The sequence below is a fragment of the Xenopus laevis genome, chromosome 3L (genome assembly GCF_017654675.1).
Source record: "Xenopus laevis strain J_2021 chromosome 3L, Xenopus_laevis_v10.1, whole genome shotgun sequence".
Taxonomy (NCBI): domain Eukaryota; kingdom Metazoa; phylum Chordata; class Amphibia; order Anura; family Pipidae; genus Xenopus; species Xenopus laevis.
Genome location: NC_054375.1, coordinates 3,966,569 through 4,088,464, shown reverse-complemented (window position 1 = coordinate 4,088,464; position 121,896 = coordinate 3,966,569). Strand labels below are relative to the sequence as shown.

The 121,896-nt window shown below is 43.3% G+C and overlaps 4 protein-coding genes across 10 annotated transcripts in view; 3 read left to right on the top strand and 1 right to left on the bottom strand.

Moving 5' to 3' along the window:
• The first annotated feature begins 210 nt into the window (after positions 1 to 210).
• On the top strand, positions 211 to 69,516 carry fgd4.L (FYVE, RhoGEF and PH domain containing 4 L homeolog). 3 transcript variants are annotated; one of them, XM_041585846.1, is made up of 17 exons: positions 211 to 499; positions 45,361 to 45,504; positions 51,251 to 51,419; positions 55,271 to 55,799; positions 58,411 to 58,497; positions 59,604 to 59,749; positions 60,015 to 60,171; positions 60,864 to 61,002; positions 61,086 to 61,144; positions 62,040 to 62,186; positions 62,509 to 62,681; positions 62,776 to 62,806; positions 65,154 to 65,249; positions 66,429 to 66,554; positions 66,717 to 66,860; positions 67,098 to 67,238; positions 67,316 to 69,516. In XM_041585846.1, exons 1-17 carry the CDS (start codon positions 328 to 330, stop codon positions 67,559 to 67,561), a joined length of 2,706 nt encoding a protein of 901 aa, XP_041441780.1. In that variant the 5' UTR covers positions 211 to 327; the 3' UTR covers positions 67,562 to 69,516. The 3 variants fall into 3 exon arrangements, with proteins under 3 accessions (XP_041441780.1, XP_041441782.1, XP_041441781.1); XM_041585848.1 differs by lacking the exon at positions 211 to 499 and adding an exon at positions 21,251 to 21,427; XM_041585847.1 differs by lacking the exon at positions 211 to 499 and adding an exon at positions 35,800 to 36,007.
• A 9,752-nt stretch (positions 69,517 to 79,268) lies between these two features.
• dnm1l.L (dynamin 1-like L homeolog) lies at positions 79,269 to 113,582 on the top strand. 4 transcript variants are annotated; one of them, XM_041584948.1, is made up of 20 exons: positions 79,269 to 79,472; positions 88,568 to 88,715; positions 90,008 to 90,046; positions 92,192 to 92,238; positions 92,957 to 93,028; positions 94,780 to 94,866; positions 96,110 to 96,272; positions 96,673 to 96,793; positions 96,963 to 97,094; positions 98,964 to 99,170; positions 100,793 to 100,913; positions 101,002 to 101,157; positions 102,390 to 102,479; positions 102,966 to 103,058; positions 104,076 to 104,135; positions 106,372 to 106,440; positions 108,978 to 109,148; positions 110,149 to 110,258; positions 111,220 to 111,379; positions 112,613 to 113,553. In XM_041584948.1, exons 1-20 carry the CDS (start codon positions 79,371 to 79,373, stop codon positions 112,667 to 112,669), a joined length of 2,205 nt encoding a protein of 734 aa, XP_041440882.1. In that variant the 5' UTR covers positions 79,269 to 79,370; the 3' UTR covers positions 112,670 to 113,553.
• A 1,216-nt stretch (positions 113,583 to 114,798) lies between these two features.
• LOC121401362 (tyrosine--tRNA ligase, mitochondrial-like) lies at positions 114,799 to 120,300 on the bottom strand. 2 transcript variants are annotated; one of them, XM_041585843.1, is made up of 5 exons: positions 119,561 to 120,300; positions 117,114 to 117,281; positions 116,874 to 117,029; positions 116,216 to 116,386; positions 114,799 to 115,100 (listed from the first exon to the last, which is right to left on the bottom strand). In XM_041585843.1, the coding sequence occupies exons 1-5, from the start codon at positions 120,298 to 120,300 to the stop codon at positions 114,941 to 114,943; spliced, it is 1,395 nt and encodes a 464-aa protein (XP_041441777.1). In that variant the 3' UTR covers positions 114,799 to 114,940. The 2 variants fall into 2 exon arrangements, with proteins under 2 accessions (XP_041441777.1, XP_041441778.1); XM_041585844.1 differs by lacking the exon at positions 117,114 to 117,281.
• Positions 120,301 to 120,326: 26 nt separating this feature from the next.
• cdpf1.L (cysteine rich, DPF motif domain containing 1 L homeolog) overlaps positions 120,327 to 121,896 on the top strand; it is a 20,077-nt gene continuing 18,507 nt past the window's right edge. Inside the window, exon 1 of the mRNA XM_018250519.2 lies at positions 120,327 to 120,467. The gene's annotated coding sequence lies outside the window, so the exon portion shown is untranslated. The remainder of the gene's footprint in view (positions 120,468 to 121,896) is intronic.

Sequence of the window (121,896 nt, the reverse complement as noted above, 5' to 3'; positions counted from 1 at the left end):
ACTAATATCTAATTTTAACCTTTACTTCCCCTTTAATATATATAGAGAGAGAGAGAGAGAAAGCAGCAGGTACTTTGTTTGTATCCCTATTACTGTCTAATTCAGATCAGTGGTTTTGCAAAAATGGGGGGCGTTTCCCAAACATTCCTGTGGGCGTGGCTTGCACACACCCATCCCTCCCAGGCCTGTCAATCATTCCTGCTAAGGTGCTGAGCCGCTTACCTGCCTGCAGAGACACCTTGGGATTTTCTATGCAGGACTCGCAGCTGCTTTGGTAAAACATGGTGCCTGGATTTTGCCTGTGGAGTTTCTGGGAATAGAGACCTCATGGATTATATGATTTCTGGGGGTGAAGGGGAGTGCGGCCCCCCTAAGAGGGAAGGAGTGAACGGAGAGGGATTCAGGAGGATGGCAATCCGGAGAAAATCCAACCCGGGACCTGTAACTGCCTCCCTGCTGCTCTCTGTGCACCCACAGGGGGAGAATGGGCAGCAAACAGGTAACCTGACAGTTTGGGGGGTATAAGTGGGACTATGGACTTAACCAAAGGAACTTGGTTCTCCGGTCTTATTCCTGAGAAACAGGGGAGGATTTGGGGGTTCCTCAGCTACAGACTGGGAATTCTGTATATTCACATATCACTTACCTGTGAGTAGGGAGGTTCATTATTTCATGTCTCAGAGAGCTCAGTTATATCCAGGCTAAATGTTACCAGCAGTGACACGTCCCACATTCCCTAAACTCTGTAGGTAAACAGCTCCCTAGGGCTCAATCTCCTTGCTGGAAAACTGAGATCCACCCAGGTGTAATAATCAGCCTCTGAAATGCCAACACCTTTAACTGTTATTCCACCTTATCATTAATGTGTGCGTTTGTGTCTTATTGGTACTTGTGTTACCTGAAAGCTAAAGGGGGATAATGTTTCATTATATAAAAAACTTCAGATAGAATATGTGCAGCCACTGGGACAGAATGTTCTGTTATACAGATAGCTAGAATCTCAGCTGCCATAAAGCAGGACAGGACTGTTGCTTACAATGGGGATCAGATAGGATCTGTGCAGCCACTGGGACAGAATGTTCTGTTATACAGATAGCTAGAATCTCAGCTGCCATAAAGCAGGACAGGACTGCTGCTTACAATGGGGATCAGATAGGATCTGTGCAGCCACTGGGACAGAATGTTCTGTTATACAGATAGCTAGAATCTCAGCTGCCATAAAGCAGGACAGGACTGCTGCTTACAATGGGGATCAGATAGGATCTGTGCAGCCACTGGGACAGAATGTTCTGTTATACAGATAGCTAGAATCTCAGCTGCCATAAAGCAGGGCAGGACTGCTGCTTACAATGGGATCAGATAGGATCTGTGCAGCCACTGGGACAGAATGTTCTGTTATACAGATAGCTAGAATCTGAGCTGCCATAAAGCAGGACAGGACTGCTGCTTACAATTGGGATCAGATAGGATCTGTGCAGCCACTGGGACAGAATGCTCTGTTATACAGATAGCTAGAATCTCAGCTGCCATAAAGCAGGACAGGACTGCTGCTTACAATGGGGATCAGATAGGATCTGTGCAGCCACTGGGACAGAATGTTCTGTTATACAGATAGCTAGAATCTCAGCTGCCATAAAGCAGGACAGGACTGCTGCTTACAATGGGGATCAGATAGGATCTGTGCAGCCACTGGGACAGAATGTTCTGTTATACAGATAGCTAGAATCTCAGCTGCCATAAAGCAGGACAGGACTGCTGCTTACAATGGGGATCAGATAGGATCTGTGCAGCCACTGGGACAGAATGTTCTGTTATACAGATAGCTAGAATCTCAGCTGCCATAAAGCAGGACAGGACTGCTGCTTACAATGGGGATCAGATAGGATCTGTGCAGCCACTGGGACAGAATGTTCTGTTATACAGATAGCTAGAATCTCAGCTGCCATAAAGCAGGGCAGGACTGCTGCTTACAATGGGATCAGATAGGATCTGTGCAGCCACTGGGACAGAATGTTCTGTTATACAGATAGCTAGAATCTGAGCTGCCATAAAGCAGGACAGGACTGCTGCTTACAATGGGGATCAGTCATAGGAGCTGCTCCGAGCTGGCTTACAGTCTCTAGGCCCTAGGAAAGGAAAGGAGAGGGGATGAGCTCTATCTACATACCCTAGAGTCTAGGGTATGTAGATAGAGCTGGCACAGGTACTAAGTTCATCTTTCCCCTATGGCTGTGCCAATGCCTCATTCTGCTCCAAGGCCCAGCAATATATTATTTACTCAATAAATACAGGTTCTGTCTTGCAAAATATCAGTTTTATTTTCCGTTTAATGGATGACTTGATTATTATCTTGAATTCTTGATGCTGTTCATTTGCCAGTGATGAGTTCCAGCTTGTGTGTGTGTTACCTGCTGTGCTGCTCCTGCCTGACCTTCCTTCCTCTCTCCTACTATTGAATCCCCTTTCCCCAACCCATTTGTCTCTCTACTCCCTAACCCCCTTTCCCTTCTCTCCTTCTGTCTCTCATCCCCTCTCCTTTCCTTTTCTCCCCAACTGTTTGGCCTTACTCTCCCCCATCCTCCCTCTTCTCTCCCCCATCTATAATATTACCTTCTCTGCATCTCTGTGTTATTATGCATGTAATGTCTTGCATTCCAACAGTTAATTAACTATAAGAGGTACAGGTTTCCCATAACCAGGAATTCCCCTGGGGCTAAGTCTGTGTTAGTGACTCTATAACTGGTTGGGCTTGGAGACAAACATGATTGGCACAATCAGCTGATGCAGATTTAACTGAATAGATTCTTCAAATCTTTTTCCACATTCACTATTTAGTATTTTGCCTCATTTATTATCAGTGCTGCTATATTCCATCCACTGTGTGTGTTTTTTGTACAAATACACACAAAAAACTTAGGGACTGTTCCTGCTGAATTGTGCTTAGTACAGGGAATACCTATGCTGCCATAGTTTTATGGGATCTCTCTGTACAGACTATGAGCAAACTTAGGGACTGTTCCTGCTGAATTGTGCATAGTACAGGGGAATACCTATGCTGCCATAGTTTTATGGGATCTCTCTGTACAGACTATGAGCAAACTTAGGGGACTGTTCCTGCTGAATTGTGCTTAGTACAGGGAATACCTATGTACCATAGTTTTATGGGATCTCTCTGTACAGACTATGAGCAAACTTAGGGGACTGTTCCTGTTGAATTGTGCTTAGTACAGGGAATACCTATGCTGCCATAGTTTTATGGGATCTCTCTGTACAGACTATGAGCAAATTTAGGGGACTGTTCCTGCTGAATTGTGCTTAGTACAGGGAATACCTATACTGCCATAGTTTTATGGGATCTCTCTGTACAGACTATGAGCTTATTTAGGGGACTGTTCCTGCTGAATTGTGCTTAGTACAGGGAATACCTATGCTGCCATAGTTTTATGGGATCTCTCTGTACAGACTATGAGCAAACTTAGGGACTGTTCCTGCTGAATTGTGCTTAGTACAGGTGATACCTATACTGCCATAGTTTTATGGGATCTCTCTGTACAGACTATGAGCAAACTTAGGGACTGTTCCTGCTGAATTGTGCTTAGTACAGGGAATACCTATGCTGCCATAGTTTTATGGGATCTCTCTGTACAGACTATGAGCAAATTTAGGGGCTGTTCCTGCTGAATTGTGCTTAGTACAGGGAATACCTATGCTGCCATAGTTTTATGGGATCTCTCTGTACAGACTATGAGCAAATTTAGGGGCTGTTCCTGCTGAATTGTGCTTAGTACAGGGAATACCTATGCTGCCATAGTTTTATGGGATCTCTCTGTACAGACTATGAGCAAATTTAGGGGACTGTTCCTGCTGAATTGTGCTTAGTACAGGGAATAGTTTTATGGGATCTCTGAGCTTACAATGCCTTAGTTTACATGGTCGTAACTCTATAGATGAATTATTTCCGTGCAGCTCTTTGTGGAACATGAGTTTATCTTGGGATATTTGTTACTTTAAAGCCATGTGCTATTGTTGGTTTTGTTGGCAGTTGCTATTGGCTACTTTGAGACTTCGGGGACCTGTAACCGTTTCTATTGTCACTTAATGCAGCTTCATGCCCTGCCCTTCCCTCCTCTATTCATTCGCCTGCTACAAAGAATCCGAGTCTGTCAGACTTTGTGTTTTCTTATTAATTCCAGCAGAGAAAATGCCAATAGCACCTAATGCCTCTGTGTCTCATGCCAGTCACTTTAATGGCATCGCCTGTCTCTGCACACAGAGGATTTTACCCAACAACCTGCAGTAATGGGTGGATTACATATAAGCCCCTAAAATCTGGGAACACCCAAGAAACGATATAATTGGGGTCCCCCTGAGAATATTGGGTACGTAGGAGAGTGATATCCTGTGGGACAGTCAATATTCTTCCTGTCTCTTCCCTTCCTACAATGACACAATTGTCTGTGAACTCAAGGCCAAGTCTCATTATCTGCTCCCAGTGGCCCGTGTTTGCTCTGCGGTTGTCCATTAACCAAGGAACCTTTATTCAATAGGAATTCCCTTGTTTTATAGAGAAACATAACCTGCATTTCAGTAGGGATTATCCTTAATTGTGTGCCCAAGAACATCCCTTCTCTGTATATTTGTATTTATACAATACATATGGGAGGAGGAGGTGCCATATTGATTCCCTTAGACAGTACAGTATGAGGGTATAGCTTATTGTGTGCCCAGAACATTCCTTCTCTGTATATTTGTATTTATACATATGGGAGGAGGAGGTGCCATATTGATTCCCTTAGACAGTACAGTATGAGGGTATAGCTTATTGTGTGCCCAGAACATTCCTTCTCTGTATATTTGTATTTATACATATGGGAGGAGGAGGTGCCATATTGATTCCCTTAGACAGTACAGTATGAGGGTATAGCTTATTGTGTGCCCAGAACATTCCTTCTCTGTATATTTGTATTTATACATATGGGAGGAGGAGGTGCCATATTGATTCCCTTAGACAGTACAGTATGAGGGTATAGCTTATTGTGTGCCCAGAACATTCCTTCTCTGTATATTTGTATTTATACATATGGGAGGAGGAGGTGCCATATTGATTCCCTTAGACAGTACAGTATGAGGGAATAGCTTATTGTGTGCCCAGAACATTCCTTCTCTGTATATTTGTATGTATACATATGGGAGGAGGAGGTGCCATATTGATTCCCTTAGACAGTACAGTATGAGGGTATAGCTTACTGTGTGCCCAGAACATAACTATTAGGTTACACCCTGAGAGCTGCTATACATGATGAAAGCAGGATAAAAGTCATATGTAGACATCCGGTTACTCATTGACTCTTTATATTACAGCACTAAGCTAAACTTCCTTTTTAACCATTAACCCCGATCACATAACAGTGTTACAAAATCATTATTGACTGTACCTGTTGCACTAGATACAGTATTAAGTTAACATTCACTCTCCCTGGAAACCAAAACGCTGATTGGCTTTAAAGAGATCATGCTGGTACATAATTCCATTCCATTTACGGGGCATACTAGGTGGGGAAATTTAATCTAAAGGAAAATACATATATTGAGAAACCTCCCAATGGAACCAATACCTAATGTGTACAGTTTTATAAACTGTATAGATCAAAAACTTCCAGTAGCAACCACTAGGAAGCACTTCTCAAGAAATCAATGTACATTAGATTGCATGGCCAAATATGCCCTTAACAGCAAGTTAACTTCAGAAAATATCATTTTGGAAAATTCTGTCAAATGTTAAATGAGTAAATATGTCTTTCTGGTTCATTCTACCAAAGCTTGCCATTTGTAGCATATTATCCCATATATCTCATTTGTTACAGATATAATACATCCTAAATATGAATGCCAGGGGTCTTCTGAGTTGTTTGATACCCAATATCTTTAGGCTTACCCAAGTATTTTGTATGCAGGGACCCCAAAATTAAAAGTAAGGCACGCCAATTTTCAGGGCTGACATTTTCCTCCTTCAAAATAAGCCCATGAGTTTGATGTGTAATAAAAGCCTGTAAGAGTAATTTTACCCCAGAGAACCATGTATTTTTGAAAAATACACAATGGGTTAATATGTTTTTCTTCTTCAAAGTACCAAAAAGTAGCATAACTTTGCTAAAATAATCCATTTTTTAAAAAAAATTACATTAAAATTTCTATATACAGTCTACTATCTGTCAGGAGTCAATGGGTGCTAGGCTAAAACATCATCAATATAAATGCCAGGGATCTTCTGTTTAATAATTTTAGGTATATATCAGGTATCAAACTGTTCAGAAGAAGACTGACCCTGGTATTCATATGTTGTATGTTTTACCCTTGTAGATATGTAGGTGAGCAGATGCTATAAAGTGAAATTTCATGATAACTACAACTTTAATCAAAAGTTTTGTAGTTTGGAGTAGAAGTGCTTATTTTCCCATTTTGAATTTGTCAGAATGTAAAGGTTCTAAAAATATATAGTTTTCTAGGGAAATCTTACTCTTTAGGATTTATTTCTTAAATAAAGTGCAGCTTTTAAAATCCATATGCATTTAAGGGTTTCTGCATGCCATATACTTGGGTAATTCTAGGCATATTGGGTATCCACCTGCTTGGAAGACCCTTGTCATTAAAATTTAGTATATTTAATTTTTGTATTTAATTATACATGTCAGATAAGATGTTTTAAAGTGCAACCAGAGGTGATTGCTCATTGTCTAGTGACTGGGGAATGATGCAGGAGTAAAGAGCAGGGAGCCCAAGAGATTATAAAGTATACGTCCATAATATTATCTACATCCCATAATATTACGCATTGTATTCAGGTATAATTACTTACTTTTTATTGTAAAGACAGGCTAAGCAGCATTCCATAAATGTTACCTTCTGTGGTATTTAGTTAATTACGAAATGGATAGCAGATGACGATGTTGACGTCTGGTATGATTTAGTGCTGAAACATCTGCCCTGCCCCCTGGAAATGAGATTAAACTATGTTCTGGGCCATGTCAGGCTGATCTGATTGTGAGCCCCACTACTTCAAGGTTGCCACCATGTCAATGACAAGAGAGCAGCCCATTGTTGTATAATCATCCTTCCCCAAATATATGGAACAGGGTATAATTGGCCCTCACCATTGACTATATAAGTCCTTTTAAAAAGAGATAAAGCTTTGGCCACTAGAGGGAGCCCTAATACCATCAAGCAGTTTTATGCAGAGATAAAAATCAGTTCTTGGTCTATTTAATAAAATTAATTGCCTGATATCTTGTTTGGGTGCATCTCATAAATCCCTCAGTCGCTGAAATCCAGACACACCCCTCTAGTTCTAGTTCTAACTTGTCCCAGGAGCTAGTTCTCTGCATATGGTTTTACAACTGGATTCTGGGAGGGAGATGCCATAGAGTTTCAGGATCTCTTGGAGGATCATATATGGCCCTTGAGGCCTCCGGTTGCATTCATTATGTGCATATATGATATGGGGGCGACAGGGGAAAGATGGGGGGCTGTGCCTATATATTATACACTTACATTATGTGCATATATGATATAGGGGTGACAGAGGAAAGATGGGGGTATATCTGTGCCTATATATTATACACTTACATTATGTGCATATATGATATGGGGGTGACAGAGGAAAGATGGGGGGCTGTGCCTATATATTATACACTTACATTATGTGCATATATGATATGGGGGTGACAGAGGAAAGATGGGGGGCTGTGCCTATATATTATACACTTACATTATGTACATATATGATATGGGGGTGACAGAGGAAAGATGGGGGGGCTGTGCCTATATATTATACACTTACATTATGTGCATATATGATATAGGGGTGACAGAGGAAAGATGGGGGTATATCTGTGCCTATATATTATACACTTACATTATGTGCATATATGATATGGGGGTGACAGAGGAAAGATGGGGGTATATCTGTGCCTATATATTATACACTTACATTATGTGCATATATGAAATGGGGGGTGACAGAGGAAAGATGGGGGGCTGTGCCTATATATTATACACTTACATTATGTGCATATATGATATGGGGGTGACAGGGGAAAGATGGGGGGCTGTGCCTATATATTATACACTTACATTATGTGCATATATGATATGGGGGTGACAGGGGAAAGATGGGGGGCTGTGCCTATATATTATACACTTACATTATGTGCATATATGATATGGGGGTGACAGGGGAAAGATGGGGGGCTGTGCCTATATATTATACACTTACATTATGTGTATATATGATATGGGGGTGACAGGGGAAAGATGGGGGGCTGTGCCTATATATTATACACTTACATTATGTGCATATATGATATGGGGGTGACAGAGGAAAGATGGGGGTATATCTGTGCCTATATATTATACACTTACATTATGTGCATATATGATATGGGGGTGACAGAGGAAAGATGGGGGGCTGTGCCTATATATTATACACTTACATTATGTGCATATATGATATGGGGGTGACAGAGGAAAGATGGGGGGCTGTGCCTATATATTATACACTTACATTATGTGCATATATGATATGGGGGTGACAGGGGAAAGATGGGGGGCTGTGCCTATATATTATACACTTACATTATGTGCATATATGATATGGGGGTGACAGGGGAAAGATGGGGGGCTGTGCCTATATATTATACACTTACATTATGTGCATATATGATATGGGGGTGACAGAGGAAAGATGGGGGTATATCTGTGCCTATATATTATACACTTACATTATGTGCATATATGATATGGGGGTGACAGAGGAAAGATGGGGGGCTGTGCCTATATATTATACACTTACATTATGTGCATATATGATATGGGGGTGACAAGGGAATGTTGTGTAATACATACCAGGGAGTTTTTATATAGAATTTGCTTTATCTCTTTATTGTTGTCGAGCAGGTTGATCCTGTAATGGTCCCAGAATGGTTCTCAGGTGTCTGTTTGTGGGAAGGTCCAACTCCATAGATTTAATAAACTCACCTTCCTGCTTTTGGCACATGTGCTGTTTCTTCGATCTTCGTCACGTTTTATCCTCTGATACGTGATGGTGTTTAATGAGAATATTCTAATCAGCGGACACAGCACCACTTTTGAATTTCTTGCTGGATTTCTGCTGATTCTGACCCTTTATTGTTTTTGAGCCGTGTCTCTGTGGATGTTTGTTTTGGAAATTCAGTCGCATTATCCTTCGCTCCAATGTCATCGCTTCATTCAGGAATCGCCATTTCATCGGCTCCGTGGTGCCAGGGGAGACAGCGCCGCACGTGCCGTGGCAAAGGTACATGTTATGGTTGGTCTATATCTTACTGACAGATAGAAATGAGAACTTCTTGTAACCTGCAGTTCTTAAATATGGTTCACTAGCATGGAATGTTCTGTTATACAGATAGCTAGAATCTCAGCTGCCATAAAGCAGGACAGGACTGCTGCTTACAATGGGGATCAGATAGGATCTGTGCAGCCACTGGGACAGAATGCTCTGTTATACAGATAGCTAGAATCTCAGCTGCCATAAAGCAGGACAGGACTGCTGCTTACAATGGGGATCAGATAGGATCTGTGCAGCCACTGGGACAGAATGTTCTGTTATACAGATAGCTAGAATCTCAGCTGCCATAAAGCAGGACAGGACTGCTGCTTACAATGGGGATCAGATAGGATCTGTGCAGCCACTGGGACAGAATGTTCTGTTATACAGATAGCTAGAATCTCAGCTGCCATAAAGCAGGACAGGACTGCTGCTTACAATGGGGATCAGATAGGATGAGTTATGACGCAACAGAATTAAAGGTCACATAACACTTAAAATAGAGTTTTACCAAACCAACACTGAGGAGGACTGTGGGGGGTTCACACTTATGTGTTTAATATAAATGGGACGGGAGGTGGAAGATTAGGCAGAGAATTCTCTTCTGTTCCCAGAGATTTTCTGTTAATTGGAATATCATCATCGTCTGACTGCAAGGAGAGCACCTGTCCAGCAGGAACAGCCTTGTTTTTGCTTAGAATAACATTATATATCTATAAAACCCCAGAGATTTGAACCAGTTTTGCTACAATTCAAACCCCCCAAAAAAAAACAACTCTTCCTGATTCCAGTAAAGAAATGTGACATTTCCTGGTACAACGTTCAAGTCGCGCTGCTATTTAGGGAACCCAGAGCAGGTTCCGCGTATTGTGTATTTTCTGCAGCAGCATTGGCTTTGTATGAAAAAAAAAATCCCTCCCTCCAGCTGATCTTGCAGCAGGAAAAATACAAATATCTGGTTGCTAGGGTCTGATTTACCGTAGCAACTGGGAAGTGGTTGGCATGAGAGACTAGAAGATGAAGGGGAAATGTCAATGGAGGATTAAAGTGGTGGGTGGGTGGTTAAAGTGGTGAGTCTGGAACCCCAATAGAACCCCCACACTACAAGCAGGACACTCCGCTGTGATACTGTTTATTCAGGAGACGACCCCGTGTAGCGGCATTAATTGTCTGACATTGCAGAGCTAAGGGGGAGACTGCAGTGTTGGGGTTCAGCTTAGGCAGCGCCTCCTGTAGAAAACACTTGACTTTTCCTTCTTTCACTTATTCACTTTAAATCTTTCCCTTTGCTTTTTCCTTTTAAAGGCAAAACAAAGATCCATTCCAGTGGGTTATTATCTGGGGGTCTTTATTCTACAGGAGATCCTGCCCCTATTTCTCATGCAAAGTTCCCTTCCTGAGCAGCCGGGCCCCCCGCTGCCCCTCTCAATAGCTTTTTTATACTTTCCTTTTCCTTTATTTAAACCACTTGCTCAGAGGCTCAGCTTTCTGCTCTGGTTCTAATTGGGCCGAACCCTTAAAGGAGAATGCGCCGAGGTTCCCAATAAAAGATTTGGGTTTGTTGTCCCCGGGTTATTGCTCTGTAACTATTCAGTCTATAGAGAACTCCCTGGATCCATATTTGTGATATGGAAATTGTAGGAATCCAGGTGAGGATATTTTTCCAATTTTAAAAGGACAGGTGTAGAAATAAAATGCTTATGCCTCATTGCCCTCATTGACTACTGTATTGGTTTGTGTGAGTCCATTGCTGTGCTCCCTTATGTACAGCGCTGTCGAATATGTTGGTGCTGATAAATGTAACAATTATCACTTTAGGGGCGCACACACCTGCTCAGTCTCCCTCCTGCTATTAGTGTGAGGCTCAACATTAGGGCCGGGAGTAGGAGTAGGCAGAAGAGGCAGCTGCCTAGGGCACAATGATAGGGGGGGCGCAATGGGCAGATACCTCTAAAATTGTTTTCTGACAAACCTGAATCTGTGTTCGCATCCCTCAATCTTACTCCCCTTGCTTTGCTTTATCACTCAGCCCTCCATACCCTACCTCCTTTTAACCTCCCCTTTGTCGATCTCCACCCCCCTCCCTCCCTTACTTTCCCTCCCTCCCCTCCCTCCCTTACTTTCCCTCCCTCCCTTACTTTCCCTCCCTCCCCTCCCTCCGTTGCTCATCCCTCCCTCCCCCTCTCTCTCCCCTCCCTCGTCTAGTCCCCTCCGTCCTTTACCCTCGCTCCTCTCTAACGCTCACACGTCCCTTGCCTTCCCTTCCCACCTCACCCCAGTCATTCACCCCTCCCTCGTCTCCCTCCCCCCCGACGCTCACCCCTCCCTCCCTTTCCTCCCCTCCGTCGGCTCTCCGTTCCCTCCCCTCCATCAATCTCCCCCCATAGTCATGGTCGGGCACATGCGTGGGGAAGGGATGGCCGGCCCGCTGGGTTGCCTAGGGTGTCTGGCCAGCCTGGCTCGGCCCTGCTCAGCATGAGTTTGCGTCCCTCAGTCTTACTCCCCTTGCTTCCCTCTATCACTCAGCCCTCCATTGTTCTACCCTACCTCCTTTAACCTCCCCTTTGTCGATCTCCACCCCCCTCCCTTACTTTCCCTCCCTCCCCTCTCCTCCGTCACCTTCCCCTCCTCCTCTCCGTCGCTCACCCTTCCCTCTCTTGTCTCCCCTCCGGCGCTCACCCCTCCCTTCCCCTCTCCCTCCCCCTCTCTCTCCCCTCCCTCGCCTCCTCCCCTCCATCCCTTTATCCTCCCTCCTCTCTGTCGCTTACCCCTCCCTCGCTTCTCCTCCGTCGATCTCCTCCCCTCTCCTCCCTCCCTTACTTTCCATCCCTCCCCTCTCCTCCGTCACCTTCCCCTCCCTCCTCTCCGTTGCTCACCCTTCCCTCCCTTGTCTCCCCTCAGGTGCTTCCCCTCTCCCTCCCCCTCTCTTTCTCCCCTCCCTCGCCTCCTCCCCTCCATCCCTTTACGCTCCCTCCTCTCTGTCGCTCACCCCTCCCTTGCCTCCCCTCCGTCGCTCACCCCTCCCTCCCCCTCTCTCTCCCCTCCCTCGTCTCCTCCCCTCCGTCCCTTTACCCTCCCTCCTCCCTATCGCTCACCCCTCCCTTGCCTCCCCTCCGTCCCTCACCCCTCCCCCCCTCTCTCCCCTCCCTCGTCTCCTACCCTCCTAACCCTCCGTCACTTTCCCCTCCCTCCTCTCCGTCACTCCACCCCTCCCTCACCTCCCCTCAGTCATTCACCCCTCCTCACCTCCCCTCAGTCATTCACCCCTCCCTCGTCTCCCCTCCCCCCTGACGCTCACCCCTCCTTCCCTTTCCTCCCCTCCGTCGATCTCCGCTCCCCTCCCCTCCCTCCCCTCCCTCCCCTCCCTCCCCTCCATCAATCTCCCCCATAGTCGTGGTCGGGCACATGCGTGGGGAAGGGATGGCCGGCCCGCTGGGTTGCCTAGGGTTTGTGGCCAGCCTGGCTCGGCCCTGCTCAGCATGAGTTTGTGCTTTGCAGGGGCCCCTGGGTCTGACCTGTGTCTCATGGACCAACTGCATTTATTGTGGCATCTCAATTCCCCTGTGAGGTCTCTGTTCCCAAGTGTCACAGAAACCTCTTCCCTCGGACAAAGTGACTGACCAGGAAGTGAGAAGCTTCTGAGACTGATATAATGAATCTCATGCAAAGCTTCAGTTTTTCACTTTTGTTCCTTTGTGTGAAACACGATAATAACTAGGAACAGAATTCATCTAAATATATATTTATATATAATCCTCTCTGTCTGTACAACGTCGGCATCTAGTGGTTTAGCTCTGAAATGTGTCAGGTCTGGTTATTATTAACGGCCCCCCAGATTCACAATTATTTCCTTAATTGAACCCATCACAGAGCATGGCTTATGGTAAATATTGTTTTATGTTCTGGAAAAACTTGGGGGACTGTTCCTGCTGAATTGTGCTTAGTACAGGGAATACCTATGCTGCCATAGTTTTATGGGATCTCTCTGTACAGACTATGAGCAAACTTAGGGACTGTTCCTGCTGAATTGTGCTTAGTACAGGGAATACCTATGCTGCCATAGTTTTATGGGATCTCTCTGTACAGACTATGAGCAAACTTAGGGACTGTTCCTGCTGAATTGTGCTTAGTACAGGGAATACCTATGCTGCCATAGTTTTATGGGATCTCTCTGTACAGACTATGAGCAAACTTAGGGACTGTTCCTGCTGAATTGTGCTTAGTACAGGGAATACCTATGCTGCCATAGTTTTATGGGATCTCTCTGTACAGACTATGAGCAAATTTAGGGGACTGTTCCTGCTGAATTGTGCTTAGTACAGAGGAATACCTATGCTGCCATAGTTTTATGGGATCTCTCTGTACAGACTATGAGCAAACTTAGGGGCTGTTCCTGCTGTGCTTTGTACAGGGGAATCCCCATAGATTTATCATATATTAAGGAATATAAATCAGTGTTACTTTGTACTTGGTAACTTTTGCCCTCAGGCGAATCCTAGAAATACCTGTATATAAGATAAGGCAGATAAAAAGGAGCCTTAGGGCTGGATTAATATAGTGAATGTGTGAGTTATATTTCAGGAACGTTCACTGTACTTTTCGCTGCCCCTTTTACGTGGCATTTTGGCTCCGACTCAGGCGATTCAACAGAAAAACCCTTGGGCTCAGCAATTCAACGTTCTTTTTATATAAGCGGGTTCTAGAGACATGTGCTCCGGCTCAGCCCCCCTCACACAGGGGATTTGTGGACAAAAGGTCCTTTTCAAGAGATGAAGTGCTTTTATCTACAAGGGAAAGAGGAAATGCATTGAGCTCTGTGACACCCCTCTAACACCCTGGAGATGGCGCGTTCCTTTCTGTCATTTATTTATGAGCATGAAATGCAGGGGGAGCCAGACCTTGTGATTTATAAAGGCTCCTTTCTCTTATTTAGTTTCCTGGGGGGTCTGCAATGGAAACCTGATCCTGTCATAGGTGTATATTATACTGTAAATACAGATCCGCTCCCTCCCCCCGTCACCCCCATATCATATATGCACATAATGTAAGTGTATAATATATAGGCACAGATATACCCCCATCTTTCCCCTGTCACCCCCATATCATATATGCACATAATGTAAGTGTATAATATATAGGCACAGCCCCATCTTTCCCCTGTCACCCCCATATCATATATGCACATAATGTAAGTGTATAATATATAGGCACAGCCCCCCATCTTTCCCCTGTCACCCCCATATCATATATGCACATAATGTAAGTGTATAATATATAGGCACAGCCCCCCATCTTTCCTCTGTCACCCCCATATCATATATGCACATAATGTAAGTGTATAATATATAGGCACAGCCCCCCATCTTTCCTCTGTCACCCCCATATCATATATGCACATAATGTAAGTGTATAATATATAGGCACAGCCCCCCATCTTTCCCCTGTCACCCCCATATCATATATGCACATAATGTAAGTGTATAATATATAGGCACAGCCCCCCATCTTTCCTCTGTCACCCCCATATCATATATGCACATAATGTAAGTGTATAATATATAGGCACAGCCCCCCATCTTTCCCCTGTCACCCCCATATCATATATGCACATAATGTAAGTGTATAATATATAGGCACAGCCCCCCATCTTTCCCCTGTCACCCCCATATCATATATGCACATAATGTAAGTGTATAATATATAGACACAGCCCCCCATCTTTCCTCTGTCACCCCCATATCATATATGCACATAATGTAAGTGTATAATATATAGGCACAGCCCCCCATCTTTCCTCTGTCACCCCCATATCATATATGCACATAATGTAAGTGTATAATATATAGGCACAGCCCCCCATCTTTCCTCTGTCACCCCCATATCATATATGCACATAATGTAAGTGTATAATATATAGGCACAGCCCCCCATCTTTCCTCTGTCACCCCCATATCATATATGCACATAATATAAGTGTATAATATATAGGCACAGCCCCCCATCTTTCCTCTGTCACCCCCATATCATATATGCACATAATGTAAGTGTATAATATATAGGCACAGCCCCCCATCTTTCCTCTGTCACCCCCATATCATATATGCACATAATGTAAGTGTATAATATATAGGCACAGCCCCCCATCTTTCCTCTGTCACCCCCATATCATATATGCACATAATGTAAGTGTATAATATATAGGCACAGCCCCCCATCTTTCCCCTGTCACCCCCATATCATATATGCACATAATGTAAGTGTATAATATATAGGCACAGCCCCCCATCTTTCCCCTGTCACCCCCATATCATATATGCACATAATGTAAGTGTATAATATATAGGCACAGCCCCCCATCTTTCCCCTGTCACCCCCATATCATATATGCACATAATGTAAGTGTATAATATATAGGCACAGATATACCCCCATCTTTCCCCTGTCACCCCCATATCATATATGCACATAATGTAAGTGTATAATATATAGGCACAGCCCCCCATCTTTCCCCTGTCACCCCCATATCATATATGCACATAATGTAAGTGTATAATATATAGGCACAGCCCCCCATCTTTCCTCTATCACCCCCATATCATATATGCACATAATGTAAGTGTATAATATATAGGCACAGCCCCCCATCTTTCCTCTGTCACCCCCATATCATATATGCACATAATGTAAGTGTATAATATATAGGCACAGCCCCCCATCTTTCCCCTGTCACCCCCATATCATATATGCACATAATGTAAGTGTATAATATATAGGCACAGCCCCCCATCTTTCCCCTGTCACCCCCATATCATATATGCACATAATGTAAGTGTATAATATATAGGCACAGCCCCCCATCTTTCCTCTGTCACCCCCATATCATATATGCACATAATGTAAGTGTATAATATATAGGCACAGCCCCCCATCTTTCCTCTGTCACCCCCATATCATATATGCACATAATGTAAGTGTATAATATATAGGCACAGCCCCCCATCTTTCCTCTGTCACCCCCATATCATATATGCACATAATGTAAGTGTATAATATATAGGCACAGATATACCACCATTCTAACCACACTTGTTATCATCTGAATTGGCCTATTGAGTACAGCAAAGTGAACAGGTGAGACACCTATTGGTTGAAGATTACATAGCAGCAAGTGTGTATGTCTTATACATTTTGTGGCTTGGTTGAGGGACGCACCTGTATTCAGCCATTGCCGGGAACACTTAAATACTTTTGTCAGTGAACAATTGGCTGCTGATTTAGGGCTGGGGGCCTTGAACTCTAATGGGGATGTAGACAATCCACGAAAAACATTGACCCAGGGAGCTGCTTCCGCCTTGTTTTGAAACTCTCTTGCATATATTTCCTGTGGTTGCAAATGGTTCTTTTCAAAATGCACCATTTCCTACATCGCCGAGCTTGTGCCTGATGGGTAACTGACAGTTGCTGCCCAGCTGAGCGTGTAACTGCCGCCCTGGCATCTCAGCTGCTGCCCCATATACAGGAGACAGTGTGAAGGGATGAGTGGTACAGTTCACCCGCACCTATGGGGCTCTGTGAGTATCCTGCACTTTTATTCTTGGGTGATGTTAAACCAAAACTCCCAGTTAGGGTGCTGGGAGTTGCAACTAAACAACATTGCTGTTCTGATAAGTAACAGTGAAACATGTCCAGCTGCTTCCACCCCCAGCTTTTCTCTGTTTCTGCATTTCTGTGGTCAGACCCTAATGGGTGAAGAGTGCTTGAAATAAATGTCACTTTTGTCTGTATCAGCAGTCACTTGGTTTCACATTATGAGACTTACGCTGACGTCTGTATATATATATATATATATATATATATCTATATATAAGTACAGCATCAGTATTGTGTGCCCAGAACATTCCTTCTCTGTATATTTGTATTTATACATATGGGAGGAGGAGGTGCCATATTGATTCCATTAGACAGTACAGTATGAGGGTATAGCTTATTGTGTGCCCAGAACATTCCTTCTCTGTATATTTGTATTTATACATATGGGAGGAGGTGCCATATTGATTCCCTTAGACAGTACAGTATGAGGGTATAGCTTATTGTGTGCCCAGAACATTCCTTCTCTGTATATTTGTATTTATACATATGGGAGGAGGGAGGTGCCATATTGATTCCCTTAGACAGTACAGTATGAGGGTATAGCTTATTGTGTGCCCAGAACATTCCTTCTGTGTATATTTGTATTTATACATATGGGAGGAGGGAGGTGCCATATTGATTCCCTTAGACAGTACAGTATGAGGGTATAGCTTATTGTGTGCCCAGAACATTCCTTCTCTGTATATTTGTATTTATACATATGGGAGGAGGAGGTGCCATATTGATTCCCTTAGACAGTACAGTATGAGGGTACAGCTTATTGTGTGCCCAGAACATTCCTTCTCTGTATATTTGTATTTATACATATGGGAGGAGGTGCCATATTGATTCCCTTAGACAGTACAGTATGAGGGTATAGCTTATTGTGTGCCCAAAACATTCCTTCTCCAGTGTCGGACTGGGCCGGCGGGATACCGGGAAAAACCCCGGTGGGCCCCGGGCTCTTGTGGGCCCCGCCGGCCCAGATCCGCTACTTAGTGGGGCGGCGCGACCCCACTTTGTTTGGGGTCGCGGTGGAATAGAATGGCTGCGCATGCGCACAAACGAGGCGCCGCGTTTGTGCGCATGCGCACTAGCCCCCTGCAGCACTCCGGAGCGGCAGTGGCGGCTGGAGGGGGCCCTGGGGCAGTAGCCCCGGTGGGCCCCATGCCTCCCAGTCCGACCATGTCCTTCTCTGTATATTTGTATTTATACATATGGGAGGAGGAGGTGTCATATTGATTCCCTTAGACAGTACAGTATGAGGGTATAGCTTATTGTGTGCCCAGAACATTCCTTCTCTGTATATTTGTATTTATACATATGGGAGGAGGAGGTGCCATATTGATTCCCTTAGACAGTACAGTATGAGTGTATAGCTTATTGTGTGCCCAGAACATTCCTTCTCTGTATATTTGTATTTATACATATGGGAGGAGGAGGTGCCATATTGATTCCCTTAGACAGTACAGTATGAGGGTATAGCTTATTGTGTGCCCAGAACATTCCTTCTCTGTATATTTGTATTTATACATATGGGAGGAGGAGGTGCCATATTGATTCCCTTAGACAGTACAGTATGAGGGTATAGCTTATTGTGTGCCCAGAACATTCCTTCTCTGTATATTTGTATTTATACATATGGGAGGAGGAGGTGCCATATTGATTCCCTTAGACAGTACAGTATGAGGGTATAGCTTATTGTGTGCCCAGAACATTCCTTCTCTGTATATTTGTATTTATACATATGGGTAGGAGTGCCATATTGATTCCCTTAGACAGTACAGTATGAGGGTATAGCTTATTGTGTGCCCAGAACATTCCTTCTCTGTATATTTGTATTTATACATATGGGAGGAGGAGGTGCCATATTGATTCCCTTAGACAGTACAGTATGAGGGTATAGCTTATTGTGTGCCCAGAACATTCCTTCTCTGTATATTTGTATTTATACATATGGGAGGAGGGAGGTGCCATATTGATTCCCTTAGACAGTACAGTATGAGGGTATAGCTTATTGTGTGCCCAGAACATTCCTTCTCTGTATATTTGTATTTATACATATGGGAGGAGGAGGTGCCATATTGATTCCCTTAGACCAGTGATCCCCAACCAGTAGCTCGCGAGCAACATGTTGCTCTCCAACCCCTTGGATGTTGCTCTCAGGGTCCTCAAATCACGTGCTTATTTTTGAATTCCAAGCTTGAAAGCAAGTTTTAATTGCATAAAAACTAAGTATACTGCCAAGTTGAGCCTCTTGTAGGCTGCCAGTCCACAAAGGGGCTACCAAATAGCCAATTATAGACTTTATTTGACACCCCAAGGGACTTTTTTCATGCTTGCGTTGCTCCCCAACTCTTTTTACATTTGAATGTGGCTCACAAGTAAAAAAGGTTGGGGACCCCTGCCTTAGACAGTACAGTAGGAGGGTATAGCTCATTGTGTGTTAAGAATCAATGTAACCCCTTTTGCATTCTATTCAGATTGCAAGCTCTTCGGTCCGGTCGCAATGTTGTCTTAATGAATTCTAGGCTGGCTGCATTACTGGATGTAATACTTGGAAATTTAAATTCTTCCTTAGAAAATGAAAAACTGGGAAATAATAATATTATCTTGTGAAGTTATACAATGATTGCGCAGTTATAACAGGCAAACGCTATAAACCGAAATGACTTCCCTCTTCTCTACTGATGGACAGTTTTGTATCTGTATTCCTTTACTCTGATTGTATTTATTTCAATAACATTAACAGCTGCTAAGAGATAGGCATTTGCCATCGTCATCCAACTACAATGTTCCAGGGGTACCCAGTGCACAAATAATCACTCACCCCAAATCTCCCCCTAACTGACCTTCAGACTGGGCCCCCTTAGCTCATAACAAGGTTACAGATATATAGAAACATTGGGGTGTCACCCTGCTATAGTTCCAGGGGTACCCAGGGTACAAATAAGCACTCACCCCAAATCTCCCCCTAACTGACCTTCAGGCTGGGCCCCCTTAGCTCATAACAAGGTTACAGATATATAGAAACATTGGGGTGACACCCTGCTATAGTTCCAGGGGTACCCAGGGTACAAACAAGCACTCACCCCAAATCTCCCTCTAACTGACCTTCAGACTGGGCCCCCTTAGCTCATAACAAGGTTACAGATATATAGAAACATTGGGGTAACAGTCACCCTGCTATAGTTCCAGGGGTACCCAGGGTACAAATAAAGACTCACCCCAAATCTCTCCCTAACTGACCTTCAGACTGGGCCCCCTTAGCTCATAACAAGGTTACAGATATATAGAAACATTGGGGTGTCACCCTGCTATAGTTCCAGGGGTACCCAGGGTACAAATAAGCACTCACCCCAAATCTCCCCCTAACTGGCCTTCAGACTGGGCCCCCTTAGCTCATAACAAGGTTACAGATATATAGAAACATTGGGGTAACAGTCACCCTGCTATAGTTCCAGGGGTACCCAGGGCACAAATAAGCCCTCACCCCAAATCTCCCCCTAACTGACCTTCAGACTGGGCCCCCTTAGCTCATAACAAGGTTACAGATATATAGAAACATTGGGGTAACAGTCACCCTGCTATAGTTCCAGGGGTACCCAGGGTACAAATAAACACTCACCCCAAATCTCCCCTAACTGACCTTCAGACTGGGCCCCCTTAGCTCATAACAAGGTTACAGATATATAGAAACATTGGGGTGTCACCCTGCTATAGTTCCAGGGGTACCCAGGGTACAAATAAACACTCACCCCAAATATCCCCCTAACTGACCTTCAGACTGGGCCCCATTAGCTCATAACAAGGTTACAGATATATAGAAACATTGGGGTGTCACCCTGCTATAGTTCCAGGGGTACCCAGGACACATATCTGTACTATGATGAGTAATATAAATACACAATTAGACAGACGGTGACACATAAGCAGATAAATCCATTCATTGTTGCTGATCAATATAAACCTCCCTATTGATTGGCAGCTCTCCGGCTGTGCCGTCCCTATGTACTCATTACTAATTCTCCTCTCTGAGGTCCCTCCCTTTATGTTGCAAACAAGCTCCTCATTTAAATGACAATAAAGTAGCACCTGCCGGCCGGTCCTTCAGACTGGGGAGGGGGGGGGGGTCCCTTCATTAAGAAATTCGGCAGGGGGGCAGCACAATGGCAGCAATTGTTGTCCAATGAGCAGGAAGCACATTCACCAATCACAGCCGGTTACTAAGGGCCCCGACCATATGTTCCCTCCCCAGTGGAATGTGATTATCAGTGAGCAATGTGGAGAGCAGGGGAGGGTTGTCCTAAAAAGCCTGCAATGAAGTCTGTCCATGGAATGGGGGAATTGGCCAGTGTGTGGGGGATCATTAAGGATTCAGTGCAGATCCTGGACATCTGCTGAGCGACAAACACTCCATACGGGAGCCTCTTTCAGGTCAGTATGTTGCTGGAGCTGACACTCTAATGCCCTTTATTGTGCCAGGATTTTTATATGCTAATAATTGCCCTGTTTTATTGTCCACCCTTTGCTGCCCGGAGCTTATATGTGAATTGTATGATCCCCAATTGCTGCTGTAGGAAAATGAGTGTCTGCAGTGTGGTCTATGCGGCATTGGGGGTGAGGTGCCCCCCTCGTTCAGTATTCTGCTGCAATCTGCAATTAATGGGCACACGTTTCCATCTGCTGGGCATCAGGCAGACTGGTTGGAAAATTGTGGGTATATTGTAGATACATTCTCTGCTGTTGTTGAACTGCACATCACAGGCATTTAAAAGGGGGATAGAAAATTGTGTGTAAATAGATTCTTTATTTACTACGGACCCCTGGATTTATGGGGTACCCCCCTCCTCTACTTCCAGCCCATGAGGCAAGGAAATCCTTCCCATTCCCAGTCTCCAGGGCTGGAATTTGTTTTGTTCCCTGCCGGCAGTGTAGGAGGATGAGATGCTTGAGCCATGAATGCACATTTGGCTTCTCTTCCTGCAGAGAAATCGGAAAATCAACTTTTCTGGGATGCAGATAGAAGTATAAGTTGCAGTTGGTCTAAAAAAAATGGTTGCTAGGGTCTGTGTCCCTGGCAACTGCACAGCAGGTTGGTTGGAAAACTCAATTTGTATGGTTACACTGTGTTGGTGAACTCTCCTATCCAAATAAATGGTTGGTTGCTAAGCTCAGCAGGCCTAGCGACCAGAGGGTGCTACAAAAAAGACAGTAGGACAATTAAAAAGGGCAACTGCAACTCATTTTACAGTCTCATTGATGATGATAATAATAAAGGTCAAGTCACAGGGTGGTGGTGTTATTAATGGGGACGCTCCCATCATGTTGTGTTGTGCACGGAGCTGCCCTGTTGGTTGGCAGAGATACAAGGAGTTATTAAAGGGGAGTTGCTGTCTGATCGCTTATTCTCTGCCTGGGGGAATATGAATCACAGACTGTTGTTGCTTTTGTATCTGCTCTCTGTGACATGTTGCACCGTGGGAGTGAGTATGAGTGTGAGTGTGAGTATGAGTGTGAGTATGAGTATGAGTGCGTGTATGAGTGAGTATGAGTGTGTGTACGTGTCTGTGTGCAACTTTGTAGTTATTTTTTGCTTTCACACTTGAAACGCTGTTGCCGCATTTAGGTTCTTGCTGCTGTTGCACAATATCATGTGATTCGACTTTTTAAGGATGTGAAACTGCAGTCGTTGGATATACTGTAAGTTAAGAGCACCTACAGGCTGCTGGGGTTTAGAGAGTCTCCCTGCCCTAGTGCACCCAGTGTTGTACCAAAGAGCTGACCATCTCTAACCTCATCCATGTATAAAGCTTGGAATGGGATGGAAGCACCTATGGAGTCACTTGTGTTGTGTTCTCGGACTTTGATGATTAACAGAGGAGAACAAGCAAAGCCCCATGTGCCAAGGAAACCTTAGTGTGCCAAGGATAGAACTATGCGCTGTGGGCACCTTAGTGTGCCAGGGACAGCCCCTTGTGCAAAGGATAGCGGTATTCTATGAATAGTCAAGGCTAGCACCATGTCCTGTGGGCTCCTTAGTGTGCAAAAAGCTAGCCCAATGTGCCAATGACACTGAAATGTGCCAAGGATAGCCCCATGTCCCGCGGAAACCTTAGTGTGCCAAGGATAGCCCCATGCACTGTGGGCACGTTTGTGTGCCAGGGACAGCCCCTTGTGTCAAGGATAGCTCTGTGCCAAGAATATTCGAGGATAGCTTCATGTCCTGAGGGCACCTTCGTGTGCAAATAGCTAGCCCCGTCTGCCCAGGACACTTTAATTTGCCAAGGATAGCCCCATGTCCCAAAGAAACCTTAGTGTGCCAAGTATAGCCCCATGTCCTGAGGAAACCTTAGTGTGCCAAGGATAGCCCCATGCGCTGTGGGTACATTAGTGTGCCGGGGACAGCCCCTTGTGCCAAGGATAACCATGTGCCGAGAATAGTCAAGGCTAGCTCCATGTCTGGAGGGCACCTTAGTGTGCAAAAAGCTAGCCCCGTGTGCCCAGGATGCTTTAATGTGCCAAGGATAGCCCCATGTCCCAAAGAAATGTTAGTGTGCCAAGGATAGACCCATGCGCTGTGGGCCCTCTAGAGATTCCCTTGTGCCAAGGATAGCCATGTGCTGAGAATAGTCAAGGCTAGCTCTATGTCTGGAGGGCACCTCAGTGTGCATAAAGCTAGCCCTGTATGCACCCCTATGTGCCAAGGATAGCCCCATGCGATGTGGGCATCTTTGCATGCAGGGGACAGCCCCTTGTGACAAGGATAGCTGTGTGCCAAGAATAGTCGAGGATAGCTTTGTGTCCTGAGGGCACCTTAGTGTGCAAATATCTAGCCCCGTGTGCCCAGAACACTTTAATATGCCAAGGATAGCCCCATGTCCCAAGGAAACCTTAGTGTGCCAAGGACACCCAGTGTTCAGAGGATTAGTCTAATGCTCCTCAGTGGATGAAAGACCAAATTCTGTCCCTTGTAGGAGCATCGGTTTCCGGATTCTCTTTTGCCTCATCTGCTAAAGTGCATCAGAGTGCTAGCTCCATGGCCCAGTTCTTTGTCGGCTTCTTTCATAAACTGCTCCCTTGTGTAAAAGAATGGCTTTTTGTCAACCGTCTGCACCCGGAGACTGAGGCGCCGAGACTGGCAGCAGCATTGCCTTACGCCGAGTGAGATCCCCTAGGAATGTTTTTTGTGCTTGTGGTTAGAAAGAAGATCTGTGAGTGATTATGGGCCACAGACAACTCTGGATTTTTATATTCAAACCACCTTAACCATTAACTCCTTGTGGCCCTGAGTCAGAGCAGTTCATTAAATAATTCCATATATATATATATAGCCACAGCTGACATTCCCTGTATAGTGAAGGCTGAAGTCCAAACAAAAGGAAAGTGCGTGTGTGGGGGGCAAACATAGCCAGGGGGTAACCCTATTGTTGTCAGTCCCACAGCAGATATTGTCGGGGGGAGGTCAGGCAGAAAAGAATTGACTGTCTCAGAGTCTTCTGATCACTTGTCTTGCCTGGGGGGACGGGGGACACTACATCTAATTCTGAGCTTTGCCAGGTCCGACTCTGTAGTGCAGCATAATGGGCCCATTCCATCAAGTCCATTAATAAAATGAGTCGTAATAATAAAGGTTTCTTTTATTCAGCTGGTGGTTGAAAGAACATGTGGGCCACGGGGTTAAAAAAAAAGGAATTTAGTGCTGCTAATAACATTTATTTGATCTAATAATCTGACCACTGGGGGGCAGTGTGCCATAGGGTCTTAGGGTGACCGCTCCACTCATAGGAAGCAATAGACAAGCTGAATGGGTTCTAGTTAACATGTAAGGAACATATTAATTTTGTTAGCAAATAAGATATACTTCCCCTTTAATGTTGTCACCCTTAAGGCAAAACAAACTTCGGCAACTTATCTCCAACTTGGGGTGAGCCGCTGGCCCCTCTCCACCAGACGGTACTCCCAGAACAGCCTTTAGTTATTGGGGAGCAAGTCTGTTCTGGGGTGTCTATCGGGTTCAGTTGGAGAGAGTGATGGAGCCCTATGAGGGGTTTATCTCTTCTTCAAATCGGTTGTTCACCTTTAAATTAACGGTTAGTATGATTTTAATATTCATTTGCAATTGGTTTTCATTTTTTATTATTTGTGGTTTTGAGTTATTTAGCTTTTTATTTAGCAGCTCTCCAGTTTGCGGTTCCGGCCATTTGGTTGCTAGGGTCCAAAATACCCTAGCAACCATGCATTAATTGGAATATGAATAGGAGAGGTCTGAATAGAAAGACTAGTTATAAAAAGTCAAAGTAAACTTTATTGTCATCGCAGCAGTATACGAATATACAGTGAGACGAGATGACGTGGCTCCAGCTAGTAAAGATCACAAAAAGGCACTTAAAAATTCACAATAAATATGTAAACATGAAATGTGCAATATACAGGCAGAAATTGGATATATACATGTGTAAACCTTTAGAATTGTGTAGCAATAACAATACATGTGTAGCCTTACAGAGAATGTGTTTTTACATGGGGTCAGTGACCCCAGGGTCAGACTGGGCCGGAAAAAACGCAGAGGGCCCTGCCAGCCCAGATCCACACTCAGATCTGCTTCTTAATGCGCGACCTCCTTTTGTCGGTTGTCACGGTAAAATATTTTGCGCGGATTCGCCTGGAGCAGTAGCCCCGGTGGGCCCCGAGCCCCCCAATCCAACCCTGAGTGACCCCCCCCCCTTTGAAAACTAGGAAGAGTCAGATGAAGTAGTTTAAAAAAAACTATAAAAGAGAAAAAATGAAGACCAATTGAAAAGTTGCTTAGAATCAGCCATTCTTAGTGTCAGACTGGGTCGGCGGATACCGGGAAAAAACCCGGTGGGCCAGCCCAGATCTGTCCTTGGGGCCCCGGGCCCCCCAGTCTGACACTGGTCATTCTGTAATAGAGACTAAAAACCAGACACCACAATTCCCAGAGACGTGTAGTTCTGCAGCGAGAGGGAGGGTTTGATTGGGTGACAGATGGGTGCAGGAACCAATGGCTGATGGGTCGGGTGTTGTATGACTGAGAAGCTGATGGAGAACTCGCTGCAATAAAAACCAGGACTTCTGCTTCAAAGTTCTCTAGAAATACTGGATAAAAATAAGACATAGTTTGTTTATTATTAGGTCTGCGGCTCCGACACAAAACCATTGTCACCACATCTGACCCCAATAGACGGTCCCTAAGCCCCCCGGTGTGATGGGAGATGCAGAAGGAATGGGAAACAGGGTCAGGATATTAAATTAATATAACAGCCCCTTTGTTGTCACCCACTGGGATATTCCTAATGGTTTGGGACAAGTCTATAACCTACTTACACTGCACCACAATCCTCCAAATCTGCCCCAATTGGGTCATTTCATTCACAACGGGGTCGTTGTGAATGAGGGGTGGGCGTGTTCCTGCCAGAAGCACAGGAGGAGGGGGTCAGCCAATCACAGCCCTGCAGTCTCACAAACAAAGACAGGTGTCAGTTCCCTATCAGGTCCTGCTAGCTGCTGATTGGTTCCTGTCCTACAGTGCAGTGAGCTGAGTGCACAGCCTGGGAATTCAAGGAGCAGCAAGTGGAGGAGAAGGGAGGGATTATTAGGGGTTTTGCAGAAATATTCAAAAAATCAGCGTGAAAAACTACTTTTTAAGGCACAATTCTTTTATATCAAAATGAGTATAACGCACTGCTACATTCTTATTTATTACACTAAATGTCTCCTTTAATTATTTGCCGATTTCTTCTGACTCTTTCCAGCTTTCAAATGGGGGTCACTGACCCCCATCTAAAAAAAGAAAAACAAACAAATGCTCTGCAAGGCTACAAATATATTGTTATTACTGGTCTTTCTATGCAGGCCTCTCTTATTCAAATCAATGCGTGGTTGCTAGGGTAATTTGGACCCAAGCAACCAGATTGGAGAGCTGCTGAATAAAAAGTGAAATAACTTAACATAAGTTAACTGTTAGTATGACGTAGAGAGGGATATTCCGAAACAATTTGCAATTGGCTTTCTTTTTTTATTATTTGTGGTTTTTAAGTTATTTCACTTTTTATTCAGCAGCTCTCCAGTTTGAATTGTCACCAATCAGCTAGCAGGACCTGATAGGGAACTGAAACCTGTCTTTGCTTGTGTGATTGGCTGTCCCTCTCCTACTGTGCTTCTGGCAGGGACACACCCACTCCTGAGGGACCAGAGAACATCTATAGGGAGCTCCAATAAAGGGGCTATTTTTAAAGGTGAAATTAATTCTTAGCACCATGTCAAAGCAACACCATATATTACTTATAATTGCCTACACAATTAGGGTTTTTTCATTTGGCCTATATGTCTCCTTTAAAAATCCATGAAAAATAAATAATGACGACCAATTGAAAAGTTGCTTAGCATTAGCCATTCTATGATATACTAAAAGTTAACTTAAAGGTGAACCACCCCTTTAAATTCATTGGGGCTGCCATATTGATTATCTGCGTTATTAACAGACCGCAATACCATAAGCACCATCAATAGATCGTCTCCATTTCTCAGAGTGCATAATAGAAGGGACACGCAATATGGCAATGCCCACCATCTAAACCATAGTTTTAGTACTAATAAAAGCAGTACAAAATGAGAGCCACCTTTAAAGGGACAATATAAACTTTTTATTGCAGGGTTTATATGTCCTTTATTTTCTCTAACTACTCTATAAAACACATTGCCATAGTCCATTCTGCACGGGGAGCCGTTGGGTCAGCCTGTCTGACTGTCGATTTTATTGCCGGGAGCCGCCATGTTTGTTCTGATGATGTTGGTTAGCGAAGCAGCGCCCTCTGCTGGCCAAATATTCAGGATAGAAATGGTAAAGAGAACTTGGCTCAGCCTGATCCAACGCTACAACCGTATCATGTTATTTTAGTAGTGCGGTTGCCTAGGCAAGCTGTCTGTGCTGGAGATGGAAGATACAGTGGTTATAATTTAAGACAATAGGAAGGCTCAGTGTCGAATTCTTTTTGTGGCTGATACGATGGGGGAGGGAGAGGATGTGAGAAATGCTGATTCAAAGTAAATGATGAACAGAAAAGCAAATAGAAGCAGAGGGGAATCAGGAACAAGGCTTCTTACTTTAAGGTTAGTGCTGAGACGGTACTGGGGGCCCCTTGGATATACATGACTTTTGGGGAGGATGGTGAATGACAGCTGGAAGACCACAGGCTGGACATCCCTGATTTTCCTGGATCTGTCTTGCCTTTCTCCATTGTCACCTCCCATAGCCCTCCTGTTGTGTTACCTTCCTTAAAGGGGAACTAAACTCTAAAAATGAATATGGCTTAAAATGTCATATTTTATAGAGTGAACCTATTGCACGAGGCTAAAGATTCAGCTTGTCAATAGCAGCAATGATCCAGGACTTCAAACTTGTCACAGGGGGTCACCATCTTGGAAAGTGTCTGTGACACTCACATGCTCAGTGGGCTCTGATTGGCTGTTGAGAAGCTAAGCTTAGGGCTCGTCACTAATTATCCAGCAGCAGAAAATGAGCTTCCCTGGCTGTAATATAAACTGATGCTACAGGTTTGCTGATTATTCAATTCTGATGCTAATTGCACTGGTTTCTGTGCTGCCATGTAGTAATTATGTGTATTAATTACTAATCAGCCTTATATTGTGACATTTCTATTCTATGTGTACTGTATATTGTGAGTGGCTCCCTAAGCTCAGTAAGTGACAGCAGCACAGAGCATGTGCAGTGAATCAGCAGAAAAGAAGATGGGGAGCTACTGGGGCATCTTTGGAGACACAGATCTTTACTGCTAAAGGGCTGTGGTTGCCTTGGGCTGATACAGAAGCACAAAACATCATGTACAACATTTATAGCTACTTCTTTAGTTAGGCTTTAGTTCTCCTTTAAATCTTAATATTACGTTTTCAGAGGATGCTGCACTAACATTCCCAGCATACTTTAACCCATAATGTTATACTTGTAGGATGCTGGGAGTGGCTTAGTAGACAAGAGGGTGTGGCCTCATGCAGTTATGGAGCCGACCATTCACAATGCTGACATTTCAAACTGCATTACCCAGTTATCCCGAGTTTCTTACTGGGACAAAGTTCGCTTTTGCCTGCGTGTTATTAACCATAACAATAATCATAATTCCCCTGACAATCTATATAACATCAGCTTTTTATTATTATTATTCCTATAGACGTTATACTAGAACTGTCCCTGATACAAGTAGAGGAAGAGACTGAACGACCCGAGCGCCGGCTAATCACTTTATAGCGAGTTAAACATTAAACAGCCCTTATTTAAAGGTCATACTTAAATCACTCAATTATTAATGCACTGATTGTACCAGGAGGAAATGTTCAATGTCAATCCCAAATTCAGTCTGTTTAGTTACAATTGTTCCAGAATAATGTGTCTCTCCGAGGTTAATTTCCCCTTAAATAAAGTATGAGGGTATAGTTTATTGTGTGCCCAGAACATTCCTTCTCTGTATATTTGTATTTATACATATGGGAGGAGGAGGTGCCATATTGATTCCCTTAGACAGTACAGTATGAAGGTATAGTTTATTATGTGCCCAGAACATTCCTTCTCTGTATATTTGTATTTATACATATGGGAGGAGGAGGTGCCATATTGATTCCCTTAGACAGTACAGTATGAGGGTATAGCTTATTGTGTGCCCAGAACATTCCTTCTCTGTATATTTGTATTTATACATATGGGAGGAGGAGGTGCCATATTGATTCCCTTAGACAGTACAGTATGAGGGTATAGTTTATTATGTGCCCAGAACATTCCTTCTCTGTATATTTGTATTTATACATATGGGAGGAGGAGGTGCCATATTGATTCCCTTAGACAGTACAGTATGAGGGTATAGCTTATTGTGTGCCCAGAACATTCCTTCTCTGTATATTTGTATTTATACATATGGGAGGAGGTGCCATATTGATTCCCTTAGACAGTACAGTATGAGGGTATAGCTTATTGTGTGCCCAGAACATTCCTTCTCTATATATTTGTATTTATACATATGGGAGGAGGAGGTGCCATATTGATTCCCTTAGACAGTACAGTATGAGGGTATAGCTTATTGTGTGCCCAGAACATGCCTTCTCTGTATATTTGTATTTACTGTATGTATAAATATATAAGGATAGTCAGTCGGTTTCTGAGCTATAAGATTGTGGTCACTGTACATCTGCTGGAAGCACCAGCCTGTGGGGAAGAGACGTCTGTTCTGGATTTGGGGGGTTTATCTGACAGATCCCACTAAAGGCCCAGTTGCTGTTCAGTGACAGGTGCTGAAATAATTTAGGTTATTACAGACAACACCATATCCCCTCCTCCTCCTCATCACTAGTAGTTTCTGTGCCCCCAGCAGAATCAGTTAAGGGCTCTTTAACTATAGGGGGTTTATATATTTATCAAAACTGCCCACTATTGGCTCCAGGGCCAATGTATCACCTTAGGGTGCTGCCCTGTGGGTGCAGAGGATCCCACTTTCGCACTATGTGTGATTTTGAATCTCAGCCAATCGTTTTGGCTTAAAAGCTGGAAACACAGAGTTTCTAATTCACTGTGAAATAATGACTTTGTCTCACAGAAATGTGTTTTTCCCAGTGTCTCCTCTTGAATCACACTGATTTAATGAATGCGTTCATCCGAATGTGTGCCCAAAAACCATGAGTAACGTTTAAAGGGGAACTCCACCCAAAAACGATATTTTTACGACTGAAAGAAAATGAGATTGTAAGTGGGTTCCCTAAGTCTGTTCATTCTGCAGTTTTTTAGAGAGACACAATGACAGTTCCACAGAACTATAAACCCAGTGAGAATGAGGAATGAATGGATATTGGGAAGTTGTATCAGGAGTCAGAAGCAGCAGTGCAGAGAAGAGAAAGGGACAGACACAATGACAGTTACACAGAACTATAAACCCAGTGAGAATGAGGAATGAATGGATATTGGGAAGTTGTATCAGGAGTCAGAGGCAGCAGTGCAGAGAAGAGAAAGGGACAGACACAATGACAGTTACACAGAACTATAAACCCAGTGAGAATGAGGAATGAATGGATATTGGGAAGTTGTATCAGGAGTCAGAAGCAGCAGTGCAGAGAAGAGAAAGGGACAGACACAATGACAGTTACACAGAACTATAAACCCAGTGAGAATGAGGAATGAATGGATATTGGGGAGTTGTATCAGGAGTCAGAAGCAGCAGTGCAGAGAAGAGAAAGGGACAGACACAATGACAGTTACACAGAACTATAAACCCAGTGAGAATGAGGAATGAATGGATATTGGGAAGTTGTATCAGGAGTCAGAAGCAGCAGTGCAGAGAAAGGGACAGACACAATGACAGTTACACAGAACAATAAACCCAGTGAGAATGAGGAATGAATGGATATTGGGAAGTTGTATCAGGAGTCAGAAGCAGCAGTGCAGAGAAAGGGACAGACACAATGACAGTTACACAGAACTATAAACCCAGTGAGAATGAGGAATGAATGGATATTGGGAAGTTGTATCAGGAGTCAGAGGCAGCAGTGCAGAGAAAGGGACAGACACAATGACATTTACACAGAACTATAAACCCAGTGAGAATGAGGAATGAATGGATATTGGGAAGTTGTATCAGGAGTCAGAAGCAGCAGTGCAGAGAAGAGAAAGGGACAGACACAATGACAGTTACACAGAACTATAAACCCAGTGAGAATGAGGAATGAATGGATATTGGGGAGTTGTATCAGGAGTCAGAAGCAGCAGTGCAGAGAAGAGAAAGGGACAGACACAATGACAGTTACACAGAACTATAAACCCAGTGAGAATGAGGAATGAATGGATATTGGGAAGTTGTATCAGGAGTCAGAAGCAGCAGTGCAGAGAAAGGGACAGACACAATGACAGTTACACAGAACTATAAACCCAGTGAGAATGAGGAATGAATGGATATTGGGGAGTTGGGACAGTATAGGGATTGGGCCTTTGTTTCCATAGTAACTGCCATTATTTCGGCATAAAGCAGCAGTTCTGTAGCACAGAGGGATGTCAGTCTGGCAGAAACACTGGGCTCAGTTTGTATTTGTGTCGTACATTGTGGCTAATGCCCAGAGGAACGAGTCTATCAGGCTGGGCAGCAGGATAATAGGCTAGTGCTTTTCTTAAAGGGACACTACACTTATTTGTGCATGGCTGGGGTGGACCTGGGAATGGCCTACATTGTCCTGCTTTTTACAATTTAAATGAAGGGAGGTAATTTGCAGCTTCTTGGAACAAACATGTTTTAATAGAAATGTAAAGTGACAGCGTAACTGGTTCTGTGAAATTACAGGTCCTGGATCCACTGGATCCCTCTATAGATCACTGGCCGCATTCTCTGTGTGAAGTTTCATTATTATTATAGGACAACATCCCGGTCTCTAGTGTCAGACTTTCTTTACACAGAGCAATCCCGCTCAGTTGGGCGCTGTTCCAGACTTCAAAGAGAGGCTTATATTCATCTAGTGTCAGACTGAACTATAACTCCCAGGCTGCAGCCATGGTATAGCAAGAAAGTATTAAAGGGCCACTACACTTTTTTTTGCATTCAAATGACCTATTTATTCTCCTTTACTGTTACATGCACCCAACAATTTCATCTCCCGAGGGTCACGTGAGTTGCAAAAAGGCCGTTCATATTTCTGCTGACGGAAAATGGGTCATAGGGGTAAATGACTTGTAGGTGAGACGTGTGCCCCGAAGGCTGAGCCGGTCCCTCACTTGCAGAAGTCGACACAAAAAGAGTAAATGTAAATATGTCATAGTGGAGTTCTTCATATAACTTACCTGCACTCGTTCAGTTATACTTATTGAGAGAGGGGTAAGTAGGTGGGGCTTCTACCAGCTGATATTGATGGGGTTAAGTGCAATAAAGAAGGTAAGTGCCCCTTTCTCCTATACGTTACAGTGAGACAGTCCTTGAATCCTGGGTTTATTGGGAAGTTGGGCTGTGGCAATGGGCCGGTACCTGAGTAATTGGAGCGAGGGATCTGCCAGGAACAGGTTCTTGTGGAAAACTCCGAATATCTGGGACAGAGAGGAGGTCACTGGTTTATGGTGGAGCTGCAGGTTAGTTGCCTTCAAGCTAAGGAGGAGGATTTTGGAAGCAAGTAGGTAGGTAGGTAGGCAGGACGGAGATATTAGAAGAGAGAAGCACAATCCCAGAAGCGGCGGCAGCAGGGGTAAGTTCAGGGGTGAATTCAGGGGTAAATTCAGAGGTGAATTCAGGGGTAACTTCAGGAATAAGATCTGGGGTAAGTTCAGGGGTGAATTCAGAGGTGAATTCAGGGGTAAATTCAGGGATAAATTCAGGGGTAAGTTCAGGGATAAGTTCAGGGGTGAATTTAGGGATAAATTCAGGGGTAAGTTCAGGGGTGAATGCAGGGGTAAATAGGGGAGAATTCAGGGATAAGTTCAGGGGTGAATTCAGGGGTAAGTTCAGGGATAAATTCAGAGGTAAGTTCAGGGGAAGTTGAGGGGTGAATTCAGGGGTAAGTTGAGGGGTGAATACAGACTGTAGGGGCAGGGAGGCCAGTGTGAAACAAGACAGAGAGCAAAGGACAAGACGAGGATAATGTCTCACTGATATTCACATAGAGAACTTCTCCAACAACAAAATATCAATGCGAAGAACAAATTGAAGGGGGAAGTTGAGATTAATGCCCAGACATTGGGATCCATTGATTGGCTGATGTATTGTGACATCACTGTGGGGAAAAGGAAATGAGATTGGGGGGGACTATATGTATGGGGGTTTAGTATTGGATCCTATAGTAACTCTTGTCGGAGGCCGATGAGAGGTCAGACAGGTTGCAAAAAGATTTGTAAATGTGATTGTTATGGAAAGCAGTGTCTGTCAGCGCTTGTTTATATTCCCTGCACTGCTGGTTGTGACTCCCAAAACAATAACAATGGCATAAATAAAGATTTAAGTCGTTTTGCCTGAGCCCTGTGGCTACGACTGCTGAGTCTGGTTCTGCCGCCGCACAGATTTGTGGCACTTGGTGTATTTTTGTGAATGTAAAGGGGTCACTCGCCCTTGTGCTGCTTTTATACGATTTCTTGTATAGGGTTTCTGCCAGTGATCACATTGCATTGCTGGGGGGGGGGTATAGAGGGTAATACAGGGAGCTGGGGGGGTATAGAGGGTAATACAGGGAGCTGGGGGGTATAGAGGGTAATACAGGGAGCTGGGGGGTATAGAGGGTAATACAGGGAGCTGGGGGGTATATAGGGTAATACAGGGAGCTGGGGGGGGTATAGAGGGTAATACAGGGAGCTGGGGGGGTATAGAGGGTAATACAGGGAGCTGGGGGGTATAGAGGGTAATACAGGGAGCTGGGGGTGGGGATAGAGGGTAATACAGGGAGCTGGGGGGGTATAGAAGGTAATACAGGGAGCTGGGGGGTATAGAGGGTAATACAGGGAGCTGGGGGGGTATAGAGGGTAATACAGGGAGCTGGGGGAGGGTATAGAGGTTAATACAGGGAGCTGGGGGGGTATAGAGGGTAATACAGAGAACTGGGGGGTATAGAGGGTAATAAAGGGAGCTGGGGGGGTATAGAGGGTAATACAGGGAGCTGGCGGGGTATAGAGGGTAATACAGGGAGATGGGGGGGTATAGAGGGTAATACAGGGAGACGGGGGGTATAGAGGGTAATACAGGGAGCTGGGGGGTATAGAGGGTAATACAGGGAGCTGGGGGGTATAGAGGGTAATACAGGGAGCTGGGGGGGGTATAGAGGGTAATACAGGGAGCTGGGGGGTATAGAGGGTAATACAGGGAGCTGGGGGGTATAGAGGGTAATACAGGGAGCTGGGGGGGTATAGAGGGTAATACAGGGAGCTGGGGGGGATATAGAGGGTAATACAGGGAGATGGGGGGTATAGAGGGTAATACAGGGAGATGGGTGGGTAATAGAGGGTAATACAGGGAGCTGGGGGGTATAGATGGTAATACAGGGAGCTGGGGGTATAGAGGGTAATACAGGGAGCTGGGGGGGTATAGAGGGTAATACAGGGAGCTGGGGGGTATAGAGGGTAATACAGGGAGCTGGGGGGATATAGAGGGTAATACAGTCGGGGGCAAGAAACAGGCAGGTGCAATTTGTGAGTTACAAAGGGGGTTGGGTTCATGGTGGAATGAGGGGGCAGTTCATGTAGATAATGGGCAGGGTTTTGACATAATGACCAGGTCAGATCAGAGGATTTTTATTCATAGGCTCATTGTATTTGTTGGCTGATCCCAATGCCCAGGTGACCAGTGGGCTAATAATTTGGGTCCCCTGGTAGGAAGATCCTGTTAAGTTTGTAGTATGGGGCCCTATGATAATGAATAAAGTCATGTGACCAACCCCCACCCTAGCACCCCAGCTGGCACCTTCTTGTCTTATTACTGTATTGCTACTGCCCCTACCCAACACCTTTTTGACTTACTACACAAACTACCCACCCCACAGCAACAAAGGCTGGTTAACCTGCCCCCCCCCCCCCACACACAAGAAGCAAGCTGCAGGCTATGCTGGATTCCATGGAGCCATGTAAAATGCATGCGACTATGAATTGCTCATTTGCTTCTCTTTGTAAAGCGATAAGTTGACCTGTCACAGCCCTTTACTCAAACAAAACGAGAAGCTGATTCTCAGACACACTTGTTGCACAGAGGGAGTGCCCTGTAGCTGGGGAGGAAGTTTGTTGAGCTGAAGTGAAGAAGAGGAGGAGGAGGAGGAGGAGGAGAAGTGAATTGTTTTGCTCAGTGGAACAGAACAGAGAGCAGAATGTGAGCTCCGAGCAAGTCACCCGGTAGCAACGTCTGAAGCAAAGTCTATGACTAAATATCTGGATTTGCTTTGGAATTCCCGGCCCCTGGATTTATTCATCTCGGGGGAGGTTTTTATGTCTTAGAATTTAAGTGCAACTTGTTTCCCAGATGTTCAGTAACAGGGTGACACCTGTCTCAGGTAAGTGTCCCTCTCTGCTGGGGGTATCAGTTACTGATTGACAGGGACACTGGGGGGATATGTGAGCCCAACACGTGAATTTACTGGCCACATTATCGGAATATTATAGTGGATACTTTGTTTGTTACTGAGATTCAGGCCAAACTGTCCTTGTTTTCTGGCATCTGGGGAAACAATGCGTTACTGTACTTGTCACGTGAAAGATTGAGCCGGGGGATCCCTTTATGCATTGGGGCCCCCCAGCATCACTAGGGCCCCGTCAATAAATGTACAAAGGGAATATTTATATTTTCTGTTTGTCATAACCATCCTTTCCCCCAATGTTCACCTTTAACTTAATGTTAAATATGCTATACATTTTTTTTTTATAGTTTTTCCAGATTTCAAATAGCGGGTCACTGACCCCATCAAAAAAAACAAACAAAAACAAATGATTGTCTCAGAATATCACTCTCTACGACATCGTAAAGGTTAATTTAAAGGTGAACCACCCTATTAACATGTTAAGTCGAGTCATTTCAGTTTTTGTCCACTAGGGGAGCATTTGTATAGGAATGTATGGATGCTGTTTCCTATCAGGCCCTCAGCATGGCAGCTCCCACAGGCACAGGACAATAAAGCGCTGAGCAACTTATTGCTTTGGCTAAATATTAATAGAAACATAAAGGAAACGGTTAGTTGTCCTTTAACCAGATTATTGCAGCCGGTGTAATTCATAGGAAACCAGTTTAAACCAATGTGTGACCTTGGAGTCCCGGCCTGGGCTGCCTGTGAATACAATGAGAGCTTACAGCCTTAAAGGAGCGGTTCACCTTCAAGTTAACTTTTGGCTGAGCAAGCGGCTTTTCAATTGGCCTTCATTTTTTCTCTGGTATAGTTTTTGAATTATTTGCCTTCTTCTTCTGACTGTTTCCAGCTTTAAGATGGAGGTCACTGACCACCTGGGTTGGACTCACTTTCTAGCGGTAGTGAAATGAGCAGAACCAATAGCTGATCAGCACTTTAGCACCTTTGTTAGTAAATTAGCAGCCAGGTGTTTTAAGTGAGGAGCAGAAAATCCAGACTTCGCATGTGTCGCTTCCTGAAACCTGTTCCCTTTAATGATCAAATTTAATTGCTGCGTCGGGGATTAAACGCGGCTTCAGAGAAATCTGTTCCATTTCTGTTTGTGATGTGGAGCTTTGTGCCTCTGGCAACAGACATTACTGGGCAGGGATTCAGCATGTGGGACGCTCTGTGTACAGCGCCGAGTACATCCAGCACAATATCAGTATTAATAACATCTTTTTTAACTATGGCTGGGAGATGTAATATAGAAAGAACTGGGGGACAAAATGGAGACAGTAGGGCAAGTCGGAGACAGTAGGACAAGATGGAGACAAAGAACAAGATGGAGACAGTTGTACAAGACGGAGACAGAAGGGCAAGATGGAGACAGTAGGACAAGATGGAGACAGTAGGGCAAGATGGAGACAGTAGGACAAGAGGGAGACAGTAGGGCAAGAGGGAGACAGTAGGGCAAGAGGGAGACAGTAGGGCAAGAGGGAGACAGTAGGGCAAGATGGAGACAGTAGGGCAAGTCGGAGACAGTAGGACAAGATGGAGACAAAGAACAAGATGGAGACAGTTGTACAAGACGGAGACAGAAGGGCAAGATGGAGACAGTAGGACAAGATGGAGACAGTAGGGCAAGATGGAGACAGTAGGACAAGAGGGAGACAGTAGGACAAGAGGGAGACAGTAGGGCAAGAGGGAGACAGTAGGGCAAGAGGGAGACAGTAGGGCAAGATGGAGACAGTAGGGCAAGTCGGAGACAGTAGGACAAGATGGAGACAAAGAACAAGATGGAGACAGTTGTACAAGATGGAGACAGTAGGGCAAGATGGAGACAGTAGGACAAGATGGAGACAGTAGGACAAGACGGAGACAGAAGGGCAAGATTGAGACAATAGTGCAAGATGGAGATAGTAGTCTATGATGGAGACAGTAGGGCAAGATGGAGACAGTAGGACAATATGGAGACAGTAGGGCAAGATGGAGACAGTAGGGCAGGATTGAGACAGTAGGACAAGATGGAGACAGTAGGACAAGATGGAGACAGTAGGACAAGATGGAAACAGTAGGACAAGATGGAGACAGTAGGGCAAGATGGAGACAGTAGGACAAGATGAAGAAAGTAGGATAAGATGGAGACAGTAGGGCAAGATGGAGACAGTAGGGCAAGATGGAGACAGTAGGGCAAGATGGAGACAGTAGGGCAAGATGGAGACAGTAGGGCAAGATGGAGACAGTAGGGCAAGATGGAGACAGTAGGGCAAGATGGAGACAGTAGGGCAAGATGGAGACAGTAGGGCAAGATGGAGACAGTAGGGCAAGATGGAGACAGTAGGGCAAGATGGAGACAGTAGGATAAGATGGAGACAGTAGGATAAGATGGAGACAGTAGGGCAAGTCAGAGGCAGTAGGGCAAAGCAGTAATACGGCATGATGGTAACAAGATGAGATGGAGACAGTAGAATAATATGGTGAATGTGGAAGAAGATGATGACTAGGCCTAACACCTATCTGTGCATGAAATTAATTTTGTGGATCGCTGCACATTAACTAAAAATCACTGTTTGAGAAACCTTTTACTGGTGTTACCTATAGAAAATAAGTTGGGGCCTGTACAAATGAATGGGAAACTATTGGCTATGGGTATTAGTTGTGACAAAGCCTGACATGCTGTTGTCTCTAAGAAAACTCGTTTTTGAAGCTTGGAAAATTGGAAGTTGTTTCTTGAAACTTTCTTATCTGTTTTAATATCCTAATCACGTACAAAAAGCTTTACCTGGCTCTGGTTCTGAAGATCTCCATAATCAGGCCCGGATTTGTGGAAAGGCCACCCAAAATTAAAATGAAAAAACACCAATCCCCATTGCTCTGGTCTAGATGATGAAAATTTGCAAGAATAAAGGGAATAGGGGATAGGGGCAGCGGACAGCATTGGGCCTAGGGACTCCCACCATGTAAATCCGGCCTTGTCCATAATGCTCATGGCAAATTAAGGACAGTGTATGAGATTTACCATATACCCCCACCAACCCTAATCTCACCGTGAGACTTAAGAGACAGTTGCTTGGTATGATATGTACTAAATAGAGGTTGTGTGCCCCTTCACCCCTCAAGGGCTTCTACTATCCTTATCATATACAGTAGGGGGTCCATTTTCCCTTATAATACATGAGTGATACTCAGAGTTCCCTGTATAACTCAGCCTGCAGCCTTGTGCCTTTATATGGTCACAGAACAACCCCTCAGTGACTTCTAATATCCTTATCATTTACAGTAGGGGGTACATTATCCCTTATAATACATGAGTGATACTCAGAGTTCCCTGTATAACTCAGCCTGCAGCCTTGTGCCTTTATATGGTCACAGAACAACCCCTCAGTGACTTCTAATATCCTTATCATTTACAGTAGGGGGTACATTATCCCTTATAATACATGAGTGATACTCAGAGTTCCCTGTATAACTCAGCCTGCAGCCTTGTGCCTTTATATGGTCACAGAACAACCCCTCAGTGACTTCTAATATCCTTATCATTTACAGTAGGGGGTACATTATCCCTTATAATACAAGTGATAGTTATTCCCTGCCCAGACTAATTAGTGGATGAGAGCCAATATGTCTGATAAACATCCCCTTGATCCTTAAGGGCTAGTCCACACGGGGAGATAGCGACGCGTTTGCGGTCGCGGCGACAAAGCGCCGCGACAGTCACCGCGACCGGCGCAGGCAACAGTTTTGTATGGGCGCCTATGTAAAAACGCCTGTGCTAACCACACGAGGCGATGCGCTTTTCAACAGTCGCCTGAAAAAGCCTGGCGAGGCATTTTCAGGCGACTGTTGAAAAGCGCATCGCCTCGTGTGGTTAGCACAGGCGTTTTTACATAGGCGCCCATACAAAACTGTCGCCTGCGCCGGTCGCGGCGACTGTCGCGGCGCTTTGTCGCCGCGACCGCAAACGCGTCGCTATCTCCCCGTGTGGACTAGCCCTAAGACATGAAGCTGTTGTGGATAAATATCTGTCCAATGTGATTGAGACTGATTGCACGCAATCTAATGAGACAGATAAAGGAATGTGACTTCCTGGTTGTGGAGAGAAAGGGCCGAGTGTCCCAATGTGAGTGACAGAAATGCACAAATGTGGCTTCAAAGGAGACGTATTTTTAGCTCCTCAAAATATTGTTCCAGTCCAGCTGTGCAAGAAAGTCGGGGGCCCAACAGAACTCCAGAGAAATAATAAACTGGGGAGCCCATGAATGAGGGATTTGTTGTCCCCCCATAGGAACCAGATGGGGAAATGGCAGAGCAATCCGCCGGCTCGAGGGGCTTTTGTTCTGGTCCACGACGGCCCGGTTTGTGCTGCAGAATCAAATCTGGAGACCCGGAAACCTTTCATATGTTCACTGTTGTTTGCACAGGTGGTTTGGGCTCACGATATTTTTATTTAATCCTATTTTCGTTCGAGGGTTGTATCTGCATTTTTCTCTATATTTATCATCGCATTCGGCTTCTTCTTAGAGAACTGAAAGCAACGACTGTCCCTTTCTGGCTCAACCAAACCATGTCACAGAAGTCTGCTCCAGGTCTGCTACATTGTTTCAGGAGCCAGAACCAGCCGTGCAGAGAATATACTCAGCCAGCCAGAGACTGCTTTTGGTGGGGCCCATAAGCTCGAGGTCTTGGATAGCTGCTGGGCTCCGTGGCCTTTCCGTATGCAAAGGATTGTTGATAAAAATAATGGCAGAACTACCTCTAGTTCCAGTTGTTGTTAGACTGCAACTCCCAGCACCCCTGACAGTCTAAACAGCTTAAAACTCTTCTCCCTTAAGTGTCCGGCGGAGAACAGAGTGAGCCGAGGATGGAGATACTTCCTATATTTGGTGCATAAATTTTTATTTCAGAATAAACCACATGGGTGAAATAGACGATATTTGGGGAAGTATCTGGGTGCAGGGTCCCGACCGCTGCAGATTTATCAGTAACAGATCCCAGCTCAGCTGAATTCAGAGGAGATGAGATCTGGGGTATAATACCTGGGAATTCTGAAACGAGCCCCAGATAGTGTACTGGTGTGTTAGTGGGGTCTTTGTTAATGCCCCTATGGATCTAGGAGTATTTGACTTGACCTCTTAGATGGTTATTATAATACTGAGGGTTGATAATGTCTTTGCAGCATTGCCATATTCCATAGATTTCTGCTGAGCTTCTTATTTCTCCTACATGCGCCACCTAGTGGTAAAACACCAAACCTATTGCTAATATTCACCAACTGCGGTTTGGGTTAAAAAAGAAAATATGTATAAATCAATACAAGTCACTATAACAGCTGTGATATATTCCAGTCTAGAACTTTAGTTCTATATCAGTAGTGCGACTCAGTATAAAAAGTATTTTCCTGTGAGCTCTTCTAATTGCATAAAGATTCGGGGTAAATATCGGGCCTATAAATAGTGGCAGTGAAATTGAAGGGGAAAAGCGATGAGCGGCGTGGAATACGCACACCAGCAAGGAATGCGAGCGCAGACAATGCACCATTGTGTCCAAGGCAGAAATTAAAAACTATTTTCAAGTCGTTTAGCAGCCCTGCGCTTTCTCGCTGACGAGTTTCCTCTCGCTTGGTTGGTGGATTTGTTCCAACTTCCCTGGGCCCAACAAGTGCAGAAGGAAAAGGAAAAAATAATATACAGGTTTAGAAAACAAAAAGAAAACAAAAATTCATCCACACGACTATGCGGCTAAAGGCTTTCGGTTTATTAAAGGGGAAGTAAACGTTCACGTGCATGCCCAGTAGAGAGCGACGCTGCAGCAACTAATTTATCAATCCATTCTGGGTTCCCCTAATGAAGGAGGGTGTTTCCCTGGTAAAGAAAAGCCCAGATGAGTGAGGAAGAGCTAATATTAATGCAGGGACCCCTTTGTTCTAAGATTAAGGTAGGAGTAGAGCTTGTATATATACCCCTAAGAGAACCCCAATTATTCTTTGTACCCTGGAGATTTGGGGTGAGTGCTTATTTGTGCCTTGGGTACCCCTGGATCTATCGCAGGGTGACACCCCAATGTTTCTATATATCTGTAACCTTGTTATGAGCTAAGGGGGCCCAGTCTGAAGCTCAGTTAGGGGGAGATTTGGGGTGAGTGCTTATTTGTACCCTGGGTACCCCTGGAACTATAGCAGGGTGACACCCCAATGTTTCTATATATCTGTAACCTTGTTATGAGCTAAGGGGGCCCAGTCTGAAGGTCAGTTAGGGGGAGATTTGGGGTGAGTGCTTATTTGTACCCTGGGTACCCCTGGAACTATAGCAGGGTGACACCCCAATGTTTCTATATATCTGTAACCTTGTTATGAGCTAAGGGGGCCCAGTCTGAAGGTCAGTTAGGGGGAGATTTGGGGTGAGTGCTTATTTGTACCCTGGGTACCCCTGGAACTATAGCAGGATGACACCCCAATGTTTCTATATATCTGTAACCTTGTTATGAGCTAAGGGGGCCCAGCCTGAAGGTCAGTTAGGGGGAGATGTGGGGTGAGTGCTTATTTGTGCCCTGGGTACCCCTGGAACTATAGCAGGGTGACACCCCAATGTTTCTATATATCTGTAAACTTGTTATGAGCTAAGGGGGCCCAGTCTGAAGGTCAGTTAGGGGGAGATTTGGGGTGAGTGTTTATTTGTGCCCTGGGTACCCTGGAACTATAGCAGGGTGACACCCCAATGTTTCTATATATCTGTAACCTTGTTATGAGCTAAGGGGGCCCAGTCTGAAGGACAGTTAGGGGGAGATTTGGGGTGAGTGATTATTTGTACCCTGGGTACCCCTGGAACTATAGCAGGGTGACTGTCACCCCAATGTTTCTATATATCTGTAACCTTGTTATGAGCTAAGGGGGCCCAGTCTGAAGGTCAGTTAGGGGGAGATTTGGGGTGAGTGTTTATTTGTACCCTGGGTACCCCTGGAACTATAGCAGGGTGACACCCCAATGTTTCTATATATCTGTAACCTTGTTATGAGCTAAGGGGGCCCAGTCTGAAGGTCAGTTAGGGGGAGACATAGGAGGAACACTTATTTGCTCCCTAGATTTTTTGGAATTATACCATCATCATCCATTATATTTTCATTTATATAGCTCCAACATATACTGCAGTGCTGTTAAGAGAGTATACGTATATAATTCACATTAGTCCCTGGCCCAGTGAGCTTACAATCTAAGGTCTCTATCACATTCCCATCAGTCCCTGTCCCAGTGAGTTTACAATCTAAGGTCCCTATCACATTCCCATCAGTCCCTGTCCCAGTGAGCTTACAATCTAAGGTCTCTATCACATTCCCAGCAGTCCCTGCCTCATTAGAGCTTACAATCTAAGGTCTCTATCACATTCCCATCAGTCCTTGCCTCAGTGAGTTTACAATCTAAGGTCCCTATCACATTCCCATCAGTCCCTGTCCCAGTGAGCTTACAATCTAAGGTCCCTATCACATTCCCATCAATCCCTTTCCCAGTGAGTTTACAATCTAAGGTCCCTATCACATTCCCATCAATCCCTTTCCCAGTGAGCTTACAATCGAAGGTTTTTATCACATTCCTATCAATCCCTGTCCCAGTGAGCTTACAATCTAAGGTTTCTATCCCATTCACACACACTAGGGCCAGTTTTATCAGCAGCCCAATTATCTGCGTGTATGTTTTTGAGTGAAGGAGAAAGCTCACACAGACAGTGGTTTCATAAACTATATCTATAATCTATAAAATGTTAAACCTGGGAAATCTTGAACCAAACAAAATCTTGAGTATCTCTCGGTTATGAAGCTCAATCACCTCCGCAAGGTCTTCACAAGGTTAAGACTCCCATGAGCCCCTAATATCTGTAATAATCACCCGCAGATACGACTCCAGACACCAAAGAACATTTGTTTCTGTAAACGTGCGAATGGAAAAAAAGAATCATCTTTTAATATCTCACTGTTTATTACTTCCTCTTGTGTTCCGGTAGCACATAGAGATGTTGCGTTGTGTGTACTTTATAGGTTAGATTTCCTAATTCAGTAGAGTTTAAATATCCTCATACAGAAAGTGAAGCTTGAGGTTCTATCTCTGTATATTTGTATTTATACATATGGGAGGAGGAGGTGCCATATTGATTCCCTTAGACAGTACAGTATGAGGGTATAGCTTATTGTGTGCCCAGAACATTCCTTCTCTGTATATTTGTATTTATACATATGGGAGGAGGGAGGTGCCATATTGATTCCCTTAGACAGTACAGTATGAGGGTATAGCTTATTGTGTGTCCAGAACATTCCTTCTCTGTATATTTGTATTTATACATATGGGAGGAGGGAGGTGCCATATTGATTCCCTTAGACAGTACAGTATGAGGGTATAGCTTATTGTGTGCCCAGAACATTCCTTCTCTGTATATTTGTATTTATACATATGGGAGGAGGAGGTGCCATATTGATTCCCTTAGACAGTACAGTATGAGGGTATAGCTTATTGTGTGCCCAGAACATTCCTTCTCTGTATATTTGTATTTATACATATGGGAGGAGGGAGGTGCCATATTGATTCCCTTAGACAGTACAGTATGAGGGTATAGCTTATTGTGTGCCCAGAACATTCCTTCTCTGTATATTTGTATTTATACATATGGGAGGAGGGAGGTGCCATATTGATTCCCTTAGACAGTACAGTATGAGGGTATAGCTTATTGTGTACCCAGAACATTCCTTCTCTGTATATTTGTATTTATACATATGGGAGGAGGAGGTGCCATATTGATTCCCTTAGACAGTACAGTATGAGGGTATAGCTTATTGTGTGCCCAGAACATTCCTTCTCTGTATATTTGTATTTATACATATGGGAGGAGGAGGTTCCAGATAGTTACAGAATTGCTTTCCCTTTCTCAGGTAATAGCTTGGGGCCCCTAAGGGATATACACAATATAACACACCGTTTATGCTTTTATTTACACGTTTGTCCCAGGGAGGATGCTGGGAGCTTAGAGCAAATATCCTTTCTCTGCTGACACCATGTTACCAGTTGCACGGCCGGTGAATCATTTACTCTCTAATCTCGCCGCGCTGCTGATAAGAAACATGCAGCAGGTAAAGGTGATCAGAGTCACATGGTACGGTCACAAAGTCTTAAAGGGACAGTACATCTAAAAAAAAATAATAATAAAAAAAAAAAATATATATATATATATATATATATATATTACATATGTGCACACAGGGAGGCATATATCTAAATTCTCTATGCATTTGTTACTATGATGCTAATGTGTCTGTTCCCTCCGCAGGCAGCAGTGTTCACTGTCCCCGAGTTCTTCCCATCTGGAATCCCGTCTCGGGCAGCACTGACCAGCTAGTGGATCAGAATGAGAAGGAGCAAAAGGTGAGAGGGAAGGAGCTCAGGAAATCCCCGTCGCTACAGAAGCCCGCAGGTAATGACAAACCCAATTCTGCTTTGCGTTTTAGTTACCCTTTAATCTATATTCAGGGACGGGGTCTGTATTGGGAGACTCCGCTGATTCATAGATTGTCTGGAATAGAGAATTACATTTATATGCCCCATAATTACCCCAATTCTTTATTAGCGTTTCACATTCCAGTTCTATGTCTTTTGTAAAAATGCTGAGGTTTTGTTTCCTCTGCCTCAGCGAAGCTTTCTTATAACAACTACGTAGTCTACATGAAAGATCTCTGTGATAAAGGCCTAATAATTAGGGATGCACCGAATCCAGGATTCGGCCTTTTACAGCAGGATTTGGATTCGGCCGAATCCTTCTGCCTGCCTGGGAAATCCCCTTCCCACCCCTAATTTGCATATGCAAATTAGGATTTGGATTGGGTTCGGTATTCAGCCGAATCTTTCACAAAGGATTCGGGGATACGGCCGAATCCAAAATAGTGGATTTGGTGCATCCCTACTAATAATAGGGGGTCGATGGAGGTTGTCCTTGACTGGGTCTGGACCAGGACAGGACACCCCCTTAGTAGTCCAGCCGGCCAGTCCCGCCGGGAATTTTACTGCCTCAGAATCCAATGTCTGGCTCAATATTCCATTTACTTTCTAATGACACATTTTATTACTGTTCCTAATTAGCTGTGTATTTCATACTGATAATACCCCCGAGGGGTGCTACAGAGGGCACCCGACCAATCAGTGCCATGCTCTGCTGCTCCATAGGATTTACTCTGATAAAGCCGCATCTGTTTCTTTGTGCGAGTCAGTTACATTTTTATTAAGTTTTTTTTATGGAGCTCTGTAGGAGGCGGTTAACCTTCCTGGATAATTTAGGGCTTTGGGAGAACCCACTGGAATCCTGTTGGAATCGAACCTGGGACCCCAGAGCTGTACAGCGGGAACAGCTCCCACTGCTGATCAGCCAATGGCTGGTTGTGGTGACATAAATGAATTCTGTTCCCTATAAATAATTTGTTAGCGAGACAACATTTAAAGGAGGATAAATGAAAAAAACCCTAATTTTGTCGGCATTTATGCGTAATACATGCTGCTGAAAATTAATATTATCTTTAAAAATCGCCCCTATAGATGTTCTCTGGTCCCTGTGTTTCAAATGAGGGGTGGGCGTGTCCCTGCCAGAAGCACAGTGGGAGGGGGACAGCCAATCACAGCCCTGCAGTCACACAAGCACAGACAGGCTTCAGTTCCCTAGCAGGTCCTGCTAGCTGCTGATTGGTTCCTGTCCTACAGTGCAGTGAGCTGAGAGTCTGGGAATTCAGGAAACAGGAAGTGGAAGGGAAAAGAGGGATTATTAGGGTTTTTGCAGAAATATTCAATAAATCAGCTCGAAACACTACTTTTTAAAATTCTTCTATATCTAAATGAGTATACTGCACTGGTACCTTCCTATTTTAATTTACACAAAATGTCTCCTTTAAGGACCTTTTCTCTGTGCACTTCCTGTTCTCAGGAAAGGGAAGCCGCCGCTGCCTGCGGATTTTCATGCTGCCATGAAACAAAGAAAGACCATTCACTACCCTAAATTAGCTGAGTGATAGAGCGGACAGAGAGGTCACACTAATTCCACATTCTAAATATAATTGCTTCTGAACGCAGTGTCTGCCTGGCTGTTCATACTTGCTGCACTGCTGCTTCCGACTCCTGAAACAAGGTAGCAGAATCCAGACCCAGATTAGAATTGACGTTCAGCTACTCTGAGGTCAGACAGGGTTAAATATTTTCTTTCATTAGGCAGAAGATCACTCTGGGTTTGAATTTCACTTTAAAGGAGAAGGAAAGGCATTGAGCTTTATCAGAAAGGTCTATATAAATACAACAGTAACCCCTCAAAGTAATGCTGCTCTGAGTCCTCTGTCAAAAGAAACAGCACATTTCTTTCCTTCTATTGTGTACTCATGGGCTTCTGTATCAGACTTCCTGTTTTCATCTTAAACCTCCAGGGCTAGGGCTTGAGCATGCTCAGTTTGCTCCTCCCTCCCTCCTGTAATCTGAGCCCAGAGCTATGAGTGAGCAGGGAGAGACTCAGGCAGGAAGTGATGTCACAGCAAGCTAATATGGCAGCTGCTATCCTTAACAAACAGAGAGCTTCTAGACTAGATTACTCAGGTATGGTAAAGCATTCTGCAGAATAAATATAGTCTTATAGCTTGCACTATTGTGCCTAATCTATTGGCAATTAACTGCTTCAGTAGCTTTACTTCTCCTTTAAATATATAGGTTATAAACGAGCAGCCAGGAAGTTGCTGGGAGTTGTTGAACTACAACCTAGGAAACTTCATTATGCAGAATAGCAACAAATGAACAGGTAAAGGTTACTGAGATATGAGGTCATAAAAGGGGCAGGGCTTGCAGGGGAGTGGGTGGAGTTCGGGTAGATCAAGGGCATGTGACTTTTTTCAACCTGAGCTTCTTTGGTTGCTATTGCCTTTGTGCAATAAATTACAGGTGAACCAAAGGGTCGGCTTTCTGCCTCCTAAATTTGCAATTAACTGGAATAATTTAATAACGCCTTGCGCCCGGGTCTCATCAGCCCGGCTAACGACCCATCTGTTCTCATTAATGCAGCCGAGGACACAATAGCTCTCTCTTCCCAGCCCAGATAATAAATACAGATAATAAATAGGATCTGAGACAAGAGCACCGCCCTGAGGATAGAAACTGTCATGCGACCCCTTCGCTGGCACTCGGCCAGTCTCGCTAATTCGATTAAAGGCCTATCAGTCATTTTAAGTTATTTACAGCGATTGTGATGGTATCTGACCTCGGATGCACTGTTAAAGGGATATTGCAGTTATTTCCTCCTTTAATCGAGTTCGTGTCAGGCTTAATAGCACTGCCGGGTTATATACTGAATAACTGGGGGTACAGGGGAAGTCTGTCGGGACAAGGACCACATCAACGAGTAGGTTGCCGGCCTCGATCTGGGGAAACAGGAATGGGAAAACCGAACCTGCCTGGGAAGTGAAACAGAATGTACAAAATATTCCTGTTTACTTCCCCTTTAATAGCATTGCACAGCAGGTAAGGGCGATCATACACGGGCAGATTAAAGCTGCCGATATCGGTCCTTTAGCATACCTCCCAACTGTTTTTCGCGGGGCAGTCCCGCTTTTGACAGCTCAACCCGGATTGTTCCTGAAATGTCCCGACTTTCTCTTCTCTGATCTCCTGCACTGAAAAGCCAGAAAAAGATACAACGTTTTCTTAATTGGCTTTTCGAGCCAACCCGGAAATAAATACTTAGATACTTTTGTAACATTATAAGATAGGCAGGTCTCTTGGGAGAACTTGGGAGACTCGTAGCTTAAAGGGCAATTAACCTTCATTAGCAAAACTGTAAAAACACATACAAACAACAGGAATGTTTTCAGGCACATATTTTGTCTGGTAATTATGGGGCCACACAAATGGGAGTGGTCAAAAAATTTGCCATGCTCCGTGCGGCAAATTTTTCTGTCTCTCTCTTTGTTTTCCAAAATGTTGGGAGGTATGCGACCGAATTGAGCAGATATTGATCAGGCAGGTTGGATTTTTCCTGCTATTGGGCACTCCATCGGCCCTAGGGCCAAGCGATCGGATTAACCCAATATCACCCTGCCAGTGGGCATATCGGGGAAGGTAGCCAAACGAGCGGATCTTCTACCTTTAACTAGTGGTGGGAGCCTCTGTCCCAGCTGCAGGCCTGTATCTGATCTGTGAGATTGGCACATACACAGGGTGACCCCGGGGTGCAGCAAGAACAAGGGGGAGCCTGGAGAAACATGCTGACTAGTGGCCCTACCCAGGGGCCCGTCCCTTCCCTCGCAACTGTCTCCCATCCCCCGAGAGAAATGGAAAGGCCAAGCCCCCCATTAAACTCCGGCACAGGATACACGGCGCATCCTCTCGCTGCAGGGAGCTCTGGGGTGCACCTTGGGAACCTGTTTCCTGAAGTCGGAATTTAAACAGCACCAACCTTTGGGTTACTGGGTAGGAATCGCCTTTATTCTGCTAATTCATAAAGAAACAGTGCAGATCATGTATGGCCTCATTTACTAAAGTTAAATGGTAGGAACTCCCAGCAACCCACCACCATCCCAGTTCACTAACATCTGGGTCATTTTAGATATAATTAGATGGGGCCCCGTTTAGCCTGGCCAGGGCCCCCCATATTGTCTTTAAAGGATAAGTAAACGTTGAAAATAAGTGATTGTAAAATTGATGAGGGGGCTGTTCTAAGCACTTTTATCATTTACATTCACTATTTATTATTCTTAAAGGAAAAGTAAACCTTTCAAATAAGGGAATGTAAAATTGATGAGGGGGGGTATTCTAAGCACTTTTGCAATGTACATTCATTATTTAACCTTTTCTAATTCCAAGATATTAAGGGATACATGTACTGTTAATATGAATGAATTGTGTTACAACAGCACCACCTGCTGGTCAGTTTCCCACCAGTCTGACCAGCAAGTAGTCAAGGAAGTTGTCAGGAGAAAGAAAGAGGCTGATGTTCTTCTGCTTAGGAAAGATGTGAGAAAGGTTTCTAATTTTATTCCTAAGCAGAAGAACATCAGCCTCTTTCTTTCTCCTGACAACTTCCTTGACTACTTGCTGGTCAGACTGGTGGGAAACTGACCAGCAGGTGGCGCTGTTGTAACAAAATTCATTCATATTCACAGTACATGTATCCCTTAATATCTGGGAATCAAAACAAAATATGCACATTGCAAAAGTGCTTAGAATAGCCCTCATCAATTTTACATTCACTTATTTTTAAGGTTTACTTATCCTTTAACTGTATATATAATGAGGTGTGCAGTTAATATGGCTTTCAGTGATGTCACAATAGAGGCTGTAATTCTCCACCCTGGACTACTGCATGATATGTATGAGAAGCTGACCGTGGCACACACAGCCCCCCCCCGTGTAGCTTAGCTTGCCCTTTAACCGACAGGCAGTTGACATCTCTTTCCTCGATGTGACACAATTGCTTTTATATCCTTATTAAAAGGTGGATGAGGGAGCTGCTGGATTTCCTCCGAACAACGCCCTGTACCAGGGAAACGTCAGAAATGCTGAATGTGTATTATCTGCCCATTGTCACGGAGGGTGACCCGCGGGGTGGAGGGGGGCAGAAAGCTGAAATGATCCCCCCCCCTCCAGTTTCTAGAGATTCTATACCCCAATAATGAGTGAACAGCTCTCCTCAATAGGAAACCGCAATTGTGCAGGGGACACCCAAAAATGAGGTCTCTCTGATGTCATAAACCATCACTGATGCAAAAAGTAAAGAACAGTATGGCTGCACCGGTATTTAAGCAGCTCTGTAACATGGCATTGCTATTAAAACTGATGAGAAGGCTGCAGATCCTACATTTATATACATATTTATACTTCTATGCCCCACTTCAGCCTACATAAATGTGACCTACTGTACAGCCTCATCATAGGGGAGTGTCCTGTGCTATGATGTCATTATAGGAAGTTGATTTTTGCTGTGATATCATCATATAAAAGTGCTTTCTGCTCAGAGCTGTATTTAGATCCTATGCTGCCCCTTCCGTTGTACATCGGCTGCGGAAGATGATTGTGGGCATCAACTTGGGGGAAACGTTTTTTTGGGGGGCATTATATTTACCTGTAGGTGCTGTGTGTTATGATGTCATTACAGAAGAGCGCTGTTGCCTAATGTGACCCTTTTGTCTTTCTGATTGTGACAGTTCCCCCAAAGCCAGAAATTCTGACATCATCTCCGTCTCCTCAAAAACTCCAAACTCCCATCAGCCGGACCTTTCCCAGGGGGCGGCCAAAGATGGAGGACGTCACATCCAACTCAGGGGAAAAGACTCCGAAGATTTCTGATCTCATCAGTCGCTTTGAAGGCGGCAGGTACGTCCCAGATTGCAATGGGGGGAAAAAACGGGTCACAAACTGGACATAAGAGCTATGGAGAGAACAGAGCTGGCACAAAAGCTTACAACCCTTGCTCTCAAGCTATGGGAATTCTCCGTAGGCAAAATAGGTGTGCAATATATTTATGGCCACTAGGGGTCACATTCTCATGAGTGCTATACAGATTGCACCTGCAATGAGATTGGTCTATAACTTATTTATGGCTCTTATGAACTGTGTAAAATGAAAACATAGAAGAGTAGCCCTGTTGAGTGTCACTCATGTATTATAAGGGATAATCTACCCCCTACTGTAAATGATAAGGATATTAGAAGTCACTGAGGGGTTGTTCTGTGACCATATAAAGGCACAAGGCTGCAGGCTGAGTTATACAGGGAACTCTGAGTATCACTCATGTATTATAAGGGATAATGTACCCCTACTGTAAATGATAAGGATATTAGAAGTCACTGAGGAGTTGTTCTGTGACCATATAAAGACACAAGGCTGCAGGCTGAGTTATACAGGGAACTCTGAGTATCACTCATGTATTATAAGGGATAATGTACCCCCTACTGTAAATGATAAGGATATTAGAAGTCACTGAGGGGTTGTTCTGTGACCATATAAAGGCACAAGGCTGCAGGCTGAGTTATACAGGGAACTCTGAGTATCACTCATGTATTATAAGGGATAATGTACCCCCTACTGTAAATGATAAGGATATTAGAAGTCACTGAGGGGTTGTTCTGTGACCATATAAAGGCACAAGGCTGCAGGCTGAGTTATACAGGGAACTCTGAGTATCACTCGTGTATTATAAGGGATAATGTACCCCCTACTGTAAATGATAAGGATATTAGAAGTCACTGAGGGGTTGTTCTGTGACCATATAAAGACACAAGGCTGCAGGCTGAGTTATACAGGGAACTCTGAGTATCACTCATGTATTATAAGGGATAATGTACCCCCTACTGTAAATGATAAGGATATTAGAAGTCACTGAGGGGTTGTTCTGTGACCATATAAAGGCACAACTCTGCAGGCTGAGTTATACAGGGAACTCTGAGTATCACTCATGTATTATAAGGGATAATAAAATATTTGCCCTCAGTGAGCAGTAGTCGGACTAAAGCCCTTTGCCTGCCCTTGCCTTAAGGGGAAGTGCTCCCTCCACAAGTTGGTGCTGATGACAGTGGAATGAAGGACAAGATGTTTATTTTGGCTCTGTCTCTCCTGCTGTTTCCTTCTAACTGTGTCTTAGCACCTGGTCTCTGTTTCCTCTGCTGAGAATCTGTTCCTCTCCAGAAATACTGAATCAATCCGCTGCTTCATTGTTTATTGTGCAGTGACTGATTGACTTCAGCTAAACTCCCCTTATCCTCCGGCTTCTCTAACGGCTTGTAATAAACAACTGATCTGCACTTAGCTTTATGTTTATAATGATCAAGGTACAATGTATTAGTGATAATCCTGCAGGAAATATGTACCCATATGTATAAATACAAATATACAGAGAAGGAATGTTCTGGGCACACAATAAGCTATACCCTCATACTGTACTGTCTAAGGGAATCAATATGGCACCTCCCTCCCATATATATAAATACAAATATACAGAGAAGGAATGTTCTTGTCACACAATAAGCTGTACCCTCATACTGTATTGTCTAAGGGAATCAATATGGCACCTCCTCCTCCCATATGTATAAATACAAATATACAGAGAAGGAATGTTCTGGGCACACAATAAGCTATACCCTCATACTGTACTGTCTAAGGGAATCAATATGGCACCTCCTCCTCCCATATGTATAAATACAAATATACAGAGAAGGAATGTTCTGGGCACACAATAAGCTATACCCTCATACTGTACTGTCTAAGGGAATCAATATGGCACCTCCTCCTCCCATATGTATAAATACAAATATATAGAGAAGGAATGTTCTGGGCACACAATAAGCTATACCCTCATACTGTACTGTAAGGGAATCAATATGGCACCTCCTCCTCCCATATGTATAAATACAAATATACAGAGAAGGAATGTTCTGGGCACACAATAAGCTATACCCTCATACTGTACTGTCTAAGGGAATCAATATGGCACCTCCTCCCATATGTATAAATACAAATATACAGAGAAGGAATGTTCTGGGCACACAATAAGCTATACCCTCATACTGTACTGTCTAAGGGAATCAATATGGCACCTCCTCCCATATGTATAAATACAAATATACAGAGAAGGAATTTCTGGGCACACAATAAGCTATACCCTCATACTGTACTGTCTAAGGGAATCAATATGAAGCTGTGCTGACGCACCAGCATTAAACATTGATGAGCAGAGATGTTCCCATTACTGAGCACTGACCAGAGGTTAATCTGTTCTTTGCTACTTTACAGAACCAGAGATGATTGACTATATTGTAAGGCAGTGATCCCCAACCAGTAGCTCGTGAGTAACATGTTGCTCTACAACCCCTTGGATTTTGCTCCCAATGGCCTCAAAGCAGGAGCTTATATTTGAATTCCAGGCTTGGAGGCAAGTTTTGGTTTCATAAAAACCAGATATACTGCCAAACAGAATCTCAATGTAGGTTGATAATCCACATAGGGGCTACCAAATGGCCAATCCCAGCCCTTATTTGGCACCCCAAGAACATTTTTCATGCTTGTGTTGCTCCCCAACTCCTTTTACTGCTGAATGTTGCTCATTGGTTCAAAAGGTAATTTTCCTCTCTCTAAATTCTCTGCACTCCTGGTTGCATAGTTTATTTGGGTAAAAAAATTACCAAAAAAATCACCCTGTGCTCCTTTATACACACATATCTCACATATACACGTCTCTGCACTCTCTCCAGCTCATTTATATCCTTTTTAAAGACTGGAGCCCAAAACTGCTCCCCAGACTCAAGGTGAGGCCTTACAAGGGATCTATAAAGAGGCAAAATGCTTAGATTTAATGGGCTACTGCTGCCCATCTCTGGACTAGATCAAGATATGATTCATTAAATGTGTCTCATAGCTTTGCCCAATTAGTCAAGTCCTAGTGGACCACATTGGCCGGATCTGTTTAGTTCAGTCTTTTGGCCCGTGCAGAAAGGACAGTAGTCCTGATCTGATGTGGTCTTCATATGGGATTTAACTACTAGGAGAAAACCAAACCTCCTCAGTATGAAGGGCATGAGCCAAACAGGGAACATGCAGGATCCAGCCTGGAGTATCATGTATGCATGCTTCCAATCAATTAGAAAAAGTTCTCAAGAGAGCACCAAATTAGGTTCCATGGGGTAACCAGGGGTAGATTGGCCTACCAGAATGCCAGGGAATATCCCAGTGGACCCTAATCCTGGTGTGGCCCTGCATAGCCCATAACGTGTCTCCTGTTGCCCTGGCAATCCTCCTCTATCTGTCATATAGTCATGGGTCAGCAGACCCAGAAACCACCAGTTAGTTTGCTGGGGGCCCTTTTTGGTGCCTGCACAAAATCCCAGAGTGCACCGTGCATGAAATATCTGTAGTAATCGGTGACCTATTAAATACCCAAATCCCCGGCACGAGGCTCTCAGTGTCGCTTCCAATTGCCCGGTTTGTGATTTTGTATTTTTGGAATGTGTCTTCTGGGGGGAAGTGTGCACGAGAAGCAGAACCAGGCCCCGCCGCATTAAGGAAGTCCCACTCGTAGTGCTAATTGTATCTGCTCGTTGGGAGCACCTCCGTAGGACAAAGCTCTTAATTCTACTGCAAGTGGTTTCAAGTCATCTTATATTCTGTCAGGCGGGAGAGCTCATTATTGTTATGGATGGACTAAAAGGCTTTTCCTTGTATTCCCCCCGCAGCCCAGGCGAGATCCGGAAAGCCTCTCCGAGCGACTTAAACAATGGTCCCAACCATAAGCCGAGAACCAAAGTGATTCTGCAGTCGTTCACCGAGCACCCGCTCCTGCACAAACAAGGCATGAGCCAGGACATCATCCAGGAGCCACCCAAGATCAGGGCCAATGGGATCCCAACTCAGGCAGAACCTGAGAGGAAAAACACACTACCGTCTCCTGCCATACAGACTCCTCCTCCATCTCCCTGTGGCATAAAGAGTTCCCCTTTGGGGACGCCAGAGGTTTTACCTGAGCCAAAAACTGCACCCCCCTTACCACCTCCCTTGCCCCCTAACAAGGCTAATGTAGAGAGGTTGGTGAATGGAGAAGTGTCTCAAGAGATCAAGGAGGTGCCACAAAAATCCACCATTAGTGGTCAAACCAACAGAGGCTACGAGGAGACAGAACCTCCTACACCATTGAGCCCAACCAGAGAAGCACTGGAGGATGTCAGCAGCATTAATATCACTCTTACCGAGCCCAGTGACGTTAAGGTACCATGTGCATGTATATATATATATATATATATATAATATCTATATATCCGTAACCCTCTGTAACCATGTTAAATATAAAACTTGCCCCCTCCCCAAATGATTTACTATCACAATGTTCCTCTTTTGGTTCCCGTTTCTAACACCCTCCCACCCCGATAGAGACCTTATTGTTGTTAACATAGATTTAAAAAGATAAAACCTGCAAAGATTGATTTGGCACAGCTACAATGAAGCATGAATTCAGTTCAATGGAAAGTGTAATGATTAAAGGGGAAGTCATCTCTGGCATTTTAGTTTTACCCCCCCCCCCCCTCAGCACTCCATTAGGGAATCACTCAAAGCATAGTTGTTGGATTGACCCCTCTCAACCAAGGTAATATGAGGTCCAACTAGCTGTGAACTTTTTCCCCAGGAAACCCCAGGGAAATCACATTTGCCTATTGTATCTGGAGAAATGGTCATACAAGTGTTCCAAGAGGGTGTTCATGGGTGTTGAGGATCACATGTGTTTCTTTCTCTCTGCAAGAGGGTGCTGATGGGTGTTGAGGATCACATGTGTTTCTTTCTCTCTGCTCTTCATTAAATCTGCAGGGGGAGAAAGAAATAGCCCATTATAGGGTTGGTAACCCATTGAAGGGCTGAGGTGTGGTCAACCCAATGTCAGGTGGATGACTGATGACCAGATGAAGAGCTGGGGACTCATTAAAGAAGATTGACCCATAGGCACTGGAATCAGTGTAGGGGTTGCTGATCCAGTGTATGGAGGGGTTGGTGTCTCCGTGTAGGCCTGTTGACTTAATGTAGCACTGGTGACCCACTTTAGAGTGGTCAGCCCAGTATAACGTTGGTGATCCGGTAAGTGGTTGATGACCATTGTAGGTCAGTTGAACCCATATAGAGCATTAGAATCAGTGTAAGGGTTAGTGATCCAGTGTATGGTTGGTGACCCAATGTAGTGCTGGTAATTCATTGGAGGGCTAATGACTCACTAAAGCCCAATGTAAGGTGGGTGACCAGATGTAGGGCTTGTGATTTATTGTTGGGAGGTTGACCCTTTGTAGGGTAATGGAATTAGCATAGTGGTGGTGATCCAGTTTATGCTGGTTGATTCCATTGTAGGGTTGGAGTCTCCATGTAGGTGTGTTGACTTTTTGTAGGCTTGTTGGCTTACTGTAGGCTTGTTGACTTATTGTAGGCTTGTTGGCTTACTGTAGGCTTGTTGACTTATTGTAGGCTTGTTGGCTTACTGTAGGCTTGTTGACTTATTGTAGGCTTGTTGGCTTACTGTGGGCTTGTTGACCCACTGAAGAGTTGTGAGGCTAGTGTAAGCTGGCAATTCATTAAAGGGCAATGAAAACGGCATAGGGGCTATTAACCCATTGCATAGTGGTTGACCCAATTTAATGTTATTAAACCATTGTAGGTTGAATGACTTATTCAATCATTGTAGGGAGGTTGACCCTTTAAGGGTATTGTAGGGCACTGGAATCAGTGTAGGGTTTGGTGGGCCAGTATGTAGGGTTGGAGTCTCAGTGTAGGGCAGTTGACTTCTATTAGGGTTGGTGAAGAGTGGCCAATCCAATGTGAGTATAGAGCTGGAGGCTTATTGCAGGCATACTGACCTACTGTAGGACATTGGAATGAGTGGTGACACAATGTAGAAGAAGTTAGGTCTCCTCCAGACAACAATCCCACAATGCCTTGTAATGAATGTGTATTGGAGATCTGCTTGCAAGAACATTGTTTATTGTTTTGGTTATGTCCCCTTGGAGAATAAAGAACCAGCATGAAAATGCATCCTTGTACTCAAACTGGAGCTGTATGGAAATTAAGATCATTTAGTACCATCTTGTTCTGTAATGCCTGACCCTGATGGGAACAGAGAATGGCTGCAAAGGGGAAATATACCTCATACACAGTATATTATCTTGCATTTAAATGGACTGAAAAGAATGGGGTTGTCCCTTGTAATGCATAAAGCATATCCTCCCTGTTTACATGTATGTGTGTATAACATATGAGCCATGAATATCCTCTAAATGAATGTTATCCTATAAACGGTGCTTAGTGATGTCATCGGTTATAATTGGTGTTCAGTGATGTAATGTCTATCACGTGACTCGCTTCAACCTGTGCATTATAGTTAATAATGTACCTCCTGTTGTAAAATAGTAAGAACATCTTGAAAGCTCTCTGCCTTGTGCTTTTTATATCCCTATATTGTACAATTGGGGGTACATTATTCACTATATAAATGCACAATAATTTTTAAAGGTGACATTCACCTTTCATTAAAATCTGGCTGTATTTACCCTTTAATGCTTCTTTAGGCCTTTGAATACCGTTTTCCTTAGCTGTGTCCAACGAATAAACAAGAAGAAGTGCTGGAATAAAGGAGGGAGCTAATTTAGAATTCCAGTGTTCACTGTGTTACCATTAGCAGGGGCCAAACAAATGTCAAATGGACTTTTAATTGGGTTCTTGCTTTCAGGCACTGCAGTGACTTTGCTGCTTTATTAACACCGGCATCTGCTTCATTAATGTGCAGGAGGCAAGATCAGCTTGTTAATTAATCTCCCCTCTCTGCCTCTTTCTTATGATTTGGTAGGAGACTAACGAACAGAAACTTCACAACATCGCCAACGAGCTCTTAGAGACGGAGAGAGCCTATGTCAGCCGCCTGGAACTTCTGCAGGTACAACTTCCCCTTCCATTGGCTTTTCACTTCCCCTTGTTATTTGGGTAGGCTCAGTTCCCCCTTTATACCAGCGAAATCTGCAGGATCGCTGACCGGAACTGCTGCAGCAACTATAGATTGTATGCCTTGGGCTTGTAATCATTCTAATACATGTATATCCTTACCTGTAACTTCACCTGCAATCTTTATATGGTCACAGAACAACCCCTCAGTGACTTCTAATATCCTTATCATTTACAGTAGGGGGTACATTATCCCTTATAATACATGAGTGATACTCAGAGTTCCCTGTATAACTCAGCCTGCAGCCTTGTGCCTTTATATGGTCACAGAACAACCCCTCAGTGACTTCTAATATCCTTATCATTTACAGTAGGGGGTACATTATCCCTTATAATACATGAGTGATACTCAGAGTTCCCTGTATAACTCAGCCTGCAGCCTTGTGCCTTTATATGGTCACAGAACAACCCCTCAGTGACTTCTAATATCCTTATCATTTACAGTAGGGGGTACATTATCCCTTATAATACATGAGTGATACTCTGTTCCCTGTATAACTCAGCCTGCAGCCTTGTGTCTTTATATGGTCACAGAACAACCCCTCAGTGACTTCTAATATCCTTATCATTTACAGTAGGGGGTACATTATCCCTTATAATACATGAGTGATACTCAGCATGGGGTTTACTGACAAAAGGGAGGTAGAGATCTCCCCAACTGCTTGGATAAAATCTCAGTTTGAAAGCTCTGTGCCGTGTATATATTTGGGGTCACCCTGAGCTTGATACAAAGGGAACAAGAGCAAGTTCCATAGAAACAAATGAGGTTTGGATGAGCTGATGAGATCTGTGAGCGGATTGCAGCAGCGCAGTAAGTGAAGCATCATTAACAATCAATCTCCTTAAAGCAATGACCCCAACGGTAGAAACAGACTTTGTTCTCCATGTCCGTGTACATTAAACAAAGCTGAGCCCTTAAAAAGGAAATGTCAGCTGAAAGGTTTATTTACAGCACTGCTGTCAGGAGAGGCCTGGGCATGGTTTAACCACAACTCACCACTATTTTGCATCATTATCCATAGAATTCTATTTCCCTTGCAGACATTCCACGATGCCCTGATGAAGGAAGCCAAACAAGGATCTTTCCCAGTAGAAGTGTTAAATAAAATCTTCTCCAACATTTCCTCCATACAAAGCTTTCACGGGCAGTTCCTGCTGCCGGAGTTAGAGACTCGGATGAAGGAATGGTAAGTCGGAGGCGGAAGGTTAAATAGACGACGATAACTGAAATAAAAACGTTCTGTTTTTACAATCATTTTGGGGGTGCAATAGGTTGAGAGACAATGAACTCCCTCTAGTGGCCAAAGCTGTATTACAGCACTTTCCCTAGTCCTTATAATTAGACCCTTGACCATAGGAAAGAGAACAGCCTTGGGGTCACTGACCCCCTCGCCCTCCACCTCCTGGTCTCTGACTCCTGTACTTACCTTTGTTTTGCTTGCTACTTCGCAGGTCCGTCGCCCCAAAGATCGGGGACATTCTACAAAAGCTGGCGCCATTCCTGAAGATGTACGCGGAGTACGTGAAAAACTTCGACAACGCCATGGAAACCCTCAGAGGGTGGATGGAGAAGAGCGTGCAGTTTAAAAATGTCGTGGAAGAAATCCAGGTAATTCACAGCATTGTCACTGGTTGCTATGGGATACAAGACCGTTCCGGTTGGTTCTGTCCCTTGTTCATTCATTTGTATCCCATCCTGTTCCATGAAATAGGCTGCCTTAGTGGTGATCCCATGATAGGTTCCTATTATTGGTTTAACACTGCCGCCTGCTGGTTGATTCTATAGTTACATGTACAGCAGAGCTATTAAAGGGGGTTGTTCACCTTTAAATTAACTGTTAGTATGATGTAGAGAGGGATATTCTGAGACAATGTGCAATTGGTTTTCATATTTTATTATTTGTGGTTTTTGAGTTAAGCTTTTTATTCAGCAGCTCTCTAGTTTGCAATTTCAGCCATTGGTTGCTAGGAGCCAAATTCCCCTAGCAACCATGCACTGATTTGAATAAGAGACTGGAATATGAATAGGACAGGCCTGAATAGAATGAGGAGTAATAAAAAGTAGCAATAACAATACATTTGTAGCCTTACAGAGCATTTGTTTTTTTAGATGGGGTCAGTGACCCCATTTGAAAGCTGAAGAACAAATCAAACAATTCGAAAACCATAAGAAATAAATAATGACGACCAATTGAAACGTTGCTTAGAATTGGCCATTCTCTAACAAACTAAAAGTTAACTCAAAAGCAAACCGGCCCTTTAATTTAGATGATAATAAATATATGGTGGTGTCTGTTACAGAGAGAGGGGAAGTGCGGCAATTTAACGCTGCAGCACCACATGTTGGGGCCGGTCCAGCGGATTCCTCGCTACGAGATGCTGCTGAAGGACTATCTCCGCAAACTGCCCGCAGACTCGCTTGACCGCAAAGATGCAGAAAGTACGCTGATTTATTTTTTATTTTTATAAGGAGCCGGGTATCTCCGATACTTATTCATAGTTTGTTTCCAATTCTGATTTCAGAGTCTCTGGAGCTCATTTCATTTGCAGCCACTCACTCAAACACAGCCATCCGGAAAATGGTGAGAATCCTGCTATTATGTTACTGCAAGAGCTCCCTCTAGTGGTCAAAGCTGAAAGCACCTACTTTATTCTGCATTCTTATAAAGATCAATGCAAGTTCTTGGTCAGGGGTCTTGCCCCACCCCCTCTCCTGACTATGGGAAGACCAGGATTCAAATTTAGATCAATGCAACTTCTTGGTCCTGGTCTTCTGGGCTGCTCTCCTTCCCATAGTCAGGTGAGGGGACAGGGCAAGACCATGACCGAGAAGTTACATTGATCTAAATAAGGAAGAGGGAGATTTGAATCCTGGTCTTCTGGGCTGCTCTCCTTCCCATAGTCAGGTGAGGGGGCAGGCCAAGACCATGACCAAGAAGTTGCATTGATCTAAATAAGAAAGAGGGAGATTTGAATCCTGGTCTTCTGGGCTGCTCTCCTTCCCATAGTCAGGTGAGGGGGCAGGCCAAGACCATGACCAAGAAGTTGCATTGATCTAAATAAGGAAGAGGGAGATTTGAATCCTGGTCTTCTGGGCTGCTCTCCTTCCCATAGTCAGACGAGGGGGTGGGGCAAGACCATGACCAAGAAGTTGCATTGATCTAAATAAGAAAGAGGGAGATTTGAATCCTGGTCTTCTGGGCTGCTCTCCTTCCCATAGTCAGACGAGGGGGTGGGGCAACACCATGACCAAGAAGTTGCATTAATCTAAATAAGGAAGAGGGAGATTTTAATCCTGGTCTTCTGGGCTGCTCTCCTTCCCATAGTCAGGAGAGGGGGTAGGGCAAGACCCTGACCAAGAACTTGCATTAATCTAAGCAAGGAAGAGGGAGATTTGAATCCTGGTCTGCTGGGCTGCTCTCCTTCCCATAGTCATTGAATCCTGGTCCGGTATTTATAAATCTTGGGCCATTTCAGGAAAATCTGAAGAAGCTGCTGTCGATCTATGAAATGTTGGGGGAAGAGGAAGACATTGTCCACCCGTCCAATGAGTTAATCAAGGAGGGGCAAATCCTAAAGCTCGCTGCCCGCAACACCTCGGCCCAAGAGCGGTACCTCTTCTTGGTAAGTGTGAGAAAATGAAGCAAAGAGAATTGCATAGGGCGGGATTCCTGAACCCCTCTTTTTTTGGGGGTGGTTAGACCATGTTAGTGGGGGGGAGTCGGCTTTGTGTATTGTAGGAAAAAATTCTGCTTTATCCTTAGATACCCCCCTCGTGTCAGTCATTTTTAGGTCATGATCCACATGTTACGAATACTTGGTGTAAGGGAACTGTATTAGGATACAGTGAACCCACAGCAAAATTAACAACTGAATATATTGAGTCAAGTGGATGCACCATGAGTTACGCACCCAAGTACTAACTGCTATCACGTTTCCTTCCCAGCTGAACAACATGTTGCTTTACTGCGTGCCGAAATTCAGTTTGGTCGGCACCAAGTACTCCCTCCGCACAAAGATCGGCCCTGAAGGGATGACGGTCGTCGAGACTCAGAACGAGGATTATCCGCACACGTTCCAGATATCCGGGAAAGAGCGGACGCTGGAGCTGCAGGCCAGGTACTAGGGATCAGATTGCGTAGTGTGGAGCAGCAGTGCAGCCGGGAAAGGATGAACATGGTCTGAATTAATCACTGGTTTCTTTTCTTCCCAGCTCTGAGCAGAACAAAGAAGAATGGATTAAGGTAAGTGTAATGTGTGTAATGATATTGTATTGATACAGCGGGAAAATAACAGCAACCAGGAAATAGTATTGTTTGCCTTAATGCAACAACCAGGAAATAGTATTTTATGCATTCGCCTTAATGCGACAACCAGGAAATAGTATTTCATGCATTCTCCTTCATGCAACAACCAGGAAATAGTATTTTATGCATTCACCTTAATGCAACAACCAGAAAATAGTATTTTATGCATTCACCTTAATGCGACAACCAGGAAATAGTATTTTATGCATTCACCTTAATGCAACAACCAGAAAATAGTATTTTATGCATTCACCTTAATGCAACAACCAGAAAATAGTATTTTATGCATTCACCTTAATGCGACAACCAGCAAATAGTATTTTATGCATTCACCTTAATGCAACAACCAGAAAATAGTATTTTATGCATTCACCTTAATGCGACAACCAGGAAATAGTATTTCATGCATTCTCCTTCATGCGACAACCAGGAAATAGTATTTTATGCATTCACCTTAATGCAACAACCAGAAAATAGTATTTTATGCATTCACCTTAATGCGACAACCAGGAAATAGTATTTTATGCATTCACCTTAATGCAACAACCAGAAAATAGTATTTTATGCATTCACCTTAATGCAACAACCAGAAAATAGTATTTTATGCATTCACCTTAATGCGACAACCAGGAAATAGTATTTTATGCATTCACCTTAATGCAACAACCAGAAAATAGTATTTTATGCATTCACCTTAATGCAACAACCAGAAAATAGTATTTTATGCATTCACCTTAATGCAACAACCAGAAAATAGTATTTTATGCATTCACCTTAATGCAACAACCAGGAAATAGTATTTTATGCATTCACCTTAATGCAACAACCAGAAAATAGTATTTTATGCATTCACCTTAATGCAACAACCAGAAAATAGTATTTTATGCATTCACCTTAATGCGACAACCAGCAAATAGTATTTTATGCATTCACCTTAATGCAACAACCAGAAAATAGTATTTTATGCATTCACCTTAATGCGACAACCAGGAAATAGTATTTCATGCATTCTCCTTCATGCGACAACCAGGAAATAGTATTTTATGCATTCACCTTAATGCAACAACCAGAAAATAGTATTTTATGCATTCACCTTAATGCGACAACCAGGAAATAGTATTTTATGCATTCACCTTAATGCAACAACCAGAAAATAGTATTTTATGCATTCACCTTAATGCAACAACCAGAAAATAGTATTTTATGCATTCACCTTAATGCGACAACCAGGAAATAGTATTTTATGCATTCACCTTAATGCAACAACCAGAAAATAGTATTTTATGCATTCACCTTAATGCGACAACCAGGAAATAGTATTTCATGCATTCTCCTTCATGCGACAACCAGGAAATAGTATTTTATGCATTCGCCTTAATGCAACAACCAGAAAATAGTATTTTATGCATTCACCTTAATGCAACAACCAGGAAATAGTATTTTATGCATTCGCCTTAATGCAACAACCAGGAAATAGTATTTTATGCATTCGCCTTAATGCAAAAACAAGGAAATAGTATTTTATGCATTCGCCTTATAATTGCAACAACCCAGGAAATAGTATTTTATGCATTCGCCTTAATGCAACAACCAGGAAATAGTATTTATGCATTCGCCTTAATGCAACAACCAGGAAATAGTATTTTATGCATTCGCCTTAATGCAAAAACAAGGAAATAGTATTTTATGCATTCGCCTTAATGCAACAACCAGGAAATAGTATTTTATGCATTCGCCTTAATGCAACAACCAGGAAATAGTATTTTATGCATTCGCCTTAATGCAAAAACAAGGAAATAGTATTTTATGCATTCGCCTTAATGCAACAACCAGGAAATAGTATTTTATGCATTCGCCTTAATGCAACAACCAGGAAATAGTATTTTATGCATTCGCCTTAATGCAACAACCAGGAAATAGTATTTTGTGCATTCGCCTTAATGCAACAACCAGGAAATAGTATTTTATGCATTCGCCTTAATGCGACAACCAGGAAATAGTATTTTATGCATTCGTCTTAATGCAACAACCAGGAAATAGTATTTTATGCATTCGCCTTAATGCGACAACCAGGAAATAGTATTTTATGCATTCTCCTTCATGCAACAACCAGGAAATAATATTTTATGCATTCGCCTTAATGCAACAACCAGGAAATAGTATTTTATGCATTCGCCTTAATGCGACAACCAGGAAATAGTATTTTATGCATTCGCCTTAATGCGACAACCAGGAAATAGTATTTTATGCATTCGCCTTAATGTGACCTCCCTTCTTCCTAAAGGCCCTGCGAGACACCATTGCAGAAGTGCAGCAAAAGAACGAAACCTTTAAAATTGCCATTGCAAAAGAACTGGAGGAAACGCCCGCAGAAGTGTCTGTAAGTGGTGATTTATAGGGTCCCAACGAAACACTGGCTGATAGGGGGGTGAGTGCCCAGGGTATCCCTGGAACTAGCAGGGTGACTGTTACCCCAATGTTTCTATATATCTGCAACCTTGTTATGAGCTAAGGGGGCCCAGTCTGAAGGACAGTTAGGGGGAGATTTGGGGTGAGTGTTTATTTGTACCCTGGGTACCCCTGGAACTATAGCAGGATGACACCCCAATGTTTCTATATATCTGTAACCTTGTTATGAGCTAAGGGGGCCCAGTCTGAAGGTCAGTTAGGGGGAGATTTGGGGTGAGTGATTATTTGTACCCTGGGTATCCCTGGAACTAGCAGGGTGACTGTTACCCCAATGTTTCTATATATCTGCAACCTTGTTATGAGCTAAGGGGGCCCAGTCTGAAGGACAGTTAGGGGGAGATTTGGGGTGAGTGTTTATTTGTACCCTGGGTACCCCTGGAACTATAGCAGGGTGACACCCCAATGTTTCTATATATCTGTAACCTTGTTATGAGCTAAGGGGGACCAGTCTGAAGGTCAGTTAGGGGGAGATTTGGGGTGAGTGATTATTTGTACCCTGGGTACCCCTGGAACTATAGCAGGGTGACACCCCAATGTTTCTATATATCTGCAACCTTGTTATGAGCTAAAGGGGCCCAGTCTGAAGGACAGTTAGGGGGAGATTTGGGGTGAGTGTTTATTTGTACCCTGGGTACCCCTGGAACTATAGCAGGGTGACACCCCAATGTTTCTATATATCTGTAACCTTGTTATGAGCTAAGGGGGCCCAGTCTGAAGGTCAGTTAGGGGGAGATTTGGGGTGAGTGCTTATTTGTACCCTGGGTACCCCTGGAACTATAGCAGGGTGACACCCCAATGTTTCTATATATCTGTAACCTTGTTATGAGCTAAGGGGGCCCAGTCTGAAGGTCAGTTAGGGGGAGATTTGGGGTGAGTGCTTATTTGTACCCTGGGTACCCCTGGAACTATAGCAGGGTGACTGTTACCCCAATGTTTCTATATATCTGTAACCTTGTTATGAGCTAAGGGGGCCCAGTCTGAAGGCCAGTTAGGGGGCGATTTGGGGTGATTTGCAGAAAAAGGCTTTGTTTGGGCTGAGCCATCTTTGATTTGTGTTTCCTCTTTAACTCTTGCTGTTCTTCATTCCCAGAGAGCTGAGCTCGGGCTGAGGGCCCCACGTTGGATTCGAGATAATGAAGTGACGATGTGTATGAAGTGCAAGGAGCAGTTCAATGCTCTGACGAGGAGAAGGCATCACTGTCGGGCTTGTGGATATGTAAGTTCTGCCTTAACACAGGAAGTCAATTTCCATTTGCTGATTAACTTCAAAGAGATCTAACCCTTTAATTACCAGCTGACTGTATGATCTGTCTGATCCTAAATGTGACTATTGTTATAATATAAATTATATTTGCCTCTATGTTACATGATATGGCAGGTGGTTTGCTGGAAATGTTCCGATTACAAAGCCCCCCTTGAATATGACAGCAATAAAATGAATAAAGTGTGTAAAGACTGCTACAAGATCCTGCAGGGGAGCACTGAGAGTGAGGAGAAGGAGAAGAAGAGGGGCATCCTGGAGGTGAGGGGGAATAATCTTTATTCTTTTGTAAATGGGAAACAAAATGTCCTTTTAATCTACTTCCCAATATCCATTCGTATTCCCACTGGGTTTATGTAATTGCTGCTGTCAGCAGTGTCCGTCTCTTTCTGTACTCTGGTTCTGACTCCTGAAACAAAATAGCAGAATTTGGTTCTTTAGAGCCAGAGCTGGAGGAGTCATTAGCTGATACAATTATGGTTTCCCCGTACCCCACAGATTGAATCGGCAGAAGTCTCAGGGAACAGCGTCATCTGCAGTTTTCTCCAGTATAACGAGAAGTCCAAACCGTGGCAGAAGGTCTGGTGCGTGATCCCCAAGAATGAGTCGCTGGTTCTCTATATGTACGGTGCCGCCCAGGTATGGGATTATGGGAATATTCTTGGGTTCTCTGGTTCTGTCCCAATAGAGATCGCTCATCACTTATGTATTTGCAGGATGTGAAGGCCCAGGCCACTATCCCGCTGTTGGGTTACACGGTTGACGACGCGCCCCGCCACGTGGACTTGCCCCACAGCTTCAGGCTGACCCAGTCCAAGTCGGTGCACACGTTTTCCGCAGACACGGAGGAGCTCAAACAGAAATGGCTGAAGATGATAAAGCTGGCGGTCACTGGGGAGACACCCGAGGAAGTGGAGGAGACCCACTCAACCTTGGACGGACAGTTGGAACCTTCCCATTAGTGAAACCCGCGTCTCTTTTAATCAGAATCTTATTTCTAATGGACAAAGTTGACCACGGTGTCAGGTCCAACTCTTCCGTGGACAGGATTTTTTTTGTATTTTATGGCCCAGTTTGTTCTGGGTCAGTCCCTACCCAGAAAATGGGAGAGTCCTTTGATGTTCTCAGGCGGGCCTGAGCCAACCACTGTATTCCTTTGGCTTATGAGCCATTCACATTGATATCCCTTTACTGAGCTATTCAGATAGGGCAAGATAGAGACAGTAAGACAAGATGTAGGGCAAGATGGAAACAGTAGGACAAGACTGAGACAGTAGGGCAAGACGGAGACAGTAGGGCAAGACGGAGACAGTAGGGCAAGACGGAGACAGTAGGACAAGATGGAGACAGTAGGGCAAGACTGAGACAGTAGGGCAAGACTGAGACAGTAGGGCAAGACTGAGACAGTAGGGCAAGAGGGGGACAGTGAGACAAAATGGAGAGTGTAGGACATTGCGGAGACTAAAGGTAAGATGGAGACCCCAGAGGCCCCATCACCACTAGAGACAGCTCTGTGTAGAACCTGATAGAAGAGGAAGAAACACTGGTGACTTTGGCTCTAGACCACATAAAAAGTGAAGAAATTAAAGTTGCACTACATTGAGATTTTTTTTTCTTTTTCCCTAAAAAATTCTTAATCAGAATCTCTACGACTTAGCACAGGACACGGATACATATACGCTGGAATGAAAGAGACCTGTTTGCCGAGTTGAAATAGGAAAGTCGGCTTGTGGACGGGGGAATAAAAGAATAATAATATTTAGAGAAATAAAAGTAATATAGAATTTTCCTAAAGGGGAACTATATCTTAAGATAAAGTTAGTCTAAAAATGCTGCATTTTATGATTTGGGTTCTGTACCAGCCCAAGGCCCCCACAACCCCTGAGCATATCTGATCCTCCCAGTAGCCCCCCATCTTTTTATCTTCTGATTCCCAACACATGCTCTGGGCTGCTGAGCTTAGGGACCGTCTCACAATATACAGAATATATACAATGTTCTGCTGGGTGATTTTCCCCCCACCCTTAAGTTTAGCTTCTCAGCAGCAGCCCAGAGCCTACTGAGCATGTGCAGTGCCGCTGACACACAGAAGATGCCTAACAAGATCCAAGATGGGGAGCTGCTGGGGCAACTGCGAAGCCCTGGATCATTACTGTTATAGGGCTGCTGCACCTCCAGGATGGTACAGTAAGTTCAGTATATCAAATACACCATTTCTTACCATAGACCTTTTTAGGCTTTAGTTCTCCTTTAAGTTTTGTTTTGTACAGACGATGAGGCTCAAAGATTATGGTGATAAAGCACAGTATTTATTAATCAGTGGAGGTCATTTATCAATGCTGGGCAAATTTGCCCATGGGCAGTAACCCATGGCAACTAATCAAAATGCTGCATTCATTGTTCTACTTACAGCTGGCTTTAAAAAGCTAATCACTGATTGGTTGCTTTGGGTAACTGCCCATGGGCAAATCTGCCCAGGGTTGATAAATGAGCCCCACTGTCTCTGGGATAAGGCCATTACAAATGGGATGTAGGTTTGCCACATTCTGTAACATATAAATATATTTATTTACACACCAAAATGCCTCAACTGCCCTGTATCTCAATCCTGGGCCACCAGACGTTGCCAAACTCCAACTCCAACCATGCTTTTCATTCCTACTCCTGCTGGGAATTCTGGGAGTTGTAGTCCTGCAACATCTGGGGGAACCCGAGGTTACAAAGCCCCACTTTGAGGCCATAGGAAGGTATTAAGCACAGAGTTTTCCCTGCATTCTAGATTTAAAGGGTAACAATTAGGGTGATGATGATGATGAGAGTTGTTTCTTACTGTATATTATGTATGATGGGAGTAGATGTTTGTGTATAGATAAGGTTGTTATGTTTTGGACATGATAAAAAAAATTATTATGCCTTATATTTAATTGCTTTTCTTCCTTTTTTATGACCTGTGCCTTTAAAATACATCCTTTATTGCTACCTGTCCAGTTTCTGTACTCAGAAAAAATAACTGTATTGAATTAGTGGTGCCCCAGGGTAATCTGTGATGCCTTAACCTCTTCCGAAACCTCAGTATCTTAATAATGAACATTAAATTTATTGATTGTGCCCCAGGTGCTTTTCAGTAGGGCCAATACCATCACAGGAGATCCTGATTCCTCCTACTTCTCAGGGACACTGAAAGGTCCACTATGGGATAAATTATCCTCCTGAATTGTGCTTAGTACAGGGAATACCTATGCTGCCATAGTTTTATGGGATCTCTCTGTACAGACTATGAGCAAACTTAGGGACTGTTCCTGCTGAATTGTGCTTAGTACAGGGAATACCTATGCTGCCATAGTTTTATGGGATCTCTCTGTACAGACTATGAGCAAACTTAGGGACTGTTCCTGCTGAATTGTGCTTAGTACAGGGAATACCTATGCTGCCATAGTTTATGGGATCTCTCTGTACAGACTATGAGCAAACTTAGGGGCTGTTCCTGCTGAATTGTGCTTAGTACAGGGAATACATATGCTGCCATAGTTGTATGGGATCTCTCTGTACAGACTATGAGCAAACGTAGGGGACTGTTCCTGCTGAATTGTGCTTAGTACAGGGAATACCTATGCTGCCATAGTTTTATGGGATCTCTCTGTACAGACTATGAGCAAACTTAGGGACTGTTCCTGCTGAATTGTGCTTAGTACAGGGAATACCTATGCTGCCATAGTTTTATTGGATCTCTCTGTACAGACTATGAGCAAACTTAGGGGACTGTTCCTGCTGAATTGTGCTTAGTACAGGGAATACCTATGCTGCCATAGTTTTATGGGATCTCTCTGTACAGACTATGAGCAAACTTAGGGACTGTTCCTGCTGAATTGTGCTTAGTACAGGGAATACCTATGCTGCCATAGTTTTATGGGATCTCTCTGTACAGACTATGAGCAAACTTAGGGACTGTTCCTGCTGAATTGTGCTTAGTACAGGGAATACCTATGCTGCCATAGTTTTAAGGGATCTCTCTGTACAGACTATGCTCAAACTGCACTAATGAATTGGTTTAAATTGTCACATAATAATAATATAATAGGAAGAATCAAGTCAATTTCATCTCTTGGGCTCCTCGGGGGAGGAGCTTCTGAGACCACAAAACCATTCTGCCAAGTCAGAGAGTATTCAGTTCTCATTATTATTAGGTGTTAGGTATTGGCACAAAATTTGCTCCTTGAAAAATATGGCACAGCACTAATGTGGGCACTCCAGTGCCATTGTGGAAGAATGGCTGGGCAATTCCATCTCTTGGGTTCCTCAGAGGAGGAGCTTCTGAGATCATTAAACCCACTATCCCATTCTCATTATTATTAAGTGTTCGGTATCAGCACAAAACTGGCTCATTAAAAAAGGTGGCACAGCACTAATTTGGGCACTCCAGAATCAAGTCAATTTCATCTCTTGGGCTCCTCGGGGGAGGAGCTTCTGAGACCACAAAACCATTCTGCCAAGTCAGAGAGTATTCAGTTCTCATTATTATTAGGTGTTAGGTATTGGCACAAAATTTGCTCCTTGAAAAATATGGCACAGCACTAATGTGGGCACTCCAGTGCCATTGTGGAAGAATGGCTGGGCAATTTCATCTCTTGGGTTCCTCAGAGGAGGAGCTTTTTAGATCATTAAACCACTCTGCCAAGTCAACGAGGATCCCATTCTCATTATTATTAGTTGTTAGGTATCGGCACAAAACTGGCTCCTTGAAAACAGTGTCACTGTGAAAGAATGATGGGTAATTTAATCTCTTGGGTTCCTCGGGGGAGGAGCTTCTGAGACCACAAAACCAATCTGCCAAGTCAGAGAGTATTCAGTTCTCATTATTATTAGGTGTTAGGTATTGGCACCACATTTGCTCCTTGAAAAATATGGCACAGCATTAATGTGGGCACTCCAGTGCCATTGTGGAAGAATGGCTGGGCAATTTCATCTCTTGGGTTCCTCAGAGGAGGAGCTTCTTAGATCATTAAACCACTTTGCCAAGTCAACGAGGATCCCATTCTCATTATTATTAGTTGTCAGGTATCGGCACAAAACTGGCTCCTTGAAAACAGTGTCACTGTGAAAGAATGATGGGTAATTTCATCTCTTGGGTTCCTCAGGGGAGGAGCTTCTGAGACCACAAAACCAATCTGCCAAGTCAGAGAGTATTCAGTTCTCATTATTATTAGGTGTTAGGTATTGGCACCACATTTGCTCCTTGAAAAATATGGCACAGCATTAATGTGGGCACTCCAGTGCCATTGTGGAAGAATGGCTGGGCAATTTCATCTCTTGGGTTCCTCAGAGGAGGAGCTTCTTAGATCATTAAACCACTTTGCCAAGTCAACGAGGATCCCATTCTCATTATTATTAGTTGTCAGGTATCGGCACAAAACTGGCTCCTTGAAAACAGTGTCACTGTGAAAGAATGATGGGTAATTTCATCTCTTGGGTTCCTCGGGGGAGGAGCTTCTGAGAATATAAAACCACAGAGAGCAGCCAGTGTTGGACTGGGTCTCCTGGGACCCACCAGTGAACCCACGGTGGAAATAAGGATGGGTTGATATATGACATGGCGTATGCACAAATCTATAATTTATGTGATATTATCACCTCTGTTATATACATAGAATTCATCAATAATTGGATTTATTACTCTTAATCACAATAAATCCCAATTCTAACGGCACAAAAATCCAATGGAAAACAGACTTTGTTATGATGTATAATTATTGTAATAAAAAAAAAGAAACAGTGGTGTTTTTATTGCTGTAAATAAGGACGGGGTGCGGGTGGTAGCGTGTTCTGTGCCATAATCCCAATATTAATCTGATTCCAGAATTTGTAAAATAACTAAAATGTATTAGTAAGGAGGTGTGGCTATTGGAAATGCTGTATATATTCCATGTAACATATGTACATTTGGGAGTGAGGGCCACACACATCCGTGAATGCATTCTTTTCAGATAAAGCACTTTAATTGCCGAAGATTTGTAACCTGTAAAATAGAATCCTGAGTCCCGCCTCGTACCCGCTTGCCCTTTGTTCCACTGTTACGAGAAATAAAAATGCCAGCGATATTCAATCGATTTGTTTTGTCTCAAGGACTCCATTCTATTTGTGTCATTAATACTTTGTTATACAAGAGACACGGGCACAACAAACATCCAATGAGGTGACAGTTTGGTAGGAACCCCCAGTGAACCTGGGACCCCAGACGGGAGCTCCTCTTCTGTATAAAGCACACAGGCAGGGGGTTCAATGCACTGCAACCCCCAAATTGGCACCTCCAGTGAATGTGAGTTGAATTTAAAGGACAGAACAAGATAACAAGCAGCAGAGACACAGAACTGGTTAATCAGGACCTTTTAGCCCAAAGAGGGGTTACATTTAACAGTCTATATATGCACTATGTGGCCAAATATATTGGGACCCCTGCCCCTCAACCTCCCAATTCCAACCCAAAGGGATAAAAATGCAGTTGCCCCTCCCTTTGCCCCTACTCTTCTGGGAAGGTTCCCACTAGATGTTGGAACATTATTGCTGGGAGTTGCTTCCATTCAGCCACAAGAGTATTAGTGAGTATGGGCACTGATGTTGGGGATCCAGTTCACAGTAGGGTTCCATTTAATCCCAAATGGGTTCAGTTGGGTTACACCTACCTTTGCTGCTATAACTGCCCCATCTCTTCTGATGTTGGGGATCAGGCTCAAAGTTGGGGTTCCAATTCATCCCACAGGGGTTTAGTTGGGTTACACCTCCCTTTGCTGCTATAACTGCCCCTACTCTTCTGATGTTGGGGATCTGGCTCACAGTTGGGGTTCCAATTCATCCCACAGGGGTTCAGTTGGGTTACACCTCCCTTTGCTGCTATAACTGCCCCTACTCTTCTGATGTTGGGGATCAGGCTCACAGTTGGGGTTCCAATTCATCCCACAGGGGTTCAGTTGGGTTACACCTCCCTTTGCTGCTATAACTGCCCCTACTCTTCTGATGTTGGGGATCAGGCTCACAGTTGGGGTTCCAATTCATCCCACAGGAGTTCAATTGGGTTATCGTCGGGTTCTTCTCATCTCAGCAAACCCATTCTGTAGGGACCTGGTTCTGTGCATGGGGACATGAAACAGGAAAGGGCCCCCCAAAATTGTCCCACAAAGTAGGAAGCATGGATTAGTCACTGTGCTCATACTTATACTGTGCATACTTCCTGTTAGCTTGAAAGTGAAAGTGAAAGCTTACTGTTGTGTAATGCCTGCATGACTCTGCTAATAAAGCACTGTTATACTCTTCCCATCCTCGTCGCCATTTGCTATGAGTAGAGTATAACAGTGCTTTATTAGCAGAGTCATGCAGGCATTACACAACAGTAACTTTCCCTTTCACTTTTAAGATACCAGGAAGTATGCACAGTATAAGTATGAGCACAGTGACATCTACAGGCCAAAATACAGTGCTAAGGAAAGGGATTCACTAACATTAAAAAAAACAACAACGATAATTTAACTGGAGGGAATAGCACTGACCATTAGTAGTGTGTTTGCCCTAGTCCTAAAACTGGCTCCTCTCACTTTACCTTTAAACGCCTTATCCACTGCCAGCGATCCTTCTAATCCCATATATCCTGATATTACACTAATCTGCCCCTGTGTAATCTCTCCAATCCCATTAACTGCACTCGCCCCTCACTCTAATCTCATTCTCTCTCTTTCCCCAATTTCCCTGAACAGTTACAGTGACCCAGCAGCCCAGATAATGTATATTTATCTATGGTGATGACTATGTACCCTAATCTATAGAAAACTAGAACATAGAACATCAGGGAGCACTTTGCATAGAAAATACAAGTATGGGACCTGTTATCCAGAATGCTTGGGACCTAGGGTTTTCCGGATAATGAATTTTTCTGTAATTTAGATCTTCATACCTTAAATCTACTAGAACATCATATAAACATGAAATAAACCCAATAGACTGGTTTTGCCTCCAATAAGGATTAATTATATCTTAGTTGGGATCAAGTACAAGCGACTGTTTTATTATTACACAGAAAAAGAAAATCATTTTAAAACATTTGGATTATTTGATTATAATATAGTGTATGGGAGACGCCCTTTCCCATAATTCAGAGCTTTCTGGATAATGGGTTTAAGTCTACTAGAAAATCATGTAAACATTAAATAAACCCTACAAAATCCAATAAAGATTAATCATATCTTAGTTGGGATCAAGTACAAACTACTGTTTTATTATTACACAGAAAAAGGAAATCATTTTTAAATATTTGGATTATTTGGATAAAATAGAGTCTATGGGAGACAGGCTTTCCGTAATTCGTAGCTTTCTGGATAACGGGTTTCCGGATAATGGATCTCTTACCTGTACTGGATCCACTAGTTCTGATAAATACAGAGCAAATGTATGTATAGAATTTTCTTGGGATATTTCTGGGGCGGTGGAGGTACCAATTCACCTACATGTTTAACTTTTAGTATGTTATAGAATGGCCGATTCTAATAAATTTTTCAATTGGTCTTTATTTATTTTTATAGTTTTTGAATTTTTTGCCTTCTGTTTCCAGCTTATGAATGGGGGGGTCGCTGACCCCATCTGAAAAAACAAATGCTCTATAAGGCTACACATTTATTGTATTTCTCATATTTCTATTTAGGCCTCTCCTATTCCTATGCCTCTTATTCAAATCAATGCATGGTTACTAGTTGCTAATATAAACCTTACAAGACGGCAGAAACTGCAAACTGGAGAGCTGCTGAATAAAAAGCTAAATAACTCAAAAAACACAAATAATAAAAAATGAAAACCAATTGCAAATTATCTCAGAATATCCCTCTCTACATCCTACTAACAGTTAACTTAAAGGTGAAAAACCCCTTTAAAGGGAAGGAACCCTGTAGATAGCTCAGAACTGCATTGCTATTGTTTACCACTTGCCCAGGAAACAGAATTAAAGGCACAGTGTACCACCCAGTTCTGGATAATGAACACAACACATGAGCTGAACAAGGCTCTGCTATGCCTTCATTTAATAATAAAAAAAAGCATTTCTCACAACTGCCTGGCCAATGGGGGGCATTGTTTCATTAAGGTAATGCCAGATGGAAATATATACAGTATAAATGCCCCTTACAAACAGGATTTTCTTCCCGTCCTTAACCGTAAACAGGAGCACTTTGTGGTTAAATGTTTCTCCCAACCCTAGGTCAATAAAAGCTAATTTCCCATTGGTTTCTTTAGATAACTGTTAGTATGATGTAGAGAGGGATATTCTAAGACAATTTACAATTGGTTTTTATTTTTTATTATTTGTAGGTTTATACTTATTTAGCTTTTTTATTCTGTAGCTTGCCAGTGTGCAATTGCAGCAATCTGGTTGCTAGAGTCCAAATTCCCCTAGCAACCATGCATTGATTTGAATAAGAGACTTGAATAGAAAGATGAGTAATAAAAAGTAGCAATAACAATAGGGGGCAGATTTATCAAGGGTCGAATTTCGAAGTAATTGGAGTTTTTTTTAAACTTCGATAACTTCGAAAATTAGAATAAAAAAAGACCCACCAAAATTGATTTTAAAAAAAATTGACGTTTTTTTTTCCCGGGTGAAAAGTCTGTATTCAATCGTTCGAATCGAAGTAAGATAGAATTCGATTAAATTCAATTCGAAGTATTTGATTTTTCAAAGTCCACCAATTGACTCCATATAGATTCTAGGAGGTCCCCCATAGGCGAAAACAGCAATTCGCCAGGTTTTAGATGGCGAATGGTCACAGACGAAGTTTTAAAGAGACAGTAAATTTAGACATTCAAATTATTCCCTAGTCAAAGCACACAAAAATAGCTTGAAATTCCAATTTTCACTTCGACCCTTCATAAATCTACCCCCCTAGATGTGTCGTTTTACAGAGTATATATTTTAGATGGGGGTCAGTGACCCCCATTTGAAAGCTAGAAAGAGTCAGAAGAAGAAGGCAAATAATTCAAAAACTATAAATAACAAAAACAAAAAAGATGACCAGTTGAAAAATTGCTTAGAATGGGCTATTCTATAACATACTAAAAGTTAACTTAAAGGTGAACCACCCCATTAATGACAGAATGAGAGTACAAATAACCTTGAAGTAGTTTTAGCTCCAAGCTGCAGAGTTGCACCAGACATGGGCAGTCTGGGGATCAGGGTGTAACTACAGAGGAAGCCGACCCTGGGGCCCCATGAGGCAATGATTCATGAACAATTTTAGTATATATTGGTAAAACTGGAAAACCCCTGGATATTTTCGGGGCCCTAAATTTGATTTGCTGTGGGGCCCAGTATACATCTAGTTACACCACTGCTGGGGATTGTTTCATGGTGAATAATTAGGCAGACAAATGGGGCAGACAACTTGAGGTTGCTTCTCCCTAAACAGGTCTGTTTCCTCTAGTTATGCCCCTGCCCTGCCACCTAATGGCACATTTATCTACCCCCTACCCATCATCTAATGCTTGAGCAGCTGCAGCAAAGTACGACTGGCCCCCCTGGTGTAGTGGGAGAAATCCCGCTGGGCCGTGTTCCTCTGAGCTTGTCAATCTACATAGAGCTGCTGCTGCCAGGATATTGGCCCCTTGGAGTCAGGCTCTCCATGGTCCCGGGACTCTAGATGAAGGCATTGATGGGGGCCCCAGTGAAGAGCCTTTATGATAATTCACTCTGGGCATTTCTGCCCACCTAAAATTCCCATATTTGTTATTAAATACGTTTCACAAAAGCACTTGGCCCCAGTGCATCCACTCAGGGCCGCCATCAATCACGGGACCCAGTACAACATAATTTTCTGGGCCCCGCCCACTTTGGAGCTTCAGCTTCGTGTCTTTTTCGGGCTTCAGCCTCGACTCCTGCCGTGGCGTCAGCTCCTTTCGTGGCTTCGGTCTTTTTGCAGCTTCGGGGCTTCAGCTTTGGCTCCTTTTGTGGCTTCGGGTCTTTTCTTGGCTTCAGCTTTGGCTCCTTTTGTGGCTTCGGGTCTTTTCACGGCTTCGGGGCTTTAGCTTCAGCTCCTTTTGTGGCTTCGGATTTTTTCGTGGCTTCGGAGCTTCAGTTTCGGCTCCTTTCGTTGCTTCAGCTCCTTTCGTAGCTTCGGGTCTTTTCACGGCTTCAGCTTCCGCTCCTTTTATGGCTAGGGTTGCCACCTTTTCCGGAAAAAAATACCGGCCATCCTATATATTTATCTTTTTTCCCTATTAATAACATTGGGATCATATCACTGACCTTCCTATATATTTATCTTTATTCCCTATTAATAACATTGGGATCACTGACCTTCCTATATATTTATCTTTATTCCCTATTAATAACATTGGGATCACTGACCTTCCTATATATTTCTCTTTATTCCCTATTAATAACATTGGGATCACTGGCCTTCCTATATATTTATCTTTATTCCCTATTAATAACATTGGGATCACTGACCTTCCTATATATTTATCTTTATTCCCTATTAATAACATTGGGATCACTGACCTTCCTATATATTTATCTTTATTCCCTATTAATAACATTGGGATCAGCCATAATTTTTACCGGCCAGGTGGTGACCCTATTTCTTGCTTCGGATTTTTTCGGGACTTCAGCTTCAGGCTCCTTTTGTGGCTTCGGCTCTCTTCGGGGCTTTGGGTCTTTAAGCAGCTTCAGGACTCAAACTTCGGGTGTTTTCAAGGCTTTGACTCCATTTGCGGCTTCAGATCTTTGACACTATCAAGGGGGCCCGGCTGTGCTGCATTTTTACAATTAGCCACTTAGAACGATGGCTTTGGCACAATAAGCAAACCTATTATTACCATGGGTTTTTCTCTCTAAAGACTACCAGCAATGTTTGGCCCGTTTCTATAACTCCCAGCTAGGGTTGCCATCTTTTCTGGAAAAAAATCCCGGCCTTCCTATATTCTTGCCATTTTTTCCTATTAATAACATTGGCATCAAGCATTATTTTTACTGGCCAGGTGGCAACCCTACTCCCAGCGTCTCTACAGCATCTTTGTTATGAAATGTATTCGATGCGACAGAAAAGCCACCAAAGCTAAGGGTTTCCCATTTAATACAACACCCAACCTCATTCTGTGTAAAACTTTATTGTTTTTTATTGAATTTACATAAAGGTTTGGATGCTGGTCATTCAATAACAATACTGCTATATATAGACGTTATTAGAGTGATATTTAAAGGACAGCAGGGTGTGTGCTTCCCAATTCCTAAAAATATGTTTATAATTAGAAGGGCAACCCCAGTCCCACACCCTGAGATGCAGCACCCCAGCCGCCCTTCCAATGTCACAGTCTTTATCCTGCACTTCCTGTTCAGCCAGTTCTAATGACGTCAGTGAGCCGGAATCAAGGGCGGACATGTTGGCTCCGGGCAAGAGATTTTTTACTGCAAAAAATCCATGAACGTAAAGCAGTCTTTCTAAGGAACAATACGTTTGTTGGACCTTATCCCCCTGCATTCATCGGCATCTGCCGTCCGCCCAGTCACTGACAAATTCATTCTGAGAGTATTGCTAATGACTAATCTTCCCTTTTACCACATTAAATATGGCGACCATGCCGACAACTCTCCTTGCGAGAACTACATATCCCGCCCTCCACCTCGCGGCGCGCATGCGCACTGCTCCTTCCGCGCCTGTGCCCGACTCTCTATACCGCAGAGGCCTGTGGGACTGGCGAATGGTTTCATAGCGGAGGAGGTGCCCGTGTGAGAGGAGTCCCGCCATGGAGGCGCTCATTCCTGTCATTAACAAGCTGCAGGATGTCTTCAACACGGTGGGCTCGGATGTCATTCAGTTGCCGCAGATCGTGGTGGTGGGGACTCAGGTGAGACTCGGGGTCGGTTGTGGGGGGTTCTTGACTTTGGTTTTGCCTCACGTTCTGACTGGAAACCGAATAAATGTTCCCCCTGTCATTCAATGTTCTTTATCCCGCCCTGCCCTATATTCCCTTTTTCTGTGGTGGTGATATCCCTCCTCAGCTGCCTCAGAACCTCTTGTCACTCCTGTAGCCTCTCCTTTCATTCATTATAATGGAGAATCCCCATCAAATCCCCATCACCCTGAAGCCTCAGCTGCCTCAGAACCTCTTTATAACCAGACCTGTCTGTGTCTTTTGTCTGACCCCAAACTGGACCCTACTGTCTATATTCTTCCTTCACAACCAGACCTGCCAATCACTGGCACCTCCACCTGATTAAAGGGGCTTGTTCCCCTTTAAATTAACTGTTAGCAGGATGTAGAGAGGGTTTCATTACAGGCAGCTGTTAGACTTGATACAATAGTTGCTAATACTCCAGATGCTGCTGAGAAATGGATCAAATCAATGTTGCAACTACTTGTAGCAACTACTTGTAGCAACTACTTGTAGCAAGGCAACTACTTGTAGCAACTACTTGTAGCAAGGCAACTACTTGTAGCAACTACTTGTAGCAAGGCAACTACTTGTAGCAACTACTTGTAGCAACTACTTGTAGCAACTACTTGTAGCAACTACTTGTAGCAACTACTTGTAGCAACTACTTGTAGCAACTACTTGTAGCAACTACTTGTAGCAACTACTTGTAGCAACTACTTGTAGCAACTAAATGTAGCAACTAAATGTAGCAAATTCTAACAGTTCAGAATCTGCGCCTGGATCACTGAGCTGCCAGACTGAAACACTAAACAGGGACATTAAATCTGAAACTTAAATTTTGGGAAAATGGTTAAATAAATAAATAAAATGTGGAAAACAACTGAACTGAAAAGAGTGTTTGGAAGATGAACAACCCCTTTATCAGTGACTCTATAGCCGTCGCTAAACGCAGCCCTTACGCTGGTAACGTCTCTGCCAAAAAAGACCTGTTTACCCAATACTGTCCGTATCATAATGCGTACGATATCTGAGTTTATTAAAGAGGTTCTGAAGCAGCTCAGGTTTTAGAGTGGAGTCTTGTGCGGGTCCGTTTTTTTGGAACCCGCAACCGCATTCTTACCCGATTGGCAGAAGCGTCACTAGAGGGGGGCGGGCCCTGGTGCGTGATGCACAGCCGGGCCCCGCCCCCCTCCAAACTACCGGGGGCCCTGAGGGGGTGCGGGCCCTGGCCCACTCGCACCCCCTGCTCCCCCGGTAGTTCCGCCACTGCCGATTGGACCCGCTACCCGACCCAACCCGCAAGTACCTTATCTGCAACCCGGACCCGCGACCTGCTGACCATCAAGAATCAGGAAGTGCTGCCATTGTAAACCGGAAGTGACATCATCGGAAGTAGGCATGATCAGAAAAAAGGAGTAAAAATCGCTATTGAGAAGACCCGCGGCCCAACCTGCAGAACTGCCGACCCACGTCTATACCCCCACCCGGAACCTCTACCCGCAACCCACAGGGTAGCGCAGGTTTTTGCCGTTAACCCGCGAGCACCTGACCCCCAGCAGGACTCCATTCTAGAGTGCTCCAAATCAGGGGATATACTACAGTCCCGAGAACACTGGTTGCCAGAAGGTTCTGGGGTACCATGATAAAGGAGGACACCCAGTTAAAGGGCATAGAGGCATTGGAGGGGTACCATAGCAACCAGGCACTTAAAGGGGTTGTTCATCTTTAAATTAACTGTTAGTATGATGTAGAGTGGGATATTCTGAGGCAATTTGCAATTGGTTTTCATTTTTTTTTTATTATTTATGATTTTTGAGTTATTTGTCTTTTTATTCAGCATCTCTCCAGTTTGCCATTTCAGCCATTGGTTGCTAGGGTCCTAATTCCCCTCGCAACCATGCATTGATATGATTAAGAGACAGGAATATGAATAGGAGAGGCCTGAATAGAAAGACGAGGAATAAAAAGTAGCAATAACAATAAATTTGTAGCATTACAGAGCATTTGTTTTTAGATGGGGTCAGTGACCTCCCCCCCCCCATTTGAAAGCTGGACAGAAAAAAAACACCTTTAAAGGGGTTGTTCACCTGCTTCGTTAACATTTAGTGTTTTGTAAAATGTCCAATTCTAAGCAGCTTTTCAATTAATCTTCATTTTTTTCCCTCTTTTTTTCAATAGTTTTTGAATTATTCACCTTCTTCTTCTGACTCTTTCCAGCTTTTAAATGGGGGGTCACTGACCCCATCTAAAAAAACAAATGCTCTGTAAGGCTACATATTTATTGTTACTTTTTATTACTCATCTTTCTATTTAGACCCTCTCCTATTCATATACCAGTCTCTTATTTAAATAAATGTATTTTGGATCCCAGCAACCAGATGGCTGAAATTACAAACTGGAAAGCCTCTTAATAAAAAGCTAAATAAGTCAAAAATCATAAATAATAAAACATGAAAACCAATTGCAAATTGTCTCAGAATATCACTCTCTACATCGTACTAACAGTAAATTTAAAGATGAACAACCCCTTTAAGTGCCTGGTTGCTATGGCACCCCTCCATTGCCTCTGTGCCCTTTAACTGGGCGTCCTCCTTTTTCATGGCACCCCAGAACCTCCTGGCAACCAGTGTTCTAGGCACTGTAGTATATCCCCTGATTTGGAGCACTCTAGAACCTGAGCTGCTTCAGAACCTCTTTAATAAACTCCGATATCCTAGACATTATGATACATACAGTATTGGGTAAACGGGTCTTTTATTTGCAGAGACGTTACCAGTATAAGGACTTAGCAACTGCTATATAGACATTCATAAATTAAAGGGGTTGTACAACTTCCAAACACTCTTTTCAGTTCAGTTGTTTTCAGATTGTTCAACATAAACAAAGACTTTTTCCAGTTGTTTTCCATATTGTATTTTTTACCATTTTTCCAAAATTTAAGTTTAACATGTAATGTTCCTGTTAGTGTTTCAGTCTGGCAGCTCAGTGATCCAGTTGCAGATTCTAAACTGTTACATTTAGTTGATACATTTAGTTGATACATTTAGTTGATACATTTAGTTGATACATCTAGTTGATACATTTAGTTGATACATTTAGTTGATACATTTAGTTGATACATTTAGTTGATACATTTAGTTGATACATTTAGTTGATACATTTAGTTGATACATTTAGTTGATACATTTAGTTGATACATTTAGTTGATACATTTAGTTGATACATTTAGATGAAACGGTTATAGTCTCCCTTCCCAGAGCTGCTTAAGGGCTCTTACTGACGAGCGTTTTTACCTGCGCTCCCCAGCGTTCCGTTTTTCTGCGTTCAGCCGCAGGGGAGCGCTGGAATAGACGCATTACATTTTTTCCAATGGGGCTGTACTCACACAGGTGCGCAGAAGCCCAACTAGAGGGGGGCGGGCCCTGGCGCAGGACGCGCAGCCGGGCCCCCTCCGTACACCCGGAACTGGCCGGGAATATGCGCCGCACAGCTGCGCGCAGATTGCCGGGGGGCCCTGAGGAGGTGCGGGCCCTGGCCCGCTCGCACCCCCTGCTCCCCCGGTAGTTCCGCCACTGCAGGTGCATGTAGGCGCCGAACGCAGGTTGAGACGCAACATGCTGCATTTTCCCTGCGTTAGGCGCCTACATGCGCCTGTGTGAGTACAGCCCCATTGGAAAATACTGTAATGCTCCCCTGCTGAACGCAGAAAAACGGAACGCAGGTAAAAACGCTCGTGAGTAAGAGCCCTAAGGGCCAGGGCACACGCTGCTATTTCAGGAGATTAGTCCCCCTGCGACAAATCAATTCTTCGGGCGACTAATCTCCCCGAACTGCCTTCGTTTTTCCGAAGTTGCCTTACCAGGAAACTTTGGGCGACTTCGGAAAACGTAGCGCTCTGAGTGCCATCCCGCGGTGATTCCGATTTTAGCCGGCGGGAAGGCAGGTTGGGGAGATTAGTCGCCCAGAGAAGAACCGATTTGTCGCTGGGCGTCTAATCTCCCAAAATATCAGCCTTAGAAGGTGAAAAATGCCACTTTACACTTCAATATTAGAACGGTCACAAATAGAAAATCGGAAGCAATTGGATTTATTTCTGGTCTCAAACCGACGGAACTGCAAAAAGTGTTCGAAGGTGAACAACCCCTTTAACTTAATTACATTACACAATTAAAGGGACAGCACACCGTTCAAGTTATGAGGCTAAACGAGTCCTGATTAAGCCCATTCATTATATCTGTTTATTTTCTACCGGCTGACAGCTCTGCGGGTTTCCCCATAAATAAACAATCGAGGCAGAAATGTGCCATAAAGCACAAGTCTTCAATCTGCGGCTTTAGACTCCGACTCCTGGCAATTATCATTGTTGCTGAGATTGTTAGGGGTTGGGTAATGGGTAAGGCCATATCAGAGGGGGAAGTGGAAATTGCACATCCAGCGAGCAGTGACTGGAAAAGGGCATCACTAGCCACCCGGATATGTATTACAGTAACATCTCAACTCTTGCGTCATGAAGGAAAATTCAATTCTCATTGAATTTGCCAATTAAACTCTAAGTTATTTGTAAATGCAGCTGCCAACGAGCGAGAAATGGGTCCGTTTCTATTCTCTGCACTGCTGGGACTGACTCGTGATATAATGTAGCAGAAGGCAGCTGAATAACAGACCCGTTACAATCTAACTTCCGCTACATTGTTTTAGCAGTCGGAATGAGAAGTGCAGAGAATATGACAGATACTGACATCACCGGCAGTTATATTTGGAAAGGTGCAGAGAATGATGTTTCATTATGCAGCCCCCCAAATCCCTTTGCCTTTAAATATGACAAGTGGTATAGTATACAGAGGGAGTATACAGAGGGTAAGCTGTATGAGTATATATCCCAGGCTGCTACTGCTGGAAAGGGCAGCTGCCTAGTCCTGAGTGTTGGGTCCAGCAGACTGGCTGACGGCAAAGGATTCCTCATTAGCTGTGACCCTGCCAAGGTTATAATGTGTCTCTCCCACCTCGTCACAATCACACTCTCCTTTTCCTTTGGTGCTTCTTTAAAGGGGAAGTTATTGCTCATATTATTTCCCTTAGACAGTACAGTATGAGAGTATAGCTTATTGTGTGCCCAGAACATTCCTTCTCTGTATATTTGTATTTATACATATGGGAGGAGGGAGGTGCCATATTGATTCCCTTAGACAGTACAGTATGAGGGTATAGCTTATTGTGTGCCCAGAACATTCCTTCTCTGTATATTTGTATTTATACATATGGGAGGAGGTGCCATATTGATTCCCTTAGACAGTACAGTATGAGGGTATAGCTTATTGTGTGCCCAGAACATTCCTTCTCTGTATATTTGTATTTATACATATGGGAGGAGGAGGTGCCATATTGATTCCCTTAGACAGTACAGTATGAGGGTATAGCTTATTGTGTGCCCAGAACATTCCTTCTCTGTATATTTGTATTTATACATATGGGAGGAGGTGCCATATTGATTCCCTTAGACAGTACAGTATGAGGGTATAACTTATTGTGTGCCCAGAACATTCCTTCTCTGTATATTTGTATTTATACATATGGGAGGAGGAGGTGCCATATTGATTCCCTTAGACAGTACAGTATGAGGGTATAGCTTATTGTGTGCCCAGAACATTCCTTCTCTGTATATTTGTATTTATACATATGGGAGGAGGGAGGTGCCATATTGATTCCCTTAGACAGTACAGTATGAGGGTATAGCTTATTGTGTGCCCAGAACATTCCTTCTCTGTATATTTGTATTGATATGGGAGGGAGTTGCTATACTGCATGTCACTTTGCATCCACTAATAGAAAATTGGGCTCTTCTTCTTTGAAACTAAAACCAATGTATCATTCTACTTCCTTACTGGTCGAGCACATTCACAAAAATTGAAGTGAAGCAGACGCAGCAAATGACGTGGGGCTGAATTTGGAGCCTTTGCTGTCGGGGGGGGGGCCAGACTAACTACACAGATATGGACAATGTACAATTTCCTGGTGCTGCGAAGTGTTAAAACTATTGACACGCTCCCCCCCTATTATTATGTACGTGTGTTGTTGCTGCCAGTGAATGTCTGCGTATGATCAAAGGTTGTTGTGTAGCCGCCATACAGTAATTAGCCAGTAATGTGCAGCTCTATGTACGTAATGTTTCTAGGAGGCCCCACTGCTGCTTCTAGGGCTTCTGTCACACGGCTGCTGATGCATTTGCTCTTATTCAGCCCCGGAAGTTGCTGGAAAATGTTGTAGTTTTGTATTGGCAGAAAGGAATGACAGTCATGTTACTACCTACTCAGTAGTTACTACCTACTCTCCAGCCTGCAGGTGCTGTACCTTCCCCCACTGCACAGGGAGATCTCAGCAGCTCTGGGTTAAGGTATAAAATCAAATTTTAAGGATGCACAGATTATATGTATAAATAGAAATATACAGAGAAGGAATGTTCTGGGCACACAATAAACTATACCCTCATACTGTACTGTCTAAGGGAATCAATATGGCACCTCCTCCTCCCATATGTATAAATACAAATATACAGAGAAGGAATGTTCTGGGCACACAATAAGCTATACCCTCATACTGTACTGTCTAAGGGAATCAATATGGCACCTCCTCCTCCCATATGTATAAATACAAATATACAGAGAAGGAATGTTCTGGGCACACAATAAGCTATACCCTCATACTGTACTGTCTAAAGGAATCAATATGGCACCTCCACCCATATGTATAAATACAAATATACAGAGAAGGAATGTTCTGGGCACACAATAAGCTATACCCTCATACTGTACTGTCTAAGGGAATCAATATGGCACCTCCCTCCTCCCATATGTATAAATACAAATATACAGAGAAGGAATGTTCTGGGCACACAATAAGCTATACCCTCATACTGTACTGTCTAAGGGAATCAATATGGCACCTCCTCCCATATGTATAAATACAAATATACAGAGAAGGAATGTTCTGGGCACACAATAAGCTATACCCTCATACTGTACTGTCTAAGGGAATCAATATGGCACCTCCTCCTCCCATATGTATAAATACAAATATACAGAGAAGGAATGTTCTGGGCACACAATAAGCTATACCCTCATACTGTACTGTCTAAGGGAATCAATATGGCACCTCCTCCTCCCATATGTATAAATACAAATATACAGAGAAGGAATGTTCTGGGCACACAATAAGCTATACTCTCATACTGTACTGTCTAAGGGAATCAATATGGCACCTCCTCCCATATGTATAAATACAAATATACAGAGAAGGAATGCTCTGGGCACACAATAAGCTATACCCTCATACTGTACTGTCTAAGGGAATCAATATGGCACCTCCACCCATATGTATAAATTGATTCACACCGACCATTTGATTGAGATTTAATTCAACATTGATTGTTACATAAAAGTCTGATTTAGGGAAATATCACCTAAACACTGGATTGAATTCTTTATTCTTACATTACTATTATTATTTTGGTCTCAAGCTGCCCACCCATACACTGAGTTTTCAGGATATTATTAGTCATTATGTAGAGACAACGTCATAGAGAATGTTGGCTCATTCCCTGCCCCTGCTGAGCCAGGACACCAGTTAGAATATTGATATACAGACTTGGGCCCTGACACCCACAAATGAAAGTAACTTACTTCTGGCTAAGGATGCTGGGAGCTTTCATTCAGAGCAGTTTCCGGACTATGTGGCTGGTGCCCATGCTATATAAAATCTGTTTCTGTCACTAATATCTGCTGAATGGAACAGCTGTTATGAGGCCTTAAAACATTCATCTTTGTGTCTCTAGTGCAGTAAATGTTTGTGGTCACTGCTATAATATCAGCGCACTGTCCCTTTAAGCACCTTATACTGTTGTTTGAAAAGCTGCAAATGTACTGCACATCCTGACATAGTTTTATGGGATCTCTGTACAGACTATGAGCAAACTTAGGGGACTGTTCCTGCTGAATTGTGTTTAGTACAGAGGAATACCTATGCTGCCATAGTTTTATGGGATCTCTCTGTACAGACTATGAGCAAACTTAGGGACTGTTCCTGCTGAATTGTGTTTAGTACAGGCAATACCTATGCTGCCATAGTTTTATGGGATCTCTCTGTACAGACTATGAGCAAACTTAGGGGACTGTTCCTGCTGAATTGTGTTTAGTACAGAGGAATACCTATGCTGCCATAGTTTTATGGGATCTCTCTGTACAGACTATGAGCAAACTTAGGGACTGTTCCTGCTGAATTGTGCTTAGTACAGGGAATACCTATGCTGCCATAGTTTTATGGGATCTCTCTGTACAGACTATGAGCAAACTTAGGGGACTGTTCCTGCTGAATTGTGCTTAGTACAGGGAATACCTATGCTGCCATAGTTTTATGGGATCTCTCTGTACAGACTATGAGCAAACTTAGGGGACTGTTCCTGCTGAATTGTGTTTAGTACAGAAGAATACCTATGCTGCCATAGTTTTATGGGATCTCTCTGTACAGACTATGAGCAAACTTAGGGACTGTTCCTGCTGAATTGTGCTTAGTACAGGGAATACCTATGTGCCATAGTTTTATGTGATCTCTCTGTACAGACTATGAGCAAACTTAGGGACTGTTCCTGCTGAATTGTGCTTAGTACAGGGAATACCTATGCTGCTATAGTGTTATGTGATCTCTCTGTACAGACTATGAGCAAACTTAGGGACTGTTCCTGCTGAATTGTGCTTAGTACAGGGAATACCTATGCTGCTATAGTGTTATGGGATCTCTCTGTACAGACTATGAGCAAACTTAGGGGACTGTTCCTGCTGAATTGTGCTTAGTACAGGGAATACCTATGCTGACATAGTTTTATGGGATCTCTCTGTACAGACTATGAGCAAACTTAGGGGACTGTTCCTGCTGAATTGTGCTTAGTACAGGGAATACCTATGTACCATAGTTTTATGGGATCTCTCTGTACAGAGAGATCCCATAATTTCTATGCATAAATCCTGCAATGTTGATTTCTGTAACTTTAAACCTGAATGTTTCTTGTTCTTTAGAGCAGTGGAAAAAGTTCGGTGCTGGAGAGTTTGGTGGGACGGGACCTGCTCCCTAGAGGTACTGGGGTAGTGACAAGAAGACCTCTGATCCTGCAGTTGGTTCACGTTTCCTCAGACGACCGGCGCAAGACTTCTGGAGATGAGAATGGTAACGTATCTGCCCAGGTGCCCACGTCCATTATGGTTTGAGTTGTAAGAAATCCATAGAATGTGTGTGTCTCACCCAGGTTGAATTATCATATGGCTTTATGTGGGGCAGATGCAATTAATATCAGTGGCTTAAAGGAGTTGTTCGCCTTCCAACACTTTTTCCAGTTCAATTGGTTTCATATTAGTTCACCTGAAATAGAGTTTTTCCAATTACTTTCCATTATTTAGTGTTTTAACAATTGCCAAAATCTAAGTTTAAAGTTTAATGTCCCTATCCTTATTGTTTGGTTCTGGCAGCTCAGTAATTCAGGCGCAGACTCTAAACTGTTACAATTTTGCAACAATTAGTTGATTCAATTAGTTGATCCATTTCTCAGCAACGTCTCTAGAGTATTAGTAACTATTGTATCAATTCTAACAGCTGCCTTTAATGAAATCCAGAGATTCTGCTCAGCAGGGACAAAGATTAGAATTGTATCCACTAAATCAATTTGGTACCGTTTAGAGGGTCGTCGACCCCCCTCCTAGAGCTGCGATTGTTTTTTTCATTATTTGTGTTTTTTTGAGTTATTCATCAGCTCTCTAGTTTGTAATTTCAGCAATCTGGTTGCTAGGGTCCAAATTACCATAGCAACCGTGCATTGATTTGAATAAGAGACTGAAATATGAATAGGAGAGGCCTGAATAGAAAGAGGAGTAATAAAAAGTAACTACATTTGTAGTCTTACAGAGCACATGTTTTTAGATGGGGTCAGTGACCCCAATTTGAAAGCTGGAAAGAGTCATAAGAGAGAGGAAAATATTTGAGAAACTATAGAAAATAAAAAGAGAAGACCAATTGGAAAGTTGCTTATAATTGGCCATTCTTTTACATAATAAAAGTTAACTTAAAGGTGAACCACCCCTTACTAAATCGAGTGGATCTTACCAAACGAGCGGATCTTATAGTGTGTGGTCACCTTTAGTCAGATCAAAGGTAAAGACTGTGCCTGGGAGAAGATGAGGGTTCCAGTGGATATATTTGGGGGTTCTATTGGAGACAGTATGATATACAGACCAGTCTTTACCTGAAAGGGTGGTATTTCTGTAGGGGAAGTGGGAGGGGCATCCCCTGTGGGGTCATCACTTTGTTCCATCTCACCTGTATTGTATTGACCTCCCGTTGGGGATATCTTTAACCCATTGTCTGGCAAGTCTGTCTCCATGGATGGGGGCTGCGGAGCACAAGGTGGAGGACCCAATCCCTCAATAACATCTCTTTCTTTGTTGTGTTTCTCTCTTTGATTCCAGACCTCAACTCCTGGAAAAATCCGATGCACTTTTCCAAAGGTCTCCTGTTTCCACTGTTCCCCCCCTCCCACTTTATTTCCTACCTGCATGTGCCTACCTGTGTAACCTGTATAATCCCTGTGCAACTACAGTACACACTCCCTGCCGGCCCTCCAGCACTCGGACATTATCAATAATGGCCGGATCCCTTAGAGAACAGCACAAAGTCAGTTTTATCTCTATGCTGTTTACCAGACCTGTGGCCATTCAGGTGTTACTACTACTACTACAATTCCCAGCATCCCTCCAACAGCCTTTGTTTGTCAGCGTGTTAAAAGAGAAGGAGAGCTACCGAAGCAGTTTATTGTCAATAGATTAGACACAATAGTGCAAGCTATAACACTATATTTTTTCTGCAGAATACTTTACCATACCTGAGTAAACAGCTATTAAATCTCTCTGTTTGTTTAGGATAGCAGCTGCCATATTAGCTTGGTGTGACCTCACTTCCTGTCTGAGTCTCTCCCTGCTCACTCATAGTTCTTGGCTCAGATTACAGCAGGGAGGGGAGGAGGGAAAAGGGAGGGAGAGAGGAGCAAACTGAGCATGCTCAAGCCCTAGCCCTGGAGGCTGAAAACAGTTAGTCTGATACAGAAGCCCATGAGTACACAATAGAAGGAAATGAATGTGCTGTTTCTTTTGACAGAGGTCTCAGAGCAGCATTACTTTACTGGTGTATTTATATTAGGGATGCACCAAATCCACTATTTTGGATTCGGCCAAACCCCCGAATCTTTCGCGAAAGATGCAACCGAACCGAATCCAAATCCTAATTTGCATATGCAAATTAGGAGTGGGGAGGGAAAACCTTTTTTACTTCCTTGTTTTGTGACAAAATGTCACACAATTTCCCTCCCCACCCCTAATTTGTATATGCAAATTAGGATTTGGTTTGGCCGGGCAGAAGGATTTGGTTCGGCTGGGCAGAAGGATTCGGCTGAATCCGAATCTTGCTGAAAAAGGCTGAATCCCCAACCGAATCCTGAATTCGGTGCATCAATAATTTTATATAGACCTTTCTAATAAAGCTTACTTCCTTTTAGCCTTTCCTTCTCCTTTAAGGGACTTCAGCAACATCATCTCGGCCCAGGTTGCAGGGAGTTGCAGTACAAAGGGACATGGTGGACATCGTCTGTGTCTGCACTACTTGCCATTATTGATAATGTCCCGTCGTTGGCAAAAGCAGCTTATAAGTGAAACCTTTTTATTTGCAGTTTCCTTTTTATTTTTCTGCAGATTCAGCCCTGTATGTACATTGTGTTTTATTCTATCACATCTATTATTTATTTATTTGTGTTAATGTGGCTCCCATCTTGCATGCATCATGTCATTTGCACTCTATTGGGTAATCAAGTAACATCACTGGCATTTGAAATGCCCAACTACCCATTTCAGCCAATCAGAAAGCCCACGAGGCAGGAACAAGGGGGCGCAATAGGAGAGCTACGGGAGGAGATAAATAAGTGTGGGGAGTTGGGTTATCCAAAGCTGTTAACCACTCAGTGTTTCCATTAAATTGTCCAGGCCATGAAGAATACATTTTGGAATCATGTATTGATAAGGGAATATGCATTATTCTTGCATTTTATCCAGGAAGGAGAATTTGATTTAATACCTTTTGCTCCTTCCACAATTGCTCTGAAGTACCAGGCAGGGATGATTTACCTTTTCCCACAAAAAAATTATAACTAGTTACTACAACTCCCAGCATGCTCGACCAGTGTTCTCTGCAAGCTGCCTATCTGCTTGGGAGCCACACGTTGGTGTTACAGATAAGAGATCCTGGAATGTGCATCAGTTACTTACACAGTCTAGTGAATGGGGCAAAGGCCTCTATACAAAGAATGAGATATACAGACATATTATGGGATTGCAGTCCTGTGTTAAACCTGATTACTCTTTAGGCAGGAGAGCTGCCATATTGGAGACAGGGCTAAAGACAATGGTCCCTGCCTGCCAGGGGGCTGCTGGGAGTTGTATTTCATTTTAGTTATCTTTTGCTTTTTATATTTTGCTCTACGCTGCACAGAGACTCTGGATCCAACAGCAGTTGGGAAGCTCAATGCTTTAATCCCAATAATTATCCAATCTCTTCTCAGCACAGCCTTTATTACGTGACTAATTACTGGCCTTTCTTAATTACAGGGGTGGAAGCCGACGAATGGGGCAAGTTCCTGCACACAAAGAACAAGGTAGGACCCTGTGAGATGGTTCTTCCCAGTATGGTATCTGCTTCTGATTGTACAGACCTGTAAGTCTCACCCTCTCGACTCTATAAAGGCTTCTCCTCCCAAAAACAGGACAGTGTCTTCTACTACCTCTCATTCCGTCTTCTAAATTACTTTTCTTTGGGAAAATAAGTCAAGGTTTAATTTAGGGATGCACCGAATCCAGGATTCGATTCGGGATTCTGCTGAATTCTGATTCGGCTGAATCATTCTGCCCGGCCGAACCAAATCCAAATCCTAATTTGCATATGCAAATTAGGGATGGGAGGAAATTTTCGTGACTTTTCGTCACAAAACAAGGAAGTAATTTTTTTTCTACCACCTCTAATTTGCATATGCAAATTAGGATTTGGATTTGGTTCGATATTTGGCCGAACTTTTCACAAAGGATTCGGGGGTTCGGGCGAATCCCAAATAGTGGATTCGGTGGATCCCTAGTTTAATTAAACCTTTTGTTGTCCTCAACGTTTTGCCATTTAAAGGGTAAATGTTTCTTATTTTAAATATAATAATACCCTCTAAAAGGCAATACAAACATGAGTGGGAGCTGCCATATTATAAAATAAGAGGCTGTAGTGCAGGGATATTGCAGCAGTCACCATTTTTCTGGGGTGTTGGGTCTGCTCACGTACTATCCACAGTGTCTCTGTTTGTGCATAACCTTCTTCTCCTTCCATTCCAGATCTACACTGATTTCGATGAAATCCGCCAGGAGATCGAGAATGAAACAGAGAGGATTTCTGGGAATAATAAAGTAAGAGAATTCTATTGACTGGACACTGATTACATGCTCTGCAGCTCTCAAGCTTGTCATTTAAATCCTTGTTTGGTTGCTAAGGTTTGAGTAGCCTAGCAACCAGTGTCGGACTGGCCCACCCCGATACCAGGAAAACTCCCGGTGGGCCCAGGTGTCAGTGGGCCCTCCTGCTTCTAACCATTTGGCCTACTTCATGGTCATTTCTGTATTTATTTACTAATGGAAGAATAGTATGTAGATATAAAAGTCTAAGAGAATAAAGAGGTTGAGTGAGGAGAGAAGGAATAATAGTTTGGAAAGTGGGCCCTTAGTCTAAGGTTTTTTCTGCTAGCCACCATACAGCAGGTTTGAATTATAAATGGCCCTCCAGTTTATGAACACACACATCACGACTGTAAGTCTCTAATTAAGCAGCGAAGTTGGTACCATGTTGTTAAGACCTGTAGTATGAACTTCCCGTGACTTGTGTGTCCCTTCGGACGACTGGAAGGCTGTACCATGGAGTCGTTATGAAGGAACATCCGTTGGCATGGAGGCTAATTACACGTTAATATGTCATGTCTTCCCATCTCTCATTGTAATTCCTGTTCCGCAGCGCTTGTAATCGAATATTACACTCATTTGTCCGTATTTGTATTGCCAAGAAGTCACATGACTGGTAATGCCCTTTAAATTGATTTAATGAGCACATACGCCTGCCTGTTTCTGAGTCACATCTTCTGCGGTTTATCCTTTCTTTCCACTTAATCTGTTTTATATTTGATATATTCCCAAGGCCTGGCTTGTCAGACTTTCCTTGGGTTGTTGGACGGGAACAAGCTTTCCACGGGGTCGCTGGGAGTCGTAGCTCTCGTTCCGGCAAAGCCACAAATCTTTGTAGCGCTGGTTAAACTATGTTAAGAAAACCGGTGTAGTGACTTAACGCCAGTTTACAAGCTGTGCCAAGTTTTCTATTGGTTCTACACTAGAAGCAACAATGCATGTTTATAAATATGTCCCATAGTATTTCAGGCATGAATTAAGCAAACAAAGGGTAACCTAGACCTTATGCTGACTTCATGCAGGCCACGTTTAAAAGGATCCAATTGTTCCTGTTCTGTCGCTGAAAGTCACTTCACACCCAAGATTTAATACCTGTGTGTGTCAAAGGATTAAAGGGCTCAGTAAATCTATTGTGTGCAGTGCCAGCGGTATGTAACGGGTTAATCCTGTAACCCAATCTCCGCTCTCTAATACCATTTACAGATGGAAGCTCTGCACTCACGGTAGTTGGGCGTCAGCCCTGACTTTGCAGACATACCCCCATATGTAATAAAAGGCACTACGTTTTAGGGAAGCACCGAATCCACTATTTTGGATTCGGCCGAACCCCCGAATCCTTTGTGAAAGATTCGGCCGAATACCAAACCGAATCCTAATTTGCATATACAAATTAGGGGTGGAAAGGGGAAAACATTTTTTACTTCCTTTGTGACCAAAAGTCACACGATTTCCCTCCCTGTCCCAAATTTGCATATGCAAATTTGGGTTCGGCTGGGCAGAAGGATTCGGCCGAATCCTGCTGAAAAAGGCTGAATCCTGGCCAAATCCCAAACCGAATCCTGAATATGGTGCATCCCTACTAAGTTTGCCCAAGAGCAGTTACCCATAGCAACCAATAAGATGTTTGCTTTCTTTGCTTTCTTTTAGTGCCTTTTATTACATAACCCCCATAGTGTCTTTACAATAATGTCTCTGTCTCTTTCCAGGGTATCAGCTCGGAACCCATTCACCTGAAGATCTTCTCCCCTAATGTGGTCAACTTAACCCTTGTGGATTTACCAGGGATGACAAAGGTAATGTGGGAAAGAACCATCTGATTTGGCCTCTGTGTACTGAAAATACCAGGGCCTATTTTAAATCTCAGCCTATGAGTAAGAGCCCCAAAAGGCACATTAGGCCATGTCTTAATATGTCCTAATAATTTATTTATTTATTTTTTTTATTTGCTTCCCTATCAATTTTTGGAGGAACTCACATTCTTGGTTTTACTCCTATTTTAAATCCCAGTCAAGACTTGCTTTGACTGCTTTGTATTTAGAGACACACTCTGGGGTAGATTAGATTCACTGACCAAAATGTTGACCACCTACCCCAAACCAGGTACAGTTTATATAAACAAGCCATTCAACGCTGAAAAAGGAGAAAAGGCACAGGATACGCAGCAAATAACAAATAAGCTCTATGGTATACAATGGGATTTTGCAGAACTTATCTTTTATCTACTGTGTATCCTGTGCTTGAATGGCTGCCCCCATGGCTACACAGCAGCTTGTTTATATAAACTATAGTAGTACTTATCTGTTATCTACTGTGTATCCTGTGCTTGAATGGCTGCCCCCATGGCTACACAGCAGCTTGTTTATATAAACTATAGTAGTACTTATCTGTTATCTACTGTGTATCCTGTGCTTGAATGGCTGCCCCCATGGATACACAGCAGCTTGTTTATATAAACTATAGTAGTACTTATCTGTTATCTACTGTGTATCCTGTGCTTGAATGGCTGCCCCCATGGATACACAGCAGCTTGTTTATATAAACTATAGTAGTTCTTATCTGTTATCTACTGTGTATCCTGTGCTTGAATGGCTGCCCCCATGGCTACACAGCAGCTTGTTTATATAAACTATAGTAGTACTTATCTGTTATCTACTGTGTATCCTGTGCTTGAATGGCTGCACCTTTGGCTACACAGCAGCTTGTTTATATAAACTATAGTAGTACTTATCTGTTATCTACTGTGAATCTTGTGCTTGAATGGCTGCCCCCATGGCTACACAGCAGCTTGTTTATATAAACTATAGTAGTACTTATCTGTTATCTACTGTGTATCCTGTGCTTGAATGGCTGCACCTTTGGCTACACAGCAGCTTGTTTATATAAACTATAGTAGTACTTATCTGTTATCTACTGTGTATCCTGTGCTTGAATGGCTGCCCCCATGGCTACACAGCAGCTTGTTTATATAAACTATAGTAGTACTTATCTGTTATCTACTGTGTATCCTGTGCTTGAATGGAGGGTTTTCTTCCCCAGGTACCTGTCGGCGACCAACCCAAAGATATTGAAATCCAGATCCGTGAGCTCATCCTGAGGTACATCAGCAATCCCAATTCCATTATTCTTGCAGTCACAGCTGCCAACACCGACATGGCAACCTCCGAGGCACTAAAGATTGCACGGGAGAGCGACCCCGATGGTAACTGAGTTTCACTTTCTTTCTGCATAAAGACTCTCTGCCAGTTACATGGAAAAATCAATGCACATTTCAAGTTTAAACATTAAAGGGGAAATAGCAATGGTCTCTGGAAAACAGATTTATTTGTGGGTTTCCTGCTGCTTTGGAAATATCCTTCCCTTGCCTTGAAGGGTGCTGGGAGATATAATCCAGTAATAGCTGAAGAAACAAATGTTATAGCATCATATTATCCCACACAGAGGTACAGAACCATCTCTGAAATCTAATTGGCAGGCCTTGAAAATCTCCTACGTAACTTTGAAAACCAAATATAATTTTAGTTAGGGCCCAGCGCATGACTGTAAACGATGATGGCTACTTGTTCACACGTTGCTGAGCTTTCTTTGATTCTGTTTGTCAGGTCGCAGGACTCTCGCTGTCATTACCAAGCTGGACCTCATGGACGCAGGGACGGACGCTATGGACGTGCTTCTGGGGAGGGTAATCCCAGTCAAACTTGGCATCATCGGAGTGGTCAACAGGTATCCAGATCTGTTTCATTATTTGTACATTTTTATTTGGGTTGTCCATTTTGTTACCCTGCACTGCACTGAGCCCAGTACTTCAGTCCCTATTTCACCGCCATTTATTTATCGGTCAAAGGAAGGTGATAGCTCTGTATGATACATTATGTTAAATTATAATTAACAGGAGCCAGTTGGACATTAATAATAAAAAGATCGTGGCCGACTCTATCCGGGATGAGTACGGGTTCCTACAGAAGAAGTACCCCTCACTGGCGACTAGGAATGGTACCAAATACCTCGCACGGACTCTTAACAGGTAAAACATTTCTCCCAAACAGGCAGGGAAATGGTTAGAGGGCAGGTCAAAAATTACAAGTCTGTTTTACTACCATTAAAGGGGCTGTTCACCTTTTTCAGTTCAATTGTTTTCAGAAATAGACATTTTTCAATTACTTTCCATTTTTTTTTTTTTTTTTACAGTTTTTCCGATTTCTAAGTGTAAAGTTTAATGTTTTTTTATTATTTATCTGGCAGCTCAGTAATTCAGATGCAGACTAGTGAATGTGCGGGTCGGGCTTTTCGATGTTTTTAGATGGAGTCAGTGACCCCCATTTGAAAGCTGGAAAGAGTCAGAAGAGAAAGGAAAATAATTAAGAAACTGTAGAAAATAAAAAGAGAAGACCAATTGGAAAGTTGCTTAGAGTTCAACATTTAGTTGATACAATAAGTTGAAACTTTTTTCATCAGCATCTCTGGAGTATTAGCAACTATTGTATCAATTCAAACAGCCGCCTTTCATGATACCCAGGGATTCTGCTCAGCAGGGACAAAGATAAGAAATGTATCAACTAAATGTATCAATTTAGAACAGTTTACAGGGTCGGCGACCCCCCCCTTATTTAACAGCTCTCCAGTTTGTCATTTCAGCAATCTGGGTGCTAAGGTCCAAATTCCCCTAGCAACCATACATTGATTTGAATAAGAAACTGAAATATGAATAGGAGAGGCCTGAATAGAAAGAAGATTAATAAAAAGTAGCAATAACAATACATGTGTAGCCTTAAAGCATGTGTTTTTAGATGGGGTCAGTGACCCCCATTTGAAAGCTGGAAAGAGTCAGAAGAGAAAGGAAAACAATTAAGAAACTGTAGAAAATATAAAGAGAAGACCAATTGGAAAGTTGCTTAGAATTTGACATTTAGGGGCCGATTCACTAACTTCAAGTGAAGGATTCGAAGGTAAAAAACTTTGAATTTCGAAGTTTTTTTTGGGCTACTTCGACCATCGAATGGGCTACTTCGACCTTCGACTACGAATCGAAGGATTCGTAGTAAAAATTGTTCGACTATTCGACCATTCGATAGTCGAAGTACTGTCTCTTTAAAAAAAACGTAGAAAAACTTCGACCCCCTAGTTCGCCATCTAAAAGCTACCGAAGTCAATGTTAGCCTATGGGGAAGGTCCCCATAGGGTTTCCTAACTTTTTTTGATCTAAGGATATTCCTTCGATCGTTGGATTAAAATCCTTCGAATCGTTCGGTTCAAAGGATTTATCGGAATTATCCTTCGATCGTTCGATCGAACTATCTGCGCTAAATCCTTTGACTTCGATATTCGAAGTCGAAGGATTTTAATTCCTAGTTGAATATCGAGGGTTAATTAACCCTCGATATTCGACCCTTAGTGAATCGGCCCCTAAGTTGATACAATAAGTTGAAACTTTTTTCATCAGCATCTCTGGAGTATCAGCAACTATTGTATCAATTCTAACGGCTGCCTTTAATGATACCCAGGGATTCTGCTCAGCAGGAACAAAGATAAGAAATGGATCAACTAAATGTATCAATTTAGAACAGTTCACAGGGTCGGTGACCCCCCCCTCCCGAGCTACTGAAAATGAAACTTTACACTTCAATATTAGTGAACCGGTCACATGTAGAAAATAGAAAGTCATTGGAAAAAGTCGGAACTGTCTGAAACCAACTGAACTGAAAAAAAGTGTTTTTGGAGGTGAACAACTATACTATACTATATACTATATGTCTGTTGTGGGTAATGGCATTAAACTTGAGCAGTATTACTCAGTACAACTGGCAGCAGCAGGAGGATAAAGTGCCAAATAACAGTACATGTTTGTGCATATGTTCTGATGAACGGTTCCCAAGCACTGTGACTGTGTTTATAGGCTGCTGATGCACCATATCCGGGACTGTCTGCCGGAGCTGAAGACAAGAATAAATGTCCTGGCAGCTCAGTACCAGACCCTGCTGAACAGCTACGGGGAACCCGTGGAAGATAAGAGTGCCACGTTACTGCAGCTCATTACAAAGTTTGCCACAGAGTATTGCAACACAATTGAAGGAACTGCAAAATACATAGAAACCTCTGAACTGTAAGTACTGGGGGGCAGTACATATTGGCTTTGTCATGTTATATTCTTCTGGTACATTCACGGACTTAGATATACCATGGGACATATTCATATAGATCATATACACTTTTTTTTTTTTCCCTGACGAAGGCCCCTGTGTGGAGCCGAAACGTTGGACCACCAATAAATCACTTTCATTTGAACTATTGATTTGCTGTATTTCCTCCGCACACCAGAATTTCTTAATCAAAAGGCTCATTTATTGGATTGAGCATTTATCTAAGGATGTGCTATTTTTCTGAATAGCGCCCAGGTAGTTTTGCTATAAGTGTGTACCTAAGCCTTTACAAGCATATATAAGCTGCAATCGCTTATTGGGGAAAATCACATTTGGAGATAACACACAATCACCCAGCATTAGTTGGATATTCTTGATTCACCCTGGTGCTCAGTCGCTGGCAACCACAGGAATAACTTCAATGTATTAAATTGGTAAATCAAGAAGCAGCAAAGAGCAGAGCACCTGCTATTCAGTATTTATTGTGCATCCACGCGACATGTTTCGGGCAACAAGGGATTGGGGAAAATACTAGGGATGCACTGAATCACCAATTCCGATTCGGCTGAATCCTTCAGCCCGGCCGAACCGAATCCTAATTTGTATATGTCAATTAGGACCAGGGAGGAAAATCACGTTACTTTTTGAAAAAAAAAAAAAAAATGTCCCCCTTCCCACGCCTTATTTGCATATGCAAATTCGAATTCGGTTCAGTATTCGGTTGAATCTCTCGCGAAGGATTCGAGGTTCGGCCGAATCCAAAATAGTGGATTCAGTGCATCCCTAGAAAACCCTGCAGAAAAGTCATATAGTTAAGCGAGGCACTCACAGGACTTTAAAATATGGTGAAAAAGAGAGAAAGTTTATTTATTATTCCAACGTTTCGGTATTCCTTGACAAAGGTCTCAACGAAGACTAAAACGTTGGAATAATAAATAAACTTTATCTCCTTTTCACTATATATTTTATATATATATATATATATATATATATATATATATATATATATATATATATATATTTTATATATATATACATATATATATATATTTTATATATATATATATACATATATATATATATATACATACATATATATATATATATATATATACATATACATATATATATATATATATATATATATATACATACATATATATATATATATATATACATATACATATATATATATATATATACATATATATATATATATATATATATATATATATATACATACATATATATATATACATATACATATACATATATATACATATATATATATACATATATATATATATATATATATAATACATATATATATACATATATACATATATACATATATATATATATATATATATATATATATATATATATATATATATATATATATATATATATATATATATATATATATATATATATATATATATATATATATATATATATATATATATATATAATCAGCACTGATTCAGTTTGAACACATATGCCTGGAGGGGAAGCCATTTCTTTAAAGCGATGTTAACCCTTTCACAGCATACGTGTTCAACATTCGGTTTGCTATTTGCAACAGGTGCGGAGGGGCTCGTATCTGCTACATTTTCCATGAGACGTTTGGAAGGACACTGGAATCGGTAGACCCTCTCGGTGGCCTCACCACAATCGACGTACTTACGGCCATTAGAAACGCAACTGTAAGTCTTTCAGCCAGTGATTACTGCTATTTCCGGGGGTGCTTTTTGGCTTTGCTGTGATCACTTCCTGATTTGTCTCTGTTGACAGGGCCCTCGGCCAGCCTTATTTGTGCCAGAGGTCTCCTTCGAGCTGCTGGTGAAGAGACAGGTGAAGCGGCTGGAGGAGCCGAGTTTGCGCTGTGTTGAACTGGTCCATGAGGAGATGCAGAGGATAATCCAGCACTGCAGCAACTACAGCACACAGGTACCCCACTCTGAGACCAGTTACATGGTTAGGGCATTGGAACGATTGTGTTTAGGTGAATTGACAGGTAACAGGCCCTCATTTTACCTGTGAGGCTCTGATCCTGAAATTATAGCTAGAATACTTGCCGTAAAGCAAGAGTTCTCCTAGTTGCCAGAAAGGAAGAATAAACAGTCACATGACTACAGTGTACCAGGAAATAGCCTCCGCCATTCAACTTTATTGGGGAATTGCAGCCTCCAAACCAAAATTTGATAAAGAGGCCCAAATAACACAGAAACCCCTAATATACCCATCACCACTACCTGTTTCTTCAAAAAGTATGAATAAATACAATTTTGTATGCTGAAATCAAACAGTTTAAAGGAAAACTATACCTCCAAAATGAATACTTGAGCAACAGTTTATATCAAATTAAGTGGCATATAAAAAAATCTTATCAAACTGGAATATATATTTAAGTATATATTGTCCTTTTACGCCTTGAACCACCATTTTGTGTGCTGCGTCAGAGATCACCTGACCAGAAATACTGCAGCTCTAACTGTAACGGGAAGAGATCACCTGACCAGAAATACTACAACTCTAACTGTAACAGGAACAAGTATGGAAGCAAAAGACACAACTCTCAGTTAATTGGCTCATGTGACCCAAGAAGTATAGTTGTTTGTGTGCACCATGAATCATACGATCCCGGGGGGCGGCCCTTATTATTAAAATGGTAATTTTCTATTTATGATTACCCAATGGCACATACTACTAGAAAAGTATATTATTATGAAAATGGTTTATTTACATGGGTTTTACATATGAACTGTTTTATGCAATATCTGTTTATAGAGACCTACATTGTTTGAGGGGCATAGTTTTCCTTTAACAGTTCTTCTCTTTCTGCATCATTTGAAATCCTGGCAGGGAAGGAGGGACTAAACACTGCTGTAACAACTACTCCACAACTTACAGACAGCATGCAGGAACTACATAACCCACAATGCATTGCACTGGGATGTTCCTTTCCTTATTGAAATCACGTGTGCAAGGGAATTGTGGAGGATGCAGGCTGAGGAGAGATTGCTGCTGATACAAAGTAACAGTTGTCAGCCAGCTCAGCAAAGTAGTCAGACAGATGAGCAGGGGGCTAGGCTTTGACAACTGTTCCAAACCAATAAAAATCATGAAAAGAATGTTAACCTTTGCCTGTACTCATCAGTCTGTGTGATGTTTGCCTTCAGGAGCTGCTGAGGTTCCCGAAGCTTCACGATGCCATAGTTGAGGTGGTCACGAGTCTCCTGAGGAAGCGACTGCCAGTTACTAATGAGATGGTAAGTAACCCTTTGCATGCAAGACTTCCTGGCATCTGCGTGGGGGACACTGCAAGGCAAATGACTCTTGAATGTACCCTTATTGTAATGGAATCCTACGGAAAGGATTTGTGTACAACTGCAGAACATTCCTTGTACAGGTTTGGGACCTGTTATCCAGAATACTCGGGACCTGGGGTTTTCCAGATAACAGATCTTTCCATCATTTGGATCTTCATACCTTAAGTCTACTAGAAAATCATGTAAACATGAACTAAACCCAATAGGCTTCCAGTAATGATTAATTATATCTCAGTTGGGATCAAGTACAAGCTGCTGCTTTAATATTACACAGAAAAGGGAAACCGTTTTTAAAAATTCGGATGATTTGGATAAAATTAAGTCTATGGGAGACGGCCTTTCCGTAATTTCTGAAAAATGGCTTTCCAGATAATGGATCCCTTTTGCAGTTTTTGTCTCTTACACAACTCGTTTGTTCCTGTGCAGGTGCACAATTTGGTGGCCATTGAACTCGCCTACATCAACACCAAACACCCAGACTTTGCAGATGCCTGCGGGCTGATTAACAACAATATAGAGGTAAGGAACATACAGACTTAGGGGCAGATTTATCACGGGTCGAACTGACAATTCTAACTTTCGAATCTTATTATGGTCGAAAACTGTCAAATTTGACTAGGTAGTAGTTAAAAATTTTCCGAGTTTCTTGATTTTCAAGATTTATCATACTCTGGCCCTTTAAGAATTTGACTATTCGCCACCTAAAACCTGACGATTTGCTGTTTGAGTCAATGGGAGACGTCCAGGGATCAATTTGGAGTTGTTTGCAGCCTTCCTGACATTCCAGTTTTTTTTTCCAGAGAAAATTCGAATCGAGTTTTCGGGTCGATTTAATTCATCCGATTCAAATTCGATTTTTTTTGGGGGATGCACCGAATCCACTATTTTGAATTCGGCCGAACCCCCGAATCCTTCGCGAAAGATTCGGCCGAATACCGAACCGAATCCTATCTCTAATTTGCATAAGCAAATTAGGGGTTGGAAGGGGAAAACATTTTTTACTACCTTGTTTTGTGACAAAAAGTCACGCGATTGCCCTCCCCGCCCCTAATTTGCAAGGATTCGACTGGGCAGAAGGATTCAGCCGAATCCGAATCCTGCTGAAAAAGGCCGAATCCTGGCCGAATCCCGAACCGAATCCTGGATTCGGTGCATCCCTAATTTTTTTTTTTTTTTTTTATATATATTTTGATTGGTCGAATTTAGGGGAGTTTTAAAATCTAGCATGAATTCGAAATTTGACCTTTGATAAATGTGCCCCTTGATGTACAATCAGTTTCAGTTGTTTTTTGTTACGGGTATTTAAAATTACCGGCAGCTAAATCGCTGGTAAATTTGTAGTACCGGCCCTGGCAGGTGTTTTACCGGCTAGGCCGGTAAAATACCGGCCGGAGGGCAACCCTAGCTTCTACCTGAGCAAATGCTGCTAACTTTTTACTTACCCCTCGGTGCAAATTACCGGCGGCTACATTGCCGGTAAATTTGTAATACCGGCCCGGCCCTGGCAGGTGTTTTACTGTACTTTTAAACCCACAGGAACAGCGGAGGAACAGAATATCTCGGGATTTGCCCCCACCGGCAGCGTCCAGGGATAAGGTAAATAAAACGGACCTTTTAAGTAAACAAAACAGGATAAACACATTTCCAAACATAAGCTTTTCTATTGACATGATCACGGCGGAGCTTTACTTGCCCCTAACACAAGTGACAGACCTGATGAGAGGGGTGTGTGTTTTCTATTTTGTAAGTAGGAAAATATTTGGCAGATAGAGGTTTATCTTTATATTTGTAGCAGCCAATCGGCAAAAAGCTTTTACTAAGGGGGCCATAAGTAGGGTGATAATAGCCCATAAATGGGGCCCTCACGATTTGTGATCTGAACCTTGGCCTGGGAACCAATCAAATGTGTTTAATAATAACCTCCTCAGGTCTGGACTGGGACTCAAAACAAGCCCTGGCATTTCAAATACACAGAGGCCAAACCAGTCCCCCACCAGCCCACTCCACAGTGACTGTCTATGGCATCTTACAGTAGCCCCTCTGGCATTTGCCAGAACTCACAGATTGCCAGTCCACCCCCTGCCTCTGCTACTTACCTGTGTCAATGTCTGACCTCTTTGTGTGGAGTATGTGAGGGCAGTCTGCTTTACTCTACTAGAACTGCTGAGGTTTTGGTAAAAAGAGTTCTTGGGTCAACTGCAGTTTCCCATATTACAGCTCTTAAAGGAGAACTAAAGCCTAACTAAAGAAGTAGGTAGAAATGTTGTACATTATGCTTCTGCACCAGCCCAAGGCAACCACAGCCCTTTAGCAGTAAAGATCTGTGTCTCCAAAGATGCCCCAGTAGCTCCCCATCTTCTTTTCTGCTGATTCACTGATTCACATGCTCTGTGCTGCTGTCACTTACTGAGCTTAGGGAGCCACTCACAATATACAGTACACATAGAATAGAAATGTCACAATATAAGGCTGAATAGTAATTAATACACATAATTACTACACGGCAGCACAGAAACCAGTGCAATTAGCATCAGAATTGAATAATCAGCAAACCTGTAGCATCAGCTTATATTACAGCCAGGGAAGCTCATTTTCTGCTGGATAATTAGTGACGAGCCCTAAGCTTAGCTTCTCAACAGCCAATCAGAGCCCACTGAGCATGTGAGTGTCACAGACACTTTCCAAGATGGTGACCCCCTGTGACAAGTTTGAAGTCCTGGATCATTGCTGCTATTGACAAGCTCAAACTTTAGCCTCGTGCAATAAGTTCACTATATAAAATATATTTAGGCACATTCATTTTTGGGGTTTAGTTTTTCTTTAAAGGGGTGGTTCGCCTTTAAGTTAACTTTTAGTATATTATAGAATGGCTAATTCTAAGCACCTCTTTAATTGGTCTTCATTTTTTTTTTATAGTTTTTGTATTATTTCCTTTCTTCTTCTGAACCTTTCCAGCTTTCAAATAGCAGGGGGGGGTCACTGACCCCATCTAAAAAAAAAAAAAAAAGAACAAATGCTCTGTAAGGCTACAAATGTATTTTTATTGCTACATTTCACTTCTCAGGCCTCTCCTATTCGTATTCCAGTCTCTTATTCAAATCGAATCATGGTTGCTAGAGTAATTTGGACCCTAGCAACCAGACGGCTGAAATTGCAAACTGGAGAGCGGCTGAGTAAAAAGCTAAATAACTCAAAAACCACAATTGGTAAATAATGGAAACGAATTGCAAATTGTCTCCGAATATCGTTAATTTAAAGGCGAACAACCCCTTTAACAGAACAATGACATTATTGCCCCACCTGCTTCGTCTCGCCCAACCATGAAGAGAAGCGATGCATGCGGATGGTTGTACTCCGCTTTCTTTCCATCTCTAACGACGATCTATCCCTGCGAAAGCATTTCTACAGCGGATTAGAGCAGACAATGCCAGAACTACAGTTCCCATAATGCCCCATCGGGTGTCGGTGGCATCTCAGCTTTATATAATGACACTGAAATGGTATCTGTCCTCGCTGTTTGGCTCACTGACTAGAATGGCTTAAAGCAACATCTGCTTCTTCTCCAGCTGAATCCTGTAGTCGCCTCCTGTATTCTAATAAACTCTGTAGTAAGTCTACTTACCCTCTGGCAGATAACAAACGATACCTGGTGCACAAAGGTAGAGGATCGGCCGCCTCACAAGCAGTATAGCACGCTTGAGAAAGGGGCGTGACCCCGAACGTTGCACTTTGCAATAAAACCGCACGGCAGCTTGCTTGCATTGACCCTGTGTGCCCTGGGATTCTTTCTTCTAATAAACTCTGCCTTTCCTGCTTTTCTTTCCCCTTCTAGCCTCCTAAAGCATCAGGGCCGCTGGCATCCGCCTCTTTAGAGCCCTCTTCTGCCGAAACGGATGGCAAGGTCTGTCCCATCTGTGTCTAATGCAGTGCATGTTCCTTTTACCTGTACCTTTGCTGTCGTTTTCATTTGCTATATGGCAGCTCCTCCTCTCTCCTGCATGGGTAGTGTCTGGGCTCATACTTTTCCTTTCTCTTCAGCTGCACAGTCCGTTCCATGTTACCTTCCTTATACATACTCGCTGCATGTTGCTTCTTAGGAGTGGTCTTTAACCCTTTCCATTCCAAGCATTGGGGACAGACATAGACCACTTCTGCTTCCCTGTCAGTGACAAACTGTATGAAAAGGGTGAAAATAGGCCAGTAAAAGCTTTCAATCAAAATCAACAAAGGCTTTGCTGGATGGCCTCAGGCACCAGTTGTGGGTCAGCCAAATGTAGTAGCCACAAGCTCTGCTACCCCAGAAGGAAGGAGGCTGACTTTGGGGGACAGTTCATGCAGGTGGTAAGGCAGGGGTTCCACATGAGTAAAAAGAGGTACTGTTGCTTTTAGACTCTTCTCTCCTTATTGGTCTCTGTTATGCTCCAAGCATCTCCTGCTCCAGTCACACGTTTCCCCTCTCCTGCCACGAGTTCTTCCCAAAATGTATTTACAGTACAGTGTGCCCTTTACGCAATCACATGCTTCCACTAACCAAAGGCTAAAACTGTCCTCAGAATAAAAAAAACAACCCTTGGTGATCATGTGACTACCAAAATAGTCAAAAATTGATTTGGTGGTCTGGTGGGTTGCCTTTTAATTGGACAGCTTAAGGGGTTGTTTAATTGGACAGCTAAAGGGGTTGTTTAATTGGACAGCTAAATGGGTTGTTTAATTGGACAGCTAAAGGGGTTGTTTAATTGGACAGCTAAATGGGTTGTTTAATTGGACAGCTAAAGGGGTTGTTTAATTGGACAGCTAAAGGGGTTGTTTAATTGGACAGCTAAAGGGGTTGTTTAATTGGACAGCTAAAGGGGTTGTTTAATTGGACAGCTAAAGGGGTTGTTTAATTGGACAGCTAAAGGGGTTGTTTAATTGGACAGCTAAAGGGGTTGTTTAATTGGACAGCTAAATGGGTTGTTTAATTGGACAGCTAAAGGGGTTGTTTCACCGTCAAACACTTTTTCCAGTAAAGTTGATTTCAGATTGTTCACTAGAAATAAAGACTTCTTCCAATTACTTTCTATTTTCTATTTGTGACCCTTTTTCTAATATTAAAGTGTAATTTCATTTATCACCTTCTAAAGCAGCTCTGGGATGGAGGGGGGGGGGTCACCGACCCTGTAAACTGATCTAAATTGATACATTTAGTTGATACATTTCTTATCTTTGTCCCTGCTGAGCAGAATCCCTGGTTTTCATTACAGGCAGCTGTTAGACTTGATACAATAGTTACTGATATTCCACAGATGCTGCTGAAAATTGTATCAACTACTTGTATCCGCTAACAGTATACACTAAATATATCTGCTAACGGTATCTGCTAACGGTATCTGCTAACGGTATCTGCTAACGGTATCGGCTAACGGTATCGGCTAACGGTATCGGCTAACGGTATCGGCTAACGGTATCGGCTAACGGTATCGGCTAACGGTATCGGCTAACGGTATCGGCTAACGTATCGGCTAACGGTATCGGCTAACGGTATCGGCTAACGGTATCGGCTAACGGTATCGGCTAACGGTATCGGCTAACGGTATCGGCTAACGGTATCGGGCTAACGGTATCGGCTAACGGTATCGGCTAACGGTATCGGCTAACGGTATCGGCTAACGGTATCGGCTAACGGTATCGGCTAACGGTATCCGCTAAATGTAGCACATTGTAACAGTTCGGAATCTGCTCCTGGATCACGGAGCTGCCAGACTGAAACACCAGAGACACGAACATTAAACTTCAATTTTGGGAAAATGGTAAAAAAAAAAAAAAAAAAAAAAGATGGAAAGCCTTGAAAACTGAACTGAAAAAAGTGTTTGGAAGGTGCAAGGTCTGATCTTGATTCTTTTTCCATCTTAAATAACTGCCCCCCTCCCCACTTTGAGGTGTCAGAAATGAATAGGGGAAACCCAGACATCTCACATCTGAGACCTGGCGCAGCTCTACCCTGGATTCCTAGTAGCAGGCAAGGCCCTTGGCCACCACTGGGCGGCACATCATTGTACATATGACGCCTTTGCCTTGCAGGAGGCTCTGCTGAAGCTGCTTGAATTGAGAGCAATTAGTCCCTAGCAGAAGAACATCAGCCTCTTTCTTTCTCCTGACAACTTCCTTGACTACTTGCTGGTCAGACTGGTGGGAAACTGACCAGCAGGTGGCGCTGTTGTAACACAATTCATTCATATTAACAGCACATGTATCCCTTAATATCTTGGAATAAAAACAAAATAAATAATGTAAATGACAAAAGTGCTTAGAATAGCCCCCTCGTCAATTTTACATTCACTTATTTTTAAGGTTTACTTACTTACTTAAAAAGCAGGTTTATTGCATTATCCTGCAAGAATCTTATACCTTATCCTTTAAGTACCCGGATGCAGGTATCTGTGTGTTCTTTCACTACAGGCAGCTCCGGGGAGCAGCACAGGCGACGGTTTGCCAGATGCTGGAACGGGCAACTGGAGGGGAATGATGAAAGCCAAGGGAGAGGAGGCTTCTGTCGAGGAGAAGAACAAGGCTCCTCCTGCCTTCCCAGCCAGCCCACTTCGGGGCCACGCTGTAAATCTGCTGGATGTGGTGGGTATTCCCATGTTGCCCCTGGGTAAGCTGCCATGGCCCCTAACAATGAATATGTATCTGGTCTAGGGATGCACCGAATCCACTTTTTTGGATTCGGCCGAACCCCCGAATCCTTCACGAAGGATTCGGCCGAATACCGAACCGAACCCTAATTTGCATATGCAAATTAGGGGTGGGAAGGGGAAAACGTTTTTTACTTACTTGTTTTCTGACAAAAAGTCACGCAATTTCCATCCCCGCCCCTAATTTGCATATGCAAATTAGGATTCTGATTCGGTTCGGCCGGACAGAAGGATTTGGCCGAATCCGAATCCTGGATTCGGTGCATCCCTAATCTGGTCAATTACTATATCACTGTTGTACCACAAGCTCAAGGTGCCAGTTGGAGTTGCCAGTAAGATTTCCCCCATCTACTTGGAGTCGAGACTCTCTTAGAGGCACATTTAAAAACTCCCATGAACTCGAAATTCAACCAATCAAAATTTTATCAAACCATTCGAATTTCCTAAACTCGGGCGATTAGGATCGACCCTCAAACCGAATTTGATTCGAACGTAAAAAGACTCGATTCGAGTTTTTTTCTCCGACAAAGAACTTGAGTGTCAGGAAGGCTGCGAACAACTCCCAGGACGTCTCCCGTTGACTAAAACAGCAATTCGGCAGGTTTTAGGTGGCGAATAATCAAATTTGAGTTCTTAAAAGGCCAGTGTGTGATAAATCTTGAAAATCGAATTTGAACAATTTCCTAGTCGAATTTAGGCCTTATAAAAAAAAAAAAACGTTAAAATTCTAATTTTCATTTTGACCCTTGATAAATGTGCCGCTTAGATGCAGTCTCTATACAGTTTCCTTTCTGATCTACTCTAATGCCCTTTCCTCCCAACTCCCAAATAGACAGCACCATAAACACAGCGCCCCCTGCAGTTACTCCCAGTTGTCTCTGTATGTGACCGGTAGAAATCGAAATTTGTTTCCCTTCCTTTTCCCTCCGCTCCAGCCTGTGCCCGTTGCCAGAAAGCTTTCCGCCCGTGAACAGCGCGACTGCGAAGTCATCGAACGACTAATCAAATCCTACTTTCTTATTGTCAGGAAGAACATACAGGACAGGTGAGGGGCCACCCACCAATGGAAAATCAATAGGAATATTCCATTGAGTGGGTTAAATTTAATGCTATGCATGAAGCCTTCTGTACTGAATATTTAAAACTTTTTTTCAGAATTTTAACCCCGTGAGTGCTGATCTTTTTGGGATGTGTATAAATAGATAGAGATAGATAGATAGATAGAGATAGATAGATAGATAGACAGATAGATATAGATATTATATATATAGTGAATAAAGTACCCCCTCTTGTAAAATATAAGGATATTATAAGTTACCGAGGAGTTTCATGACCATATAAAAACACGAGGCCGAAGGCCGAGGTAACTTCTAATATCCTCATATTTTACAACTGGGGGTACTTTATTTATTATAATACAGAAGTTTCAGTGAGTCATGTGACAGAAATGACATCACTACTCACCGTTTATAACTGATAACATCAGAACTCACCGTTTATAAGGATATAATTTACAGGATATTCATGGCTTTTGTGTATTTTTTATATATATATATATATATATATATATATATATATATATATATATATATGTATATATTATTTATATATATATATATTATATATTATATTTATATATATATATATATATATATATATATATATATTTTATATATTTTATATATATTTTATATATATATATATATATATATATATTTTATATATATTTTATATATATATATATATATATATATATATATATATATATTATATATATATATATATATATATTTTATATATATTTTATATATATTTTATATATATATATATATATATTTTTATATATATATATATATATATATATATATATTTTATATATATTTTTTATATATATATATATATATATATATATATATATATATATATATATATATATATATATATATATATCCTAATCTTTTTCTCCCAGTCTGTATCTTTTATTTTAATGGGATATTTGCTTGCAGTGTGCCAAAAGCTGTAATGCATTTTCTGGTGAACCACGTGAAGGACACGTTACAGAGTGAACTCGTGGGCCAACTCTACAAATCTCTGCTGCTTGAAGATCTTCTGACCGAGTCGGAGGACATGGCCCAGCGCAGGAACGAGGCGGCTGATATGTTAAAGGTATTGCATTTGTGTAACATCATTGTCTGTTCTATACTAACGAGCACAATCTTGTCATCATTAGCCACACTCTATTAACCTTCGTTTAACTCCTCCTGTTTAGGTAATACTTTGTACTAAGCACAATTCAGCAGGAACAGTCCCCTAAGTTTGCTCATAGTCTGTACAGAGAGATCCCATAAAACTATGACAGCATAGGTATTCCCTGTACTAAGCACAATTCAGCAGGAACAGCCCCTAAGTTTGCTCATAGTCTGTACAGAGAGATCCCATAAAACTATGGCAGCATAGGTATTCCCTGTACTAAGCACAATTCAGCAGGAACAGTCCCCTAAGTTTGCTCATAGTCTGTACAGAGAGATCCCATAAAACTATGGCAGCATAGGTATTCCCTGTACTAAGCACAATTCAGCAGGAACAGTCCCTAAGTTTGCTCATAATCTGTACAGAGAGATCCCATAAAACTATGGCAGCCAGCGCCGATCCGCGCCTTTATGCCGCCTGAGGCGGCCTTCCGTTGCCGCCCCGACCCCTCCTCACGGCGCTCACATTTTCTGTGCAGGAGGGCGTCGGGGCGCTGCACGACGCTAGTGCAGAGAGCGCAATTGCGCTCTCTGCACTAGAAGAGCCGAATTTCCGGGTTGAAAACCGGAAATTCGGCTCTTAGTTACCAGGAGCGGCATTTTTGCCGCCCCTGGTAACCAGGGGGGCGCTGCCGCCTGAGGCGAGTGTCTCAACTCGCCTCATTGGTGGAGCGCCCCTGATGGCAGCATAGGTATTCCCTGTACTAAGCACAATTCAGCAGGAACAGTCCCCTAAGTTTGCTCATAGTCTGTACAGAGAGATCCCATAAAACTATGGCAGCATAGGTATTCCCTGTACTAAGCACAATTCAGCAGGAACAGTCCCCTAAGTTTGCTCATAGTCTGTACAGAGAGATCCCATAAAACTATGACAGCATAGGTATTCCCTGTACTAAGCACAATTCAGCAGGAACAGTCCCTAAGTTTGCTCATAGTCTGTACAGAGAGATCCCATAAAACTATGGCAGCATAGGTATTCCCTGTACTAAGCACAATTCAGCAGGAACAGTCCCTAAGTTTGCTCATAGTCTGTACAGAGAAATATAAAATAATGCCAGTATGTACAATTCAGCAGGTGTTGTTCCTCTTTAACCAGTGTTTTGGTTGCCGGTTCCTCATCACAAATCCCATTTGTCCCATTCTATTCCAGGCGCTGCAGAGAGCCAGTCAGATCATTGCGGAAATCCGGGAAACGCACCTCTGGTGAAGGGGGACCTGCACATGCCAATATAGAGCTTGAACTTGAATAAATTGCTGAACGGAGGAGAGAATGGCGGTCGGTGTATACGTGGTAGAATTTTATTTATAAAACCTCTAACCATATACATTATAAACTGGGGGGGGGAGGGGCTGTATTTAGCAATCCATCAAATAAATCTTACATCCAATCCTGCTCCCATCCTGATTTCCTGATCATGTGACTGCAACACAGCATGCTGGGACATTAGTAGTCCAAAGGGTAGAGCTTGTGTTCTGGTTTAAGGATCCGTTTGTTTAATATTGCACCCTAAGTAACACACAGAATCAGCATTCGGTTATTTCCACCCACCTTTCTGATTGGTTGTGTGTCCTGGACATTCCTTTACTGCTTTGCCGCAATGCAAACACCGTGCAACTCTAGTGGAGAAACATGGTACTGCTTATGTCCCTACTTACAAAGAACAAGCTGTAGTTACCCTTTAATGCAGATTTCAGGAATATAGACCTTGCTGTGCTATAAAACAGCAGGGGGGGGGGCAGGTATATTACCCACAATGCACTTAATCTGTGTTCGGCAAAGACATCTTTCCCCTTAAGGACTTGCCTGGTGTGTGTGTGTTGCAGTGTTCGCTTGTGTTTGTTATATTATTAAAGGGAATAGAATTCATGTTTTATTACTTGTGGCTTCTGCAGCATCTCTGTGCGCTCAATACTCCAGGGAACCACGCTACAGGCACGAAACATACGTGAGCTTGTGTGACACGCCAGGGAATGTTCCTTTCCATGCTGGAGGGGGGGGGGGATAGTCTATTTCTTACAATGAATTCCTTCTGTATGTTTCAACATGTCTGTGGTTATCACTGTAAATAAACTTGTCCAGCAGAAACGTCATCCTTTCCTCGTATTCTGATCATTGGCCATTCAGTCTCTCTGTGTCTTATTTCTATCATTCCCTTTATTGTTCTATTGGCTGTTCCTGCTGAATTGTGCTTAGTACAGGGAATACCTATGCTGCCATAGTTTTATGGGATCTCTCTGTACAGACTATGAGCAAACTTAGGGGACTGTTCCTGCTGAATTGTGCTTAGTACAGGGAATACCTATGCTGCCATAGTTTTATGGGATCTCTCTGTACAGACTATGAGAAAACTTAGGGGACTGTTCCTGCTGAATTGTGCTTAGTACAGGGAATACCTATGCTGCCATAGTTTTATGGGATCTCTCTGTACAGACTATGAGCAAACTTAGGGACTGTTCCTGCTGAATTGTGCTTAGTACAAGGAATACCTATGCTGCCATAGTTTTATGGGATCTCTCTGTACAGACTATGAGCAAACTTAGGGGACTGTTCCTGCTGAATTGTGCTTAGTACAGGGGATACCTATACTGTCATAGTTTTATGGGATCTCTCTGTACAGACTATGAGCAAACTTAGGGACTGTTCATGCTGAATTGTGCTTAGTACAGGGAATACCTATGTACCATAGTTTTATGGGATCTCTCTGTACAGACTATTAGGAAACTTAGGGGCTGTTCCTGCTGAATTGTGCTTAGTACAGGGAATACCTATGTACCATAGTTTTATGGGATCTCTGTACAGACTATTAGGAAAATTAGGGGACTGTTCCTGCTGAATTGTGCTTAGTACAGGGAATACCTATGCTGCCATAGTTTTATGGGATCTCTCTGTACAGACTATGAGCAAACTTAGGGACTGTTCCTGCTGAATTGTGCTTAGTACAGAGGAATACCTATGCTGCCATAGTTTTATGAGATCTCTCTGTACAGACTATGAGCAAACTTAGGGACTGTTCCTGCTGAATTGTGCTTAGTACAGAGGAATACCTATGCTGCCATAGTTTTATGGGATCTCTCTGTACAGACTATGAGCAAACTTAGGGACTGTTCCTGCTGAATTGTGCTTAGTACAGGGAATACCTATGTACCATAGTTTTATGGGATCTCTCTGTACAGACTATGAGCAAACTTAGGGGCTGTTCCTGCTGAATTGTGCTTAGTACAGGGAATACCTATGCTGCCATAGTTTTATGGGATCTCTCAGTACATTTAGATACAAGTAGACAGTAGAAGATAAGAACAAACCAGACACAGATACACAGCGAGTCTCAGTTCCTCTCGTTTCACACTTCCAGTTTATTTACACAGGGGAGAGACTCACTCAGTGAGAATAAGAGATACTTTTGCCTCGGTGGCCAAATAAAATTCCTACTAACAGGCAGTGGCAACGAATCGCCAGTTAAATGGTCCGTCGGGGGCCTCACAAATGGAGCCACTTGACAATGTAGAAATTCTTCTTTCCCACCCGGAGCAGGGACAGGCCGTTGTGTAGGATGTGATGTCCCAGCAGCAGAACCTCGTCTGGGTTTGTCACTTTCTTATGATTGATGCTGACCCCCCCGCTGCTGATCATCTCGTACCTGCAACATAATGAGCCCCTAACTGTCAGTCAGGGGACACTCCACACGTCTTCTATAATACTGCCCCCTAGTTTACACATAACTAGTCCTTAATTACCCTAGCAACAATCTGATTGTTCACCTTCATACACTACAGTTGGTTTCAGACACTTCACCAGAATTAAAGGAGAACTCAACCCTAAAAATGAATGTGGCTAAAAATGTCCTATTTTCTATAGTGAACTTATTGCACGAGGCTAAAGTTTGAGCTTGTCAATAGCAGCAATGATCCAGGACTTCAAACTTGTCACAGGGGGTCACCATCTTGGAAAGTGTCTGTGACACTCACATGCTCAGTGGGCTCTGATTGGCTGTTGAGAAGCTAAGCTTAGGGCTCGTCACTAATTATCCAGCAGAAAATGAGCTTCCCTGGCTGTAATATAAGCTGATGCTACAGGTTTGCTGATTATTCAATTCTGATGCTAATTGCACTGGTTTCTGTGCTGCCATGTAGTAATTATGTGTATTAATTACTAATCAGCCTTATATTGTGACATTTCTATTCTATGTGTACTGTATATTGTGAGTGGCTCCCTAAGCTCAGTAAGTGACAGCAGCACAGAGCATGTGCAGTGAATCAGCAGAAAAGAAGATGGGGAGCTACTGGGGCATCTTTGGATACTGTAAATTGTAGGGATGCACCGAATCCACTATTTTGGATTCGGCCGAACCCCCGAATCCTTCTCGAAAGATTGGGCCGAATACCAAAACAAATCCTAATTTGCCTATGGAAATTAGGGGTGGGAAAGGGAAAACATTTTTCACTTCCTTGTTTTGTGACAAAAAGTCACACGATTTCCCTCCCCATCCCTAATTTGCATATGCAAATTAGGATTTGGTTCGGCCGGGCAGAAGGATTCGGCCGAGTTCCAGATTCGGTGCCTCCCGAGTAGATTGTGCCTCTTACATTGTATCTATATTGTACATTGTGCTTGTTATATTGTATCTCTACTGTATATTGTGCCTGTTATACTGTATATTGTGAGACAGTCCCTAAACTGAGGTAAGTGGCAGCCGCTGGGGAGATTAAGGCTCATAGAGACTCAGTGCAGATATAATGGGGGCTGGACACTTACCCTCGGGCCCCCTCTGGAATCGCAGAAACCTTGAGGCAAAGGTCCATGACCCGGGTCCCAGGCTCCAGCAGAACTTCAGCAAACGGCGCCTCCCTGAACAGTTCCTGCAGCTCTTGGTCGGACATCTTTTCCAGCGCTTCTAGACTGCTGTTATACAGGGCCTGGGTGCACCTGCCCGGGGGGAAGACCAGACATCAGGGGGTCCAACACTATAACAACTCACCTGTATACACCCCTCTGTATCACATCATTGCTTTATAATAAACCTCCCTCCGCTCTACTCTATTCCCAAAATAGCAGAGCCCCTCCCCACGTTGTATGAAACCAAAACCTGCTCCTCTCACTATTCACCCAGTCAGACAAGAACCTCCCACTGGATACTGAGCTCTGACTTTCTATATCCTGTTTCAGGGCTGCTCTCTTTCCCATGGTCAGACAGTAACATGCCATTGGGTGGGTATTCTGCTAGTGGCTGGCAGTTTTTTATGGTCTAGTAGGATCCACCCCCCCCAATCACAGAGCTGTTTCTCTTCACTTCCTGTTCCTGGGCTGCTCTCTTTCCCATGGGCTGTTGGGAATTGCTTTCGCTTTTCCACTGGCCGTGTGAGTTGGTACCAGTGTGGGCATTGGCCGGAGTAAAGGCTGAACTGCAAGTTACCGTTTCGCCGACTCCAGACCTTCTTTGCCATGGACAATCTTGGTGACCTCAGCAGCGAGTCTCTTGTGTGGGAGTCTCTTCTCCGGCTCCTTCCCGTGCTGCTCCATCACCTGCTCGATCTCCGGCAATGGGATAAAGGTGAAGAGTTTCAGGAACCTGATTGGGGCACAGCAGGGGTGTGTGTTACAGATACAGACGTGGGCATCATAATGACGGTTACTGTGAGCAGAGGGGCATTACCTTTCCACAATGCCGTCCGGCTGGCGCACAAAGAACTGGTACAACTCAAACGGAGACGTCTTGTCCCGGCTCAGCCAAATGGCATTGCCCGCCGACTTGCCCAGTTTATCCCCAGCGCTGTTGGTAATAAGCGGCAGAGTGATGCCAAACACTTCCTCTCCTGTTATTCTGAGGAAAGAACTCCATTAAATACTGAGCCCACCCATCATAGTGCCCAGTACCTGTGTATAAAGTCATGCCCAGCTATGATCACATGACCGGAAGTAGCTGTGTCTAAAGGGGTCAACGGAAGTGGCTGTGTCTAATGGGGTCACCGGAAGTGGCTGTGTCTAATGGGGTCAACGGAAGTGGCTGTGTCTAATGGGGTCAACGGAAGTGGCTGTGTCTAATGGGGTCACCGGAAGTGGCTGTGTCTAAAGGGGTCACCGGAAGTGGCTGTGTCTAATGGGGTCAACGGAAGTGGCTGTGTCTAATGGGGTCAACGGAAGTAACTGTCTCATGGGGTCAACGGAAGTGGCTGTGTCTAATGGGGTCAACGGAAGTAGCTGTGTCTAATGGGGTCAACGGAAGTGGCTGTGTCTAATGGGGTCAACGGAAGTGGCTGTGTCTAATGGGGTCAACGGAAGTGGCTGTGTCTAATGGGGTCAACGAAAGTGGCTGTGTCTAATGGGGTCAACGAAAGTGGCTGTGTCTAATGGGGTCAACGAAAGTGGCTGTGTCTAATGGGGTCAACGAAAGTGGCTGTGTCTAATGGGGTCAACGAAAGTGGCTGTGTCGAATGGGGTCAACGGAAGTGGCTGTGTCGAATGGGGTCAACGGAAGTGGCTGTGTCGAATGGGGTCAAGGGAAGTGGCTGTGTCGAATGGGGTCAAGGGAAGTGGCTGTGTCTAATGGGGTCAAGGGAAGTGGCTGTGTCTAATGGGGTGACCGGAAGTGGCTGTGTCTAAAGGGGTCAACGGAAGTGGCTGTGTCTAATGGGGTCAACGGAAGTGGCTGTGTCTAATGGGGTCAACGGAAGTAACTGTCTCATGGGGTCAACGGAAGTGGCTGTGTCTAATGGGGTCAACGGAAGTAGCTGTGTCTAATGGGGTCAACGGAAGTAGCTGTGTCTAATGGGGTCACTGGAAGTGGCTGTGTCTAATGGGGTCAACGGAAGTGGCTGTGTCTCATGGGGTCAACGGAAGTGGCTGTGTCTCATGGGGTCAACAGAAGTAGCTGTGTCTAATGGGGTCACTGGAAGTGGCTGTGTCTAATGGGGTCAACGGAAGTGGCTGTGTCTAAAGGGGTCAACGGAAGTGGCTGTGTCTAATGGGGTCAACGGAAGTGGCTGTGTCTAATGGGGTCAACGGAAGTGGCTGTGTCTAATGGGGTCAACGGAAGTGGCTGTGTCTAAAGGGGTCAACGGAAGTGGCTGTGTCTAATGGGGTCAACGGAACTGGCTGTGTCTAAAGGGGTGACCGGAAGTGGCTGTGTCGAATGGGGTCAACGGAAGTGGCTGTGTCTAATGGGGTCAAGGGAAGTGGCTGTGTCTAATGGGGTCAACAGAACTGGCTGTGTCTAAAGGGGTGACCGGAAGTGGCTGTGTCGAATGGGGTCAACGGAAGTGCCTGTGTCTAAAGGGGTCAACGGAAGTGGCTGTGTCGAATGGGGTCAACGGAAGTGGCTGTGTCTAATGGGGTCAACGGAAGTGCCTGTGTCTAAAGGGGTCAACGGAAGTGCCTGTGTCTAAAGGGGTCAACGGAAGTGGCTGTGTCGAATGGGGTCAACGGAAGTGGCTGTGTCTAAAGGGGTCAACGGAAGTGGCTGTGTCTAAAGGGGTCAACGGAAGTGGCTGTGTCTAAAGGGGTCAACGGAAGTGGCTGTGTCTAATGGGGTCAACGGAAGTGCCTGTGTCTAAAGGGGTCAACGGAAGTGGCTGTGTCGAATGGGGTCAACGGAAGTGGCTGTGTCTAATGGGGTCAACGGAAGTGCCTGTGTCTAAAGGGGTCAACGGAAGTGGCTGTGTCTAAAGGGGTCAACGGAAGTGGCTGTGTCGAATGGGGTCAACGGAAGTGGCTGTGTCTAATGGGGTCAACGGAAGTGGCTGTGTCTAATGGGGTCAACGGAAGTGGCTGTGTCTAATGGGGTCAACGGAAGTGGCTGTGTCTAAAGGGGTCAACGGAAGTGGCTGTGTCTAATGGGGTCAACGGAAGTGGCTGTGTCTAAAGGGGTCAACGGAAGTGGCTGTGTCTAAAGGGGTCAACGGAAGTGGCTGTGTCTAATGGGGTCAACGGAAGTGGCTGTGTCGAAAGGGGTCAACGGAAGTGGCTGTGTCTAATGGGGTCAACGGAAGTGGCTGTGTCTAAAGGGGTGACCGGAAGTGGCTGTGTCTAAAGGGGTGACCGGAAGTACCTGTGTCTAAAGGGGTGACCGGAAGTAGCTGTGTGTATAGAGGTGACCGGAAGTACCTGTGTATAAAGTCGTGGCCAGACATGATGTTGCCCAGTTGGTCGGTGCCTCCCAGTTGGATCCTGCAGTCGTGCGTCTGGTTGAGTTGGTAGAAGTCGTACGACTGGAAGACTTGATAAACAAACTCGGCGAGGCTCATTCCCTCGGGGCTGCTCAGGCGGCTCTGGACACTGTGTCGGCTCATCATTGTTCCCATACGGAAGTGTCTCCCCACCGAGCCCAGGAATTCCGCCGCCCCGCGCTGCCGGTACCACTGCTCGTTATTCAGGACACGGACAGTCCCGCCGGGCCGAGCCCCGGGCACCAGCGTTTCACAGTTCGAGAATAATCGCTCCAGGCAGCGCCGGATCCCCCGGATATTCTCCGTGATTTTCTCCTGACTCAGCGCTTCCCTCTCATTCATTCGGCCGCTCGGATCCCCCAGCAGGCCCGTGGCTCCCCCGATAACCGCGATGATATTGTGCCCGGCCCGGTGGAAGTGAACGAGCCCCAGAACTGTCAGCAGGTTCCCGATGTGCAGCGAGTCCGCCGTGGGGTCAAAGCCGCAATAGACCGTCTGGGGCCCCGACCTGAGCAGCTCAGACAGTTGCGAGGGGCCGCTCTCCGCCGGGAACACATCCTTGAACAAACCCCGCCGGCCAGCGGCTTCCAAGAAACCAGCGGAGTGGGAAATGCGGCGGTAAAGCGGGCGAAACAAGCAGGGGACGGGGCGAAGAGCGTGAATCATGGGCGCCGCCATATTGGGAAGCCGCAAGTGACACCTGCCATTGGCTGTAATACTGAAGCGGCAACGTCACGGGAAGAGCGCACGCGCGGAAGTACGTCATAACTGTGCGCCAAGGGAAAGGAATGTAAACAAAAGAGGGTTTGTTGTAGGAACAGCGCAATCTGTCCAGTCTGATCAAAGTAAGTGATCACTATACTGTCTGTTTATTTACATTAATCCCTATACATTCCCTTTATTTACATTAATCCCTATACATTCTCTTTATTGTAATTCATCCCTATACATTCTCTTTATTTACATTAATCCCTATACATTCTCTTTATTTACATTAATCCCTATACATTCTCTTTATTTACATTAATCCCTATACATTCCCTTTATTTACATTAATCCCTATACATTCTCTTTATTGCCATTAATCCCTATACATTCCCTTTATTTACATTAATCCCTATACATTCTCTTTATTTACATTAATCCCTATACATTCTCTTTATTTACATTAATCCCTATACATTCCCTTTATTTACATTAATCCCTATACATTCTCTTTATTGCCATTAATCCCTATACATTCCCTTTATTTACATTAATCCCTATACATTCCCTTTATTTACATTAATCCCTATACATTCTCTTTATTGCCATTAATCCCTATACATTCCCTTTATTTACATTAATCCCTATACATTCCCTTTATTTACATTAATCCCTATACATTCTCTTTATTTACATTAATCCCTATACATTCCCTTTATTTACATTAATCCCTATACATTCTCTTTATTTACATTCATCCCTATACATTCTCTTTATTGCCATTAATCCCTATACATTCCCTTTATTTACATTAATCCCTATACATTCCCTTTATTTACATTAATCCCTATACATTCCCTTTATTGTAATTAATCCCTATACATTCTCTTTATTGTAATTGATCCCTATACATTCTCTTTATTGTAATTAATCCCTATACATTCCCTTTATTTACATTAATCCCTATACATTCTCTTTATTGTAATTCATCCCTATACATTCTCTTTATTGTAATTAATCCCTATACATTCTCTTTATTGTAATTCATCCTTATACATTCTCTTTATTGTAATTGATCCCTATACATTCTCTTTATTGTAATTGATCCCTATACATTCTCTTTATTGACATGAATCCCTATACCTTCTCTTTATAGTGGAAAGTAGCAGTAACATACTTTTGGAAGGTGTGTCTTTAAAAAAGCCCCTCCTTCCTTTAAACATAAAATTGTCCAGAACAATGTAGAATTGATCTTCAGGTCACTTTTGTCATTTACATTCCTTTTATTGTTATGATATCCGCAGTCAAGCCCAGCTCTTATTGTACAAGTGTAACCAGACTGCCCCCTGCTGTTGCCTCTGGCTACTTCATAAGCTTCCGTTACTGAGACTGGGGTGTCTCCTAATGTTTATCTGCTCAGTTTTAGCTCACCTGTCATTGAGTGAATCGGCAGAAAAGCATCAAAAAAGCTTCTTGTCTCCAGCCCATGCCCAGATTGAACAGCAGGGGGCGATCTTGTTGTACATTCATAACAGATGTCAGTGTTTCTCTATCATGGGGCTGTTCAGA

Coding starts and splice junctions, on each gene's coding strand:
- LOC121401362 (XM_041585843.1), bottom strand. CDS start 120,300: ATGGCGGCGCCCATGATTCACGCTCTTCGCCCCGTCCCCTGCTTGTTT. Junction 116,387..116,873: donor GGTCTGGAGTCGGCGAAACG/GTAACTTGCAGT, acceptor CCCCCCGGGCAG/GTGCACCCAGGCCCTGTATA. Junction 115,101..116,215: donor ATTCCAGAGGGGGCCCGAGG/GTAAGTGTCCAG, acceptor ATTATGTTGCAG/GTACGAGATGATCAGCAGCG.
- fgd4.L (XM_041585846.1), top strand. CDS start 328: ATGGATTATATGATTTCTGGGGGTGAAGGGGAGTGCGGCCCCCCTAAG. Junction 500..45,360: donor GGAGAATGGGCAGCAAACAG/GTAACCTGACAG, acceptor TTCCCTCCGCAG/GCAGCAGTGTTCACTGTCCC. Junction 60,172..60,863: donor ATGTCGTGGAAGAAATCCAG/GTAATTCACAGC, acceptor TGTCTGTTACAG/AGAGAGGGGAAGTGCGGCAA.
- dnm1l.L (XM_041584948.1), top strand. CDS start 79,371: ATGGAGGCGCTCATTCCTGTCATTAACAAGCTGCAGGATGTCTTCAAC. Junction 96,794..96,962: donor ATCATCGGAGTGGTCAACAG/GTATCCAGATCT, acceptor TATAATTAACAG/GAGCCAGTTGGACATTAATA. Junction 109,149..110,148: donor CTGTAAATCTGCTGGATGTG/GTGGGTATTCCC, acceptor CCTCCGCTCCAG/CCTGTGCCCGTTGCCAGAAA.